At 38.2% G+C, this 144179-nt stretch overlaps 1 protein-coding gene across 2 annotated transcripts; it reads left to right on the forward strand.

The window, feature by feature from the left end:
* Nucleotides 1-55591: 55591 nt before the first annotated feature.
* On the forward strand, nt 55592-109012 carry LOC109109897 (zinc finger protein 618). Of its 2 annotated transcripts, XM_019122909.2 has the most exons (13): nt 55593-56340; nt 60100-60193; nt 76295-76568; nt 82040-82117; nt 83530-83577; nt 83734-83823; nt 85345-85416; nt 92770-92859; nt 95385-95477; nt 103571-103615; nt 103940-104017; nt 105363-105485; nt 105963-109012. In XM_019122909.2, the coding sequence occupies exons 3-13, from the start codon at nt 76328-76330 to the stop codon at nt 107492-107494; spliced, it is 2490 nt and encodes an 829-aa protein (XP_018978454.1). In that variant the 5' UTR covers nt 55593-56340; nt 60100-60193; nt 76295-76327; the 3' UTR covers nt 107495-109012. The 2 variants fall into 2 exon arrangements, with proteins under 2 accessions (XP_018978456.1, XP_018978454.1); XM_019122911.2 differs by lacking the exon at nt 103940-104017 and having other exon boundaries at nt 55592-56340.
* Nucleotides 109013-144179: the final 35167 nt, after the last annotated feature.

The following is a 144179-nucleotide window of genomic DNA, read 5'->3' on the forward strand; positions in this document are numbered from 1 at the left end:
TACACAGATTTTTTTTTCTTTACCTGTTTTTCAGTTTAACTACTTGAAATAATGAATAGTTTGTTTAGCTTGACAAAATATAGTTTCAAATAAACTATTCTTACACTGGCTGCAAGATATAATGTTGGCTTTATTTGCTGTAAAGGATCGCATACTGTTTGAGTGGTTCAGTCTTTTGTTTTCTACTCAACTCTGGTCTCTATTTTCCATTAGATGCACTGTTCTAAGACCAGTGCGCCCTTTACCTTTTAATCCCATTAAACAACCCTATCCCTTGAGATCCACCAGAGCCATCTTGGGCTGCCCAGTTGGTGGTGCGGTCATTCAGAACAAGCTTAACATCAGATACGTCAGAGCTAAAATTAGACTCTCATTCATGACCATTTATCTAGTGTTATCCCTATGGATGCTTGTCAGCAGACCAATGACATCACAGAGACATAGACAAAAATTAGCTCCTTTGTTTCCTTCCTTGTCCAGCAAAAAGCTTTTCTTAGTATTCATAGCCAATTTTAATCAATTCAATTGTATACTGGTTTATCTCAATTTTGACATTTGATAAACAATATGGAAAGTGTACACATATTTTTAACGTGTTGATGCACAGTTTGCATATTTGAAATTTGTTTTTGTTTTTTTGATGACTTATAGATTTTTAAGCACTTGCTTAGGAAAGATGACCTGCAGATGAATAGCAAAATACTAAAACTAAAACTGTTAAATAGCATTTTGCTTGTTCTGCTATCATTTTATACATTGTGTTTTTATTAGAGCTATAGGTATTGAACACATATTTTAAAATATTTCAAGTATAAATTGTGTTAGATTATTATATATGGATATATAAAATAGTGCATATATTAAAATTATATATTTATAATTTTAGCAATATATACAATATACTGCATATTATGGTGAGCGTGATTTCACCAAGTACAGCATGTTCCTGGATCAACATCCTTGTTGATCCTGAAACAACATTCCAATCAACCAATCAGAATTGTGATATAACTTTTCAGGAAATATCTGTTTTAGGTTTAAAATCAGGGTTAGGTGCTTCTACACTCTTGTTTATCAGCTATCTTGGAACATGTCTTACTTGGCTAAATCACAGCGATCATATATATATAAATTAAATTTTAATTGATTATATATATATACAAAAAAAATAAAAAAATGTGATCGGCCTGAGTAAATTGTACTATTTTAGAATTGACATGCACCAGTAACTTTGTGCAGCAATGGTCTGCTCACTACCTCATTCACCATGGAACTGACTTCATTCTACCACCTCATCAGTCAGTTTAATAAAATAACTGCTCTTGAGCCCTTTTGTCACTTTAATCAGGCTGAATAAGTTTTTTTTTTTTTTGCACTAAAAATCTTTTTATCTGCACTGTTTGTTCACTGGTTTACAATCTGCCATGTGCCTTGCGCTGCTTTATTTAACTTTATTTTTATTTTTTATTATATATCTTTTTTACATTCCCTTATTGTATAGTTGTATCTTATATTTTATATTTGATCTAGATTTTAGGCTCTACTGTTAGTGTTATCTGTATGCACTGGGGGTCTGAGAGTAACGCAATTTCGATTCTCTGTATGTATGTACTGTACATGTGGAAGAATTGACAATAAAGCAGACTTGACTTGATTGTGACTGCACAAGTAGTGTAGTAATTTAGAAGGTGAAAATGCTGTGAAATTACATAGCCTACATACAAATGGCATGGAATTTGAAATAACAACTGACAACTGACACTTACATTTTTTAACTAAAATTTTACTGCAATCATAAAGCCTATGAATAAATGAATGAAAATAAATATTTTTCAATTAAAGAAAATTTAGAGAGTGTGGGCTAATTCTTGTCCTCGGATTTGTACTTCTATGATGAGGTCCAAATTTAAGAATACGCTTGAAGTTATTCATTTATTTTAAATGTAGCCTATTTTTTCCTCTATTCAACAGTTAATTAACTTACAGTGAAAGACGTTTTCTCAGGTAGATTGAATGTTTTTCTGCCTTGCTGGATGTTGGGCTCATGATAAATAAGTTGTTTGCATTTGCTTTTGCAAAATTAGCCATTAGCCGGGAATTGCCGTTAGCGCTAGTCCCGTTTGCTTTGAAGCGCGAGCAGCCAGCAGAGCATTCCGCTTGCAAATACAGGACAAACTGCGTTTCGCATAGCTTTCATATGGGACACTTCTTTGATGCCTTAAATACAGGATGATTCCATATTAGGGCTGGGTTTTAACAGAAATTTCACAATTCGATTCAATTCTCATTCACAAGCTTGCGGTTCGATTCAATTACCAAGTCGATTCAATTCGATTCAATACCAATTCTTCTGAATTTATATAAGGTACAGTACATGCCAAATTTTCTCAAGGAAAAAAAAAAGTCTGTTGGTACCACATTATTATAATGTTGAGGGTTTAAATGGACTGATTTGTTAAAATTACACAATGAAGTTTTTACAATAATAAAAGTTACAGTTACTTAATAATATTTCTACTTTAATTTTTTTATATATAAACATAATGGTGGCTGTCATTAAAACTTGATAGATTTATTAAAACATAAATTTAACATTGAAGAACAGTAAGATTTATAATGAATATGTTATTTGATGCATATATTTAGCAAATGCCCCTCTCTACAGTTTTTTTTTTTTATCTGACTAATATGTTTATGGTCACCAAATATTGTTTTCTGGGGTAAATGTGATGTTACGTGACATCATTTACAAGACATTATATTGACGTCTTTGCGCGGCCGAAACTGATTGAGTGATTTCAAGAGATAAAATACGTATTGTAAAGTACTCTTTCTTTTAACTTACCTTCGGATGTTTAGTAATGTCTATTTTGTGCTGAAACTGGTATTAATATGGAGGAGATGATTAACTCATGTGCACTTCGTGATGCGGCGTCCGTTGAATTGAGGCGCTACAGCAATCTATCACTCTACATTAAACAGTGCCAAAATGACATTTATTGTTTGAATATTGCAATACAGTAGAGATCATTTGAAATCTAAGTATTTGTTTCATAGGAAAAGTATCAAAGCACAATGCTTATTGCGATATATTGGATGGGAAGTGCTATTCAATGTTCTGTCCATTAACTGAAAACAGGCTAGACTAATCGATTCTTGGGATTTAAGAATCATTATCATTCCAAAACATGAGAATCAATTAATATTGAGATATCAATATTTTTTAGCCAGCCTTGTTCCGTATTGTATGGAACGGCTGGCAACCCTGCGAGTGGGGCTGCGAGAAAATAATAAATAAAAAGAGTGGGTCTGCTGTGATTGCAGGCAGCCTAAACACAGCAAATTTCAACCCCAGTGGCATGACAACACCGGCCCTCGCGGCCAAAAAAAAAAAACAGACCGGCCGACCAGGAATTCGTCCTATGCTCCCGATTAGCCAATCCGGGCCTGGCAACAGATGATACATTTCAGTATGATGTGCTTTATTCTTTTCAGTATGTACAATCTTTTCTTTTCTTTTTTCTTGTGCTATAACCAAAGAGACGAGATGAACATTCACTCATACTTTTACACCTATGTTCCGTTCTTCTTAGTTTTCATGGATTTTGTTGTGTTTGCTGAAATCCCTGTTCCAGATCAGGGCAAATTACCATCACCCCGTGGACCTCCCAGACACCATGGGACTGAACTTGAGGGATGCCATGTTCCAGTATTTGGAGAGTGCCCAGCCCACCATCACCTCACTGCACGGAGCAAGAGCCAGAGCCCACTGCTGACGGAGAGCCAGAGCCCACCGCGACCGACGGGCCATCACCTAATGGAGCGACAGAGCAGAGGATCGCTCCGGAGACAGAACCTGTGACGTCAGATCAGGTGCGAGAGCTTGCTACAGAGCTCGCCACGGGGGAGAGCGCTATGGACAGGGCACCACTGCACTGTAGCTGAGGGTCTGTCTGCCCGGAAATATCTGTCTGCCCTGAACAGTCTGTCTGTCCTGTCTCGACCATGGAGGTCTGCTGCAGTCCCGGTGTTGGGAGTTGCGATCTGGTGTGTATGGGCAGCACACACCGTCCCTGAAAACCCTGGTGCTCACAAAATCCCACCCACCCTCCCATGGATCCTAGCTCCCTCCTCTCCACTGTGACCTGTCAGTCCACCAGCTCTGCTGGGCTCCCTTGTCCCTCTGGCTTCACCTTGGTCAGTCGTGGACCATCTGCCACCTCAGGACTCCACTCCTCCGGCTGTGCCTCGTCCCTCTGGCTCTGTCAGGATCCTCCTTCACTCAGGCTCCACCGCGGCCTTCCAGATCTCCGCCTCGGTCCCGCCTGGCTCCTCCTGCTCTCTCACCCTGGTCTTCATTCTACCTTCCTGCCTGCCCTTCGCCACTGCCCAAAGACAATATCTAATTGGTCAAGATAGTTGGTTATGTGGCCGACAAGCCGGTTTAAAGTCCCTGTAAAGGCAATTAAAAAAAAAAAATGTCTAAACACATTATACATGTTAGAAATGTATTGCTTAACATATTACAAAGACTGTGAACTGTAAAACACTGAATTGTGGAGTTTGACCGTTATACAGTTTCTCACCATTGCTGTGATCCGGATTTTTTGGGCGGGGCTAAAACGGGGGATTGATGACGCACTGCGTCCCCCTGAGCTCCTGGCCCGCCCCTAACAATATAAATAGAGCACATTCGCGTCAGTTCGCCCATCAACCGTGAGTTACTGTCATACTGTTACTTACTCTGGAGGCTCAAACATGCTGTTAGAAGCATCCATTCTGGCTGTAGCGGTGACAGTTGAGTGTGGCGACTGCAGCTTTCTGCGAGTGGGCGTGGTTTCAGCGCAGCCAGCGGACACGCCCCCATCGTTTGAGAGCTAAGACTACTGCTCATTTTTTCGAGATTTTGATAGCTTATTTTATATACTTGGCTTTCCAAGACGTCACTTCAACAACTACTGAACTTCCAGCCAATCAGCAACCTCGGGAAACCCCCTTTCCTGCAAGGACGACAACAAAGGGAATCCCTTACACATGCAACGCAAGTAACTCCAGATTCTGGCTGAACTGGTGCATTTAATATAAATTTTAACCTCACTGAGGAACTCAGTTTGAGGGTTAATTAAGCGATCAATGGTTATTCAGGTCTATGCAATTGCACATATTGCTGTAAACTTGGATTTCACATTTTCATTCTCTTTAACTCATTCTTTCCTCACTTTCTCTCTTCCTGCAACTTGTGTGAATGTGTTTGTGTTAGATTAGTTTATATTGTCTGAGATTTATCGATAGTCTTTTCATATTGAAAAGAGGAGTATCTTGTGTTTTGTGCTTACAAGTTAATGTCTTAAACTGCCGATCTTGTTACTGTGCTAATTAATAGTGTTATCACTATATGTTGGATATTAATATCCATTGCAGAGTTGATGTTATATGGCTGGTTCAATGAATCGCTGGCCGACTCAGTGATCAGCCATAAAACAGTGATTCTGTCCAAATTCCCTATAAAATCTTAAATGATTAGATCATTTGACCCTTCGACGGTGGTGCACTCACGGTTCTTCGCTCTGCTAACTCTGTCAAATATTCTACAATCTTGATATAAAATTTCGAACCACTCTCTATCTATTCCATCATGAGTACTTCAACGGTCAAGGACAATCGGAAAAGAGTGATTAAGTAATCGCCAATAAAGAAAAAATTCAAAGATTCCACGATCAACAAAGAGGATCTAGACGACACCATTGCTAATGGTGTCAAGCTAGCACTAAAAGAGCTGTAAATACTTTGGATTCGGTTGTGGCCTTGATAGTAAGAGATGCGATAGACTCTGTACTGCCCCTGAGAAAGCAGCTAGAACAAAACTTACCGATAAAGTGACAAACAGAGAGGATAGGAGCAGAAGAAATAACGTACGACTGGTGGGGTAGCCAGAAGGTGCGGAAGGCTCCGATGCAGACGGCTTCCTCAGAGCTAATCTTTCCAAGTGGATTCCTGCACTGAAAGGACGCGATATTGAGATTGAGGGGGCTCATCGTGTCTATGAAAAAAGAAAAAGTAACTTTGAGTGGCCGCGTACTCTTATCTTACGTGTGCTGAAATGGCAGATTCAGTGATCCTTAAGAGTGCATGGCAGGCACACCCGGTGAAATATACGCAGGATAATGTCACGCTGCTGTTTTTTTCCTGACTTTAGTCCAGCCACGTCTGCCAGGAGAAGGAACCTCAACCCAGTCCTTAGGAGGACAGCACTGGGTCTGCAGCTGTTTCTCATGTATTTGGCGATAATTATACTATGGCACAACGGTGAGCAGATGATGCTTCTCAGAAAGCAGAGGATTTTATTAGCTCACTGCCACAGAACAAGGCATCTTAACTGCCCAGAAGAGGAGAATAACATGGTGGAAACGGAAACTTAAGTTTCTGCTATGATCTTATATCCTGCAAACTTGTCTAGTGTCTGATAAGCTTAAAAATCTTTTCTTGGAGCTAATGGAGATAAGGTTTGACTACTAGTTCTTGACACCGTGTGCTTTTTGGGGACATGTTTTGCATTGGAGTGGATCAGTCACGTATCCAAACATTTTTAAGGTTTTTTTTTTTTTTTTTTTTTTTAAGCAGACCTATATTCTCGGTAATCTGGTCTGTTTTGGTTCTTGTTCAAAGTTGTTTGTCATTCCTTTTATTGTGCTACTTTTATTTTATACAACAGACAATAATATCTTTATTTCATTTGAATTTTAAAAGGATTGCACACTCGGGTGGTTTGGCATATAGAGTTACTTTAAGGAGATCTCATTCTGTGCGGGATTGGATTGCGCCATCTTCTGGTTGACCATCAGTTTCCTTGGTTTGTGGTGGAATTGTTGATCGCATTACAATGGCTTTCTCTGTCAAATCTGTTTGGCATCAGGAATTATCTGACCTTAATTTGCCTGTCGACTTTGGAGAAAGTGTGGTCTAACTTCAGTTTAACCTCTAAAAACTTGGCTCATCATCTTAGTTCCCCTTCAGGAACTCGAGCTGCGTCCGAAAACGCTATGGGAACGCCCTTCAGCCCTTCGATGCGACTGTCTGGTACTGCTTTGTTTCACTCTCAGAAGGCTCTCTTTGAGGAGGGAGTCTTCACTAGCGTTTCCCGCGGTGCCGGTCCTGCTTTCGCCAAAAGGGAAGGAGTGTCTGTGCTCGCGGGCTTCGCTTTCGCGGCGCCCGCTCTCGGGGTTTCAGAAGCCCGTGTTGCGGTCCTTCCCCCCGCTTAGAGAGGGCGCGACACTCCGCCTGTCTTTCTCCGAGGAGATTGACACGGAGGGCGTCGATGAGCTCGCAGTTGCATAAACATCAGTTGCACAAACATCAGTTACACAAGCATATTATGCCTAATATTATAAACGAGCAGCATTAATGAGGAGCGTTGCTCGCGTGGCTGATTGTGTTTCTCCGCTCTTGCCGGGCACGCTCCGAGGAGTGTGTCCTTGCTTGTAATCTTGCGATTCCGGTCCTAAGAAAATCTAGAGCTCGTTTCGAGGCTCGGAAGCCCCCGCTAAAAAGAAAAAGCGCTTTCTTCCCCCTCGGACTGTGAACTCGTTGCTGCAGCTATTTATTTCCGAGGGGATTAATATTGTTTGTGTGACTAAGCGGCTCGCGCGCTGCCGAGGCAACGCGTGTATTACATTTTCAGTTTATGATGTAATCTTACCACACCAGACCATGTTTACTCGTTTGGTTGTTTGGCTCCATTTAATAATGAGGAATTAAATGAGGCATTTGTCTGACTATGAGAAGTTAGATATAGAATTTTTGATTCTTGAAATGACTCTTACCATACCAGACCATGTATACTCGTCTGGGTGTCTAGCTGCATTTAATTCTGAGGAATTAAATTCAGTATTTATCTGACTATGAGAAGTTAGATATGTCACTTTCGGTTTTCGATATGAATTGTATCACACCAGACCGTGTTTACTCGTCTGATTGTTTGATTGCATTTGATTCTGAGGAATATAATGACATTTATTTCACTTGAGGAGTTAGATATACAGGAGCTCTCGGGATAAAATATTTGAGTAAGAACACGTTTACCTCTCTTCCTCCGAGGAGGTTGAGGCGGTCAGCAGGGGCTGCTGGGCGGAGCAGTCCCAACCTATCGTGTTCAAGCTCCTCATTCTAGGGGTGTCCACTTCTCGTACTCCGCAGAGTCTAGAGTCAGAGTGGCGCTCCCAGGTCAAAGGCTTCTAGCGAAAAAACGGTTCTGCGGACCGTCATTTTCACTGGATAGCCTTCGTCGTAACGTCCTGATGCCTAAGGCCTAGGCTTTTTTGAGGGCCTGCTCCCTCTGGTGAAGAGCGGTGTACTCCGCATTACATGGTGTCTATCCTGCATCCTGCCAAGTGTGCTTCATTGGGTCCTGCCCCAAGCAGGCTGTGGTCGAGTCTTCCTAGCTGATGACGTGGGTCTGAGGACCGTCATTTTTAATAGGAGACTTCAGCTATGAGAGTCCTGATGCTGTGGCTCAGGACCTTGGAGGGCAGGCCCCTCTGGGGAAGAGCGGTGTACACCGCATTACACGGTGCCCGTCTCTCCTCAGTGCCCTCAGGAGATCGATCTGCCAACCCTGCCGGTGTTCCAGGGCGCAGCGGTCTCCGGCAAGCGCTTCTCTCAGTTACTGCCCGGAAAACGTAGCGGTGCTTAGAGGCTCGTGACCTCCACGGAGGTCTCTTGAGCAGCTAGTTCAGCTGCCCCCTGCTGGTTTGCCACATCAAGGCACTGAGCCAGCAGCTGTGATTACACCAGAGGTCAGTCTCGAGAGACTGGTTCCCTTAGTAGACTATTTAGCAGCGTGAAAACTACTGCCAACATGTCTCAGTGGGTCCTGCACACTGTAGTGAGAGGCCACAGAATCCAGTTGGGTTCTCCTTTGCCTCAATTCAACGGGGCTTTTTTCACCCTGGTGGGCCCTGAGCAGGCTCTGGTAATGGAACAGAAGTAGACACTCTCAGAGGACTGAGGTCATCGAGGTGGTCCCTCCTCGCGTAGTGGTGTCCGGGTCCTACAGCCAGTACTTCACCGTTCTGAGGAAGGATAAAGGGTTGCGTCCTATTTTAGATCTGCGTCTTTGAACCGCTCAGTCAGGGGACTGAAGTTCAGCACGCTTTCACTCAAACAGGCTGTATCTCAGATCAAGTCTGAGGACTGGTGTCACGATCGATCTAGAAAGATGCATACTCCATCCTTCCCCATCATAGGAAGTTCCTGAAGTTGGTTTTTGGGGGCAAAAGCCTACTAATACCGGTTCATCCTTTGGCCTTGCATTCTCACCCCACACTTTCACGACTCAAGCACATGGTGCGATGATTGGTTGATATTAGCTCAATCAGACTGGATGGCGGTTCGGCATCGAGATGTCGTTCTCGCTCACACGAAAGACCTGGGGTTAAGACTTAATGCCAAGAAAGGTGTGCTTCTCCAGTACAGAGAACCACTTATCTGGGCATGGTGTGGGATTCGACCACGGTGCAGGCACAGATGTCTCCTGTTTGGATCGAGTCGATCTTCACCACCGTCGCGAGAGTAAGAGAAGGCCGGTCACTCACTGTCAAGCAGTTCTAGACTGCTGGGTCTGATGGCAGCTGTGTCCAACGTGAGACCTCTTGGCCTGCTGTACATGAGACCCCTACAGTGGTGGCTCAAGACCAAGGGGTTCTCCCCGAGGGGAAACCCGCTTCGCATACTCAAGGTCACGCAGGGGTCCTACGTGCCTTAGACATGTGGAGGAAATCTTGGTTCTTGTCTCAGGGCCCGGTGCTTGGAGCTCCTTGTTGCCGCGTGATGCTAGCGACGGATGCGTCCCTCACCGGCTGGGGTGTGCGGTCATGAGTGGCCACCCTGCCCGCGGTTTATGGAGGCATATAAACTACCTGGAGATGCTGGCCATACTTCAAGCATTAAATCACTTTCTCCCAGACCTAAGAAGTCACCATGTGTTGGTGCGCACCGACAACACAACAGTGGTCTCTTATATCAACCACCAAGGGGTCTGTGCTCACGCCGTTTGTACAAACTAGCGTACCAGATCCTTGTGTGGTCCCAGGGCAAACTCCTCTTGCTGAGAGCAGTTCACATTTCTGGGCATCTGAATATGGGAGCAGACCTCCTGTTGAGGCAGGGGCATTATAGAGGGGCGAGGCCCGGGGAATGAAGGCTTCACCCCGAGGTGGTGAAGCAGATATGGAGAATATTTGGTCAGGTGGATCTGTTTGCAACTCAGATGATATTGCACTGTCCCCTTTGGTTCTCTCTGACTCATCCGGCTCCACTGGGGCTGGATGCCATGGTGCAGACTTGGCCGAGGCTTTGTCTGTACGCTTATTCCCCGATCGCTCTGCTCCCAGGAGTTCTGCTGAGAGTACACCGGGACGGGGTCCATCTTCTAATAGCAGCCCCGTTCTGGCCGGGCCGAGTATGTTTCTTGGATCTGATTTCTCTCCTCGACGGCGCTCCATGGGAGATTCCCGTCAGGAGGGATCTCCTCTCATAGGCGGAGGGCACTATATTCCACCCCCGCCCGGAGCTATGGAATTTATGGGTGTGGCCCCTGAAGGGGCACATCTCGTAGCTTCTGGTCTCTGAACCGAGGTTGCTGAGACCATCCTCCAATCCAGAACTCCATCCACGAGGAAACTATACTCCTTGAGGTGGAAACCTTTCACCTCCTAGTGCGAAGACTGCCAGCTCGACCCAGTTAATTGCCCAGTTGGTACAGTTCTGGAGTTCCTGCAGGCCCTTCTCTCTGACCCACTCCACCCTGAAGGTCTACGTGGCGGCCATTGTGGCCTACCGCGCCCCTCTTGGTGGCCATTCAGTGGGCAGACACCCTCTGGTTACATGTTTCCTCTGCGGTGCGCTGAGGCTGAGGCCTCCGGCCAGAAGAAGCTTATGCTAAGCGGTTGATCAGGATGCCATCCTAAAACCTTGAGTCCTCTGATCTCCCCTCACCATTGGGAGTCAAGGCTCACTCAACCCGTAGTATGGTGGCCTCCAAGGCCTTCTTGTCAGGTGTGTCTATGCAGGACATCTGCAAAGCAGCTGGATGGTCCACGCCCCTCACGTTTGTCAGATTTTATGGTCTAGATCTGCGAGCCACTCCAGGCTCTTCTGTTCTCTCGCCTTAGCTGTGCTCCTCCTATACACACTAGGCAGGGATTTGCAAGTCTGGCGGCATGGGCATTCTCGTTCCCATAGCGTTTTCGGACGCAGCTCGAGTTCCTGAAGGGGAACGTCCCAAGTTACGTATGTAACCATGGTTCCCCGAAGGGAATGAGACGCTGCGTCTCAAGGCCATACTTCCGGCATCCCTGCCAGAGCTTGCTTCATTCCTAGCAGCTGATGCTCGCTACACCTCACGTGCTTTTATAGCTTCCTGGTCGCTACGTCACCCGCCTATGACGTCTCGCCCATTCATGGGACTGATTACACATGTTATTCAGAGCCGGTCACGCTGAAGGGCGTTCCCATAGCGCTTTCGGACGCAGCGTCTCGTTCCCTTCGGGGAACCATGGTTACATACGTAACCTGGGACGTTTTCTTAGTCATCTTAAAGTCATCTTAAAGTTATTCATAGAGCATGTATAATAACTCCTTGCAAAAGATTAAAAATGAAACTACAACCAAATTACAACTTCGATTTCTCTGTAATACTGCATCAGCAGGTACTTTTCTTCATATGTTCGGGGAATGTCCTATTCTGTTAATAATCTATGGACACTACGTTACTACAAACTGATTATATAGTTAAGCCAAGTTTATGTCACATTAATGTACAGCGGCACGAATTGATGGGGCCGAGCCGGACGGTGTTGATGTTTAGCAGTGTTCATTTTCTAAAGCACTGGATTATATAGAGGATGTCTGTTGTTGTTGTTGTTTGTTGTATGTATAAAAATAAATAAAATTTGATCACGAAAAAAAAAAAAAAAAAAAAAATCCCAAAAAATTCCCTTTGAGCTAAATTGACCTGTTTTCCTTATATATATCCTGTATGGGTAAAAAGTGCCTGGCTATGCTGTCCATTGAACATGTCTATGTCTCAGCTGTATTAGGTGTCATCACAAGGGAGGCAGTCTTCCGGCTTATCTGGTAGGTCTGCAATATCAGTAGGGTTTATAAGAGAATTGGTAAAGTCAGAATCCCTGTCTCATCTTCTTTTTAAGTTGTTTACAGCTTTCTTTGCTTATACTTACTAAGGGGCCCAATAATTCTGATCACAACGTTAGGCACTTACCAACAGGTTGGACCTTGAGAGACAAACAGAACATAACTGATGACTTTTGGAAGGATTTGGGAAATTTGTCCAAAATCAGGTAGGCCCACACAAATACCAACAATACAAGTACTTTATATCTGGATTATACTTGATTCTGTAAATGCGCACAGATGATGCTGAGAGGACAGTGCTCTGAAGTGCATATCTCTGTCTCAGGGATTCTTGAAGTCCTAAATGCTGAAGACAAAGTATTCATAACCTTGTCCATCTGAATGGATGACTTGAAAATGAGGATGAGTCAAAACAGTAAGCCACCAGTCTTTGATCAACAGCCAGAGTTTGTAGAACATTTTGAAGTTTTTGGTGTCACAAGTTACCTGCTTGAAGAATTAGTGCTTTCCTTCAAAATACATTGTCCATACATCTCTTAGTGGTCCTATATATTCTTATGATCTTTGGATAGTGTTCAATGTGTTGGTGCTTAGAGTGCAATGTGAAATAAGGAGATATTGTTAAATGTATTTCTCTGTGTTCTGAGATCTTATCATGAAGTAAATCAAGAAAATCTTCAGTTACTTAACGTAGCTGCCATTTCCAAAATATATTTCAAAAGCAACTCAATTTCCAATGTTGGATCGTATTTAGGGATATCACTACAGTTTTAATGGGCATTACCACCAATGGTGCCTCTAGAGGCAAATGTGGCTGGAAAGATCTGAGGTTGATCAGCTTTATCTGAGAATTGATCACTTGTAAGGAAACTTCTTAATATCTTGGTTCAGGGTTTCAAGAGAGATAAACTTCCTGGATCAAGTCATTAATGCACAAGGACATTTCACTGGGGATGACACCCCCCATAAGGTTATACATTATGTCAGGTGGAAAACCTGCAACTATGTAAAAATGTTCCAACCTTTCAGCACCCCTTCACACCATTACTGCTTTACCAATCTCTCATCATGTAACTCTTCAGCCACTTGCCTGCCATGTTCCCTGCTGTTTTCTCAGTTAAAATGTTCCAGACTGGATTGCCTTCTGGATTTTGCTTTCCTTGGCTGTCTGCTTGGCCAAGCAGAACTGACACAGGCGCTCAAAAGTGAAACTTTCCTGTTGTCCATCCAAAGGATGATCACCTAGATTACCGGATTGCACAAAAAGAACAGTTCCTTTCACAAAGTATTCTAAATATTCAGTGTATACACCAAGTTTTTCAAGATCTTGAACAAGAAGGCATAAGACTTCAGTGTAAACATGTTCTTTTACTGTACTATATCGATAAAAAAAAAATAACAAGCTGAATTTGCTTGAACTGAAGTGAATTGAAGTGATGACTAGAACCCATTAAAGACCAAACATTTTGTGTTCTTTTCCCATGAAGTACTAAGGGGATTGGCAATCAGTTTATAATCATAAAGACCAAAGTCAATCCTAAAGGTCTCAGTGGTTTAAAAAAAAAAAAAAAAGGAAGAATGTCATCCCTGTTTAGAATATTTCATAACATTAATAGAATTAGTACGTAAGAGACTTATTGAGAATTACATTTGTATTCAGTTGGCATGACAATTGGAAACATACTCTCAAATATGATTCTTTTCTGCTTATTGTGGAAAGAGGGTTACCATCTTGTTTTCAAGATTGGGTAACTGTCTTTTACTGATTTTTCATTAATAAATCAGTCACTGAATCCATGCACATGCTTAATTTGTTGAATTTGAATGATGGATGTATATCTACAAGATCATGACACAAAAGCTTATCGTATTGCACATCTTTATCTACACTGACAGTAACAACATGAAAAGAATGCAAAAGTCATGCTTAAACTGCTTCTGATTAAGTTCTCTCGACTCTCTACATTTATGGGCATTAAACGTAGAGTAGACATTTCTATTAAAATGGCAATCTTTTCACATTTCATGGTTTTTAAGGTGCAAATAAGACATGAGTCTAACCAGCACTGCAATCTAGTAAGCACAATAAATGTTGTAAACATTCGTAATACTGTAAACACCCTGAATTCCTCTCTGAGCTGAGCAAATGAGCCTTTTCCCACAAACATAATGGCTGCTGTCCAAGGTAAAAAGAAACGCCTTTAATATGAGGCTAGTCCCAGGAAGCTGCTGCAGCCCTTCCCATGTTCAGATGTCACACCATCTGTCTCAGCCACATAGAACATTGTGTCCTGTTGTAGTAGGCTGCACTTCTTTGGGTAAATAAAAACATGGAAGTCTACCTCAAGTTTGTGAAGGGACCCTATAAAATCTATGGCAAGTAGAAACACATGGTTCCTGGGAACTGGAGCCAATCAGTCTTATAAAACTGGTGGGAATGTTACAGAATCCAAAGAGCATGACCCATAACTGCCGTATCCCCGTTCTGGCCTTGGGATCAGATTTACCCTCCAATATCTACCATATATACCAGCCAATAACTCCTATAGAAAACAAGCATAAATTCTAAAACAAAAATATATTAATTTTTAAACAAAATAACTGTAAAAACTCCTTTTTTTTTTTTTTTTTTTTTAGCATCACTGTGAAAACTCCTTTTGAAACCTTTATTTTTAGGAGTGTAGATGTGATTCCTTACATGAACACATGACATATTCAGTGCATCAAGCTACCTATCAATGTACATTTTTTCAGTCATTTCTTGCCACTTGTAATTCCATCTATTGGCCATATTTACTGTAGATTGGCAGTCAATTTCCTGCTCCTAAGAGTGGGTGGTGTGTCTACCAGTACAGATAAGAAAACCCCTTAGTTTATTTCAGGATGCAGACTTCCTCCGTCAGATTTACATAAGTTTGCTTTCGTGTGACAAGAAGGCATTTCCAGTTATCCTGCAAATTGTAGAATGACTCAAGCTCACAGGAAAAATAAGTACCACCAAAATGCACAATTTGGCTATTGTTGGGGGAATTCTTTTCACTTTTTAATTTGATTTCTGGAAAGTTATTTTCTTAGTTCCTGATTGTTAACTGCAAGAAATAAAAATAATAGTAATAATAAATACCAGCTTTAAAATAGAGAGAAATGTGAGCTCCATTTTTTTTTTTAATACAAAACAATGCTGGAACATTAGTGCTAATGCTGCTTTTATTTAGCTGTGGTTTACAGTCGTCTTTTTGTCACATGTGTTTGGGACTTGCTCTAGATTAAGGCCTTTTCAGAAAGAGTACAGCTGCCACACAGTCCAATGCACACGTGCCCATTATTAAAATGTACCCTTCTGAGCAGCACCAACCCAGATAATGGATTGAAGGACTGAGGCTTATTTTTAGTATATTTCATTTATATATTTCACTGCCTCATTGCTTTTATCACTTTTAAAAATAGTGCTCACATGTTTGCTGAATACAAATGTCGTTCTGGATTTTAAAACAAATAAAAGATGAATCAATTACAAAAATATTAATCAGTAATTACCCTAATAATCAAGTCTATTTATATACTGACCTGAAATTTCCACTGTGATCATATCATACAGGAACCACAGTTGTGCTATTTTCTTTCATGCACCCTGTAAAATTGCAAGGATTTTACAACTTTTAACAGCTATTTCTTATACCCCTGTATTAGCTCTGAAGAATCAAGCTCAGTAATGGCCATCCCACAAGTATTATTATTTTTTTCTCTTTCTTTTTCAGGACTAGTTTTCACGAAAGCAGCTCCCACAATCCATAGCAAAATACAAATATATCTGCCAGCATAAGCAAATTACTGAATTTTTGAATTAAGTTTCAATAAAAAAAATTAAATAAATGCAGGTCATTCTTTAGAATCAGGGTTTAGTGTCAGGATTCTTACATAGACATGCAAAAACACTTTCAGACTTTTTATTTTTTTTTCGTATGCCAACCTTTGATTGAAAAACAATAGGCTGGTGATTTTAATTTTTTTTCTCACCATCTGCATAACATATTTTCTTTGACTTCTCCATCCACACCCAGTCCATGACGTCGATCAGCAGACCCAAGTAGAAGCGTAAGTATCTGCAGTGGAATGACTCATCACAATCATTTCGTATTCTGCACATGTGGCTGTCAAGACTGGCCCTCTGCAAAACCGGACCATAAAATGCACGAGGCTAGCATGGTGCTAAAAATAGAAGCCATATTCCATATGTTGTGTAACATACACATGGGTTATTAGTCATATGTCTCATGATATCTATGGTACATAATACCAATATTTACCTATATGTATAATATGCATTTACTCTAGATACACTTTATCAAGGAGAAACTTGAATGGGAATTAAACTGTACTTTAAACTAGGTAAAAATTAATCACACCAAAAAGGTGTTTACATATCCACAAAAAGGCAGCTGTCGCCTCAGATTTCTAGAAACTGAAAATTTTGTTTCAACAATCAAGTTGACATTTAACATCACCAAATTCCTATTAATGACACCCTTGTACATGTAAACTAAAGATGCTGGGCATAGGTTAATGGTGGATCAGATTAACAGAGACCCTCAGACAAGTTATTTAAATGAACCATGATATTATCATCTTAAAGTTGTATGGTAATACAGATGATGAGGAGGGGCACTAAAATCAAGCCCACTGTCTATTTCTTTACACATTCAATATTCTGTTTCACTCAGAAATATGTCACCATACTAAAGTAACTTCCAGTTCACACAGACTTGAAGAACACATTGCAGAATATTAAGTAAAGGTTAAAGAGACTCTGGCTCAAACAGATTTAACCCTTTATTTATTTAACCCTATATTTAACCCTTTCTTCCTCTCAAGTTTACACTGACTTTATATGCATTGTACATAAAGCCTTACAAGTTAGACGACCATAAATCTGAGATTTTTAGAGAGAGTACAATAAAAGACTATGTGGAAAATACTTTATTATTACATTGAGGCATAACTTTATTAATCAACTTCAATCAATTTCTAGCCTGACCCTTTTTTCGCACAGTCCATTGCTAAAATCTCTCACTTTTGTGTTTATAAATCAAATCCTTTCACAAATAATAACATAGAACAGTGCAAAGAACTGTCTACTTAAAGACATGTTGTGTTTGAACTGGAAAGCTGATCTTAAACTCTGCAATAAATCAGAGTCAGCCACCCTTCAGCTCTGAGTGAATCCTTAAATTAGAGAAGATTAACGACTCTCTTCTCACCCTGTCAGTCTCCACTCTGAGCAGCTAGCCTGTCTGATGTAGCACACCTTCATTTATCTTTCTAAGATCTGAATCTGCCCTACTTACATCTAAATAAAGCTCAGCTGCAGAGCACTCACAATGCTCGCCCCCTATTTTTATCTCCCGCTGGTGAGCTTGTATTTGGGGTTGAGAGTGAAGCCTGTGAGAGATGGAGCACAAAAGCCTGTGCTCTCATTTCTTCAGTCCATATTTGTTGCTTCAAGGTCAAGCAGGTTCGACAATGTTGTGTCTCAGTCAGGCAGACACATGGTGAGGTATGCTGGGTGAAAAGAATATCAAACAGGAGTTGAAAGTAAGTAAGGAATAATGTAGACAGTGTAAAATTGTTGTTGTTGCTAAATAAACCCTGATTATGTAATTATGACCCAGGTGTGAAGCGGATGGTTTAGTTGTGAACTATCCAGGTTTGAATTTTCTTGTTTGTTGTTTCGCCATATATGTAAATCACTGGATACCAAATATTGATTTCAGCTGATATATTTTATATACTCTATTGTAATAAACTCCTAGCAAATGGTTTTTATGTGTAGTCATCTCGATTATTATATGCATACTAGACAAATAAATAATTACGTGGACATTAGATACTGATTTGAGTTAAAATTATTATCGAATCACACCTGTCTATTATTTTAAAGTTATATTCCATTAAATTCCAACGGGGAAAAAAATAAAATTACAATGTAAAAAATAATCACCTCCAACAAGAGGAATATGGCAACAATGTCATATTGTAATGGCACTCATAATGATCCAAGTTTGCAATTGTACCATTCGTTTAAAGCAACCAGTCTTATGCGACGAACTCATCCAAGTCATTATATTCCTTTTTGATTCCCGTTTATTTGTACTTCAAAGCAGGAACAGTCTTTTAACTTTATATAACAACACAGTATGGAACAATGGTCAAAAGCTGTATTCCTCTTTCTCTTTATACTCGGATATGATGTCTTAATCATATCATCAGTTAGCAAGGACATAATAAAAGCATATATAATAACAGTAAAAACTTTCTTAAAGATTATTAAAAATACAAATGCAGTAAATAATAATTTTAACAATACTTCAATATTCTCATATTTGCATATTGTCTATTATGGCTCTAACAGCTATGAAGTGCACATATTTTGTAAGGAATTGTGACATGCTACAGAGCAAAATTTACACTGTTTTTGCAGTCAGCATGCCAAAATAAGTAAGAAACAAGCTGATTTTATTCAGCAATTATAATGTTGGGTAGTGTTTTTGAGATGCAAAATAGCTGCGGTGACATCAACCGGCTGAACTGAAATGCTAAAATCATAAACTGATGTGACCTCAAATTGCAATCCTTTTATAGTATTTTGAAATATCAGCCTATATTTAGAACTGAAATTCCTGTGAAGGATATCAAATCCATCTGTGAATCAAAATAACCACACAGAAAGCATCAAAATAATCACCCGCCCAATTGAGCTCCTTTTTAAAAATAAAAATCATAATCTGAACCCAGCAAGGATAAACATCCCAGTTTGTCAGGAAGGGAGATTATATAGTGAACGTGACAGAGCTGTAAATGCACCGGCATGCAGGATTTTGTAAAATCTGAAGTGCTCTGGAAATGTGAGTGCTTTGTACCTTACAGGCTTTATCTTAAAAAAATGGATCAAAACAATTTTTTACACAAAACCTTAAGAGACCAATATGTTTTCTCTTTGAAATTTAAGTGAAAAAAAGAAAGAAAACCCAGATGACTTTGTTCACAATGATTTGTGCTAAAAACAAACCTTTTATTGGATTTTTTTTTTTTCTGAAACAATAGCTGGATCCCCTCCATCAGCACTGAAGGCCAGTGTTACCTTGTGTTCAAGCAGCACTTAGCATAAACAATAAATTTATGTCAGCTCCAAATTATCTGTCCACTTGTTCATCCCTTTCAGTTTGCCCCTAGTAATTTGAACATAGACCTACCATTTACAAAATATCAACCCTTGCCTTATCACATATTTCACTGAATAAAATTTGTTACTGCAGCATGACTAAAAAGAACAACATGTTAAACTGTTTTTGTAGCTATGTGCATCACTACTGTAATCTATATATGTGGAGCACAGAAAATGTAAATAAAGGTATATCTTTAGTTACATGAGTATTTTTAACTGTCCCTGCAGGCTATAACCTTCTCTCATTTATCTGCCTAATTTATGATAATAGTAGAGATTACTGCATTACCGCACTGCTGACAGGAGAGCAAAATCCCTGGAAAATAAGCATATCTGTGTACAGCAGAAGGCAGAGGAAAAATGATTTAAAGCCTGACCCCCTTTCATACATCTAATTCCTCCAAATGGATCCAACATAGGGCTTTGAAGACCACCGCAATGATTCTCTCTCTTTCCATATGTTTCTGCTTTGAATAATTTCAGGATGGTGCACTGATATGATGCTGTGTTTTGAGTTCAGCAGGTAGTTAGCCAGAATAAGCACTAATCACGTGTGAAACATATTTGTGAAGTCACCGTCAGAGGCCTATTGTTAGTTTTCACGTGACGTCACACACTCATAGGAACTGAGTGAAGCTTTGCTCCACTGGCCACCAGTTATTTTTAACCAAATTGTATTAAGTAGTAATGGAGTAAAACACAGATATTTAAAGGCGAAATTCAGTAAACACCTTATTGATTATGTATATTTTGTACAGGCAAGCAGATGAACCCAAAATATAAACACAATGTGCAAATTTTCACATTAAATTGTTTCCCATAGAAAACTATTATAAGGAAAACACTGAACCGTTAAGTGGACTGTGTTCATATTCCGGCCTCATCTGCTTGCCTATGTAAACTGTGCATCATTAATGTGGTAATTACAGAATTTGATCTTTTAATATTACTGTTTTAAATATATATTATACTTTTAGTGTTTTTTTACAATGTTTCATCGCACTGTTTAATGATTGAAATATTGCCGCGGGAGCTTAATATGTATTGCAAATGACCAAAACTTGCATTTTGTTAACATACCTATGTTTTATTCCTTTGAGAGGTGATCTAAATATTTGCGGCTGGGAAACAGATGGAGAATTGAGAGGCTTGTGCTCCAGTTCTATGGATGTTTTGCCCTCCAAGGCTTCGAGCCGGTCACGTGACTGAAAGCTATGAATTGACCGTATGCAAAGACCCACCCTCCTTAGTTACTGTTGCTATGCCCGACAAACAATGCCGCTCTCACACTACCCTTTATGTTCTCATGCAGTAAAAAAATACATCACAGAGCAAAGAGGAAACTGACAACATGCCGATAGACAAGGCAGAGCAGTACTTCTGATATAAAACAAGGTCTCAGGATTCTCAGATTTCAAATTTTGTCATTTTTAAAGAATTTACGTTCAAGTTTAAGTTAATCTACTCTCCTGTCTGATTTGTGGTTAAGGCTAGAAGGGATACAGCTGCGGCTGGGCATGCACATTTACATCATTTCCAAGCCAACAATATAACGTGAAACCTATGAAAATGGTTTTAAAAAGCACTTGGCACCATATTTTTTATCACTTTACAGTGTCGCAATGACCGTATTTTTGCAGTAAAGGACCTGTCGTAGTTTAATGAGTGGAAAGATGACATGAAGCAATGCAAGGTTAGTAGTATTGAAAACAGATGAGCGCACGTGCATATTGTGACGTGTGTCCCGAGCGCTCGTCAGCGTCGCCCTGGCAACACAGTGGGATCACCGGCACTAGCTCGTCACGGGCTGAGCGGCCGCACCTGCAGCTCGTTAAGAGGCGTCTACTTCAGCCGGGAAGGAAAGCAGTATGGTGAGCAATGTCTCCCGACACAGACACTAACTCTTTCCACCTCTGTCGTAGAGAGCAGCGTGTGACCGTCAGCCCCAACCAGGAGAGCACCGCATGGGATCCACCACTCAAGGCACAGAGAGCACGAGGGAGTTGGAGCACTACGGAGAGCACCGTCTTCACTCAGAGCACAAAGTTGTCAATAAATCCACCCTTCGGGGATTTTCTCTGTCTATCGGTTGTCGTGTAGTTCCTCACCTCGCCACACTGGTGGAGAATGCGGGCAAGTGTGAGGTGGACACCGACAACCGACCCCCGAGGAGATCGTTAAAGTCACCCATTTTTTTCCTTTTTTTTGACATTGGTTTTCTTTTCCCCTCTGCTCTGTTTCCACAGGCGGCCGCTCCTCCCCCGGCATGGAAGAGCTGCTTAAAACACCTCACCGAGGTGAGCATCCGCCAGCAGCAAATAATGGAGCACATGGCCTCACGTCAAGAACGGATCCGGGATCGCCTCCACTCCCCACGAACCGACGCCCACCTCAAGCCGCTGCCTGACCCCCGTGTCCAAGCCGTACAGCTGATGCAGCGAATGACGGCGCACGACGATGTGGAGATGTATCTTCAAATGTTTGAGGCCACCGCGATCCGGGAGGCGTGGCCAGAGGACGAGTGGGCCAGACTTCTCGCGCCGCTGCTGACCGGGGAAGCGCAGCGGGCGTATTTCACCATGACGGCTGAGAGAAGCCGGGACTATGGAGAGGTGAAAAAGGAAAATCCTGAGCCGAGTAGGCCTCTCCCCAATCTGTGCGGCGCAGCAGTTCCATGACTGGGCATATCGAGCTCGACAGCCCTCTCGCGCCCAAGCGGCAGAACTAACCCGGTTGGCCCACCATTGGCTATTGACAGGGGGTCCCTCCGCACACAAGGTAGCTGAGCATGTGGTGATCGACCGACTCCTCCGCGCCCTCCCCCGCGCGTTGAGGCAGGCGGCTGGCATGAGGAATCCCACCGATCTCGACGAGCTCGTGGAGGCCATTGAGCTGGCGGAGGCCGCCCAACACCGGGAGGTAGGGGAGCGAGCGCCGCCTTTTCCCCAAAGGGTGGTCCAGGAGCGACGCACGCCGGAGGGCACCCAGCGACCAGTGAGCAGGCCTGCGGTTCCCGGCCCCCAGGACGAACCGATGCCCACCGAGCCGCCGCGCTCCCCAGGACGGATATGGCTAGCAGGCTGTTCAGTGCACAACCCGCCGCCGGAGGCACCGCGAGCCGAGGTGCACATCAATGGCCGGCCGTTCATCGCCCTCCTCAACTCGGGCAGCGGGGTAAGCCTGATACAACCAACTGTCCTTCCGCCCAGAACCGGTTCCAGAGCCCGGCTGGCGATAACGTGGATTGGCCGGGGTTTGATCAGCTCCTCACCTCCAGCCCACAGCCTGCTAGCCTGGCCGGGGACCGCCGACGCCGGAGATCGGCAAGGCGCCCTCGACGACGCCCCGCGCTGCTGACGTCGGACAGCCCTCGAGGAGGAGAGTCCCCCTCCCAAAACTCTAACCTGTTCTTTGATGTCTTCCAGCAGATAGCGGGAGGGGGGAACGCTCGCCAACGAGCAGCGGGGGGACGAACGCCTCAAGCATTGCTGGTCTCAAGTGCGGGTGGCGGAAGGAGAGGATTTACAACCGGCTCCCCACCCCACTCCCCATTTCGTCATCCAAAACGGCCTGCTTTACTGTGTCGCGCAGCGAAGGGGGGAGGAAAAGACGCTGCTGGTGGTACCGCAAAGCAAAATCCAGACGGTGTTGGAAACTCGCCCATGCCCACCCGATGGCTGGCCACCTCGGCGCTCAAAACACCGCGCAACGGATCCGGGATCGCTTCCACTGGCCAGGACTGGAGGGGGATGTCAAGCGGTACTGCCAAGCTTGCCCGACGTGCCAACGGACATCGCCACATACTCCTCCCCCCAGCCCGCTGATCCCGCTGCCTATCATAGAGGTGCCCTTCGAGCGCATCGGGATGGACCTGGTGGGGCCGCTGCCAAAGTCCGCCCGGGGGCATGAACACATCCTAGTTATCGTGGATTATGCCACCCGCTACCCAGAGGCCATTCCCCTCCGCAAGGCCACCGCAAAGAACATCGCACAGGAGCTCTTCCTACTGAGTAGTCGGGTTGGCCTACCAGCGGAGATCTTGACCCGACCAGGGCACTCCTTTCATGTCCCGGATCATTGCTGACCTCTGCAAGCTCCTCAAAGTCCGGCAGATCCGGACCAGCGTGTACCATCCACAAACTGATGGGCTTGTGGAACGGTTTAACAAGACCCTTAAGCAAATGCTGTGACGAGTCGTGGCCGAGGACCAACGCGACTGGGACCAAATGATCCCGTATGTGCTGTTCGGGATCCGGGAGGTGCCCCAGGCTTCCACCGGCTTCACGCCCTTCGAGCTCCTCTTCGGCCGCCAACCCCGAGGGCTTCTAGATGTCGCCCGGGAAGCCTGGGAGCAACAGCCTGCGGTATGTCGGACCACCCTCGAGCACATCAAGGCCATGAGGGAGCGGATCGACAGGGTCATGCCATTGGTCCGGGAGCACCTTTCCAAGGCCCAGCAAGACCAGCAGCGCCTCTTCAATCAGGCCGCCCAACCACGGGAGTTCCAGCCGGGAGACTACGTCATGGTTCTGGTCCCCACCTCCGCCTGTAAATTCCTGGCACGCTGGCAGGGCCCATACACGGTCACCGAACGGGTAGGACCCGTCACCTATAAAGTGCGCCAACCAGGTCGCCGAAAAGAGGAGCAGCTCTATCATATAAATCTGTTGAAGCGCTGGGTGGGGACCGGACCCCAGCTCTCGGCCCTCGCCACCACCTCTCCCGTGGTTGTAGACATGGATCCCAATCTCTCCGCGGCCCAGAAGACGGAACTGCAGCACCTGGTCGGTCAGTTCTTGGATGTGTTCTCCCCCCCTGCCAGGGCGGACGACCGTCATCCAGCACGAAGTCCGAACACCACCAGGAGTTATCGTCTGGCAGCGGCCCTATCGTGTCCCGGAGGCTCGGCGACACGCAATCGAGACAGAGGTACAGGAGATGTTGAAGTTGGGGGTAATTGAGCCCTCGCGGAGTCCCTGGTCCAGCCCCATCGTAATGGTCCCGAAGCCCGACGGCACCCTCCGGTTCTGCAACGACTTCCACCGCCTAAATGAGGTCTCCGAATTTGATGGCTACCCCATGCCCCGAGTCGATGAGCTCCTGGATCGACTGGGAAGGGCCCGGTTCATATCGACTCTCGACCTCACCAAAGGTTATTGGCAAGTCCCTCTGTCTAAGGATGCCAAGCCCAAGACAGCCTTCTCAACCCCCAGTGGCCACTGGCAATACCGGGTCCTTCCCTTCGGCCTCCACGGGGCACCCGCCACCTTCCAGAGGCTCATGGATGTCCTGCTGGGGCCCCATATGGCCTACGCCGCGGCCTACATCGACGACGTGGTCATCCATTCCGAGACCTGGGGGGAGCATTTAGAGCGGCTCCGGAGGGTGCTGCTGGAACTCCGCCGGGCGGGGCTCACCGCCAACCCCCGGAAATGTCACCTGGCTCTCTCCGAAGCCAAGTACCTGGGCTTCTGCGTGGGTCGCGGCCTCATCCGCCCCCAGGAAAATAAGGTGACAGCTATCCTCTCGGCACCGCGGCCCACTACCAAGACCCAGGTACGAGCCTTTTTGGGGTTGGCGGGATACTACCGTTGTTTTATCCCTAACTTCTCCTCCTTAGCCTCTTCCCTGACAGATCTGACCAGGAAGGGGCAACCCGAGAAGGTAGCCTGGAGTCCAGAAGCGGAAGAGGCATTCCAGCAGGTGAAGTCAGCCCTCACCACGGAGCCAGTCCTGCGAGCCCCCGATTTCAAACTGCCCCTTCCTGGTGCAAACCGACGCCTCAGACACCGGGTTAGGAGCCGTTCTCTCCCAGGTCCAGGACGGCGAGGAACACCCGGTGATCTATATTAGCCGGAAGCTGACCCCACCACCGAACAACGGTATGCCGCCGTGGAGAAGGAAGCGTTGGCTGTCAAGTGGGCAGTCCTGGAGCTTCGCTATTACCTCCTCGGCCGCCGGTTCACCCTGCTGACAGATCATGCGCCACTGCAGTGGATGGCCCGCGCAAAGGACACCAATCCCAGGGTGACCCGGTGGTTCCTTGCGCTCCAGGACTTCCACTTCACCGTACAACACCGGGCGGGGACAGCCAACGCCAACGCGGACGGCCTCTCCAGGATAGGGGCAGCTTTCGCAGGTCTGTCAGGCTCCACTCCCCACCCTCCCCATATATCCCCATTGTTCCGCAGGCGCAGGTCGACGCTTAGGGGGGGGGAGTGTGACGTGTGTCCCGAGCGCTCGTCAGCGTCGCCCTGGCAACACAGTGGGATCACCGGCACTAGCTCGTCACGGGCTGAGCGGCCGCACCTGCAGCTCGTTAAGAGGCGTCTACTTCAGCCGGGAAGGAAAGCAGTATGGTGAGCAATGTCTCCCGACACAGACACTAACTCTTTCCACCTCTGTCGTAGAGAGCAGCGTGTGACCGTCAGCCCCAACCAGGAGAGCACCGCACGGGATCCACCACTCAAGGCACAGAGAGCACGAGGGAGTTGGAGCACTACGGAGAGCACCGTCTTCACTCAGAGCACAAAGTTGTCAATAAATCCACCCTTCGGGGATTTTCTCTGTCTATCGGTTGTCGTGTAGTTCCTCACCTCGCCACAATATACAGAACAAGATCTGGCGAAGTTCACATGATTTTATCCACAGAATGATAAGAGCACACGTTTTAACATATCATTTTATTATTTCAGTATTTTAACTTAAGTGCTGCAAGCCATGCATTCAGCGCCGGGCATGACAGGTGTTCTGGTACGCACAACAAGTACTTTAAAGGAATTCCTTAGCTTATTGCCATTACTGAGGCAACTAACAACAGCACATATTTATATTTAGTAATATTGAAAAAGTTTAAATTCAGTCAATCTTTTTTATCCCGTTTTAACATGGATTTCTATGGAGACTGGCCGTAGATGTCGGACAAGATGGCAGATAGCAGCGGCAGCGTAATATCCGTGTTCTGATTGGTCAGATCGCCTCTCAATCAAGCTCTTTGCGCAGGGTCAATTGCGCAAAGCTGGCTTCAGATTAGTTTGAGCAAACTCAAACCATGGTAACTTATGTTACACGGCTAACCTGTTTTGGAGCTGGTTTTATTCTGGGCTAGAGATGACAAACCAAAAAGTGACCAATCAGCTGTAAGTAGAGTGACATCTGATGCAATAAAGCAACTCTTTTATATCTTGCTCCACAATGAAAGAATTTTAGAGACAAAACTGTCTTTTGCAGCTAATTATTTATAATATTTATATGAAGTATAATGAATGATAATTAAAATATTCATATTATTACTATATGAACTGAAAATGAATATTAAACTTTGCATTTAAATTAAAGGGATAGTTCATTTCTAATTTATTCACTCTCAGGCCATATGAGATCATGAACTTGACATACATACGTGCATACATACATACATACATACACACACACATATATATATATATATATATATATATATATATATATATATTATATATATATATATATATAATATATATAAACATTTATTTCATAATAAGACCCCCCACCCTTCAATTGTTTTAGTTCCAATAAAGGTTATATTTTTAATACAAAATCAAAATGATTAACAATGCAGATTTATTTACATTAATCACATTTACCAAGGGTGTCAATAATTTTGTCCACCACTATATCAAAGTCGCCAAGGACACACCGCTCTCAGAACACTCAACGAGGAACACCTGCAGATCGTTTGAACCTAAACTGCATCAGCCGGAGGCAATATAAACCTAGAAAGAAAAGGGAAGGGTGAGCTAGTTCTTCAGAACTCATGGTGGTTTCTCCTTCTGTTTACATCCTCCAGTGACTGAGGATCGGCATGTCACCTTGCACATGGACACAGACTGCACTGTATCTGTGCTTCTCATTCACCTTGCCACAATATAGATAGATAGATAGATAGATAGATAGATAGATAGATAGATAGATAGATAAATGGGAAGTAACCATGGATCACATAAATGATCCCTTATTTTCAATACAAAATGCTGAAATTTGTGGAAAAATATCAAGTTCATCACTGGATATTACTGTCGGTCATTTACCATTTATATCGTAAAACAGTTGTCATATATAAAATGTTTCTCTACTTCAGTTTTACCAGACTTTCTTTCAATGTTAAAACTCTTGCTTTGTGCTCTGCTTCAGTGAACTGTGGATATTGCCTACTTTGATTTGATTGGGCATCTAATCATTAATCTAATTGCCTTTATTAGATTGTATACAGGAAGCGAAGAGTGGATGAGATAAGAAAGAACCACAAGCTCAGATTCAAATTCAACTTGCTCAAAGTGCAACCTCGCTGTATGTATGTGCACTACCAACAAAGATATTGGCTCCAACACAAAGAAACTTTTAATGAAAGATGGAGTCATGCCAAATAGAATGGATATGACAGCCACCACTTTGCAAAGGATAAGCAGTTTTCATAATGCTTTGTCTATAAATGAATTCCTCTGAAGCTTTAACTCTTCCTAAACTCCCATCTTGTCTGGGTTGCAAACACTTTCCAAAGTGATCAAATACTGTAGGTACAACGCATGAGTTACCAAGTGTCAATACCCTATTGGTTTTCCTTCTAATTCAGACAAAAACAAAAATCTCTGTAATCATTATGAGCTTGATTTGAATGCCTGAAGATTCTTGGTTCACCATCCTAACCCAGTAACCTCACACTTGAGCTTTGGCCTTGCTTAAAATAAACCCCACCAGGCAATGTTAGTTTTTACATTCTTCAGCTAGGCCTCTTGACAGGAGTTTGACTCGCTAGGAATGCAGTTCTCATTTTCTGGCCTGTGGTCCTACGTCAGACGGTTGCATAACATGTCTGTATAAATATTGCAAGTGCTCTATCCCCTCTTTGTAATTTTCCCTACACTATTAATGCATTATATTATTTATTATTTGAATCCAGTGCTCCAGGTGTTGTTAATGCAGAATATGGAGCGCAACACAATTAACACAATGCAAGAATTTAAAGATGAACTCCCTTTTTTTTATTACTTGATAGAGTTTTATAAAGCAAAAAACATAGATATTTTACAAAGATGCAGACTCAGAGGTGTGAAATTATCCGAGGGCATGTTTCAGTGGACATTTCTTGTGAAACTGATAAGCATCAGTTGTACACAATTTAAGAGTTGCCCTAAGTTGCACTCAGTTTTACTAATGGAAATATGTAAAGAATTACAAATCTGATAATTACATACAATTTTAAGGTATCAAGAAAATTACACAAAGTATAACAATAAACAATGTTAACAACTTTTATCATATATTTGTTTATTTCCATTGCATACACACATTAGTTACCATACAGATTAATTTTAATCATTTTAATATTTTATATGTTTCATTCAGTTTTATTGTAGTTAGAAATGTGATAAGTATGGTGGCATAGAAGTGCAAAACAGATTACAATTCTAAAAACAAAATAACAATTCAGGGACATATGTTGTTGTGTTTCCTGACTTGTTATTTTGTTTTCGAACTTGTCATTGTGTTTTCTGACTTGTTATAATGTTTTCTGAATTGTTGTTGTGTTTTCTGAATTGTTATTTTGTTTTTTAGATTTGCATTTGCATTTGCATTACTCACTCATTAACACGGTTTTGTTCCTGAATGAATTGGCTGTTTGAATGAATCAGTTGAATCGCAATGACTCACTTATTAACAGTCACTTGCTTCCACCTACTGGTGGTTTTGAATTAACATTTTAACCCCGGATGAATCAGACGAATCCAATCAGAGTTATATTGAAAATAGTACTTGCTCTTCCAACTTTAGAATGACAGTAGGCGGGTCCAAAAGTAGTCAAATAAATCGCATCCATCCATAATAAAACGTGCCTCACACATCTCCGGAGGGTGAATAAAGGCCTCCTTTAGCGAACTGATGTGTTTTTGTAAGAAAAATATCCATATTTAAAAAGTTTCTTTCACTTCCCCTAACTGTCGTATTGCATGCGGCGGTGATTTAGTGTTTATAACGTTATGGATATGGATATTTTTGTTACAAAAACGCATTGATTTGATACAGGAGATAAACTTGTGTGTGAATGAGAACTTAATTTAGTACTCACAAGCTGTGACAGCCGCTTTCTGTTTGTGTGCTTTGGATGTGTGCACTCAGAAAACCATATATAAGAGGTTTAAACTAATATGGTTTAAAATGCATGATTTCAGCACGATAAACATGATAATCAGAACCAAAACATATGTTTTATAGTAGGTACGAGCTGTAATGGCGCAGGTTTATTCTGGAAAAGTGGGTGGGGAGCAGCAGCAGCACATTTGCATTTAAAGAGACATGCACTGCGTCCAAAAAAACAGTAAGCGAGGTGAGTAGTATGTCCTAATTCATAGTATTCGAAAACAGGTGAGAAGTACCCGGATGACCTACTACTTCTGCCCAAATTCTGTAGTAGGCATATGATGGACACTTTACTATCCCATGAGGCCATGGGAGAGGACTCGTTGTACTCGAGAATGGAGGAAAGCGGTGACGCAGCTATTTTCAAGTGTAAGTACCTCAGGGAAAACATTGTTCATTGTGGTTAAATTGTACTTGTTTAACATCATTCAAGTAAACGACTGACTTGTTCAAGGTTTAAACTATATAAAACGATGAAACGATTTTGTTAATTAGGTGAAAAAAAAGATTTTTAATCATTATTACCGATCAGATGGAGTTAACCTCAATGCAGTACATCAGCATGTTAACGCTGCTTTCTTTAAACAGACAGTTCGTTGAGTAGTTTAATGAGACAAAGTCACAAAACTTAAGGGAATTAAAGTGATTTAATTTCTCTTTTACCAGTAATATTTTGAGAGAAATTTGTTGGATGCATAGCAAACTGCTGTTAATAATTACCTCAGCTTGTCAATGTAGCATTGATAGATTGATCATAAATCATCACTAATGTTTAAATCCTGTATTGATGTTACAGGGACTGTAAGAGCAGTGTGTAACATTTTACCAGATTTACTCCTACACTTATTCAATTTTATTTGTTCCCCACTAAATAATGTTACAGTATTTCAATAATGTTTAGATTTTATAAAATTGTGCGTGCACTCATGATTTTTCAAGAATAACTTTTGCAGCTAAATTATCCTACTAACCTAGTTTATAATAGTATTTTTGTCATAGATTATATATATTTTTTTTTCATTTGTTATTTTTCATTAAAATTAAGTTGTCTATATTCAGTAGATTATGTTTAACACAAAAAAAGAGTGACAATCAGGTCAACACACAGAAGTATAGAAATTCTACACATTAAAAAAAAAAAAAAAAATTTTCTGTAACAGGATCGGATCAGAATTGGCCGATACTCAGAATTTTCTGGATTGGATTGGATCGGATCTGGAAAAAAAAAGGTATTGTTGAATTCCTAGATTTAAGGAGGGGTGTTAGTGTAGTGCTGGTCTGACAGTGGAAACGCAGAGTGATTTTGGCCTTGTGGCTTGAGGTGCAAGGCTATTGGCCCCATCCGGCACGTTGGTCTCAGAGCTGTATATAGGATTGTAGTTCTTTCCTGCATCAAAGCCATTAAGTGCACATTTTGTCCAATTTTTTCATTACTATTTTTAATGTTTTTGAAAGAAGTTTCTTCTGCTCATCAAGCCTGCATTTATTTGATCAAAAATACAGAAAAAACAGTAATATTGTGATATATTATTACAATTTAAAATAATAAATTATCATTTATTTCTGTGATGCAAAGCTGAATTTTTAGGATCATTATCACATGATCCTTTAGAAATCATTCTAATATGATGATTCATTATCAAAGTTGGAAACAGTTCTGCTGCTTAATATTTTTTCAGAACATGTGATACTTTTTTAGGATACTTTGATGAATAAAAAGTAAAAAAAAAAAAAAAAAAGGAGCTATGTTTTTAAAATATAAATATTTTGTCATAACAATATACACTACTGGTCAGTAATTTGGGGTCAGTAATGTTTTTTTCTTTCTTTTTTTTTAAATAAAATCAATACTTTTATTCAGCAAGGATGTGTTAAATTGATAAAAAAGTGATAGTAAAGAAAATATATTATTAGAATATATATTATTAGAATTTTTTATTTTTATTTTGAATAAATGCAGTTCTTTTTAACCTTTTATTCATCAAATATATTAGACAGCAGAACTGTTTCCAACACTCATAATAAATCAGAATATTAGAATGATTTCTAAATGATCATGTGATAGACTGGATGTTACATGTGACACTTAAGGCTGGAGTAATGATGCTGAAAATTCAGCTTTGCTTAATATATATATTAATCAAAAGCTTGCGATTCAGCTTGTAGCTGGTCAGTTTGGTTCATGGCTTGTATAGCTTTAACAAAGACTTTTTTAAGCTTAAAAATTCTTTAATTCCTATGGGAAAACAAATAGGAAACATTTTCAAAACCAAGGAATCTGAAAAAGTAATTTAGCGATTTCAATAGTTGCACTGTCAAAAGATCAACAAGCTGCTGGTATTGAATCCATGGCACTGTTAAATTGCTTACTTTGAGTACTTGAGACATCAAGAAACGTATCACCTACTGACTCACATTAAATAGAGATGTTACATTGTACCGAGAGAATCTCACCCACTTCAATCACTCACTGCCGGTATGAATTTATCAGCATCAGACATACAACAGTGAACGGTTATGTTAAAATTAGTTGTACGGCAATGCTCAAGTTTGCGAGCATACATGCATCATGATGGGACTGGACTCCCTTTTGAGTGCCAGCTGAGGCCCCTTCTGTTACGAGGACCACGGAAAGTGAAATGGGTGAAACGTAGCAAAGGCTGCTACTGATTAAAGTAACAATGCACTGTCATAATAAATATAAAAAAAAAATTGCAATTTCACCATAAAAGAATTTAAGTGAAGTCACAAGCCACAGTGTATCTATACAATCATCATTGAAACAGGACTGAGTCTTGACGAACTGCAGTAGAGACACTGGACAGCATGGTTCTGCAACAGAAGGCAGTGTATTTTTATCCAATGCTCCAATTTCCTCTGTTGCACAGTAGTAGCTTCTACAAACACTTCTCTGTACATTATGCAGATGATATTCAATTAGTACTGTTAAAACAAGACAAAACACAAATGCCTTCTCTTTTCATGCATGTCCTTTTCCGCCTATTTAACTTTTTGCCATGGTTTTTGCATAAAAATGGGAATTATAAAATAAAATATTAAGTAGATATTGCAACAGATGATGTTTGTACATCTTTGTTTCAGGCTAAAAGAATGAGCACAGTTTGGTTCAGTGTTCTGTGGAAGTAGAACATATCCCTAATTTATCTGCAAGTCTGGATATAAATTCACTATGACTTTGGTATGACGCACATTCACAGGAGAACTGAGTTCCGCTCACGCCTTTCTGTAAATCCAATTGAGAGATGGCATTTTTCCAGAGAAAATGTGGCAGCCTCTCTGTGACCAGATATTATGGATTCACACCATGGTTACTGGCTCAATGTGAGTCTCAAGTAGGGATGTCAAATTTCGATTATTTCCATGATCGATCGTCGTTTAAATTAACGATCAATTAATCGATTAATCGTTAACCATAATGCTGCAAAATGCTCTATTGCATGCACGCAGTCACCGGTATGACAGGATGTGCCAAAGCCCCACAAACACACACACGACGCTTTCTCACTTGAATTAAAGCGATTTTAGTCTGAATAAAATGCTAGTAGCAGGATTATAAAATGAATAGATGTGATTAAGATCATTTGATAAAATAAAGAGAGCGCGCCATACTTTTGAGGTATAGCCTAATTTTACTTTGTTGACTGTTTCCTATCCCGCACGGAGACCGGGGTGCTCGTTGTTGTATTTTAAAACACAATTGCAATGTTTTCAACTGACATTATGGTATTTAAAATAAAATTATCCCAAACGGATCTGTGGCGCGCGTGTGGCTGCGCTGCGCTGCACATTAAGTGAACTACATCGGCGCTGCTGGAGCAAAACACTGTTGCTCACATTAATTTGATCCTGCTGTATTCTGTTCTAGAAAATGTCAGATTTTTATTTTTTGCATTCCTGTAGGCCTATTTGTTTTTAAAAATCCGGCATACAGTGCATTAGATAGTGACAGTGCATGTGTGCAGACGATGACGAGCGAGCGCGGCTTTGGCTAGATTTATTTGGAGGTTATTGCTCATGTCTCATTCGGCACAAATCCAAATGTTTCCATATTTGCAATGTATTTGAATATTAAACTATTATTTATAATGTTAACTAGGTTTGTACGCATTCGCATCTAGACGGAAAAGATAATCCTCTTCACATGAGCAAAAACGTCCTTGGCATAACAGCAGAGTGAACCGGTATAAGGTCTATTTAAACTGACCAGTGTAACCTTTTAAATGTTTAGTTGACTATTTTATTTTGATAATGAACAGACTGCTATGTAAGGTTTGAATCGCTAGAATATACGTGTGCAGCAGGCTCCGGCGCGATCGAAACAGCTGAGACATTAAAAAAAAAAAAAATAATAAATAAAAAAACTTTTCCGCAAGTGTTTACTTTCATTTGTGCGCACACACAATAAAAACAGAAGATTTGTGCTCTTGTAAAATAAAGCAAACAAACAGAATGCGTTGCCATCCCTTTTTTTTTCGTGAACGTATGGAGCGCCCGCCACACTTCTGTTTTAAATCCGTTATCTTAATTATTTAAGTCGGATATATTTCGCATATTTAAAAAAAAAAAAAAAAAAAAGTTATTTTTATGTTGGGCCTATTACTTATATAGGCTATACATTTTCCTTAAAGCATCATATTTTGTCCCAGGGCTTGAGAACCTGTGCACTAGTTAGGTCCATGCAGAAACTAGTGAGCGATGGCGTCACCGTTTAGTGACATCACTGAATGCTCCGGGAAAACGTCATTGTCGGTCACAGCGTCTTTTAAATCGCTGTTTTGAATCCAGCAATTATTTATTTACAAATTATAAGCTCTGATTATGACAAGTGTGGTATAAAAGCTTTGTTTATTAGAGGAATAATAGGATAATGTTAGATCGTGACCATGCCTCTGGATGCGCTCGAGCCCATAGCCTTCATTTACGCGGCTTTGTTCTGGTTTGCCGGTTAGTCACTAATTTCCACAAATTCAGTAACATATAGGCATCGTTTCTTTTCCTAAATCTTCACAGTCCTCTAATTTCGTAGGTTTATTTTATTATCTTTCACTTTTAATCACTGTTTTCGCATCTCTTACTGTGGTAAACATGGGAAGGGAAATTAAAGATTTCATGAATTAGGAATTCGTTCGATTTATTAGTTTGTTCCCTTAATTAGTTCAATCATGGGTTATTTAGGGAAAAAAAATTAATGAAACATGGACAATTGCCACAAATTAATAAGTCGTAGGAACGAATTAACAAGTAATAGGATAGCCTTTCTGTCCTGTGTCCCGCAACCCTGCAAAGCGCATGATAGGCCTATGCTTTTTATGTTGAATAACTTTTATGTTGTTTCTATTTTAATGTAGGCTACTTTAAAGTTTAAATCACGTTAAAAGCTTAATTTGTACATTGTGAATGAATGATGATGCTTTTACTGCTACCTTCACCGTCACTCACAGCCGCTCGCACGTGTTCTGCGCATGAGCCGCACCCAGCCCAACATTAAAGCGGTTAACCGACCATCCACAGCCTTAATCGATTGCATCTCTTATCGACAATTAATCGATCGTCGATTAATCGTTGACATCCCTAGTCTCAAGTAAGCTAAGGAAAGTGTATGCATTTCCATCCCAACATATACTATATTGTGGAAAAAATTATATTGTTGTAGTATTTCAAGTAGCTGTTCACCACATAATTACCCTACTTCCTCTCTTCAATTTTTAGATGTTAACTTACCTTTAAATCAATAGTCATGCCTGTTGAACAAATCACTTGCGTCACTGGCAGGCTAAAAAGGGACACAACATTTGATCTCTGAGAGTCTTGCAATCAGTTTCTCTGAGATGTAAGATCGCCTTTCTTTTTGAAGTCAAATAATATTTTGATGTTCTGCAAACAGGATATTCATTCAGTGAGCAGCTACAATTTCCTGGCTTTGGTGATAATGTTAAATATTAAAGGACTAGTTCATCCAAAAATGAAAATTTGCTGAGAATTTACAGAGAATATGCACAGATCAAGCCCTGTTTATGAGCAAAGCCAGTCCAAAACAGATTTAAATTAATATGTGGGTGTATTTTGATATGAGACAACAACAGGGGATGGATGTCTTCACTGGAGAAAGCGTTTGATGGGTTTGTTTCTTACAAACATGCAGCTTTTTTCTTATTCAGACTCTAATTCTGATGGCACCCATTCACTGCAGAAGATCCACTGGCAAGCAAGCTAATGCTAAATTTGGATGGCCTGAGTAACAATACATGATTGCTAAGTAACCTAAATGTTGTGTAGAAAACTAGTGCCGTCCGAATAGCTAAAGAGATCTTGCACCTCTATAAAACTAATTACTAGGAATAAGTTGTTTGGACGACATTTATAAAAAATTTTTTTTTATGTAATTACAGAATGGTAATACAAATTTTTGGGGATGAACTAAAATTTGCTGAATTTAAAGTGATTTCTTAAGTAGGATTTTAAGTGTGTCTTTATATGTAATTTCATAATTACTGTTTTAACTGCCAAATGTTCTGACAAGCATTTATGGTAAACTACACTATAGGTTATGCTTTATTATTAAGGTGTCCTTGAGTGGTTATACTAGTACTGACTAGTATTAACTAACAATATGAAGTTACTTTATGGTTAGGATTAAAGTTTGGTTCAGATTAAGCTGCAGGTAATTTCTTATAATTAACTGCTATTGCATGTAACGTAACAAGGACAAAAAAAAAAAAAAAAATTCCTTAAAATATACTTTAATATAATTTCCACTGAAACTTGAACCTCATGTATTTAAATATATTAGTAATTACACATTTGTAATGATGAACACTGCAGGTCAAATGAATACTTTACATGTGTTTTTAGTATGTTAGATAACACATCAGAATACTTCTTTAAAGCATGATGAAGGTTATTAAAATAACTGTTTAATATGTACTTTAAACTAGTATAACATTTCATTTGACATATTACAAAGCACGCTCATAATCAAGAAACTGTACTCTAAGTCCACTTAAATGGCCTTTTATTAATTATGCCAGTTACCTCCACTCAAAAATATCCTCTAGTCTGATCTAGTGTGACTCCTTCCTGAGAAAAGGCCTAGAAGGGTGCAGTGGTGCAGTGAAAGAATCCAGTTCCTAAGGGAATGTGGTCATATTACCCATTATGTGTCTTTGTGACCAAGACAAAATCAGATTTCAAGGTTCCAAATTCCTTGGCTCTAAAATTTAATATGTAACACAAGGTCATATTATCTCTCCTGGTCTTGTCAGTTTAGTGAATCATTAAGTAACTTAAGGTTGTGAAACCATGTTGCATTCCAAATATTAGATTGTTCTGCCTTTTCTGTCCAATATCATCTGTTAGCAGAGCAACCTTAAAGACGCCTCAAAGGATAATATTTTATGCAGTCAGGAAGAGGTTTAACCTCCAACAGCCCAGTAGTTCAACTTAGGACTGCAAATAGTTGTTGCATTCATATATATTTTCAAATATGAAATGTATCCTGAGTAAGACTGTGATTTTCTTTTGCTCAGTCTGATGAGGAAAAGCATGCACGCATGGATATGCATTAATATGTGATGTGATGTGCAAATACAGTAGCTATAGGTTATTTGCTCAATACTGACTGGAGTAGCCTATATAACAGATAAAACATCCATATATATTTGGCCAGTATTTTATTTTTTGTTTGTGCTTTGTGACTGCAGGTGCACATAAAGATGAAACATTAAGTGTTTTATAATGGAGCACCTGAAGGTGGCTGCATGCTGCAGGATACTAAAGAGACTCTCTGAATGACGATGAGCTGCAGTGTTTCATAACAAGAGACATGCATGGATGCACACTTAGACATACAACTGCAGATCTGCTATATGTGTCAAAATGTGAGAATTACATCAGTTCTGTGTCAGTGTTTAAACATGCTGTTCAGTATCTGAGATTAAAGGGTGCCATACATATAACAGAATTTCATAAAATGGTGAATACAATGAGCACTTTTGTTACAACTATCCCCATGTTTAATATGCTAAATGAAATATTAGGCCTACGATTAGTCTACAATTAAGTTAATTATATTGATACCTCTTGTGAAAAGGAAGTGCACTTAATTATTTTGAATGTGCACTAGTATACTTCAAATCTTAAAAGTATATTTAGTTAAAACTGTGTTTGCGGCCTAAATATTAATGAAATAAAAGGCCTCAAAGCTGTCAGAACTTTTGTCTCTCTATCAATCTCAGTTTGAAACAAAATTGTAAGTTACTTGCAGAGTTATTTATTTATTTACTTAAACACACACACACACACACACACACACACACACACACACATACCCGTGCATTGTGTGTTGACCTTTTGCCTTCAACTTGACATATCAGTCGTGAGGTTATTTTAATTATCCAAATTAATTAAACTCGTATTTTATTATCTTGATTTGGAAAAACTCATGGTAAACACTGCTCAGCATTAAACAAATTTAGTAAGGTCTCACACAGGTGCAACACATATAGGTTTCGTTTCCTGTGGACAGTGGATTTACATTTTCATTCAGCCTATCTGCCGTTTTTGTTCAGACCAATGCAAAAATTGGACTTAACACTGGGACCTGCACCAGACACTTTGTACAGCATTGGTCTGCTCACTACCTTATTCAGCAGTTAACTGACCTCATTCAACTTCCTCTTCCGTCAGTTTAAATAAAGAACTGCTCTCTGAGATTTCTGACACTTTTATCAGACTGAATAAGCTCTTTTGCACTACAATCTTTATATCTGCACTGTTTACTTCACTGGTTTGCACTCTATCTGCCATGTGCCTTGTGCTGCTTTACTTATCTTTCTTTTTACATGACCAATTTGTATATTTGTATAGTTGTACTTTATATTTTATTATCTGTATTTAATGTTCTACTGTTAGTGCTATCTGTATGCACCAAGGGTCTGAGAGTAACGTAATTTCAATTCTCTGTTTGTATGTACTGTACATGTGGAAGAATTGACAATAAAGCAGACTTGACTTGACTTGACTAAATTTTTGTTGTAAATCTTAACCTGATGATGGAAAATAGGGTTCCATCCTTATTATTCAAAGCATATTAGCTCATGTAGAACTGGTTAAGAAGCAGATAAAATATAAATCATTCTGACCTATTCTTCTCATGAAAAAAAAAAAAAATAATAATAATAATAATAATAATTAATTAATAAAAGATAATAATAATGAAAAATAAAGGCTGAAAGGTAAGATTTATTTTTCTTCTTCTCTCTCTCTCTCTCTCTTTTTGTCAAAACTTTAGGACTTGTAGGACATGTCAGTAGATAACATATTTTTTGTTAGTTTAAATCTGACCATCAATTTTAATGTTTTTGCTTCTATGTTTATGCAAACAAAACTTGCATAGGCTGCTAATTTTATTTGTTGGTTTTCGACATAAAACTTAGTAAAATTATTTTTGTGTGTGTATCAGTAGGCTACTTGTTTAACAATTTCTAGCACATTTCAACAATACCGTTTATTTTACATCCAGGTTGCTAAAGTGTACTACTTCTTCTATTTTTATTTTTATTTTTTTAACATGGAACATTTTGTACTTTGATTTGTAATTTTTTTTTTTCAAAGTGCGCTTGTGTACAAGTATATAGGGCCTTTCTCATTGTTTTAGTTCCAGAACTAAATGTACAGTACTAAAGTACTGGGACGTTTTTGCGCAAACTATTTCCCAGTACCATTTAAAGGGTTGCATTCGCACCAACAGTTTGTACTAGGAAGTGCCGGTCGACAGCGACGCCATTTGTTTCAACAGCAAAAACAAAGAAGAACAATGTTAACAACAGAAAGATGGAGGAGACTGTGATCAGAGCGGGGTTTTTTTTTTTTTTTTTTTTTTTTGGGTTTCACAATAATAGACATGGAATGTTGACGTATGAGGAAGAATCTCCAACGACCACTAGCATTGCAACATTTGCTACAAGTGCCTGCACTTCAGCGTCCATCCATCTATCGCTGTTCTCCATACTTGCAGAATAAGTTGACACAGTGTTTACAATATGTTTACACAGTGTTTTAAATCATGGTGGGTGAGGGTGTTTTTGTACGCGTTTGGCCAATCAATGTATACTTACGTCATGTGTAGTACCAGTTGTACTGGTTAGACCCTGCTCCAGAGTAGGAGCTAATTTGGTTCTCGAAAAAGGCAGTCCGGTACTAAAATTGCACCCAGTTCAAATACTTACAAAACTCCAAAAATTTGTTATATCCACAATTAGTTCTGGTACTATGAAAAGGTTCCCGCAGTGCGGAAGGCCCTAATGTGTTCTATTTTGGTGCATTTCTCGAAATCATTTTCACAGTGCTGACAGATATAAATGACCACCATCAATGCAGTCCACATATTGTAACACTGTCCTCTGCTGTCCATCTTTATGTGCCTTTATTTTCTACTGCCTTTATTTAGTTCCAACATGCTGTTAGTGTGAAAGTGCTGCAGATTCACATTGGGCGTGTGTGCATCACTCCATCATGAACTCATGAAAGCAAAGCTAATGATTTGATGAGTAAGACCTGCAGTATCACAGCAACACAGCATAGGAGTTATGCAACCTGAAGAGAGATGCAGAGGTGGAACAGGTAGAGTAAGAGAAGAGCTGTATTTTAAAGAAAAAAAAACCTAAGAAGTACAATTTGCAGGTGTGAATGAATGAATGAATGAATAATAATAACAATATTAATAATAATAATAATAATAATAATAAGTAAATATATGTAAAGAAGGAAGGAAGGAAATAAATAAACAAATACATTTGTTTTTCAAATTTAATTCAGTTATTTGTTGAATCTGTTAACTGTATTTACTGTTGCAACTGAAGCTGGCTTTCTACAATTTAATTTAAAAAAAGAAATTAAAAGCAAACAACATGTTTTGTATGAAATGTGTCATAGATAAACAAGAATAAAGAAACTAACAAATTCTGCACACCTTTTATACACTGCAAAAAAGTGGTGACCTACAATTTGCAACAACTAAATTAACTGATTATATTTAAAATAAATAAATAAATAAATAAATAAATAAAAATAAAATAATCACTGAATCAATAGACTACCAATAAAACAAATTTTATTGGTTACATCTTTAAAATGCAGCAATTGCAGGTTACCTCATTTTGCAGTTTAAAAAAAAAAAAAAGTTATAATTAAAAAAATAGTCAAGAATACTAACAACCATGGAACAAACCACAGACTATCAATTTACTATAGTGTTGGATAATCCAAAACATAAGAGGGTAACATTTTATTTCAAAATGTCCTTCTTACACATTTCACATAAATACATCCTATTTATTTATTGATTTATTTTTACAGGCGTTTTTTTGCCTGTATTTTTTATTTCACACTTCATTGCGTTGTGTTTTAGAGTTAATGGAAATGTCTGTAAAATTAAAGGATAATATCCTGGTAATGAGTTGCCAGTACTTTTATTACTTTTTTAGTTATTTTTATTTCACAGATTTATTTCTTACAGTGTAGTTGTCAGGGATTCCATCACCATCAGTGTTGTTCTCAACAAACTATCTGAGTCTGTGTTACCTGACAGTATATAGTATACTATAGTACAGTATTATAACACATTAATAGTAATGACATTGAATTATGCATAATTACATGCAACTAATCCTAAACCTATAGTAAGTATGTGCTGTTAAATATATAATCATATCTATATTTAACTGTTAAATTGCACTGCAAGGAGGACACCTTAAAACAAATGGATCCACTTTATAATACATGACTTTAACCAATAGTAGCAGTATGTATATTTTTATTATTCACAACTCAAAAAACCTAACATTACATCTGTAATTACACTGTTAACCCTAACCTTACCCTTAACCTAGCCTTAACTGTATCCCTCCTTAATAGCAGTAAAAGTGTTTTGCAATTCAACAAGAACACAACAAATACACTCAACAATTCATTATTTTATAGTAAGGACACTTAATATAAAGTGGGACCAACTTTAATGTGCATGATGAATGTCACAAAAATGCTTGATCATATTTCCTCAAATCATGTGTGGCATGTCTCTGGATTTTATGGTTTCATACAGCTGCTTTGCTTTCTTCCTAAAGCCACAGCATGTTGTGAGGGGTGAGTTCCTTTGCACGTTGCACTAATGGGATTCCAATTATAGGTACATCATTTGGAATATGTCAATGTTCAAGTTCCATTTCCCTTCCAACCCTCGCAGGATCCAATCCCTGACGGATGTCTTTAATTCAATCTCACCTGATGAGGCTCATTTTTTAATCAGACAAATCCCAGCTCTTTCTTTATAGGGCTTCTTCGACCTAGAAACTAAACATTACTGAAGTACGGTTACGTAACGTTTACTTGAGAGAAATCGGAAATAGCTATTAGGTTAAAGCAGCGTAACTGCATTATTCATGCTGGGCTGGAACATGTATTACATGATTCAGAACACAGGGCAGGTCTTTATGTAATTCAGATTAGTTTGTCTAAATTAGTGTACTCATGACACACTATATGTGAACTTGTGTACAATTTATGTTATAACTGCAGATATTGTCTTGGGAATCTGTTGAATTAATTTACTGAAAATGATGTGGATATAAACTCTGTAAAAACAATTTCTGCGGTGTTCAAAAATGGCACTCCTGTGGTTTGATATGTAAAAGAAAAAGTAGGCAGCATGAGTCACTATAGAGCAGACCTAGAATAGATTTATTGCTGTCATTCGTATAAGTTCTTTCATACACACTTCAAAATAAAGGTAACGAAAGGGAGTTTTCTCAGGGATGCAAGAAGAACCATTTGTTCTCCCCAAAGAACGTTTCAGTGAACAGTTTATAAAACAACTATTTTAAAACCTTTTTTTCCCCACTATAAAGAACCTTTTGTGAAATGGAAATGAATAACCATAATGATGGTTTACTGACATGTTAAGAACTAATAGTAGTATGCAATGTTTTATAATATCACAAAAATATTGTAAATTAAACCTCTGATGAAAAGTTCAGTTAAGTAACTGTTTTACCCTAATGAGCTTCTCCCTTGTGATAACCTCATTAAATGAGAACACCTTAATGGTTTTCTAGTAGATCTATTCCAGAAGGGGTTTTGTTATATAACTACCACTGTGTGTGTGTATGTGTGGGGAAACGTACTCCAGATTCTGTGAAGAAGAAAAAAAAACAGCAACTTGAAAATCTACAGGACGTTTGCCCCTCTGAATTTTGACTGTGTATCATATGAAGAGAAGGATTTCACTGTCCTCTAGTGGTCTGTGTTCATTACTACAGGCAGAGTGTTATACTGCAGCGTGTACTGCAGAGGGTAGTATGTTATATTAATTTGTTTAAAATGTACCCGTTTAATCCCAATTTTTTTCGGACATGAACATATCCAGATGATGTGCCATTAGTAACCATTTGAAATAATCAATAATAATAATTATATATTTTTTCATATTATATATATGTATACTGAATTAACATATTTCTGCAGTCATAAAAATTGTTATATATCTCAGCCCAGCTATTTGAAACTTTCATCACATTCTATGGTTACTATTATGAATAATAATAATAATAATAATAATAATAATAATAATAATAATAATAAAAACGCTTATACAACACCGATAGGAATACTGAGATAAAAAATAAAATAAAAAATACAGCTATCAACATATTTCAAAATTGTTACTTAATTGTAACATATTATCATAAAATTATTTAATTAGAGCTACCTGCATTACAACATCAGTACTGTAACTTATTTGTAACATTTGAGCTTTTAATTTAGTGCAATATTTTGTGATTGCAAAATTTTAGTGCATTTTTTCACTAACACCTGCAATTGGACGTATATGTATACCTAAGTTCATTGTTATCCCACCAGTCACCACATTTTGCCCATAAGCATTTTTACTGATTCTATGACAACACACAACAAAATGTAATAATTTTGTGAATGTGAATTCATATATTAACCCTTTGATGCACAAGCTATGAAAACCCCTTCTGATGCACAACATGGGTCTAAAATGACCCGTATTCATTTCCTATGTAATTTCATACTTTGCTGGGCATTTTAATTTGTTGTTGTTGTTATTTTGTTATGTTTTGTTTTATCTTTTGAAATCAGTTTATTTCAGCATTTAATATTCCCTGATCTATAAATTCCATGATCCATGAATATTCAAAATATCTTTTTACATTGACCACAAATTTACTACATCAAAAATGACCCATCTATGCAAGCATGAAAAAAAAGAATAAAAACATTTTGTTAAAATAATTATTTTAGCAGTTATTTAACACTTTAAATATGTTTATTTGCCACTTTGTCACACATAACTTACATCACTGATAACAGATAACACTGAAATTGAATTGTCTGTAGTGCAACTGGTAGTGAATGTGACCGAATAGCTGAAAATAAAAGTAACAAAATAAAATCACACAGCACCATCTCAAATTGCCCTCTCAGTGCTTACATGCTTTACATATGACAACTTCATGTTTGTGCTCCTTGTACACAGGCCTGTTGCACTGGGAACACCAGCTGCTGATTTGTCTGTCTTTGGCAGATCCTGCACCTCTTCCTCTTCGATTGACCCTTCTGCCTGATGGCCTTTGGCCTGGTAGTGACTGTGTTTTGTTTTTTATCCCACATCTTCCCATTGCCTCTGTAAAATGGTTTTGAAGGTGGGGCCTGCCATCCAAGAACATCTTCATATGTGGTATGACAAACTCTTTGACCAGCTCCCTCGTACATTGGTCACACCACCCATGTAATCAGGGTGTTGTGCAGTGAAGTTGGTGTTGGCCATGGGCGGCCAACGCTGGTCCTGGAGAGCCACAGTTTTGCTTCAACCTTGATAAAAACCCACCTGCCTCTAGCTTTCTAGTAACCCTTAGACCTTGTTTAGTTTGTTCAGGTGTGTTTGATTAGGGTTGAAGCTGAAATCTGCAGGATTGTGGCTCTCCAGGACCAACGCTGTCTGCCCTTGGTGTAGGCAATGAGGGTGGCAACAACCAGCACGTTGCATCACAACCATTTTTATTCAATATATTGGTCTGGGTCTGAGTTTCCTCTTCAGAGGACTCATCCGACAAGTCTTCAATGTCATCAAATGAGTCTTCTTCATCTAGGAGAGCTGGATTTACACCCACAACACCAGACTGACCCTGTGGCACATAGTCTAGGTCATCAGCATCAGATATTTTAGACTCTGAAACAGGATTAAGAATTGCCTCATCTTCGTGGTCATGCAGCATCTCTACAAACATGTCAGCCATTAATCTAGAATGTCTGGGATCAGCCATACTAACACTCTAGATAAAGAGTGAACAACAAGCAGTTGATCATGTATACTGATTATATATTGTCGCTGTCAGACAGAAACATTGTATTACCAAAACCATTACTTTACAGGAACACTGACAGGAATAAAGGGTGACCAGTAGCACTGATTTATGACAAAAATAAAAATTACGAAGTGTGGAGATATGAGGTTTCTGCCTGACAACAATGATATATACTTGTATATACTAATGTATTATTTGACTTTTATTTTGTTGATCTAGCTAACATTAGTTAGCTAAAATAGAACGTGTCAACAACAAGCTAGCTAACAGTATTGGACATGTTTCTCTGTCTCACTAGTAATAGATTTCAGATCAACTGTGAATTGACTTGACTCAACCCATGAAGATCAACTGTGACTTTACATGACTAATGAAGATAAACTGTGACATGTCTTGACTCATGAAGATCAATTGTGACTTGCCTGGACTCAGGAAGATCAACTGTGACTTGACCCATGAAGATAAACTTTGACTTGACCTGACCTATGAAGATCAACTATGACATGACTTGACCCATGAAGATCAACTGTGACATGTCTTGACCCATGAAGATCAACTGTGACTTGACTTGACTCATGAAGATAAACTGTGACTTGACTCATGAAGATCAACTGTAACTTGACTTGACTCATGAAGATAAACTGTGACATGACTTGACTCATGAAGATCAACTGTGACTTGACTCATGAAGATCAACTGTAACTTGACTTGACTCATGAAGAGCAACTGTGACTTGACTTCCCTTACCAAAAAGTAGTATACTTCAAGTTTCTTTTATTAAGTATACTTAAGTAAAGTTCAAGTATATTTAGACTTTTTGTAAGTATAAGTCAAGTATACTTAAATGTCATTTTAAGTATATTTCTGAGAAGTATATAAAGCCCATTTCTAAAAAGTACATAAAAAGTAAACTAAAAGCATACTTTCCTATTTTTATTTTAAAAGAAGTATACTAATAGCACACTTGAATAAACTTCTTTTTCGTAAGGGTTGACTTGTGAAGATCAACTGTGACTTGACTTGGCCTGACCCATGAAGATCAACTGTGACTTGACTTGTCTCATGAAGATCAACTGTGACATGACTTGACTCATGAAGATCAACTGTGACATGACTTGACTCATGAAGATCAACTGTGACATGACTTGACTCATGAAGATCAACTGTGACATGACTTGACTCATGAAGATCAACTGTGACTTGACTTGACTTGTGAAGATCAACTGTGACTTGACTTGACTTGACTCATGAAGATCAACTATGACATGACTTGACTCATGAAGATCAACTGTGACATGACTTGACTCATGAAGATCAACTGTGACTTGACTCATGAAGAGCAACTGTAACTTGACTTGAATCATGAAGAACAACTGTGGCTTCACTTGACTCACTATGCTCCGTGACTGCCATTACATGAGCGGACGCAATGATGCTTTCCTCCGTGACACCTACTGCGAATGAAGAGCCAAGGGACAGCAAAACAAAGTGGACTATTCTGACGGTGCTTTTCATACTTTCCTGGACCTTGACACTGTTATTTATTTGGCAATCTATGGGACAGTCTCAAGCCTACCGGTTTTCATCCAAATATCTTAAATTGTGTTCCAAAGATGAACAAAGCTTTTACGGGTTTGGAACGACATGGGGGTAAGTGAATAATGACAAACTTTTCATTTTGCGATGGAGTATCCCTTTAAGTAACCCATTGACCACCAACACAAAAGAGGCATTAATTCTCTTGGTTCTGCTGACTGGGAATCTAAAACAACCACCTGATGGCAGAAAATCAAATAGCAAATGTAAAGGGTGGTCAAGACTTTCAAGAATACAACAAAACTTACAAGTCACTACACTGGTTACTGAACCAAAGAACCAGTTTGAAATCAACAAATCAAACATATAGGCCTATAGGTTTTAATGGAAAAGCGAACATGTCTGAAATATACTTATTATAATTTATTGATTCATCAATAATAACTTCATGCATTCGAACAAGTATTAAATTATTATATCTTCCTCCAAACATATTGAAGAATTTAAAAGCTTTATAGCCGAGCGTCACAATCACAAACTCTATTTACCACACCTGTCAACTCAGCACACTACATCTCCCATAATTGTCACGGCGTGATAAAGGACAGGAGGCAACTGCGAGTAATAATGATGTTTATTGAAACTATGAGATGATGACTGGCTCCTGGAGAATGACGCAGGGACTTTGATGGCAGCACAGACAGGTGAGTAGATTTCCTTGAGTGCGCTGATAGAAATGGTGAAGACCTGACGATTCCCTTGAGTGCGTTGGTGGAGATGGTGAGGAACAAACACTCCCCTTGAGTGCGTTGGTGGAGTGGGTGAAGGCGAGGTATCCGTAATAAAGGTTTGTAATCCAGTGACGACCAAACAGGAAACAGAGCAAGAGGCAGGAACGCTGAACAACGAGCAGACAAACACCACGCAGACCTCACACAACAATCTGACAAACAAGAGACGAAAGACCAGGCATTATATAGGCTGATGTAACGAGCAGCACCTGCACACCCACATGAAAACAATTAACATGACGTCACCACAAACCAGCAGGAGACGGTGCATTCATGAACCGTGACAATAATCCTATCTGTCTACCACCTGTGCGCTCTCCACAAACACCACACCTGGCTCCCAACAGCCTCATCAGGTCCTCCATATAAGCCAGCACTGAACACCCATGCCTTGTTGATGTATGACTGCTTATGTTGTACTCTTGGAGTTTCAAGCTCTACCCTCCTACCATGGTTATTTGACCTCCTGTCAGTCTTTCTGCTCCTTCATCTGTCTTCAGTCCTGTCTGTCTGGCCACCGTTCACCTGCAAGAAAAGGAACTGTTATGACTGAGTTAAGTTTTCCAAGATATATTCAACGTTAACCTGTACTCCACTGTGTTTCTCCAGCATCTGCTTAGTAAACCTATGCTGTTTACATTAGCTGTGTGTTGGTCTCTGTCTGAATTTGTAACACAGAGAGGATAAAAATGTCTAAACTAATTTGTTTTATTAATAGGAGTTCTAAAATGAGGAGGTGAAAGTCATGAGGTGGGAATCATCTGACAGTATTCTCGGGGCTTTTCCCAACAACTGACTTTGATATAATTGTTTCATATTCTTTGGCTTCTTTCCAGTTATTTTACCCTCCTGATTTACAAACTTCTCAAGAGAATTCTTATTTATTTCCCCCCACATTTGACATTTAAGCCACACAATGGTGAAAGATAAAAGCGAAGCAGTAGACTATAGGATCTATAAAACATAAATTAGTGTTTTATCCACATTAAATGACCTTAGTTTCCTTAAGCAATACAGTCTTTGCTGACACTTTTATACAAGGCTTCAATATTAATTTAAGCAACTTTCCAATGTTTTCAGCTTTTCCAAATTCTGAAGAACTAACTGTTGGAAGGTAACTACTGAATCCTTGCTTAGCTCAGCATGCAAATTGTAGGGGGTCTAAGAAACACTAAGTCCTTTGCATATTTATTTTAACCATAATCTTTATCAACCTTTCAAAACATTTAATAACTAAAAATATAAGTGCCATGGATCTAAAAATCATCTCATGTCTGTGTATGACTTGTTTTTTTCATGTACCAAAATAAACATATCTTCACAAAATGTGACATAGGTTTCATACTTATCATATTTGTAACTTCATCTATGTCTGAATCACAGCCCATAGAGTCCCGTCTGTGCATTCTAGGATGGCTTGAGGGTGAATAAAATCATAGGGTAATTTTCATTTTTGGGTGAACCATCCCTTTAAAGTAATTGCTTTGTAGTTGAGAAAACATAAAATAAAAAAATGCATAAAACATTAAAGGACAAAGCACATGTGTGCACTGGATGACAGTACTGATGTGTTGCCATTAGTGTATTGTAATGTTCACTGTGACATAAATTAAACATTTGTATAGTGCTTTTTACAATCCAAGTTGCCTCTAATCTACTATACATTTTTCCCTGCGTGCTTTGTTCCACACTCCTGCCAAATTGCTTTACTTTTTCCCCCCATATCAATCCACCCACACTCAATACCCCATAATAGCAAAGGAGAGAATAAAACAAACAAACACAGATTTGTTTCTGAGCTCTGCAAACAAGTCTTCTGACCTTGTGGTTGGATTTATGCATTTTCAGTTATTAAACCTTATGGAGAGTTGAGTTGTATGGAGAGTCTGTAAATGACAAATGTAACAGTAAAACTATTTGTACTACAAAAGCAAGGTGTTTATAATTACAGTTATATATATATATGAAACTCGTGTATTAAATAAATTCAATGCACACAGACTGAAGTAGTTTAAGTCTTTGGTTCTTTTAATTGTGATGATTTTGGCTCACATTTAACAAAAACCCACCAATTAACTCAACAAATTAGAATATGGTGACATGCCAATCAGCTAATCAACTCAAAACACCTGGAAAGGTTTCCTGAGCCTTCAAAATGGTCGGTCAGTTTGGTTCACTAGGCTACACAATCATGGGGAAGACTGCTGTTAGGAATCCAGTGCCTGCCCTTCTGTCCAGGCACCACCAAATGTCACTAGCCACCACATGGACACTCTCACACTACACCACTACGAACTCTCACAACACACAGACTATTACACCTCAACCCCAAACTACATTTCCCATCAGCCACTTTCCTAATCACACTCTCACCTGATAACAGAGCTGCAGCCAATCAACCTCAGCCTACTTAAGCCTTGGACTTTCACCCACTCAGGGCCAAGTATTGTATAGCGTGTATCACACTTTTGGTATTGCTATTCTACTAGCCATTGTCAGTGTTCCTAGCCTTGCCTGTCTTTCTGTGTGTTTGATTCTTGCTCATGTACTTTGGATTTACCTTTTTGTCTTGCCCTCCGGATACTGTTTGCCGATCGTCGACCCACGCTCACCCAAGGACTATTCTTGCGTTTTGCCCCGTGCCATGCCTGTTTGCTATTGATTCGACCCTGCCTGTGTTTGACCTTGTCACCAATAAAGCCTGCAAATGATTCTAAACGACTCTTGTCTCAGCGACCCCGTAACAGACCGTTTGTGGAACCCCGTAACAACTGCTGATCTGACAGTTGTCCATAAGACAATCATTGATACCCTTCACAAGGAGGGTAAGCCACAAACATTCATTGCCAAAGAAGCTGGCTGTTTACGGAGTGCTGTATCCAAGCATGTTAACAGAAAGTTGAGTGGAAGGAAAAAGTGTTGAAGAAAAAGATCCACAACCAACCGAGAGAACTGCAGCCTTATGAGGATTGTCAAGCAAAAAGAGATTCAAGAATTTGAGTGAACTTCACAAGGAATGGACTGAGGCTGGGGTCAAGGCATCAAGAGCCACCACACACAGACGTGTCAAGGAATTTGGCTACAGTTGTTGTATTCCTCTTGTTAAGCCACTCCTAAACCACAGACAACGTCAGAGATGTCTTACCTGGGCTAAGGAGAAGAAGAACCGGACTGTTGCCCAGTGGTCCAAAGTCCTTTTTTCAGATGAGAGCAAGTTTTGTATTTCATTTAGAAACCAAGCTCCTAAAGTCTGGAGGAAGGGTGGAGAAGCTCATAGCTTAAGTTGCTTTAAGTCCAGTGTTAAGTTTCCACAGTCTGTGATGATTTGGGGTGCAATGTCATCTGCTGGTGTGGGTCCATTGTGTTTTTTGAAAACCAAAGTCACTGCACCCGTTTACCAAGAAATTCTGGAGAACTTCATGCTTGCTTCTGCTGACCAGCTTTTTGAAGATGCTGATTTAATTTTCCAGCAGGATTTGGCACCTGCCCACACTGCCAAAAGCACCAAAAGTTGGTTAAATGACCATGGTGTTGGTGTACTTGACTGGCCAGCAAACTCACCAGGCAGTAATTAAAGCAAAAGGAGCCCCTACCAAGTATTGAGTACATGTACAGTAAATGAAAATACTTCCCAGAAGGCCAACAAACCCCCCCAATTTTTTTTTTTTTTTTACTAAATTGTCTTATGAAGTATTCTAATTTGTTGAGATGGGGAATTGGTGTGTGTGGGTTTTTTTTTTTTTTTTTTTTTTTTTTTTTTTTTTTTTTTTTGTTAAATTTGAGCCAAAATCATCACAATTAAAAGAACCAAAGACTTAAACTATACTTCAGTCTGTGTGCATTGAATTTATTTAATACACAAGTTTCACATTTGAGTTGAATTACTGAAATAAATGAACTTTTCCACGATATTCTTATTTATTAAGATGCACCTGTGTATATATATTTAAAACGATTGATGTCAAATGCCAGTTTGCAATATCAAGCAGCATAACGGACTGTTTTTGTACAGGTAAAATAACATAGAAGCAAATGACCCTGGAAGCGTGGCAAGTTTAAGTTACAAATGTAAGTGCTAAATACTTGATATCAGTGTGATATTTCTTTTTTTTTTTCTTCGTCTTTGTCATAAATGTAAAGTTATGATGTCTTTATTTTTTTTCTCGTAAGACATGGAGTGTAGATTGAGTAAAAAAAAAAATAAAAATTATATATTTCTTAGTGGTGTCAAACGATTAATCGCATCCAAAATAAGTTATATATATATACACACACATACATGCATGTATATATTTAATAAAAAATTTTGCATTTATATATTAAATATGTGTGTGTGTGTGTATATATATATATATATATATATATATATATATATATATATATAGCAACATAAAATATGGAGACAAGCAAACAAACAAAAATAATAATGAATGAATGAATTAATTAATTAATTAATCAATCAAATAACAGCAGACAGGCTACACAAAAATTCTCAGCCCTTCTGGCTCATATAGTGTCCACATTGTTTTCATTCACTCCTTCAATATTAGACAAATGTGGGAATAGTGAATGAAGGCAAATAGGGGAGATTTCCAATACATCAGAAGGGTTTTCAACCCATTAGTGGAGCCTCTTCAACTACTAGCACAGATGAGCTGATGAGTTCATTCAGCTGGGTTAAACATGAGAGACATCCAGTACTGAAGGAACTTGAGGAATGACATGAAAACCCCTGGGGTTGAGGCCTTTTACACAAAGTTAGCTGAACAAAAGTTTCAGAGTAGATTTCAAACCAAACAAATCAAACCTGGATCAGATCAGGGGCCTGTTTCATAAAACAAGTTTACCAAATAAGCCAGGCTTATTTCAGTTAGTCTGACTTATTTTGACCCAAATCAATGGACAAGAAGTCAGACTTACTGAAATAAACCTCGCTTATTTGATAAACTTGTTTTATGAAACAGCCTCCAGTTTCAGCAGTTTCACAACATGTGCTAACAGTCTAATCTGATTCAATGATCTATGCTAAACTAAACTAAAAGTGCTACCACCAGACCTGGATATACTCAAAATATAAAAAAAAACTAAAAAAAAACCAACTAATTCTAAACTATGACATCTTGAAATATAGCAGAAATATACATTGACATTTTAAAAACTTCAAGGTTTTTTATTTTTTTTTTTTTATAACTACTGAAGAACTGTTGTTCTCCTGGTTAAGCTTACTTATTTTAAGGAGATCAATATATCATATATAAAAATAAATAATACATTCTATATATAATATTCTATAAATCCTGACATGGCCCAAAACACACTATTGGACAGGGTTGCCAGGTCTAACAAACACAGCCCATAGGCCAATCAAAAATAGCCCAAGACAAGCCCAACAACCCTATCCAGATTGTAAAACTCAACACCTGCCACTCCCAGTCCTAAAATACACATTTTACAGTCACTGTTATATGTTACAACTTCAACTTGAAATCACTAGAAGTAATCATAAACGGTCACAAAGGTGCTCAAAGGTTGTCCTTCCCTCACAGAACACATAAAGTAGCACAGTTTTATCATTGGTAGAATGTAAAATATTCAAAACATGCAGTTTGGGCTAGTGTAAACAATATTGCAATGGCCTACTTTAAACCATGGAGAAAAATAGTTCAGCTTGAGGCAACAGTTTACTGTACAAGTAGCTCAACTGTAACAGAAAACTTGCAAACTTGGCAATACTGCTATTGGAAAACACTAGTTAATGGTTTCAATTGTTAACAGTTGATGGTTTGTAATGGTATCTGTAGTGAAAACCATTAGATTTCTGTGATGGTTTCTTTTTTCTTTTCTTTTTTTTTTCAGCAGGGAGTTTCCATGTGTATTTGACTGGTGTATTTGACTCTGGCCTCGTTTACACTGCAGGTCTTGATGCCCAATTCTGATTTGTTGCCTATATCTGATGTTTTTGGCTGTCCGTTTACACGTTCTTTCAATTGTGACCCATATCCGATTCATGTGTTTACACTTGCTATACCGCCTAAAACGTCGCGCATGCGTTGTTGTCATTTACCGCCTCCACATGTGTTTCCTCATGAAAATAACAAATGAAATTCTCCATTAAAAGACCTTCAAAATGATTTATGATTTGTTGGAATCGGACAAAAAATGACTGAGTCACCCATTTGAAGTCGATAGTGAAGTCCTCCGTCTTTTCTTATTATTAATTGCTATATTAATAATCACAATACAGCTATTTTTATTTAATTTTTATCTTTGTCATTATAAATAAGAACAGCTGAAAAAAACCGTACAAGTAGCCTAGAAGAAACAAAAATGCATTCCCTTTATCATTTTATATCTAAAGCATTCATGTACAAAAACCAATCAAATGTAAAAAAAATAACTTGTGTGTTCATTACAAATAAATTGATTATTAAAACTACAAAAGCAGTTCAATGATGTGCAGCGAGGTGATGCCCTCTTTTCTTTTATTGTTAGTTTAACATTATGATAATGACAGACGTCCTATACTGTAATGCATGGATCTAATATAATGTTACACATCAGATGTTTTCCCCAAACAGTTCCGTTTACTTAAGACAGAGCATATGGTGTTTGCGTGAACACACTGAAATAGGCTACTGTAATTCTGTATATGTGTGTATTTATTGGAATTGCGTGCCGTCAGAAGCGCCGTTTTACGCACGCACTTCGGATGACAGTCAGCGCGAGAGGCGAGCGGAGAAAATGTACAAATACGTTTTTTTTTTTATTAATTTCCAAGTTTTTTTTTTTTTTTTGCCTGTAGCTCAAAATAGCCCGTGCGAATTTACACTCATTTTGCCAGCACGGGTCACATACGACGTGGAGAAGTACCACATTGTCGCAGTTTTAATGATGTACAGAACGCAATGCCGAAAATCCGACCTGCCTGTTTACATGACAGTCGCATTGGCACATATCTGATTTATATCCGATTTATTTCCAAATATGAATGAGGCCTGAAACCGATCTCGAAATATCCGAATGCACACGCTTTTCCTGTTTACACTGTCATAGAACAGATCCGATCTGTGTCACATATGAGCAAAAATCGGAATTGGGTCACATTTAACTGTTAGAGTAAACGAGGCCTCTCTGTAGTCTTTGCATGCTTCACCAATATATTCTTCTAATACATAAAATCAGGAAGCTTGACCAAAGTTGTGGAGAAGAATTTATTCAAGGTATTATTATAGCACAGCTCTTCAGCAATGATGTTAGCATGTGAGTCTTCCAAGAATCTTAATCTAAATACTGTCTGAATGGAACTTTATTTTTGAAAAGAAATGTGTCTCAAACAATAGACCTTGTACTGTTAGGACGTCCCACTGGAGACACTGCAAACAATCCCTTAGAAATTCTAATTGCATTGGTCATTTCCCTGTATATGGGCCATTTGGCTGCATGGGCCATTTAGGTCACACCTTTAGAAATACAGATGCAACTGATTGCACAGTCATAAATGTAAATACATCAGATATTAAAGGACTATAACTGGAATTGTTGTATCAGTAATGTAACTGCAATTGTTGTATCGAGTTAAAATCTAAAGGCAAAAGCTGTGGTTTTGCACGTAGGTTTCAAGCATGTTCAAACCAGTTTAAACTCGAACTGTGTTCTAAGTATAATAATACTTTTGTTATATAAATGTTGTAAATTCAGTTTTATGTTTCCTATTTTTTCATATACAACTTGCCCATAGATATTACAGTGTGGTTTGGTAATTATTACACTGTTTACAATTAAAAAAAAAAAAAAAAAACTAACAGTAATTTACTGGTTTAGGCTATAGGCTAATACACTTTCTTTCTTTCTTTTTTTTACGTTTTAGGATTTTGTAATAAATAAATAAATAAAACAAACAATGAACAGTCTGGTTGATGAACAAATAGTGTATATATTTTTTGGTATTAATTCTGTATAAAAATGAATACTACAAAATATGAGAATTGTGAGGATGTATTGGCAAGCTTATAAATATGAGAAATCAAAAAACATTGTGATATTTCCAATGTCTTTGTGTTCCTCTGGTTTTTTTTTTTTTTTTTTTTTTTTTTTTTTGAAAATTGGAATTTGCTTGTCAAATTTCATGAATCACATTTGTTTTTTTTCTCAGACCATCTGCAGACTCGTCGCTAGAGGCGCTGACGAGACGGAACCCATTTGAGCAGGCTAGTGAAGATGGGAAAAAAAGGAAACCGCACAGTATACATAAAAGTCCTTTGATTTGAGGTTAACTTCATAATATGACATGGTTTTTGGTGAAGAAAAAAAATGCGCTGTGGATATAATCTTAATTATCTGTAAATCTAGACATCTATATACTTGCCACAACATGTTTGTGTCTCTAAAATATTATCACAACAAGACATGCTAAAATTGCTCAAAATACTGTAGTTAAACTTTAGGCAACAAACACTGAAACAAGTAACTTGTGAGTCTTAACAGAAGAGTTTTCTTCATCCACGCAGATGAAAAAGTAGTTTGGTCATAAATGTAAAAACACCTTGCACTTCGCACACAAATTTGCTATTACATGGAAGTCTGCAGTTGAGTTATTTTGCTTATCTAACCCAAAAGATGGGCCAGCTGACGTGATACCATCCACATAAAGGCATTGTGTGAAATTAATGCATGTGCAAATTGAGAACCTGCCCTTGCATGATGGCGGATGAATGTGTCCGTGGGGCAGACCGCAACATTAATATACCTCACCAACAGTGAAGCATCGGCCGCCAGTGGCGTGGACATATCAGGAAGAGAACAGACAAATTCGCTGAAATCAAATTTGGGAGTTCTGTTTCTAGAAGAGAAAAAAAAAGTGCCCCGGAAAGACCCACTCGTTTCGTCATTTTGAAATCCGAAGGGGAGGATTTCTTCATTCCCAGAAAATTTCTCCGCATGACCCGCATCATTTTGGGAGGTAACAAAGTGGAGCACCCGCGTCTTTCCTCATTCACAAATGATACAATGTAACGGGCGCTTTGATCGCAATCATCCGGAGCTCATGTTTGTGTGCGCGGTAAGATCACATCACAATTCTCTCAAATGTGATCTGAATGTGTTGTGTTGTGCAGTGCATGATCTGTTGATTTTTCTTTTCTTTTTTTTTCTTTTTTGCGGAGCTGCTTTCGAAATAAAGTTTTGCAGCGAGTTTGTGTTGCAGTGAATTGTTGCATCATTCTTGCTGTCTGTGTGTTTGGATCGAGCGGAGGCTTTTGCAGGAAATTTGTGGAGTTGAAATCAGACGGGGTAGGGTACAATCTGAAAACACAAAAAGCACACGAAGCAGCCATGTTTGCTGAATTTTCCTGTGAATTTTACTCTTCTCTGGCGACTGGAAAGAAAGGTTGGCTCGAACTGTTCAGTCGTTCATTAAGCAACTTAGTGAAGTGAAGTTCGATGCAGATTAGAGTAATGAAAGTAGGATTACTGAAAGACGGCGTTATTTTCGATGAAATTAGAATGTAAATGTGGTTTTCGTTTTTGCAGCGAAATTAGCGCCATCTGTCGGTAGATATTTCGAAAAAATTAAGAAATTACAATTAATTTTGCTTGCAGGGATGCATTTCTTTATATTCGACACTTTCTATTGCCGCTGTGGTTTAGTCGGTGTATAGATTGGTTAGTTGTGGTTGTTTATGTCTTTTAGACAAACTTCATCATCATGCCGTTTTGTGTTCGTTTAAATATTAACATATTTTTTTTATCAGTCAAGCTTTTTTGAAACGCAGCAAATTTCCTCAGTGTCATAAGAAAACAAAATATCGTTAAATGAAAAGCCACTCTTACCAGCTGGCATTTTCCTTTCGCACACATTTAGATTTTTTTTCCTTCTTCCACAGCTCAACTGCAAATATTGTAATGATCAGTCAGACCTGACAGTGGGTGCAGAATAGATGGGATTTTGTTCCTGTGTCATGACCAGAAAGCTGCTGGACAGTCATGTTACTGGTCACACGTGTTGGATGTCTGAATCATTTTGCTAGTTACATGAGGGAAGTGAAAATATTTGGAGCTTCCTTTTCAATGAACTGAAAACAGGTTTTCACATTTGTTTCAAGTAGGGTTGCATGGAACACAAATATTTAAAATATTTAAGTATTAAAAAAAAAAAAAAACGTGGGTGGGCAAGTCAGCTAGTGTTTAAAAATATGTTTATTAAGAGTACATTTTTTTCTGCTATTTACATTAAAACACTTTACATTATATTTTATGTTTGTATTTTGCATTACTTTTTATTTTCTTTCATTTTCTGTCAGTGGCTGAAATTTGGTAACGTTTTACTGTTCTTAATGTCATTTGTCTGAAAGATGAAAAAAACAAGTAATATTGTCAGTAGTAATGCTGGTAAACAAGATGTACAAATGCATTGAGGGTAATTAACAGCTGCTGTCAGCACAGACTTTGAGATCTAGATTGGCAACCTTTTTGTATGTGTAAATGTAGTTGTCAGTTCTCTTTAATTTTTGAATTCTAACAAGTCTGCTTTACTTGTACTGAATTCACAAATGCAACAAATGCATTCTTGACCTGATGTTTTCTCATCATCTCATTCTGGAAAAGGTGACCATGCAGCATGTAAGAGGCTTTAAAGGGATTGTTCAAAAATGAAAATTCTGTCATGTACTCATCCTCATGACATTCCTGTTTGACCCCAATGAGACATTTTTGATGAAGAAAGCAAGTCATGCAGGTTTCTAACAATATGAGGGAAGGTTAATTATCTTTAGTTATTTTTAGGTAAACTAGTCTATGCCTTTAATGCAAATGAACATCTGTTAAAAACATGAAATGTAATACATTTTTAGTGGCCTCCAAAAAAATAAAAAATAAATGCTTCTTTATCGCTTGTATAATATAGTACAAAATTAATTCCAAATTCAGTCAAGTTCACAACAAACTATACTACCAGGATAACAATTTAAGAAAAGTTGAATGGGAAATGAATTTATCAGTTTCTTAGTGTTTGTTATTTTGCCAATTTTATTTAAAGGGATAGTTTACTCAAAAATTCAAATTCTGCCATTATTTCTCACCATCATGTTCCAAACCCCTAGGACCTTTGTTCATCTTCGGAACACAAATTATATATTTCTGATGAAATCTGAGAGCTTTCTGATCCTACAGAGATAGCAAAGGTCCAACCATGTTCAAGGTCCAGAAACGTACCAAGAACATTGACAAAATAGTCCATGTGACATCAGCGGTTCAACTGTAATTTTCTAAAGCTCCGAGAGTACTTTTTGTGTGCATAAAAAAACAAATGACCTTCAGTCAAGAGCAGTTTGTGATTTTTGTTTTTGTCTTTTGCTGTTTGATTAATATTAAGCACACAGTCGGCAGCAGGAATATAGCCCACTGTTTCTTTAAGAGTGCACAGATCCAATTTACTGTTGTACACGTGTTTTCATTCTCAACTGTTTGTTAATTTATTACATAACCGCTGAGGGTTACGTGAATAATCACCAAGCGCACTGCTAAAAAAGGGGGCAGAGGAATGGAGAGCATTAAGTATTTAATCTCGATTATTGTATTTTCATAACTGTTGGAGGCTGAAATTAAAACTGTATTTCGATTAATTGCACAGCCCTATATTCAACATTTCTTCTCCTCCGTGTCACCCTAGCGCCCTTTTTGAAGAGTACAACACATGCACGTACTTTGATCTGCATGTAAACAACACATGCATGTGGTGCCGCTGAAGTACAACATGCATGCACCACTTCTTGTTTACGTTCAGAGAAGAGCACACGCATGCGTCATGATATTCTCCTAAATGGTGCTAGGGATGACACGGAGGAGAAGAATTGTTGAATAAAGTCATTATTTATTTTATTTATTTATTGTGCACAAAAAGTATTTTCGTAGCTTCATAAAATTACGGTTGAACCACTGATGTTACATGGACTATTTCGTTGACGTTCTCAGTACGTTTCTGCACCTTGAACATAATAGGACCCTTGCTGTATATGGGGTTTCAGGAAGCTCTCGGATTTCATCAAAAATATCTTAATTTGTGTTCCGAAGACGAACGAAGATCTTAGGGGTTTGGAACTACATGAGGGTGAGTAATTAATAGCAGTGAGTGAACTATCCCTTTAATGACAGAATTAACTCCAAAAGTGTTTTTTTTTTCCCAAATTATTTTCAGCATTTTTTGTGCTTAAGTTGAACAGTTATTCCAAGGATCTTCATTAAGTGTATGGATTTTCAGGTTTACATGGCTGATATACATGGCTAGATATCAAACTTTTTTATTATTATTATAATTTTTTTTTTTTACATTTTCAGAACCATAAAACTTTATTGCTAGTTTTACAAGAGGAAAAACAAATCCCATGTCTTTTATGTGTTCTCAGAAATTTTAGCCACTTAAATTCAAAAACTGTTTCTTTTAACCCCCTTTAAAATCTGAAAACACAGACTCAGCTTTCTTAAAGGAACAACATCACTACGGAGGTGTCAAAGCAGCAGATATACTGCGTTTTTAATGCTCTTTTTTTTTTTTTTTTTTTTTTTTTAGGCAGTGGTTTTATTTGAGTTGTAAATGCTTTGGTCGGAAGTAGTATTCAGCTCTATATTGTTACTGTTACTAATCTAAGAATAGAATTTTCATGGAAATTTTTAGAAGCCTGCCTTTCCCCCTTTTGTGTAATAAATTCAGGGATTTTCCATGCAAGGTGTCCGGGGTCTGTAATTTTCCACTGCATTTCAATGTCAGTACTTGTAACTTGGAACAAGTGGCTAATTTTTAACCCACTGACCATTTTGTTTTCAGATCATACTCTTGTTCGGCTGAATTCAAGAAAAGCAGACAAGGAGGGAGAGGAAGTAGAAGCGAGCAGTTGACTCCTTCAGCTCTGCACCACAAGGTGAACTGCCTTTTACTGACTACATTTTCATCAATGTTGCAAGCCAACGTGGGGTGCCATTTCCATTTTACTTCAAGGAATAGTTCATTTAAATATGGAAATTGTTGTTTCAAAGCTGTATGCTTTTTTTTTTTTTTTTTTTACTGACAAAATAAGAGTTTTTGAAGAATCTTCACTCAGCTCTTTTCTATATGACTTGATGACTACTTTGAAGCTACAAAAATAACCACCATAGAAGTATCTGCAACACCTGTCTGTAATATTGAAGTCTTATGAAGCCTGATCAGATTTGTTAGACAAACAGACCCAAATTAAAGTAATTTATTTTCCTGCTGCCATTCTCGAATCTCGTTCTCCATTGAAATTGCATTTTATTATTATTGTTTTTTTTAATCTCAGTGCACTGAGTACAGGTGAGATTTCATAGCTTCAGTGGAGTGGAAGATTATCAGTGAATAACAGATTTTGAAATTAAATTTTATTTCTTTGCATAAAACTATTGTATGGATACAGAAGGCATGGATTATAGGTAAAAAAAAAAAAACAATTCAGTTTATTCAAAAAACATAAAAATGCAATTCCTGGATACAATTTGAGTGCTTTGTTTAATTTTCTTAATTTTCTTTGTTTAATTTTCTTCATTATTTGATTATTATTATTTATCATTTGAGAAAAAAGGAGTGAAGAAGGTTTGTTAATATTAGAAGAACAAAAAATATTAATAGAAAACCATTATCAGCTAAAGTCGTGGTGCATTTAATGTGGGGAAAAAAAAAAAAAAAAAAAAAAAAACTTGAGAGCTGCATTTGCGTAACTTTGTCACTTCAGTGTTGTGTAATGATATGATGGCCTTTCGGTGGCAAAGCTTTAGGCCACTCAGACTTCATGTCAAGTTCAAGGTTGCTAAACTTTGCCACCAAGTTTCTTGTGTAAATGTAGGAAAATGGTCACATTTACACAATGCTTCAGAATATTGTGAATTTAAATGTAGTCATAGAAAGGAAAACTGGAGACATGCATGACTGTGTTAAGGTCAATTCGGTCTCTTAAAATTATAATATTATAATTTGACCTTTTTATGACACTGCAAAGTTAATTTAGGTTGCAAATACAGTGTTACTCTGAAAAATTTAATATTTATAAAATTAACTCAAGTTATTGGTAAACGATAATTAAAAAAAATGTCTTTGATATGACTAAGAAGTGTACAACATAACAGAGTAAATGATGAAAGTGTATATATATTTATTTATTTTTTTATTTTTTGGAAAGCTACTGCTTGAAATTCTTCATAAAGTGTGGAAACTGAGCTATAAAGTAACACAGTTGCTATGCAGTGCTTTCTGTTAAATCCCTCAGAAACTCCATTAATGTCCTGCTTTTTCCCAAAAGCAATGAATACAAAATGACTCTGTGATATTGTGACTCTGTAGGATAATGCTTAGCCCAACTGCCTTTATTTCACTGTAGGATATGTAAATTTAGGCCTTATTTTTGATTCTGGTAATTATTAACGTTACATCACTCTGGGAACCTAGATTTCATAATATGCTACATTGACTCCATACGGTTTGTTGCTCATAGCAAACTCTCACTGCTAAAGCGGCATACTTATGAGAACTCGGAGATGACATTAGTGCCAAATTAGGGTTGTTTGAATAATTGTTTTTTGATTATTTAAGGGCATTCTGATATTGTACTTTGTCTGCTTTTGTTTGGAAATTAAATGGCAATGTTAGGGATGGGTTGGTTGAGTTATAATGTTTTTGTATACATCATATAAACATTCTATGCCAAACCAAATTTAGGTTAGGTTAATAGGATGTTGCCCAGATTTTCTTTTCCCTGAAGAAAGACACAGATAAATGGTAATGAAAGCAAAAATATTAAATGTCATGGATGGATATTTTGTAGAGAGGGGCCACAGTGGCAATTTTCACTTGAGATTTGGAGCCAAATTACAGGGGAAAATGACTGTAGAAAGATGACTGCATCATTTATTTATTTTTACACAGACATTTGTAGGTATATTAGAAAAAAAAAAATTGACTATAGCAGCTGTTGACTTGTATCTTAATTTTAAGGCCCTATGGTTTGGATCCAGAGATAAAGGGATCTCAGTCTGGCTGAATGAGTAAATTGTACACATTTTCAATGGTCAAAAACCAAACGTGGGTCACTTTACATACAGCTAATACTTTTTTTCTTTTAAAGAAGAATATCTGAAAAACAAATAATGTTGGAATTAGAATTGTATCTTGGTTTCCTGAGCACCACAAATATTCTTTTACCCAACTGTCACCACTGGCATGTAATGCAACTGCTAAAGTCAGTGGATTTTATTAATAGATTCTCCTATCTTTATGTAAATAACATAATGACATTGCCTTCTACCCCACTGTAATTTGACTGTAAGATTTATACATGCCATTTAATTTAATATTTTAGCTTTCTTCTTTTAGTGTTTTTTTTTTTTTTTTTTTTTTTTTTTTAAACCAGGGGAAAAAAATAAATAATAATAGTGATAATTAAAATCAAAACAACCTAGGAACCATGGATCAGCCTAGTTAATTTAGATGGAAATGTAGCCCCAAAAGTTTTGGTTTTGTTCTCTTATTTTTCATTTTAATTTTTATTTTCAAACAGTCCAGGAAATTTAATATGTAACAATTAAAATACTTCAAATGATGGTGATGATGATTATTATTAGGGTCTTTTCGCAAATCAAAATATATGATTTTTTAATGTAAAAAATAAAAATAAAAAAAGGTCTGGGATTAGTGCCAGGTCTGTCATTATTGCTTAAACAGCTGCTTCACAGCTAGTTGATTAGTGAGGTTGGCTAGTTGATTTACGTGTGCTGGTATTATTTATAACTCGCATGCATGATTATTGTGAAACTACAGTAAAAAAGCTTAGATTCAACAAAACTTGGCTAATAGGTTTTCGGAACGCACTGTGGCTTAATTTCCATCAACAGATGAAGATTCACAGCACTCTAAATCAGGTTGTGTGCTAGTCTTTTAGTGCATGTTAACTCTCCTCACTGATGCTTGTATGCTGGCTTTCGCTGGTTCCTCAGTGTCCCACAGCATTGTGGTATCGTTATATTTAAGAGTAATTCTGAGTCTATAGTGACTTTGCTCCAGTGTCTTGTCACCTGCTCTGAAAATCTGAACAAATGTAAAACGATCTAGTCTCACGACTCTCTGACACCTCCTGCTTAAACCCCAAAGCCTGAAGGATGGTGAGGCCCCACTGTCATGATCTTGAGTCTCAGTACAGATGCAGACCAAGCCCTTCTGCTCTGTGGGAAGTTTCTAATCAGCCCGAGCTCGCCTTATGACAAAGTGCCGCCTTAATTTAGTTTAAGTGTCCAGTTTCTTAAAGGGATAATTCATTCAAAAATGAAATTAGTTGCCATCAATTACTCAAACCCATGTTGTCCCAAACCTTTGTGAATATTCTTCAAAACGTTTCAGCTGTCATTGCCCATGCAATGAATGTATTTGGGGTCCAAAACAACCTTTCATTGTAAAGATGGAGAAAAAACAAACAAACAAAAAAAAGTATTTTTCCAATATGTCATATTTTGAGTTAGACAAGCGAAAGAAATGCATACAGGTTTGGAATAAGTTTAAGGTGAGTACATGAGTGAATAAAAAATTCAATTTTGAGTAAAAACAATTTAAGCCAGAATTACTTTTCTATTCAAATTATATTAAAACAAAAAAAAAATAATTTTAAATATTTAAACAGCTAAATGTTCTTTTGAGATCTTTTAGTTTAAAAGGCCAGATTGGTGTTCAAACAAGTAACTAAAACCCACAATAAGAAGTTCTTTAATCTTTTAGCTTGTTTTGTAATGTAATTTTAATTCAGTGATTACATTATCAATAATACCTTGTACCATGATGAATTTCAGCAGTTGTCAGAATATACAATTTGTATTGTTTATAATGGCTATATTTCTTATTTGCTATATGCTGGTTTTATTTTAAATGACAGTTTGTGCTCAGGCTGACAGACTCTATGAGATGCAAAACTGATGATCCATGTTATCCCAGCATGATTTGTGAATATTCCAAAGAGCATTTTATGTGCTTCAGTGGAAGCAAGAAAATCTGACCTTTTGCACAAAAGAGTTAACATGGTCAGTGTCACAGATTTGCTTGCATTTGTTTAGTCACAGTACTCCAGAATCTTAAAGAAAGTTCACACAAAAATTAAAAAAATTCCCACACTCCCACGGCTTTCGTACTTCTTTGAAATACAGAAGGTGATATTTTAAAGAATTAGTTCAACTGTTTTTGCCCACATTACAGGTTCAACTGATTTCAAGCTTTAAAAAAAGATAGTAATGATAGTGTGTTAACATTTCACTACATATAATTCCTGTTATTTTGCAGTGTGGTGTATTTTGCTGCAGCATGTAGGCTTAACTGGGAAATCTAAATAAATATTGGCGACCAGATTGGTACCGACTGATCATAGTGTTTCTCAAAGTTCCTGATTGGTGCAGGACTGTTTTATAGGTTCAGTAAATTTACATCTGCATCCTAGACATGTGCTGATATTCGCTAATACAAAAAAAAAAAAAAAAAAAAAAAAAAAATAATTTTTCAAAATCATAATAGTAAACATACACTGCAAACACTGTAAATACTAAGACTTAATATTTTTATTTTCAAAAAAAATATTTACATTTAAACAATTTAGCATTTTATTTTGGAATAAAGCATGCTAGATAAGAGTGGGGGGTCGTCTATGGGTGTCCCTTATTTATCTATCTAACCCTAGATAATGGTTGACCATGTTTTAAACATTTGTTTACTTCATACATTTTTGCATTTTGTTTTATTACATACATGCCTAGGCCGAACTCTAAATCAGTGCTCTACTGTGAAATATGTTTCTTTACATTGTATAGTCGTGTCTCTTATGTGAATCTGGATTGTGTATGCGTTTAGTTTATGGTGACTGTAATGCTTTCGAGTTGCCGTAGGCCTCTTCATGGCCTCCTTTACTGTGGGTCTTTTTGCCCAGATACTTTGGAGGGTGGCCAGTTCTGGGCAAATTTATAATTGTTCTACATTTCCTCACCTTTTTATTATTAGCCTTGCTTGCTAAATCCCATACACTTTCAGCATTTTCCATGTACACTATGGCAAAGTAATTTTATCATATATAGACGATATCTTGCATATGCCCTGATGTCCATATCAATAGCCAGTTAACAAACGATTATTCAAGGGGTTATGAACTGCCTTTGTTTTATTTTGTACTGTTCTCTGAGGTCTACTTTTAATGTTACCAAGAATTTAACATCAAAATAATTTAGATACTACATAATTTAGAAGTAATGAGCAATTTTCTGTCCTGTTTTTAATCCCCCTCATCAGAACACTCTGTTTGAGTTGGTGTGGCGGATTGTAGACTCAGACATAAACACCCACTGCTATGATTGGCTAATAGTAGTGTCTATTTGACAGTGTACATTCTTCATAGATGGATGCTGCTGTGATTTAGGTCAAAAACACATAAATAAAAGTCTCTGCATACGGAGTCCGAAATTTTCGTATGTGTGTTTTTGTATTTGAAATCCTAAAAATTTGTCACGCACAGAAACCTTGCACACTGAGTCTGATGCAAATATTCGCAAAACAGCACTAAATGGAGTCTTCAAGCAGTGAGGATGATTTTGTTGTTCTCTCGCAGTGTGCAAGGATGCAAAAAAAAAGGAAAAAAAAAACTAACCCGATCCGAATTTTATGATGGACGAATATTATATACAGTGCTTTGTGCTGCCAAACGAAGTGGATGAACTTTACATACACCATTCTGTATTTTTTACATTTTTTTCTTCGCAGAGGGGGACTATAAAATACTATAGAACCAATTATAATCAGGTATGCTGTTTACACTGGATGTGGCGTGGTGTGACACGACACATCACCAACAACAAACTGATGCATCGTTCTATTGATGACGTACTGACATAAAGTTCAAATAATTTGCAATGGTCTCTTGGTCGCGTCCAGTGTAGACAGCCTCTACCTGTTGCAGTGCGGGATGGCGTCACACATACGGTGTAGACACCATGTTTTGTGTGAGCAAAGAAAACGATCAGTATAATATAATGTATATATCAGTATACTAAACATCACACATCCTGCAATGTGACTATTGCGGGCGTGCACATCACGATATCAATGGTGAAGCAACATATTGTGAAGCCCTAGTGTGCAGCGTCTTGTGTGTGTCAATGAAAGCAGCGAAACAATATAGTAGCAATATAAAGTTAGTAGCAAAAGAAACATTTTAATACTATCTGAGGAAAAAACATAAATTTGAATTAACTTTATACATAATATTCCCATTTTTTTTTTTTTTTTTTTTAAATGTCTTGACCAGTGACATGATAAGGGATTGTCAACTCATCACCCCCACTTCCCTGTCCACTTCTTCCAAATTTTCCAGTAGGTCAGACTCCAGCATTTCACTGCTGCACAGAAAACTGGATTCTTATGAAGTTGTGGTGTGAACGAGAAAGGATCTGAGATTACTTCAGTGCTGAAGGTTCTCTTTTGAGTCCACTATAATGTGAACTCCAAAAGGACTGAGGTCACTTTTGGATGGTTTCCTTTCTGGTTCATTTTAAGTGAACTGGGTTTGGTTCCTTTAAAACAAACTATATGTGAAAACACCCTTAGTTTCAGTCTTTTTAAAAATCCTGCGTATAATTGTGCCTTGTTTGTAAACAAATCTGCTGTAAAATTAAGTGAACAAAGGACCAATTTCTTATTGATGCGGTCTGGGTTAAAAAAAATAAAATAAAGTTCATCCACTCTTTCCTAACTTTGGGATCAAAAGGAAGGCAATGCAAACACTGTTTTTCCATAACTTGGCACTGCACAGTGTTTTGTTGTCATCAGAGCATCTTTATCGTTTGGTTTCTGCGTAGACCTGTGCATTCGCCTCTCGTAAACACTACATGCGTGAATCAGTGGGCGGGGCTAAACAGGCAGCAGTGTAGAAGCATGCGTTGATGATCTTGTGCGGAGACACTGCTTAATCACACTATAACTTCAAAGAGTAGAACAATTTTTTTTACACACATTTTATTTTTGTGAGTGCACATCTTGATTTGATGTTTATTGTATTTTTGTAAGTTAACTCTGCAACTGAGGCCACGTTTACGCTATGTGCATTGTCGTTATTATCAAAACAAAAAAAAAAAGAAGAAAAGAAAACATTTGTCGATTTTTAGCACAAAAATCTTAATTTGTGTTCTGAAGATGAACAAAGAACTTATGGGTTTGGAACGACATGAGGGTGAGTAATTAATGACAGAATTTAAATTTTTGGGTGAACTATTCTTTTACTGTTTTGATATCTGGAAAAATCGACCAGCAATAACTTCCTACAACTCATTTGGTGTTCTTTTATTTCCAGTTTCATTTGACACAAGAATCGATCATGTAGCTCTTATTTGTAGTGTATGTGGTTGCAGTGTCTCAGTTTTTGCTGGGGTGCAAGTAAAATAATAACAGTGCAGGTTATAAGGTGGGGTAAAATTGATGAAATAACAGCTAGCCGTACTGCATTAACCGCAGCAGATGTTCAGTCCTCTGATCTCTGCTAGACATGATAAAGGATCGGACGATTAAAGCTCCAGGGGAAATAATGGAACATCCAACAAAATGAAAAGCCAGGGAATGTAATTATGAATGCAGTAATTCAAAATGAAGCATTTATATATTGTAATAAATGATAAATAACCCTAATATGAATTAATACATGTATAAATAATAAAAGTACAATGAATAATGAAGTTATTTATTTTTTCGTTTTACATAAATGTGTACATATCTGCCCTGATCCAGAACACACACACACACACACACACACACACACACACACACACACACACACACACACACACACACACACACACACACACACACACACACAAATCCCTCTCTTTAGTTTTTTTAGTGTCACAATGGAGCAGGTTCAGTCTCTTCATCTCCTGCTTGTTTTGCAATTTTGATTTCCATCAAAAATTTAATCACGAGTGTTTAAGGGCTCAGCGCTGGCCTGTGTGCTGCCCTGAATTTCTTATTTTAGTCTATTCTTTCAGGATTTATTTTTTGTATAATTCAAGTATGCTTTTCAATATCTCCCAGTTATTAAATTTTAATTCAGAGATCATTAGCATATAAATTGAAAAGGCTTTTTTGAGTTGCCCACTCAGATGAAATTTAAGAGGAGATATTTCTTTTTTTCACCACTTTCATTTAAATGTAAAATAGTAAAAAGAAAAAAAAATACAAACAAAATAAATGAATTTATTTATTTATTTTTACTCCTTTTTTTATGCCATTGTTTTTCATTACAGGAACGTGTCAGTGTGTTCTGGTTCAAGGAAACTAGGGCTGTCAGCCTAATCTCTTCCAGGCATCTCCTGAAATAGCCAGAGAGTAATAAATTCTCATTAGATGACAGTGTTGAAATTCTGCTCATAGTTATCACAGTTTAAAGCAGGTTTTCGAAATGAATCAGTGAATGTACCTGTGCACACTAATAATGCCTCCTGGCTCTTCTTCTGATGGACATACCTGTAATTAAGAGGTGCTATCCACACTGTTCTATATATTACTTGTGATGCAAGAATATATTGACTTTCGATACAATCAAAATTCTTACAATTTGCATTTAATTGGAGTTTTAAATTTCAGCATGGGAAGTGATAAAACGGTATCATTTCAGTCGAGGAATGTTAATTTGGTGGTTCTGATCTTTTGTCGTATATTTAGATGTCTTTTTTTATAGTAAAACATTTTAAAAACCAAGTTAGACTAGCTAGTGTCTGGTTTGTTGCTTGAAACCAACTTAAAACACAGCTACCAGCACAAATGCAAATTTATGAATTAAGTAAATTATCTGTATTTTTGTTTGGATGATGAGAGTCAGAAGTAGGACTTTTATTTTGACAGTGATGAGAATGCAGATGCACAGGAGAATCCATTCTCCATCTTTATTAGTTTTTTTTAATAGTTTTTTTAATAATAATTTTTTTATTTTTTATTATCATATGTATAAAAATATAATTAAAGTCTTTTAAAAACCTAATAAACATTTATCTCTTACCTTGCAAACATTGGCAACCCCAGAGAGAAAAAAAAAAGTAATCTGTGAAAGATGCAAGGTGTGTAAATCAGATGCTGAGAGTTCTGTTCTGAACTTCAACTTTGCTGCACTATTTCATGTTTGCAGCTATCATATTTGTCATATTCACCATGTACTGCAAATATGAATTGCTGTCTGATGCTTTTTGTCAAAGGAACTATTAAATTACGCTAGTAGCATTTGTGTTCATCTACTTGAGTAATGTGCGTATCTTTATCAACAAGCCACCAATTCAGTACTTTTGTATGCTGTTAATAATGTAGTTTTTAGTAGCTAATTAAAAAATCATACAGTTTTAAAAATAAAGTACACCGAGCACAATAATAATAATAATAGTGTTCCTTGTATTTGTTTTTGTTGGCTGTTATTATGAACAGTCTATTAGTCAGCAGATCCATTGTAAACACTGACGATCACAGCCACAGATCGGCAGCTTTAAATGAATCACCGGCTCACAGATTAGTTCAGGTTCATTTCAATCTGCACATAACCAAAAGTGCTGAGATCTTTTGTAATTAGTCTGTTCATTTCCACCAGTTTGTTTCTCTTACTCAGCTGTTTGCAGGCATAACAGGTGTGCATTATCACATTATTATCACACAGTAATGAGGCGATCATAGTGCGATAGAGGCATTAACTGCTGTCCCGTGAATTCGTCCCCACCTCATCAGTGGGTGTATGTGTGTGTATGTAAGTATATATATATATATATATATATATATATATATATATATATATATATATATATATATATATATATATAATATATATATATATATATATATATATATATATATATATATATATATATCGGGGTGGAACGGTACACGTCACAGTTTGGTACACACCTTGGTTCGGGGGTCACGGTTCGATAAGTTTTCAGTACAACAGGAAAAAAAAAAAAAATCATATGCTCTGTTTTTTTTTTGTTTTAGTTTTTTGAACAGACAAAAAAAAATATATTGCTATAGTGCTCCTGTAGCTCAAGTGGTAGAGCATTGCGTTACGAAGCGCAAGGTTGGGGGTTCGATTCCACGGGAACACATGATAGGTAAAAATTGATAGCCTGAATGCACTGTAAGTCGCTTTGGATAAAAAGCGTCTGCTAAATGCATAAATTTAATTTTAATTTAATATATATATATATATATATATATATATATATATATATATATATATATATATATATATATATATATATATCTATATATATATATATATAAATTCTGCAGTACACGTATACATACAAGGAATAAATTCTTGAAATATATTTGACACGTAGTGTAGCCTATATACGCTGAGTTTCAGTTAATTTTTGTGGCCGGCTTAATTTGTTCACAGAAAGGAAACTCAAATGGCAGAAAGTGACATCCTATTTGTTTTCTTTATTTTACAAAAGCACAATGTTTTGTTTTTATTGTGAGTGTACACAAATAAAAACAGACCTTTATACAGTGATGCATTATTAAGACAATAAGTGTTTAAGAAACTGTTAAAGTGATCGCGCTGGCACATACGCACGTTCGCACACACACACAAAACACATCAGTTTCAGCATTGCTAACTTGACAGCGCAGATGGTACTTTATCATAATAAAATACAGTAAACCAAACATCACTGGGTGGCCTCTGTGTCACTGTTGGAATGCGACTGAAGTACAAATCCTATAATTTACATAATAAATAATAGTTAAGCATTCAGATAAGTTAGATCGCAAATTTGGAAATATTATGGAATATTTGGATTTGTGCCGAATGAGAGTGGTAGGATACACGAGCACAAAGCTCCATTTTGCAAACAGTTGAGTGTACAAGCCTTTAAAGTATACTCCTTTGTCAGTCTCTGAGGGATGCATTCAGAATTAGCATATGGGCACTGTCTAGTGGGCTTTGTTTTCAAGCGCACAACTCATGGCATTCGCTGTTCTTCTGCTGGTGGCCGGTTATCCAAAAGCGATGCATTGCTCCAGGCACCCCCTTCTGGATTGGGGGATAATTGCCTGTATTTGTTGTAAGGCCTCATGCACCAAACTGAGATGTCCATACCGTGACTGTTCGATACGAATACCTGTATCATTCCACACACACACACACATATATATATATATATATATATATATATATATATATACATACAGTACAGACCCAAAAGTTTGGAAACATTACTATTTTTAATGTTTTTGAAAGAAGTTTCTTCTGCTCATTAAGCCTGCATTTTATTTGATCAAAAAATACAGAAAAAACAGTAATATTGTGAAATATTATTACAACTTAAAATAATAGTTTTCTATTTGAATATACTTTAAAAAAATTATAAAAAACTGTGATGCAAAGCTGAATTTTCAGCATCATTACTCCAGCCTTCAGTGTCACATGTAACATCCAGTCTATCACATGATCATTTAGAAATCATTCTAATATTCTGATTTATTATGAGTTTTGAAACAGTTCTGCTGTCTAATATATTTGATGAATAAAAAGGTTAAAAAGAACTTAAAATATAAAAAAAAAAAATAAAAAATTATAATAATATATATTCTAATAATATATTTTCTTTACTATCACTTTTTATCAATTTAACACATCCTTGCTGAATAAAAGTATTGATTTTATTAAAAAAAAAGAAAAAAAAAATACTGACCCCAAATTACTGACCAGTAGTGTATATTCTTATTACAAAATATTTATATTTTAAAAACATAGCTTTTTTTTTTTTTCTTTTTTTTTTTTTACTTTTTATTCAAAGTATCCTAAAAAAGTATCACATGTTCTGAAAAACAAATATTAAGCAGCAGAACTGTTTCCAACTTTGATAATGAATCATCATATTAGAATGATTTCTAAAGGATCATGTGATAAAGTTCCTAAAAATTCAGCTTTGCATCACAGAAATAAATGATAATTTAAAGTATAATAAATTTAAAAACAATTATTTTAAATTGTAATAATATATCACAATATTAATTTTTCTGTATTTTTGATCAAATAAATTCAGGCTTGATGAGCAGAAGAAACTTCTTTGAAAAACATTAAAAATAGTAATGTTTCCAAACTTTTGGTCTGTACTATATATATATACACACACACATACACACTACCGGTCAAAAGTTTGGGATCAGTAAGACATGTAATGTTTTTTAAAAAAAAAAAAGTATTTTATGCTCATCAATGCTGCATTTATTTGATTAAAAAAAAAAAAAAAAAAAACAGTAATCTTGCAAAATGTTATTACAATATAAAGTAATGGTTTCTATATTAATATCCTTTCAAATAAAATTTATTTCTGTGATGCAAAGCTAAATTTCCATCAGCCATTACTCCAGTATAAAGTGTCACATGATCCTTGAAAAATCATGCTAATATGCAGATTTATTATTAGAATTATCAATCTTGGCAACAGTTGTGCTGCCAAATATATATATATTTTTTTTGTAAACTACGATACTTTTTCAGGATTCTTTGATGAATAAAAAGTTTAAAAGAACAGCATTTATTCAAAATATAAATCTTTTCTAACAATACAGATTTTTGCTATCACTTCTTAACAATTTAACACATCCTTGCCGAATAAGTTTAAATTTCTTTCAAAGAAATACAGAATAAAAATTTACTGACCCCAAACTTTTGAACTGTAGTGTATATTGTTAGAAAAGGTTTCTATTTTAAATAAATGTTCTTCTTTTTAACTTTTTATTCATCAAAGAATCCTGAAAAAAAAAAAGTATCACAGGTTCCAAAAAAATATTAAGCAGCACAACAGTTTGCAGCACTGATAATAAATCAGCATATTAGAATGATTTCTGAAGGATCATGTGACACTGAAGACTGGAGTAATGATGCTGAAAATTCAGCTTTATTATCACAGGAATGAATTAGATTTTAATGTATATTGAAATAGAAAAACACTTTTACATCACAATAATGTTTCACAATATTACATTTTTCCTGTATTTTTGATCTAATATAATTGCGGCCTTGATGAGCATAAGAAACTCCTGTAAAAAACATTAAAGATCGTTCTGATCCTAAACTTTTGACTGGTAGTGTATGTGTGTGTATATATACAGGTCCTTCTCAAAAAATTAGCATATTGTGAAAAAGTTCATTATTTTCCATAATGTAATGATAAAAATTAAACTTTCATATATTTTAGATTCATTGCACACCAACTGAAATATTTCAGGTCTTTTATTGTTTTTAATACTGATGATTTTGGCATACAGCTCATGAAAAACCCAAAATTCCTATCTCAAAAAATTAGCATATCATGAAAAGGTTCTCTAAACGAGCTATTAACCTAATCATCAGAATCAACTAATTAACTCTAAACACCTGCAAAAGATTCCTGAGGCTTTTAAAAACTCCCAGCCTGGTTCATTACTCAAACCACAATCATGGGTAAGACTGCCGACCTGACTGCTGTCCAGAAGGCCATCATTGACACCCTCAAGCGAGAGGGTAAGACACAGAAAGAAATTTCTGAACGAATAGGGCTGGTCCCAGAGTGCTGTATCAAGGCACCTCAGTGGGAAGTCTGTGGGAAGGAAAAAAAAGTGTGGCAAAAAAAAAACGCTGCACAACGAGAAGAGGTGACCGGACCCTGAGGAAGATTGTGGAGAAGGACCGATTCCAGACCTTGGGGGACCTGCGGGAAGCAGTGGACTGAGTCTGGAGTAGAAACATCCAGAGCCACCATGCACAGGCGTGTGCTTTTGAACCAGAAACAGCGGCAGAAGCGCCCTGACCTGGGCTACAGAGAAGCAGCACTGGACTGTTGCTCAGTGGTCCAAAGTACTTTTTTCGGATATGAAAGCAAATTTTGCATGTCATTCGGAAATCAAGGTGCCAGAGTCTGGAGGAAGACTGGGGAGAAGAAAAATGCCAAAATGCCTGAAGTCCAGTGTCAAGTACCCACAGTCAGTAATGGTCTGGGGTGCCATGTCAGCTGCTGGTGTTGGCCCACTGTGTTTTATCAAGGGCAGGGTCAATGCAGCTAGCTATCAGGAGATTTTGGAGCACTTCATGCTTCCATCTGCTGAAAAGCTTTATGGAGATGAAGATTTCGTTTTTCAGCACGACCTGGCACCTGCTCACAGTGCCAAAACCACTGGTAAATGGTTTACTGACCATGGTATTACTGTGCTCAATTGGCCCTGCCAACTCTCCTGACCTGAACCCCATAGAGAATCTGTGGGATATTGTGAAGAGAAAGTTGAGAGACGCAAGACCCAACACTCTGGATGAGCTTAAGGCCGCTATCGAAGCATCCTGGGCCTCCATAACACCTCAGCAGTGCCACAGGCTGATTGCCTCCATGCCACGCCGCAGTCATTTCTGCAAAAGGATTCCTGACGAAGTATTGAGTGCATAACTGAACATAATTATTTGAAGGTTGACTTTTTTGTATTAAAAACACTTTTCTTTTATTGGTCGGATGAAATATGCTAATTTTTTGAGATAGGAATTTTGGGTTTTCATGAGCTGTATGCCAAAATCATCAGTAGTAAAACAATAAAAGACCTGAAATATTTCAGTTGGTGTGCAATGAAGTCTAAAATATATGAAAGTTTAATTTTTATCATTACATTATGGAAAAATAATGAACTTTTTCACACAATATGCTAATTTTTTGAGAGAGGACCTGTATATTTTATATATATATATATATATATATATATATTATATATATAATATATATATATATATATTATATATATATATATATATATAAAAATATTATTATTTTATTTATTCATTTTTATTAGAATTTCCGTTTTAGCCATTTCAGTTCAAGTTAAACACAATTATTGGACAGTGTTATGTAAGACAAAATAGTGATGACTATGCATTACTCAATCTCATGTTTTGGCAAGGTTCTCATTTTTGTGCCCTTTAATTTTTTTTTTTTTTGTATTTTTTTTTATTTTTTTTTGCATTTTGTGCAGAAGGAACTGCCTCTTACCTCATCAAAGAAAACTTCTCTCTCGCACTCTCTGTCTCTCTTGCTCTCTCTCCCTCCAAAAAACTCTTCTCTCTCTTCAAAAGCCCCCCCCCCCCCCCCCTTCAGATCTTTATCTCTGTTTTTTTCCCTTCCCCCAAGAGGCACCACCACAAGAAAGAAAGAGTGGGGAAAAAATGAAGGCTAGTTAATAATTAGCATGCAGTACCAAATGATAGTGGCACCTGGTGGCCTGGACTGGTACTGCAATCTAACTGTTAAATAGCCATCTCTCTCTCTCTCTCTCTCTCTCTCTCCCTCTCTCCCTCTCTCTCCTGTTGCCTCTTTAGGGGAGAAAGGGAAAAAAGTTTAAGTGTGAGGAAAAAAAAATTGCTCAGGAGTTATGTAAGTTATGTAAATCCACCTGATATTTTTTCCCTCATGTTGTGGTTCAGGGTTTCTGTAGTAAACGCTCCTGGTATATACAGACACTTGCGCGCACACACACACACACACATTCTGTAGACTGCAGATGCATGCATCAAGCTGATTTTATTTCTCTGCAGCGTTCTGAGCGATGCACATATAGCTGTGGTTATTCTCCTAAACATAAATCTCTGCTCTTCTGCACTGTTATGAAGGTCTCCCACACAGAAGAGAAATACTGTATTCTTGTAAAATACTTCCTCTGCATTACTGAATTCAACATGAAATTAGATTAGGCTGCTGTGTGGAGTTTCTGAATTTGCTTTGATTGGTTCCAGTTTTTCTCCAACATTTTTCTTATTGTTCTCTAATAGTTTACAAGAATTGTCCCACATGCACAGTTGTTGGAGCTTTGAGCATCTATATTTTGTTACATAAATTTAAACATGCTAAATTTACACACACAAACACACATTATATATTTAAATTCTAGCGTATGTATATTTAGCTCTCTCGCTTAAAATCCTGCTTCTGTTTTTGTGCAGTTTCCTTCACTCTTGCTGAGCAGACCTGGAGTCATGAGTTGTCAGGAGGTGCCGAACCCCAGCCAGGAGCCGAAGGACACGGCTGTGGTCCCCACAGAGGCCGGAGCAACACAGGCAGTACCAACAACGTCCCCGAAGCTTCCCTCAGTGAACGTTAAGACCGAGGTGGCGTCTCCCATAGAGTCTGTGGCCAGTAACGGCAAAGCGAGTGACGGCAACATACCTGCTGAGATCTGTGTGGTTTTAGGAAGCTCTCGTAACTCTCAAACGCAAGGTACAACCCAAGAAGCATGTTTAGTAATGAGATGCTAATGAGTGCCATATGTGTACAGTATGTAAGCTACACGTGCACTACTGATTTTTAGTTATTCTGTTTGGAATGATTTTTTTATTTATTTTTTGTTTGTTTTTTGAAAGAAATCTCAGTAACGTTTTAGTATAGGAACCGGTTCCTACTATTAACTAGTTGCTGCATGATCATATTCTACATCCCTAATTCTACCCAATACCTACACTTAACAACTAACTTAGTAACTATGAATAAGCAGCAAATTATGAGTTTGAGGCAAAAATTTTAGTTAATAGTGAGAATTGGACCTTAAAATAAAGTGACCGAAATCTGTTCTGATCACCATGGCTGCATTTATTTGATCAAAAACAGTAAAATTGTGAAATATTGTTACCATTATAATGACTGATTTCTATTTCAAGATACTGTAGTATCTCAAATGGTATGATATTATACAGTTTAGAAATGGGCTTATGTCATTTGAACGTTTTCACAGAGTAGAATACAAGAAGCATAATTGTCTTGGGCTTTTAACTTGTAAATTTTAGCTTGTAACTTCATGAAATATGAAGTTATGCTCAGACTGTAGAAAATTACTTTCAATACATTACTTTCATTTACAATACTTTCAGCAGGTTCTCCCGATTAAAAAGGGTCTGAACTCACTATTATTTGTTACTTAGATGTAATGATATTCCTTATGGAGTTATAACAAATTTATGTATTTATTTTTTTAACAGAATTGGCAAAAATTGGTATTGGCAGGTCACACTTGAAAAAAATAAATAAAATAAATATGGATATTGGAATCGGCCAAGAAAATTGTCATTGGTGAATCTCTAATATGAACTTGTTTTCTTTGCATTATTGTTAAAACACGGCATCTTTTGTTATCAAATCATTGATTTTGAGTCATTGCTTTTGTGTGTCACTCAGAAAAAAAACAACAACTTTATGCCTTCTGGGTGTCAAGGGCTTAAAAAAATGCTACCTTGGTTCCAAATGCTATAACTTTTTTATTTACTTTATGCCATCACCACAAAATTTGATGTAGATGCAGCTCACATGTAGGGGAATTTTCCTCCTCCGTTATTTCCTTCCTGAGATATGGCATGTAAAATAAGAAAGATAAGAGGAATTTCCCTTGAGCACACTTTTTTTTTTGTCTTATCAACAATTTCTCAGCAGGAAAATGTACAAATGCAATGCAATCTATTTTCTAAAAATCTAAAAAGGTTTTATGATCAAATGATACTTACCATTTGACTCTCATTTTGGAGTTATGAGTCATTACTTTTATATAGAAGCCCGTTCCCGCCACTTTGAGAAAAAATTCTTTAAGTCATAAAAATGAGATAATTTCTCATAATTATGACTTAGTTTCTCATTATATTGAGAAACTTTCTCATAATAACGACTTACTATGTCATAATAATGAGAAACGTTCTCGTAATTATAAGTTAATATATTCTAATATTCAGGGGAAAAAATCTCATACACGATTATGAGAAACGAAATAGTGACTGGTTTTCTCAAAATAATTACTTATTTTCTCAAAATAATGAGTAAGCATAAGAGCCCAGAATTTGAATGCAACACCCAAAGTTGCACGTTAAGCGGTTTCCTATAGAAAGTGAGTGACGTGACATACAGCCAAGTATGGTAACCCATACTCAGAATTCATGCTCTGCATTTAACCCATCCAAAGTGCACACACAGCAGTGAACACACACACACCGTGAGCACACACCCGGATCAGTGGGCAGCCATTTATGCTGCGGCGCCCGGTGAGAAGTTGGGGGTTTGGTGCCTTGCTCAAGGGCAACTCAGTCATGGTATTGCCGGCCCAAGACTCAAACCCACAACCTTAGGGTTAGGAGTCTCTAACCATTAGGCCACGACTTCCCCGTTAAACCATCATAGAAAATGAATAAGCATTGTTTTTTGCGTTCCATTCATATTTTGGGTCCACCTGAATGCAGTATGCATGATCATTAAGTTGTGTACTGAATTTGGTTCAATCTGTCTTTGTACTTCAAGCCATGTTAAGCATTTTTTTATGTAAAGTGTTTGTCCTGCAAGAAGCGGGACGCTGAAGACCAAGCGGTTGCCGTGGTAACAAAAAAACAATTGACGCTTGACAGATTAAACACTCTAGAAAAAATAAAAACTTGGTCTTGAAGTACAAAGACAGATTGAACCTTTCTCGAAATAATGAGAAACTTTCTCAAAATAATGACTTATTTCTTAATGACAGATTATACACTTTAGATTACAGAACAAAGCAATTTTTGCGGTGTTCCTTCATAGCTTTGACCAACAAATGTCGCTAGCGTGCCGTCACTCTTGCATTGCGCATGCGTGGATTAAGTCATTATTTCGAGGAAGTTTCACATTATTTCAACAATTCTCATTACATTATTAAAAAAAAAATTAATTATTATTATAATAATTCTCATTATTTTGAGAAAATAAGTCATTATTTTGAGAAAGTTTCTCATTATTTTGAGAAAATAAGTCACTATTTTGAGAAAGTTTCTCATTTCGAGAAATGTTCTCAGTCTAATGAGATACTAAGTCATAACTGAGAAACTTTCTCATTATTATGACTTAAAGAAAGATTTTTTTTCCTCAACTGTGGCAGAAACGGGCCTCCATGTGTATGACAATAAGAGACAGAGAGAGAGAGAAAAAACCTTTCAGGTTTTAATGCATTGTAAAATGTAATTTATTATTGTGATCAAAGCTGAATTTTCAGTAAATAAAAAATAGTCCTGATGAGAAGAGACTAATTATTAAATTTTTTGACTGGTAGTTTAGGTGTTAAAAAAAAAAAAGATACATTTAAAAAATTAATAATCAGTTTATCTCTAGATGTTTTCTAACCACATCAACACATTCATTACATTCAGTCACACTAGTGACACACATTAGCAAAAAAATTACTAAGAATGAGTCATTTTCAACAGTTTTAAACAGTTTGTCAGAAAAACATGAAATCTATATCTATTCGTATCACCATTCTAAATATGTGAAGCACCGATCTTATAATAGAGAATCCATCAACCTCATACACACTATCATTATCGGCTCCGATACTGCCATTTCCTGCGGATCGGTTATCAGTCAGACGAGATTGATCCAAATCCGATATTGTGCGTATACGGTGTTATTGTTGAGCCCCACGAAAGGCACAAAAACATGATAAAGCACCAAAAAGTTTTTGTGCACTATATTTCAAGTGTTCTGAAGCGTTCCTAGTTTCTAATAGTGATGTACAGATGAATTATTTAAGTCATTAATATTAAGTTCAACAAAACTCTTCTTTCCGCGGGCTGTATTCTGTCCATCTACATTCAGACATCAAACTAAGTGTCGTGTTCAGCACTACAGTCAAAACGATGAAAAACCCTCTTCAAGAGCACCAGTAACTGAGGTTTAAAAAAACTGTTAAAAGACAAAGGCTCAATAAACTAACGCACAGATTTAATACACTACGTATCAATATCTCTTCCCTTTGTACTAGTGATGTCCAGTTCGCGAATGAATCATTCGATTTAACCTGTTCTTTTTAGTGAACCGGCTGAACCAGTTCACCAAATCTGTTCATCTGACTCTGTGTTGTTTCAAGCTCATCATTCTGAGCATGGGATGCGGATAAGCACTCTTTGCCGCTCTGTATTGGCGCCTTTAGTATTATAATACGTTTCTACGCAATCAAAGATTATTAATAGTCTTTTCTTGTTCTGTCCTATCTGTCATATGTTGCTGCCTTTATTACTGTGCTATACATTTAAAAGAAACACTTTTTATATTTCTATATACATGTATTTACTTGTTTTTTCATGGATTTATTTTGGACAACAAACAAAAGAGCAATGTGTAACATTTTACCAGATTTAGACTTATTCACTTTTCTGGTAATATAAAAAGATTTCACTAGATTTTTACAATTATTGTGCGCCTGTGATTTTTCTAGAGTATCCTTTGCCTGCTGCTGATTTTGACTCAACAACCTAGTTTATAATAGTATTTTTGTCAAAGATTGTGATGTTATATTTTTTAATTTGTTATTTTTCATTAAAATTAAGTTTATGCTATCACCACAAAATTTTGACTCTACTGCACTGGTATCGAATTCAATCGGTATCGGCAGATACTCACACACACACACACACACACACGCACACACACACACACACTGTGAACACACCTGGAGCAGTGGGCAAGCTAATACTGCGCGCACCGGGCGCAGTTGTGGGTTCGGTGCCTTGCCTCAAAGCCTTTCAGTCAGTCGTGGTATTGAGGGTGGAGAGAGTGCTGGTTATTCACTTCCCCCACAGACAATCCCTGCCAGACCTGAGACTTGAACCCACGACCTTTCAGGCCGCCATTTTGAAATCTGTCTTAAATTGCAATATCTTTTGAATAATTTGACATAGGCGCAGCAATTGAAAAATCGACAGCATGAAATTTGAACTCAGCGCCACCTAGTGTTGCTGAGATATAAGGATTTTTTACCAAACCGTTAATAACTTGAAAATTTAAAACAGTCAACTTTTTTTTTTTTTTTTTTTTTTGGTATCCTTTTGTACCCTGGGGTATGCTTAGCCCCGAATTGCTGCTACCAGCTATATTTTCTTTTATTATTATTATTATTATTATTATTGGTAATCATTTTGTTCATTGTTAAACATTAATATTGTTAAACACAAAAATATTAAACACAAAAAGATTTATAATGTTATTACAATTCAATTAAATAACCAAACATTAAAAATCTAAACATTTTTGTCTATTGGTGGAATGTCACTCCTAATATGTGACCCTGGACCAAAAAACCAGTCATAAGGGTCAATTTTTTGAAACTGAGATTCATATATCTTCTGAAAGCTGAATAAATAAGCTTTCCATTGATGTATTGATGCAGGGTTGGTTAGGATAGGACAATAGTTGGCCGAGATATAACTATTTGAAAATTTGGATTCTGAAGGTGCAAAAAAATGGAGAGTGACAAGATGTTAAATTGAAGTCTCCGCCTGCTTTATTGCCTCATCTACTGTTTTATGTTTGTCAGGAAACGTTCTAATATATGTTATATATATCTCACCAATATTGTTTTTATCTTCTTTTTTTTTGCAAGGGTAATAGTAGCACGATTTTTCTGAGATGTTAAAGTTTTCACTGCCACCAAAACCTCATCTGCCAGTGTGATGATAAATGACAAATATTGGCTGTGGCAATATATTGTTTGATCAATAGTTACCATGACTGCATATAGTAAACAATTAATAATTAATAGATGAGTATTTGTAGAAATATTTGAAAGAATGTTTATTTGAATAAACTCGTAACTATCACAATCACATTAGCACAAGGCTTATGATAAAATGTAAAACATGTTACCTGCCTGAAGATGTAATTACTTTTCTCTCTTCTTCTATCTTCTCGTACAGGCTCTTACATTTGTGGAGTATGTGGCAAAAAGTACAAGTACTACAACTGCTTTCAAACACACGTCCGAGCTCACACAGGTGCGTCCTGCTCTGGATATAATGAATCTGGATGGGTTGGATGTAATATCTGTAGGGTTGGGAGTCATGAACCAGTTCATATTCACAACTGTGAATAAAACTGATTTAGCTGCATTGTGACAGGGCACTTTGAAATAATACGAAGACAAGCAAATATCATTGTAAATCCATATCATTGTCTTGTCTAGTTGAATGTAACTCCAACCATCAGATTCAGAAAAAAATGACAGTCAGTTAACGAATCCCTATGTTCTAAGGCTCATGAACCTTAAAATAAAATAACAATTCAAATTCACTTCCAAAAAAATAATACAAAAATTTCCCCATCAATAAAAAAAAAAAAAATACACCACTTCTGCCACTCTAACATTCCAAAAAACACAAAAAAAAAAACTCAATTAAAAACACAATAAATATTAAATATTGTTAATGAATGATGCTGTATTATTATTATTATTATTATTATTATTATTATTTATTTATTTTTTTTTTAGATTGACGCAAATCGCAAATTTAAATTTGTAGTAATCATATGAAACCTCATATAAAATTCAAATAAAATAAATGGGTCAAATTACATTTCAGTTTATATTTTCTAGATAGATAGACATTCAAATTAGTGTTCTGAAATAATAACTGATATAGTACATAAAGGGGATGTATTATTATGTAGTGCATATACACAACTATTCCAGTTTTTTATGTTTTTGTAATTGATGCATTTAATCTGTTAGAATGCATTTAATTGTTTAAAAATGTCTTTGGAGACATTTATAAATGCCTATTTCTGTTTCATAAAAATGCTGTACAATCTGTTCATCGGAGAATCCTCCATGTGCAAAATTTAACAGCTAATGCAATGTAGCATTTTAAGATTTTCAGTTGTAATTTCATCTCATGCTTTCTGCAGCACGTCTCAATGGTGTTATTAGCTTGTAAAGAAAGTGCTTCTCACAGACCTTGCAGACTTTCTGCCAATTTGAAACCATTCTTCTTATTTTCTGGTGTCAGGGATGTTCTCTACCTAAAGGGTAGCAGCATCTCGACCTCATTGTTAAATTTTCACATTGAAATGTACAATAAAGTGGATTTGTACTTAATGCCATCTTAGATAAAAAGCAAACAAACAAACAAAACAAAAACAAACAAACAGTGATTTAGAATACAATGTTATGCTTTTTGGTTACATTGGTTAACACAAGCTTTCAATAACATCAGAATATCTTTTCAAAAACTTTTGAATTGAAGTGTAATAATTATTGGGTGATGAATAGCCTACTTGCTTAAAAGTTCTGGACTGAAATGAAATCATTGAACTGAAATCCTAATTATAGCCAAAATCATCTAATTTGACAATTTTCATTACCATTTCATATATTTGTGTGTATTTTGTGTGGTTTCTTGCTGTTCAGAGACTGAGGCTGCTGCTTCTGGAGAAGGAGCATCTCTGGGAATCAATAGTGAGTAGCATTTATTCATGGGACAGATTTTTGTATAATTGTCCTGGAATTTTCTAAATTAAGTGGGTAAAGCTGACTAGAGTTCTTCCCAACATCCCATCACATAATGCTATCTTAAGTTTCTGTTCATACAAGTCCCTGTTTTTTTTAATCTAGGTTCTTTCCGCTATACATGTGACGTATGTGGGAAAAAATACAAGTACTACAGCTGTTTTCAGGAGCATCGAGACCTCCATGCAGTAGATGGTAAGGCTGCATAATCACTTGATTCTTAATACAGTATATCCAAATTTTTTGGAATAATTATTAATTATTATTATTTATTTTTTGTCAACAAGCATATGATTGCTGTTCAATTAATCAAGAAGCCTTTATTTAAATCACTGAATAATGTTTCAAGGCACTTTTCACAAATAGGGTACAAAAGGGTTTCCCGTTAGTTTCCCGTCAATTCAATTCAAAGCAATATTATTATTATTATTTTTTTTTTTGATAAACTGATAATTGGTGTACTAGATACAATATATTGGTAATTTAGGAGTTTATTGAGGCAAAAGTCATAGTTAATGCCAATGGTTTATTAAAAGTGAGAATTGGACCTTAAAATAAAGTGTGACTAATATTAAAATGTTATAAATATTATGTTTATACTTTCCCCCATTTAAAAAAAAAAAACAAAAAAAACAAAACCAAAAAAAAAAAACACTATTGTTACTAGGATCCAGCAAATGTTGTTTTCTTTAATTTATAGGAAATATATAGTTAACTATTGAGTGATAGTGTATTTATACATGTCCCATTTGTAAAAAAAAAAAAATATTTTGTACTTATTTATTTATTTTTTTAACTTTTTGGTCATTGGCAAAATAAAAGGTTTGGTTAAAAAAAAAAAATAAAAAAAAAAAAAAAAAAAAAAAAATATATATATAATATTATATATATTTATATAATATATATATATATATATATATATATATATACGATATATATAATATAGTATATATATATATATATATATATATATAATTTTTTATTTTTTTTCTTAAACATTTAGTTTTATATCCCAATATACTACATTTCAGTTGAAAGTCAGCATTTTCTGAAGGCTTATTCCCTAAAGGGGAAAATATGAAGTAAGCTATGTTTTTACGTTGTAAATAGAATTTTGACCAAAAACCTTCTTAATGAACGGTGATTTAAAAAAAAAAAAAAAAAAAAAAAACATAAAACACTAAGGTTTCTTTCACAACTTGCTTGATCTTGATCCTTTCCAAATAAAAAAAAAAAAAAAATCCCCTAAAAGCTGATGATAAATATGTATAAACATCGTGACATTTATTTCTAATCATAAAGGACAACTTGACGTATGTTCTTTTATTATTTTATTTCACAAATGAAGCATGGGTTGTAACTCCAGCAGCAATAAAACCAGTGACATATATTCATGAAATATGAATTTTCTAAGATGGTGTTTGTTGGAGCTTTTGATATATTATAAAATATGATAAATATGATAAAATGATATATATAAAAGCATCATCTCCCCCTTCACGTGTCCTTTGGAAATACTCTTCCACTATTTGTAATGACCAAATACTAGGTTTTAACATTGCTAACACCACTGACATGAAATCATTATTAAGACCCACACTGGGAAAACCAGTGATTTTATGTTGTCTCCAGAGGTGTTGAGTACAAGATTGAGACTCCAACTAATAAGGCTACCCTACTTTCACTAACCTTGCATCCTCTTGTTGTGTTGTCCAGATCCGTATGATCATGTGATACCAGTAGAAGACCTTAAAGAGGAGACTGAATCCTACCAGAAAATGGGACCAAGTAAGAGTTCTTAAAATGGTTTCCTTTCTTGCTGGTCACTTGTTGCTTCACTAGCTGACTTCACAGGACCTCCATCCAGGAGTGATGACTCCTGAATAGGGCTGGGCGATCAACGGTATCATATTGAGATCACGATTAAAGTGTATGTCAGTACGATGATAAGCTCAAGATCAATCAGTGTCCTGAGATGCACGCTTAGGACTACAGATGCCCATTGGCTGGCCTGAAATAAAGTTTTTTTTATTTTATTTTATTTATTTTTTTAAGCTCTACTTGAGCATAAGAAGTGCCATTTTGTGGCAGTTTTTGTCAGATGTCAGATTTTGTTGCTTATATAAAGTATGATTCAATTGTGAGTTTAGCAAGCTCCAGTCAAGTAGATAGGACTTGGTCTTGGATGCCCGAAATAGCTGCCTGGAGCCATTTCAAATATGGCCATTAGGGAACAGACTCTCCTTTAAAGCAACTTTGGTTTAGTTTACTACACAAACTCAAATACACGGGAGTGTTTTTCAGTATCTGAGGACATGAACACACAAACTTTATCCCCAGAGCTGCCATGAGAGTCACTTGATCAGATTTACATTTGAGAAAAGCATCAAATGCACACTTAAATTAACAAACTTCACCACAAAGTGTCAACATAAGTGTTATTTAATATGAAGAAATTATGAAATGTATTGCTGCTGTATACTAAAAATGTATAATTATAATATTAGGAATAGCATACAGCCAAAATATTTTTCACCCATGTTTTAATTTACATTTATGCATTTAGCAGACACTTTTATCCAAAGTGACTTGCAGTGCATTCAGGCTATCCATTTTTTTTTTTTAATTCCCTGGGAATTGAACCCACAACCTTTTGTGCTGCTAACACAATTCTCTACCACAATTCTCTCTTTGTTATATCTTCATTTGGTTTTTAAAGACTGATTTGCAATGTTAAAGTTTTATTAATTAAATTTTTCAGACACCATTTTTAAGGATTCAGGATTTAGGGGAAAAATAAATGGATTTTATGGGGCCTTAAGTTAAAAGGTAACTTACTCTGTGGAGTTTAATTGTGAACAAACAACGTCTAACAAGCATGTGCAAAGCATTTCCTTTACGATTACTGGCTAATACATATCATGCTGAATATTGATATTGTATGATATGAAAAAAAAAGTTATCTTTTTTTTTTTCCATTGATTTTTTTTTTTCATGTCATCCAGCCCTACTTCTGAAGACCAAAAACAATCATGCAAATTAATTGTAAGATACAGCTTAAGCCCCAGTGTGCTTATAACCACGCCTTGGCACAATTATGATTAGATTATCTGTCTTTGTGGTCGTACTCTTGTTGCGTAGTTGCAAATGAGAGTCTTCTGCACAAGTGATTAGAGGGCAGTCATGGCAAACTTGCTGCTTTCAGTTTATTTCTGTCTCTGTTGGACATTAACATTGATGAAAATGACATTGATCCCAAGTTATATGCGTGTCAGCATGTACACCTGTATGGGCAGAGCTCAAGCGCAGTAAAATAAACACTGTGAAAATGCAACTTTAGGGCACAGAAATTGATGTTCTGTATAAAAACTACAACTAATCTGTCAACTATCTTTTAGCCCTTTATATTTCCTGATGTCACTAGCTTATCTGAAATTGCCTTTCTGAAAGTTCTTCTCAACTTCAACAGTGTGCATGGCTTCCAACAGCCAACAGTTTACTCAGTTTTTTGTGCTTGTCTGCGCTTGCCTTTTGTCAAAACAAGTTTTAGCATCATTAACATGTTCTTAAAGGAGTTTGAATATACATTAACATATTATATTATCTCATATGGGTTATAATAATGTTTGAGACATTTGGAAAGGGTGACTATTTGATCTGGCTGTAATGATTTGTTGGTAAACAGGTTTTTTTTTATCTCTCTTCTTGTGCTCATTTGTTCTCCTTCCCCCAGTCCATCTTCTGTGGCTTACTGTACAACCTATACCAGCCTTGGCAAATGTTTTATTGCATGAAGGACCTATCGATCGTTCTGTCCACTCAGAATAGTAAAAACTCCCAGCATCTGCATCTGTGTCTGTATCTGAATTGCTTTGTGGCTCAACAAACTCAGCCCCTGGAAACATTTAGGTACATGTTTTTTGGACTTAGGGTTTGAATTATGAGGTTCCTTTACTTTAGCCTCTTGCTTCTCCAAAGTTTTGAGCTTTACATCTACCACTCTCAATTGCCCAGTTAGCGTATGTGTGTCCTATGCCTTAAAACGCTGGAAGCGGACAGCATGAAACCCACAAAATTACAACCCATTGAGAGCATGCATCCGAATTACAGTTGTGCTCATAAGATTACATACTCCTTGCAGAATTTGCAAATGTTAATAATTTTAACTAAATAAGAGGGATCATGAAAACTGCATTATGTTGTTTATTTAATACTATCCTGAATAAGCAATTTCACATAACAGATGTTTATATATTCTCCACAAGACAAAATAATAACTGAATTTATAAAAATGACCCCGTTCAAAAGTCTTAATACTGTGCGTCATTTCCTGGATGATCCATTACTCTCTTTCTGTTTTGTGATAGTTGTTCATGAGTCCCTTGTTGGTCCTGAGCAGTTCAACTGCCTGCTGTTCTTTAGAAAAATCCTCCAGCTCCTGCACATTCTTTGGTTTTCCAACATTTTCTGCATATTTGAACCCTGTCCAACATTGAGTGTATGATTTTGAGATCCATCTTTTCACATGGAGGACAATTGGGGGATTTATGCATAACTATTATATAAGGTGAAAACATTTACTGAAGCTCAAGAAGGCAACACAATGCATTAAGAGCTGGGGGTGTAAACTTTTTGAATTGGATGATCAGAGTAATTTTTTTTTCTTCTTCTTTTTTGTCTTCACGACCAAAAAGGTTTAAGTACCAGTGATTTATCTGGGTGTCCAACTAAGAGAAATGCATAGAGGAAGCTGAAGTTCGAATCTCTGCTACTGAGGACAGCTACAGTAAACACGCCACTCATCTTACTGCCATGAAGAAAACAGTGGAACTACTACGACTTGGAGTAGACAATCTGGAGAATTGTGGCTACTGGAAAAACCTACAAATTGTTAATCTTCCAGAGAATGTGGAGGGCTCTGCTTCTCTTACAGACTTTCTCCAAGCATCCCTTCTGACTTTAGTCAGCCCACCTTCTGATTTCCCTCCAGTGGAGGTTGAACGCACTCACTGAGCCCTGGCTCCCACTCCAACTGCAAATAAGCCCCCGAGAAGTGTCTTGGTGTAGCTTCTTTAATACTCACAAAAAGCTCTAAATAATCGTGACATACATTATGACCATTTCAGTCTACAGTTTTATTCTGACTTGTCTGCGGAAGTTTTATGTAGATGATGAGAGATGTATCGTGGCTTCGCTTACCCAGCTCCGCTCTGATGTTAAGGGCAGATTCATCTTGATTCATCTGTTGATAGTATACGGAGTAGGGTTGGGTACCAAACTTGGTACTTTTAAGGGTACCGACCGAATTGCGTCTTAACTACCGAGTACAGATTCACGTTTAATCAATCTGTGCCAAATTTCGGTACCTGAGAACACATCTGGGCGCATACGCTACAGAGAGAGAGAGGGAAAGAGAGACCCTGTGACGTGATGTCACCCCTGCAACTCATTCAAACAACACACAGGGGAAACCAAAATGTTCTGAAGTGTGGTTACATTTCTAGGGCCATATGGTTTCTGCGAAAATGTGGACGGGATTGCAAAGTCCATTTATAAAAACATAATTTACTCTATAGCACGGAATGCCACGGAATTGGTCACTTTTGGACGAATAAATCAAAAGTAGGTCTGCCACTTAATTTGAATCATGATATGAACTAGTGTCCGTGAATATTAAAATGCAAAAATACAGTTTAAATATGAATCCTGCATGTTCCGCTTGCCTCTGGCACTTTATTTGCAGGTCGAGTTGGGGCGGGTCATTAAAAAAAAAAAAAAAATCTATGTATGTTGCGTGCAATTCCCTATAGCCTATATTTAATATTTGGAATATATATTTTCATATTTTATTAGGTTCTTTGATAACGTTACAATACAAAGGTCTACTTGCGTGATGTCCCCAACGCGTGGGTCGTCTTATAACCAGCAGACCCCGTGGGTCTGGTTGGGGTGGGTAAAGTAATTTTACTTTATTTGCGGGGCGGGCTGGGGCGGGCCAAATAATTACATAAAAGCGGGACTATGACCCGCACATCACTATGCTGTATGTATAAATGGCGGAAATGTGGATTTGTTTACAAATACTGAAGCACGCGTGACGCTCGCAGTGATTTTATGCCTCTGAGTCTCACTGTATGACGGCTCGATCTCCAGAGCTGCTGTGAGAGTCACTTTGTGAGAATTTTACTGTTTCATTTGAAACTGCCCAGGGCCAACAAGGGACTCATGAACAACTATCACAAAACAGAAAGAGAGTAATGGATCATTCAGGAAATTACAGAATTAAGATTCAAGGGTGTGTAAACTTTTGAATGGGGTCATTTTTATAAATTCAGTTATTATTTTGTCTTGTGGAGAATATATAAACATCTGTTATGTGAAATAGCTTATTCAGACAGTATTAAGTAAGCGATAATGTACATCCAGCCAGTTGTTCTCGCAGAATAAACCCTGACAGGGTGATAAGGATCAGGTTTTGATCAGCCTGAAGGGGTTTATTCTGCGAGAACAACCGGCTGGATGTACATTATCCTGCTTATTACATGGCTACTTGCCACATAAGTAAATAATTAGATGCGAAATATTGATTTGAGTTGAAATATTTGAACGCAAATCTTCCGTGAAGACAGCAGTTGAGAGCAAGTAACAAAAGAGCAAGTAGCAAAAATAATTAAGGCAATAAAATAATTAAGACGAAAATGTTTTAAAACCTTACCAGTTTGTTAGTCCTCTTATAATCCATTACAGCGTACAAAACAATCGTAGCAAAATAGCAGCAGCTGCGTTTGTATGTAACGAGAGCGAGTCGCGATACCAGGATGACATAAAAAAACAACTGTACCATTTTGAATCGAGTTTTAATATTTTATTAGCTAAACAAATGCAAAGCTTTCCACCAATAACAAAAATAGTTCAAGTAAGAGTACAGCGCTGACAGCTGTTACCCAGATGAGCCTGTGTTATTAGCTTTTACAGGTTGTTATCCAGGGATAACATACCTCGGAATGTCGCGACTGACCAATCAGAATCAAGTATTCCACAGAGCCGTGTAATAAATAAACAATAACATGCAAATACTTTTCCACAAATGCATAGAACCCCTGGTCGTCCAGTGTTCTTAATAATTTATGCATAGACACTGGCTTGATTGACATATGGTGCCAGCTGAATCCCAAAGTGAGAGACTATACTTTATGTTCACACCCTCATAATTCGTATTCTAGGCTTGACTATTTATTTATTTTTATTTTTTTTATCCTTTGACAGTTTCTGCATGCAGTTCACTCCTGTCATAGTGACTCTATCAGGTCATGCATCAGTGCATTTGCATATAGATCCATCTTTTAGCATCCCCAGAACAGAACTTCGAATTAGAGATTCAATATATCTCTTCTAAATAGTGACCCTTTTTGTTCCGGATAGTTTGTCACAATTTTGGATTAATAACAGAGACTCTCCAGTGTCTTCAGCTATGATAAGGAATGTTGCCAAAGCCTTGTTGCGTGGTCATCTTATTTCTTACACTTCCCACTTAAAGACAGCTTGAGAAAGTTACTAGACTAGAGCAAATACATAAGCAATCTCCCACAGTAGTACATTTAAAAGTGTTAGTGAATGCAAGGTTTTGTCCCGCAGGCTTGAAACTGTGTTTTTTTAAATTATAAATTTAGATCAGGCAGGTTTTGTGAAGTCTAGAAATGGCACAGATAATGTATGCCGTGTTCTCAGTGGCATGCATTACTTTAATATTCCTAAAACCCAGGAATGATTTGGTCTTTGAGAGGAGAAAAAAAAAATCACATGATGAAAGACTTTTCGGCATCCAATATTAGAAAAAATTGGGGTTGGTTCCAATTTAATGTTGTGTGACTAAATATCTTCACACAGATTCAGTAACCAGTGTCAATGTGAACAGCTATGAAATTAATTTAGGAAAATCTGTCTCTTGGCCTTTTAATATTCCCTATGATCTGGCTATACAATCCTCTTTTCAGGTTTCAGAGAGAGGTCTTAAATATTTAGGTATTTTTATTATTTTTATCTGGTTTGAATAAATTTTTTGAGAACAGTAATTCCCCTCTAAAGGGAAGAAAAAAAATAAGAAAGATTTGAAATAGTCAACCTCCTTGCCAACTTCTCTTCATGGGAGAGTCAATGTTATTAAAATGAATATTGTTCCTCGACTAAATTATTGGTTTCAGTATTTTCCATGTTATTTGACCCCAGCCTTTATAAATCACTGAAGTCTCACATATACTGTTGTATTTGGAACAATAAGCAACAGAGAGTTAGACTCTCTAAACTTTGTAAACTAAAAGCTTTGGAAGGTATATTACTAAAATTATATTACTGATCTGCTCAACTCAAAATGATGATGAATTGGTTCATGAACATGCATGATTCTATATGGATTGATCTTGAATCTTGAATCTTGATCTTGTTACCCCATAAGACTTGAGTCTTTCCCATTTATCAACAGTGTAGACCAGAAAAATTCCCTTATTGATAATGTAATTATTTATGCTACATTACTGGCTTTGGGAAAGGTTTTTTGTTGTTGTTTAAATATTACTCCAGTTATCTCTGTCTAGTCTCCCTTGGATTTGAAATAATAATAAAAAAAATTTTTTTATCACAATTATTACAGGTCTAAAAATGAGTTTTTAAAAATTAGGCTACTTCATATATCTATGTTTTTCCAAGAAAGCGGGAACCCTGGTTATTCAAAAGAAAAATAAATATATTGATTGGTTTTGCTTATTTGAATGCTTATTTTGTCTTTCTTTGAATCATGACCCCTTGGTTGAGAACCAATGGCTTTAATAGTTCAACAAAAAATAACAATTGTCATGTCATAATAAACCTGAATACATTTCTATAAAGAGATTTTCCCCCTTCCAATTGGATCTAGATTTGAATTAGACAAACATGTCATGCATGTCTGGAACAACATGAGTGAGTCATAAAGACAGAATGTTTCATTTTTGGGTGTACTGTCGCTTTAAGAAACTGAAATCTGGTACTGATAAATCATCACAGTTCAAGTGGAATAATGAATCTCTGAAGCATTGCATTTATCAGCGCTAATGTGTTTTTGACTAATAACAGTGTTGGTTAATTACTGTATTTTGTGTTCTGTAGAAACGGGAAGTTACACGTGTGAGTATTGTGGAAAACAGTACAAATACTTCAACCCCTATCAGGAACATGTGGCTCTTCACGCTCCAATGAGTAAGTCCTCACTTCATTACCTGTGTGTTGTGTTGTTCATGGCAGTTTTCTGCTAATAGATGAATAGAGGTGTGTAGAAGTTATAGATTAGACACTAACAGTAAAGGAAGCTCTAATCATTAAATATGGAGATGGTGGAAGCTTGTTCACAAAACTACTATGTAACTTAATATACCAAGTTCATAATTTCTGTTGTAAAACTACCCAATCTGTCTGCAATAAACTGTACAGGATCTCAAATTGTTATTGCGCTCTGCTGAAGTGTTCGCTGTAAAGTCTTTCTTATTATCTTCGTCCTTCGTCTCTCCTCTCATTTATCTCTTAGTCCTGCATTAAGGATATTCAGAGGAGTTTGACATTGAAAGCTATTTAAAGTATGGTGAAAATATAGAAATGGGTCAGAGAGACTGTAGCGATGCTACCAGAATTAAATTTCAATTTGTTTCAAAATGACTGATTATTCTAAATGAGCTGTAAAATTTTTTTAGAGAGTCGTGATTTTGCAGGGAGATGTGAGATGGTTGATTGGTAATAAAGCATGTTTTTTAATGAATAATTGTGGATGCCTATGATTAATTGTCAATGAGATATGTTGGGTGATTAATCATTTGCTTTAGAGACTTTTCAGACTTTGTTAAATCTCTACTGTTGGCATAGTCATCACCAGGAATGTAGCAATATGGGTATTTTTCACTTTTTCTGTAATACTTTCCAATGCCTATCACCATCATTTCTTTCAGAAAGGTTACCACTATTGATGTATTTGGTGAATTGACACTTTCCATGAATAAGGTGCAAAATTGGGCTTGACGTGCATATAGCATTTGTCCTCCAAACATAAGAATATATAAGTAACAGCTTTCTCTGGTGTGGGCGAAATGACCACTGACCCTGTTTTGAAGTGAACAGAATTATTTTAAACCATTTTGCTTTTGATTTTTGTCCCTTTTTTTTAATTGTTCTCAATAATCTAAATAATTTTAAATTATCTTTTCAGTTTCAAGTAAAATATAATTAATTTAAATTTTCAATTGTTTTATGCTTAACTTGCAAAAATGGAGAGAATAATAGAGGTTGCTGAACATAAGACTTAGTATCTTATAGAGGTCGATTGATAGTGGATTTTACCGATACCAATAGCTAGGTTGGACCACACTGGCCGATACCGATTAATCAACCGATAGTTTTTGTGTGATATTGAACGCCGAACTGTTCAGCTGCGCTGCTGCTGGCGGGACACTAAACACCGTCGATCCGCTCTGTCGATTTTTTTTTATTTTTTTCACGGTAGCACGGCCTCATGTTGTTTCCACCAGCGCAGGAAATTTTTTTCATCACTAAAAAAAAGTCTAAAAAAGTCGGTAGATACTGAAAGAAAACTAAAATAGTGCTTTACTAATATTTTTTTTAATTTTTTTTAAAGCAGTAACCTTACTGAACCATACTTTGTAAAATAATAAAAATATGAATGTTATATTGATCATTAAAGTTATTTCATAGTTTGCTAATGATAAAAGAAGAAACTTTAAAATTTAAAAATGTAGCCTATTTGTAATTGTGGATGTTGAAATGAACACACTCTTACAGGGAACAATACTTAGACAGTTTTCATTGATGCTACAAATGGACTCTTATTGTTAAGTACTGCCATTTAATTTCAACAGTCATGCTTAAAGATGGCCATCTTTAAATATGTACAAGGCCATAGCATTAAAATGACATAAATATGGATATTGTATGTGTACTCACACTTTATTTGCTTCTATTTAAAACACTAAATGATTATCTAATCAAAAAAAAAAAAAAAGGTAAAAAGCGCAGCACTGCATCTAGGAGAACTCACACACACACACACACACACACACACACACACACACACACACACACACACACAGAGAGAGAGAGAGAGACAGTGTTAAAGAATAATGCTTAAAGGTCTTTTGCAGATTTGAATTTATAAGGGAATTTTGCACAAGCAAACTCGTGAATACTTATAGAATGAAGTCTGTGCAAAGATTTCTATATCCTGTCCCTGGAGAAAGCTCTCCGTTAGCATTCCCATTCATCCCAATGGCTTTTGCTTGTCTGGTGTGCTGACATCTTTGTTTATGGGCACTTTGTTCTGGACATTGCACTTTTTCTTTGTTTGTCTGAGCCATTCACCCGAGGAGTAAATGCCGTGTGACTTAACGCTCTAGATGAGTAGAAAAACAATGACCTGACAACTCTTCACATATGTACATTCTCAGGAGTCTTCCACAAATCAAGCACTGGCAAAACAAATATCACAAGATTTCATATAATATATTACATATGTTGCTTGCCAAAAAAAAATGATATTGATCAGCTTACTACTCCCATAAATCAAGGAGGAATTGCTTTAAAATCCCATTTCTTCTCTATTCATGGAAAATACCTGTTTTATTTTGAGTGATGCACTAAGAAGGATTAAATGAGCATTTCAGTTTTTCTTATCTTTTGGCAGATATGTATTATTTAAGCTCCTTTGATGTTTGCCTTTGCAGAGGGAAATTATGGCCTTAAAATGGAAGGGAAAATGTCTAACCAGTCAGGCCAGTCCAGTCGTGCCGACATCAACAATTCCCAGAACTCGAGTGGTAAGTGACATTGAAATCTTTCAAATCTATCACATTTGATATTTGAATCTCGTGAAGTGTTTGCCCTTTGCTCACAGTGATATTTTACTGTCATAATCAAAGGTCTGCGGCATCTCTCCAAAAATGATGGGAAAAATAAACTTGTTTTCCCTTTAAATTAAGTGTATCTTTTGCATCTTATCGTGTTTAAGGATGAATAGATGCTTTTACTGGAAAGTGGTTGTTTCGTTTAGTAATGCGCTCTGCAAGGATTCAACTTTGTCTTTACTCTTGAGTTTACTAAATTTTTTATAATGTCTCTTAAAGGGCACATATTCAACACTTTCTTTGTCTTATATGTCAGTCAAGGTTGATTGCTTCAAAACAGTCAAAATTTTGTTTTTACATTTGCCAACCGAAATTAAACAGACTGTTTTCTATGGTACATTTCAGTGCTTTCTCTAGCTATAATGACATCTTTTATGAATTGGTAACCTCTTCACTTGTGAAATGAGTAACACTGTTTGCTTAACCGGTTGAGGGTTCATTGTGCGTGTGTTGCACAATCATTCATTTGCCAAAACTGCATTGCATTGTAACAGATTCATAAAACATTCTGTACAGAAATGTGCTGTTAAAATCAAACTTGATGAAAAGACAGTGCGCCATTTGGCAGAATGGTCTTATTTTAACTGGAGTTGCATCGCTGCAAACTAGAAAATGAGATTTTTATTTAAACATGAGCTTGAATTGTTCAAATATGAGGCTGGAATGGCCTCCAGTTTACTGCAGTAGTAAATTTTAACACACAGAACACATAAGTACACTAGAGCAGAGAATAATGCTACACTACTTGTACACGGCCATTTATATCTAAATACTGCAAATATCACAAATAAGAGCCTGTTCTAACTTCCTTCCCCTTTGTCAGATGTGTAAAGTGAAGTGAAGTGTGGCCAAGTATGGTGACCCATACTCTGAATTTGTGCTCTGCATTTAACCCATCCAAGTGCGCATACACAGTAGTGAACACGCACACACACACCCTGAATACACACGTGGAGCAGTGGGCAGCTATATTGCTGCAGCGCCCACGGAGCAGTTGATGGTTCGGTGCCTTCCTCAAGGGTCTCACCTCAGTCGTGGTGTACATTCACTCCCCCCACCTACAATCCCAGCTGGACCAAAAGACTTCTGGTCTTAGATTTCTGCTACAAAAGTCATAGTACTGCCTACTACTGCAGGGCACCGAAAATACTATACCTTGTGCATTTTGCCCTTACTCACCCAAACTTGTCAACAAGGCTACTTTACGTGAACGCGAGTTTCTTAGCAAGTACTTGTGAATCACACGCGTTTTATATATGAGAAGAGGACATGATTGCGTGTGGCAATAAGGCTGAAAGCAGCACATCCAGAGCAAGAAAGCTTTTTTAATTTTACTTAAAGGGTTAGTTCACCCAAAAATGAAAATTAGCCTGTGTTTCACTCACCCTCAAAGCATCCTACAGGGCTCTATAGTGTAATAGACCTAATTTCTCAATGTTGCGACTAAAAAAAATCAGAGGTCGCACCGGTGCGACCAGCCGTTCGAGGGGGAAAAAAAAGTATCCGCGACTCTTAAAGTCTCCATATCCCTCAACAACAGAAACAAGAACCCCGAATTTCATAGACTTTTACGACGGACCCAGACATTAAAAAAATTTCCTTTATCAACGACGTTTATTATTTAGTGATGAAAAAAATTTCCTGCGCTGGTGGAAACAACATGAGGCCGTGCTACCGTGACTGTCAAGAGCAGATCGACGGTGTTTAGTGTCCTGCCAGCAGCAGCGCAGCTGAACAGTTCGGCGTTCAAATTCACACAATAGGCTCAAGCTTGTCGCAAAGTACCGGCAAAAGTAATTACCATAAATGTGACAGGGGGAAATAGTAAGGAGATATTTGAATCATTTACTAATAAACTAGTGTTTTCTGAGTCTGTGTCGCAAGGATGAAGTTGCTGATCCTGACTCGCTATCTCATTAAACACGCCTTTAGTGAGAAATGTATCTTTACAGATTATGATTATAATAAAAGGTTTTGTTTTCGATTTGTTTTATTTCGTTAAGTAATCATTTAAAGCTCTACATAGATATATTTATCATGTCTGTGAGGCATGTTTTCACTGAGTTTCAGTTCATTTTTGTACTCCTGTTAAAGACGAGACACAGAAAGCGCATTGTGTTTTTCTTTATTTTATAAAAGCACAACGTTTTGTTGATATTGTGAGTGCACGCAAATAAAAGACCCTTTGCAGTTATGAATGATGTATTACTCTTATCTTCATGTGCAAAAATGATGGCGTATCTACCGAAAAAAAAAATGCAAGTGATCACGCTGGCGTCTCCATGTCCTGAAGCGTCTCCGCACAAACTATTGGATATAGCGCACATTTATCTGGGTCTAACGTTTAAACAATGTTATATGCTTGAACTGTTTTATATCTATAGATTTTATTTTAGGTGAGTGGTGATTATTTGAGAAGGCTAAATTGATCAAACATATGCTCACTGTATAACGCTGGCCGCTTGGTCGTTACTTTAAAAAAACTAAAACTTATATTTAACAAACAAAAAATGCTCCAAACGTTTTTCTAAATTAACTTAATAAAAAAATTTAATGAAATATAATCACTTTGCTATTACATACAAAACTGAACTATTTTAATAGCTGAGACAGTAGTATAAGCTGTTCAGGGGACTGTTCAGCTGTTCAAATCAGACACTAGAGCAGTGGTTCCCAAACCTGTCCTGGAGGACCCCCTGCCCTGCACATTTTGTATGTCTCCCTAATCATGTCACCCAATTTAGTTCTTGCAGTCTCTTCTAACGAGCTGATGAGTGGAATCAGGTGTGTTAGATAAGGGAGACATACAAAAGGTGCAGGGCAGGGGGGCCTCCAGGACAGGTTTGGGAAGCACTGCACTAGAGCATCCCTTCAATCAGACACAGTGAAAGATCTGATCAGAATCAGTGTAGAGGGGCCAAGTCTGAAAGATTTTGATGCTAGAGAGAGTGTGGCCAGCTGGTTTAGCCAAGGCCAAAGATCAAGAAGGCCAAACTACAAGAGTTGGCCATTCAAGGGGCATGTGACGGCAATGGAGGATAGTCCATAAGACATTGAGCCATGAGATGTTCAGTTTGAAGCCCTTTAAACACTTAATTTAGATTTTCTTTTTTTTTAATTTATCTTGAGATGTTTTAAGTTCAAATTTCAGCTCAGTGAAGCACTTTAAGCACCAACACTTTTTCAGTAAGTTACCTTTCTTGTAGAATTGTGCTTCAAATAAAGAACTTTGTTGACCAGATTGTTAGTTAATCATTGTCAATATTGCCTATATGGACAGCAATTAAAAAAAAAAGAAAAAAAAGTGAACTTGTAAAACTGCGGTGTTAAATGCAATACAGTCGAAAATTTGGGTGCACCTAACTTTTGTGCTGGGGCACCTAAGAAAAAAAAGTTAGGTGCACCAGGGCAACCAGTGCAAAATAAGGATAAAGGCCTCCTGTAGCAAATCCATGCATTTTTGTAAGAAGAATATCCATATTTCAAACATAATAAACACTTTTTTTCTCACTTCCACTGACTGTGGTATGCGGAAGACGTTCAGGCTTATTTTCATTTTTGGGTGAACTAACCCTTTAAACATTATTTTATCTATACACTATACTGAAGAGACCTTTTTGAAGGATGTTGTTGTTGTTGTTTTGCAATTTTGAGGTACTCAAAGGTACTTTTATTTTAGTTTTAGAAAATAAAAGATTGCTTTCTTCACGTCAACTTTCTTGTTTTAGTCACATGTTCTCTGTGCCTTGTCTTGGACTTTTATGTCACTTCCTGTCTTCCATGGTGTTTGTAGTCAGTTTGTAGTCTGTTTGTTCATTGGTCATTGGCTTAAGACGCTATGGGGAAAACTCCTTTTTGTCCAATGACTGAAGCCTTTTTAGTAATGCAGTGTAACTGCATGGCCATTGGTTCGTGCAGGGAATTAAAAATGAACCAATGGCTCGGCAGTGGAGCTGCACGAGCCTATGGCAATGAAGCCCGCCAGAATGGGAGGGACAATCTGGCTATATAAGCGGGCATTTCGCCATAGGATCCTCAGGTTACTTTGACTGAAGTGACCACTGGGCCGTGCTGCTACATAGCACGGCCAGCAAAGTAGTACTCGTTCCCGTATCTCAGGGAACCGAGGTTACGTTAGTAACAGAGTATGTTCCTTATTGTACTGTGTCTTGCTAAAGATGCTATGGGGAACCAGTACAATCCCGCCGTGCTATGCTAGAGTAACGACAATACTTGAACTTGCGAAGCAGGCCCAACTGAAGTACTGGAGATGCGGACGCAATGAGGCCCAGCATTTTTTGAAACACCCTGAGAGGGCGAGAGGCTCCAATTTTGAATGAGGCCACATTTATTTTCATCAAAAAAGACAAAAGAGATATAATGTTATTGCGGACTGCTCTACAGGCCTCTACTATGCGGGCTTTCATAAGTGTGGTTGCCAGATATCAAAAGTTCAAATCCCCCAATCAGAGCTTCGCTGTTACAAGGATAAATTTACTGCCTGGTGTTTTGCTTCTTTTAAAGGGGTCATATGATGTTGCTAAAAATAACAATTTGTGTATTTGGTGTAATGCAATGTGTTTATGTAGTTTTAGGTTAAAAAAACGCATTATTTTCCACATACTGTACATTATTGTTTCTCCTCCATGCCCCACCTTTCTGAAACACGTCGATATTTGCAAAGCTCATCATTCTGAAAAGTGAGGTGTACGCTGATTAGCCAGCTATCCAGTGCGTTGTGATTGGCCGAATGCCTCAAGCGTGTGATGGAAATGTTACACCCCTTACCATACTGTGATGCCATGTGTCCCGGTGCGACGAGACAAAGCCAATAAAACCCATTACAAACGAGGCATTTGTTGCATCCAGTGGGGACATAATTACTGATTATAATGACTTATACTGTCTTTTTACGTGTTGCGTTGCGTGTAGGCTACTCTCCCAGGAAACAGTACTAGTCCTCCTAGTCCTGCACACATCTGAATATTTGGGTTGAACTGTTCCGGAACAGTGTTGTAAATACAACTTAACCACTGATTTCTAATTGTGTCCTCATTTGGAAGGCCAAACAAAGTAGCTTCGCTTTCACAATGAAACATAGCATCTCCGGTGGCAACAGAAAGAATAAAAGTTATGACTTCTTTCTTTGTGTGAACATTTGGGCAGGTTATGCAGATCTTCCCACATTGTGACTTAGACATGTGGGGGCATGTTAGAATGAGCAGTTTTAGGTAGGTAGGTAGGCGTGGTTAACTCTTTTATAAAGAATATCTCTTTGGATTTGAGACTTTAGTTTTTGCAACTTTACAGATCTTCTTTATGCACCAACAGCTTGTAAAACTTCAAAGAGAAAGGAAAAATTTTAATTGCATTATATGATCCCTTTAAACAATCTGGCAACCATGTGCACGCGCTCGCTCCTCATTGCAGAAGCGGCGCTGCCGATGATCTAAAAACACCGACAAACAAGCTGTAATTTAGCAATCTATATGTAAGTCAGATCTGACTAAAACCTTACTTAATGGCTCATACATTTCATTAACTTAAACTTGACAAAACAAAAACAGGACAGGGTTAACTAAATATAACTAAAATGTACATTTGAGTAAGACTACGACTAAATTAAAAATGGCTGCCAAAATTAATAGTGTTGTACAGTTAATTAATAATAATCTTATTGCTAAAATGTCTTAGGACATTAGTATTTTCAAGCCAGTCATTTATATTTTTTTGCTGTAGTGTGTCAGTAGAAAATATCAGTTTACATTTCCAAACATTAATTTTGCCATTAATTTTATTAATAATCTAGTGAGATTTTTGAATGCACAAGCAGTCTGACAACAGCCGGTGCTCCACATGGAGATCTGATCTCACCATCATCGAATCTATTTGTGATTAAATGAAGGAACAGATGAAACTGAGACAAACTAAATCCAGAAGAACAGTAGCAACCTCTTCAAGACATTTAAAAGAAACCTGCCTCCAAAGCTACAGTACTGTGAGAAGTTTCAGGCACTTGTGTAAATATGCTGTAAAGTAAGGATGTTTTCAAAAATATTGTCATAAATGGGTTTTATTTTTCAATTAACTTCTATTAACTAAATCAAATCAATATTTGGTGCGACCAACCTTTGCATTTAAAACAGCTTTTGTCCAGGTACACTTGCACATTGTTTTTAAGGTAGCTTTGCAGGAAGGTTTCTTCAAGCATCTTGAAGATATGACCACAGTTCTTCTGGATTTAGTTTGTCTCAGTTTCATGTTGTATATTAAAGGCTGAGGCTTGTAAATTTGAGGTTTGTCACTTTATACAACTTTATGTTTTTGAAAACCTGTATTTGAACTGCAAATCATGTTTTTTGAAGTCATTTTATGATTTAATGTTACAGTAGACATTTCCTTACCCCACTCATGCAGTATTTATTTAATTTTTTTAGGGTAAAAACCCTTAAATATTATTTTAAAAATCCTGCAGATACTCTGTAAATTCTTTTTATTTTTTTATTTTATAACCTATATACTGTATGTTGGCTATTTATATTATTCAATGATATATGCTATCCAGACCGATGGTTTTTAATATCACAATAACATCTGATTTAAAGTCTAAAACTCAAGTTTGTGTTTGTAAACATGTAATTTACCACAATTTAAAGTGCTGGAAAATCTTGAAATTGCACATTGAAAGTGCTTGAATAGTGCTTGAATTTGAATTTGGAAAAGGCGTAAGAACCCTGCAAGTTGTTTTGGAATTGGTGACATGTAACGTGTAGTGGAGTAGTTTTCACTGTACGGTATCTGTACTTTTACTCAAGTATGTTTTTCGGGTACTCTTTACACCTCTGCCCTTTGTCTTGTTCCAATCGTAAATAAAAGATTTAAAATCACACACATAACATTAAATCAGATCATTACAACGACAATGTAACCTTTATTTATATAGCGCTTTAAACAAAAAAGATTGCGTCAAAGCAACTGAACAACATTAATTAGGAAAACAGTGTGTCAATAATGCAAAATGACAGTTAAAGGCAGTTCATCATTGAATTCAGTGATGTCATCATGCAGCTTAGCTCAGTTTAAATGTCTGGTATACCATCACTTTGTTTGCAGATGCCGCTTGCTTTTATTTGAATGCGTTGCAAGACATTCACCTGACATATGAAGAAATAAAAAATATATATTTTTTTTTGAACATTTAAAAAAAATTAAATAATTGGATATATGTTTTTGAGTATCATATTTGATACATCAGGCTTTTATGGCTCATATAGTATAATATAGTGAGAATATGGAGCTCATACCCCATAAAGACAACTTTTTTGTTTTTCCAAACTGAGCATAAATATACAATTTGGTGCAGATGCTGATATTTATAGTCAAAAATATTAAATTTTGATGGTTTATGTAAATCAATTGGGTCAACTTATATCAGACTACTTACATAATGCATATAAATATCAGTTGTCACTGTATATTTCCCAGTAATACAATGCATAATTATTAGGCAATATAATTATTGTTGATATTTTGATCATATTTTTTTCTAAGCACATTTTACCAATTCCAAACCACTTCAGCCTTAAGGGGATACTCCACCCCAAAATGAAAATTTTCGTTCCAAACCCGTAAAAACATCCAGAAAAGTATGAGAAGCATCGTCAGAATAGTCCATCTGCCATCAGTGGTTCAACCGTAATGTTATGAAGTGACGATAATACTTTTTTGTACACGAATAAAACAACAATAACAACTTTATTCAACAATGTATCTCCTCTGTGTCACTCCACATCAGCGAAGCTCCATTTTGATGAATCTGAGCTGTACGCAGTCAGCGTATGCTCTTCTGTGTCAGCCATGACACAGGATGCGCTGTTTTCTTTCAAATCAAAGTGTAAATATACGTAGAAAACATATCCTTGTGGAGCGGCTGACACAGAAGAGCGTACGCTGCCTGCGTGAAAGTGTAGTCATAGTTAAAAATAACATGGATTTTTGTCTTTCAGATACTCCAAACAGCCGGACCTATTCTTCCCGTCCCAGCCCTCAGAGTATGTATTTTGGAAATCCGTTTTTTTTTTCTTCTTCTTCATTTTCACCTGATATCACTCTTCTCATGTCCCATATTGTCCATATTTTTTTTTTTATTTTTGTAAATCATGACTGACTTCACTCGTGACCATTTTTGTGCCATTTGCATGGCTTTCAAACCTTGCAGGTTTGTTAAAACCTTTAAGTAAAAACATTTTGCCTGAATGCCTGACGCTGACCTAAATTTGTTAGCTGTATGTAGTGCTCTTATGTGAGGCTAAGCGGTTACGCTCTGTTATGAGAACATTGCTGTGTTCTGAGAGAAACTGGACGTTGTGTTCCAGAAACCTACTCGTGTGGAGCCTGTGGAATTCAGTTCCAGTTCTACAACAACCTCCTGGAGCACATGCAGTCCCATGCTGGTGAGTGAGCCCAGAAAATGAAAACATTTTCAGCTGTGAGCTCATCCAAATTTGGACTCACTCTGTTTTGTTTACATTATTTCTTTGCATCACCACTTGGGTAACTGTTTTATGCAAAGGGCACATTTTTACAGACTGCGTTATGTGAGCACTGCATAATATATCAAGTTTGTTTTGATCGTGTGCTTTTTGCTCTGTGTGATCAGTAAACTTAACATCTTTACTCATGCATGGAATTTGCACCTGCACAATTCCATAAAAACTCCACAGAATCATATTGCCATTTATTGTCATGTATTTGTTCAGTTTCCCACTTCAAGCATACCCATTTATGTTTAACAGGTTAGTTCACCTAAAAATGAAAATTCTGTCATTGAATATTCACCCTCATGTCATTCGAAACCTGTAAGACCTTCGTTCATCTTCGGAACACAAATTAAGATATTTTTGATTAAATCTGAGATCCCTCAGACCCTCCATAGACAGGAACACAACTGCAATGTTCCCAGGTCCAGAAACGTAGCAAGGACATTGGTAAAATAGAACATGTGACCTCAATGGTTCAACCGTAATTTTATGAAGCTATGAGAATACTTTTAGTGCACAAAGAAAACAAAAATAATGGTTTTAAGCGCATGCATCATGGTACTCTCCACATTAGCAATGCACTGCTGCAGATGGGATGAGGAGGAGAAGAATTGTTGAATCAAGTCATTATTTTGGTTTTCTTTGCGCACAAAAAGTTTTTTTTTAAAAAATATTCTTACGGGTTTGGAACGACATGAGGATGAGTAATTAATGAACGGATTTTCATTTTTTGGGTGAACTATCCCTTTAACAGGGTTCCCACTACCATCAAAAAAAAAAAAAGAGGAGCATGTCACCCCCCCCCCCCAAAAAAAAAAAAAAACTTTACTTCCATTTATGTCATTCTTCCTTTTATGACATTAGGCCAGGAAAAGTCTTGGAAATTTCTGCATTCAGAAGAAAACAAAATTGTGGCTCAACACTGAAACATTTAACAGGATTGAAATTTGCATGTTCAGTTTCTTTAAAATGAATTACACACAAAAACAAATGGAAAAGTCATGGAAAATGATTGATCATTAGGATCTCTATATTATATATAATGGGTCATTTTAGAATGCGCAGGTCAATTCCACAGATTTTCTGTCAAAATCAACTCAGAAAATCTGAAAATCTTTCTTTCTGCATGTACTTTGATCATTTTAATTTTTCACCCCTCAGTGTGTTTATCTTGTTGTTTTTCAATTAATACCAATGCTTTTCCCAAGAATGAGTACATAATGTTTTTTTTCTTCCTTCTGTTTTAATCCCCTCTTAGCTGATAATGAGAACCACGTTAAAGATGAGTCTCCGAAGCCTTGCCAAGCGCCTGTGGCCACACAGGAACAGATGTGGAAATCTCCTCAGCCGGCACAACAGAGGAACCACGTACCGTCTTTTCGTGAGTTGATTAAGACTTGATTAAGTTTATTATTTTCTTGGGCCAACAAAGTAAAGCTAGTAAAGCTAACCAGTTACTATGTTTCTTGACTCCTGTTGTTATTAACTTGGCTATGGTCGCTCAATTTTCATTGAATTTTCAGTTCACATTAAAGTTAACATTTGTTTCAAAGTAAATTAATGTGGGTGTCCTTGCTGATTTGCTATGTTTATTTGGGAATCAAGGAAGTCTCTGATTAATCCACAATGCACACTCCACAATGTCCACAATGTTTTATTTACAGGTTTATAAGAGGCAAAAGTGCCATATGTGTCCTCTCTAAGAAGTTAGTGTCACTCTTGTATGTGCCCCAGAAATTTTAACTGCATTTTTTGTTTTGATGGGTTGCAGCTGTTGCTGTTGCTTATGGATGTTTTGTAACAGTTAACTTGTAGAGATAACAAAGCCTTATTAATTTGTCTCATTCTGCTTTTGCAGAGAACAGATTACTTCCAGAAAAGGAGAGACAACAAGTGGCTGAACGTTTACTGAGAGTAATGTGTGTAGACCTTGGCCTTCTTGGCGTACTCAGCAGCAAAGACTTCCTGAAGCTTGCACAGACCCTGGTGGACACGGGTTCACGTAATGGGGCCTACTCCATTCGTGAAGCCCTGGGAGATATGAGCTCACTGGCATTAAAACAGCTCCCCCGTATGTACAATCAGGTCAAAGTAAAAGTCACCTGCGCCCTGGGTTCCAACTCATCCCTGGGCATTGCAGTGACCTGCCATTCCCAGACTATAGGACCAGACTCCTGCTATTTGCTGACAGCGTATCAAGTAGAGGGTGTGCGACTCCGGCGCTACGTGCTGGGACTCAAGGAGGCCTCATTAAGGGAGAGTCCTGAGCAGATACATCACTGGGTCCAGAATGTTCTGTCAGAGTTTGTCATGTCGGAAATCCGCACAGTCTACGTGACAGAGCCACGCTTGTCTTCGGTAGCCTTTTGCGGTCGCACCGGAATTGGCCTTCGTTGCGCAGGTTGCTCTCTAACAGCCACGGTTCAGGCCGTTCTCGGTCGCCGCAGCCTGCAAGCACGAGGGCTCCATGAACTAGGAGACCTTCTGGCTACATGTCGCGACATTGCTGCAACAACCAGCTTCAGTCAAGAAGGGAAAGCTGCAGAAGAGCCTGCTGCTCCGCCCTGCTGGGATGCAGTTGCAGAGGCCTTGCTCAAGGTACACGAGAACTTTGAGGCCACCTGTGAAGCGTACGGCCGTTCGAAGAGCACTGTGCCACTCTTGCAAGGCTTGAACAAGCACCTGCTTGGCACGCTTGCATGTTTGCTTGCGCCGCTAAGACAGGCAGCACAGGAACTAAGTGTGGAACGCTGCCCCACACTCCAACACGTCCTTCCCGTCTACCTCCGTCTCGAAAAACTTTTCACCTCCAAAGCCGGTGAAGCGGGTGCTGGCAGTAAGCTCTGCCACTACTTCCTGGAAGCCCTGAAGGAGAACTTCAAAGTGGAACGTGTCCATCAAGTCGCAATGATCCTGGATCCACAACTTAAGCTGCGGCCAGTCCCTGCGTACCAGCATGAGGATATTATCTCAAGGGTGTGTGACATGGCTGCTAATATGAGGGAATCAGGAAGCAGTGGTTCTGGGGGTATGTCTGTGGATGAGCGGGATAGCGAAGGACCATCAGCACCAAAGCGTGGCCGCCTGGACTGTGGATTGGAGAGGCCATCATGCGATGCTGAAGAGCCACAGGTACGCAAAGAGTTGTTCCAGTACCTCGGCGAACCACTCTTCAATGGCACAGGTGACCTTTTGCAGTACTGGAGTTCGGTCATGGACAGATACCCCAGACTGTCGCGGTTAGCGCTATGGTTGCTGGCTGTACCGGCTGTAGCTGTGCATGGAGAGTGCGTGAACATCTGCGAGCAGACCTTAGCCATGAAGAGAAAGCAGCAGGTCACTGCGGAGGAGATGAACAAGCTGGTCTTCCTCAAGAGTAATTTTGCTTGAGATGGCTCAGGGCTTTCAGCTAATGGCACCATAGACTGTTTGAAATGGAGACTTTTTGAACCAGATGTACCGGTCACTTCTCTTTACCCCTTCCAAAAATCCCGTTTTACCGTAAGTGTCTATCAATGAGGCACATGATAGAAATTTACCAAGGAAAGGTACATTAACAACTAATTCACAAACACCCCTTCAGACCATACAGTAGCTTGGCATTGGCAGTGGCAACAGAAGCAACTCGATGAAAATACAGTCTGCGCGAGGACACGGACGTGAACTTGTGTTTTCGATGTTTCGGTTAAACTATCGCTTAAAATTGTGATGTGTTTTTATCAGTATGTGGTTCATCCATCTCGCTTTTCTTTCTGTGGAATCCATCTGAAATTTAGTCAATGGATTATTAAAATCATACACAACATACTTTCCATCTAGTGAAGGAAAAAACGGGGTACTTAGAAAAAGCCATTTCTTTGCAATTACGCCTTTATGAAAACCACAAACACTCTTTGCTGTGACATCCGAACGATACCTCTCTTTAGCAGTTTGTCAGAGGGCAGATCAAGCTTGTAGAAGTGTATGTCTTGTCATAGGCATGCTCTGATTTAGTAATCTCAGTTAACCGGTTTGAGTGCGTTAAGCTCTTGTTCAGCCTCAGGAGTTTAAGGCCAGCAGAACTCAGATTTATACTTGGGTCACATAGATAAATGATTTTGCAATTATTTATTTTTATTTTGTCAGTTCTCACAATAACGTTGCAATAAATGTTCCGTAGCAGAAGTTTTACTGTCAAGCAGACTTTGATGCCTTGCACCTTTGTAGCAGCCTTTTTTGCCATTACAGCTCACTGGGATCATTTCCTTCTACAATACAATCTGCAATACCTGGAACAGCCACTTAAACCCCAAGATTGGATCCCCAATAATATTGGGTTATGGAAGTTTATAGGAATGATCTGGTGTTCCAGTCCAGTGGATCTTATTTATTTATTTTTTAATTGTTTTTAATGGTTTTTTTTTCTTTCTTTTTTTCTTGTTTTCCTTTTTTTTAGATCTTGTTTCTGAAAAAGTGGGAATAGGGCTATGAAATACAGAAACTGTCTGTCTCTCACTGTCTCGGTACAAACCTCCTTGAACAGAGGCAGCTAACTGCATTATTGTTTGAATGCGTTTTAAGAGGATAAAGCTAAACAAATATTCCATTATTTATGCACTGGATTTCTCTTATCATTATTTTCCTAATTTATCTACAGCAGGAAATTAGATTAGTGATAACATTAACTAGAAAAAAAAAATCATTGCCTAGATTAGGACCAAAGTATCTTTTAAAAGTAGTTTGTCATTGTGAATAATTGCCATTTCCGGACAGATTTGTAGTTTTATCTCATAATACTCATGCTTCCTCATAACGGTTTTGCCCTCATAAATTTCCACTGCCTTTGAACAACTGTTCATTTCAAAATTGTTCTAGTAAACAGACAGAAGTAACAATTTTCACTTCCATAATAAAATAAATGATCTTCAAGAGTATTTTGCAGTAGTTTTTCCAAGGAAAGATGTGATTTAGTATTATATAGTTTGTCTTGTAATGCCTTGAACATCTTTGTGTGATTATACAGATATGCATGCAGACAATATAAGATTGTTTTTAGTTTTCTTTTTTTTTTCTTTTTTTTTACCTTTAATAAAGTGGAAGAGATCTACAAATGCATAGTCAATGTTCACACAAAAGCAGAAATACTGTTGTCAGTCCTATTTTGAGTGCTAAATAAGGTTTTGTTCATGTGCAGATCTCCTTATAAAAGAATGACAACCGCATTCTGTAACAATAGTGATAGTAGGGCTGCACGATTATGAGAAAAAAAATCATAATTGTCGATGTTAGGGCTGCTTGATTATGACAAAAATCATAATTGTCAATGTTTCCCTTGGAATTGGAATTGCGATTTAATAATTACAATTGTCACAATTTACATTGAATGATGTTTTGTTTGTTACATTGTTTGATGCAACTGCATGCCATATTTTTATAGGAAAATAAGTTGAAAAGACTCTAACTAAAAAACTTTTAGTGCTTCTCTGTAGTAGTAAGCCTCAAATGTCAACTATACATCGGATTGGTTTCTTTAAATTATAAAAAAAGAAAAAATATGAATGGTATTATAATGTTGTAATTAAAATTAAAAAAATGGGAAAAAAAACCCTTAATATAACATGTAGAGAGAAAAAAAAAAGCATCTTAAGCACGCAGAATAACATTGAGTGATTAATTGCCACTATGAACGATTACGTAATTGTGACATCCGTAATTGGTAATCGCGATTAGAAATTCAATTACTTGTGCAGCCCTATGTGATAGACTTAGATTTTCTGGAGTCAAAGCCAAATTTTGAAGGTTCAGTTATATATGCTGTAGGATTAAAATGGCAGTGAAGTAGTCTATCACATCATTGAAAAGGGTAAGCATCAACCTCTCTCAGGTTATGTAAAATGGTGGTATCATGTAGTGAAAGAGAGAGTGAGACAAACCTCTTAAGTGTTTAGGAAATAGGCTTACAAGTTCTTTATAAATTTAAAAGTCATTTATAGTCTATGGACTATCATCATCTGTTCCTATGGTTACAGGCATTATTTGCCCTATGTAGAAGGGAACTGACTTTGGTTACCTGTATAGACATTGTAGGTACTCTGCTGTTGTAGGTGCAAGACGATTTGAGAATCACACCTGCTGGTAAATACGGTTGTTATTCCCAAACACTGACGTACACACCACAGAATTTTTGATTGCTATGATAAAACTATAGCGAACAATTGTTTTGGCGTTTTACGACTGTGAACAAGTTTAACCTATTTGGTGTCCGTTATGTTTGACCAAAGATTAGCGACCAAAGACGCATTGTGTTGTGCAATTTTACCTAAACTACCGATGACTGAGACGTTTGATGTAGCTATAGCCCAGAACACACCAAGCCGACGGTCGGCCATGTGGCAGTTTTTGTTCGACCGGCATCGGATCATTCTGATTGGCTGTTCAGCTGGTGAACCAGTACGCGAGAATAAAAAGGCAGAACGGACATGCTACTTGGCCGTCTGGTGTCGAGCGTTGAGCGTTGGCTTGGTGTTTCAGGGCAAATTTGGACCCAGACGCTGCCGACGTGAACCAACCCCACAGTCTGCTTTCGTCGCCACTAGTTCGTTGGCATAGGCTTGGTGTGTTCGGGCTTATTATTCTTGTGAAGCTGCTGCTTTTAAACAGCACACTCTTTGCAGTATGAGCAAGAAACAGTATTTGTTTTTGTTTTCTTTTTTAATGTGAGAGATTTGTTTGAGTCATCAACAAGAAGTTTAGGTCACTTCTTTTTGGCCTTTTTAAATTTAATGTTAATGTTGTTGTCACTACTTGAAAGTTTTTACAAGTTAAGTCGGTTGTAGAGTGGATTAATGCCTCATTTCAGACGAAGTCAAAGACAGGGAAACTGAATTGTACTGCTTCCAACATCAATGCCTTCAGGTCAACCACACGGTCACATGTCATGTAGCCTTATACCACAAGATGGCGTAATGACTCAACGTGAGCAATTTGTGTTCCCAAATCAATTATGAACAAAACAAAAGCATAGGACACTTAATGCTCAGGTGAGCTTCTTAAAAACAAGCTGAAGTAAAAAATAAAAAAAGCTATACATTTGTGTAGCTAATATACATCTTTGTATACCACACTGTAAACTTGATGTTGCCTTGTGCTCTTAAGTCACCGCCCTCTTTCAACTATTATTATTTTTTTTTTTAAGATTGTGGTTGAATACTAATGTTCAACTTTAAACGCCTTTCCAACATTTTATTCCCAAGTTGGAAGAAGGAAAGAGTTCAGATCTATCTGAACACAAATAAGCACTCAAAAGAGGAGTAACAACCGTATTTAGCTCCAGCGTGTACGTGACCATTGTGTGAACGCAGCCATTAGCCTGAATTGCTTAAGAGCTTAGTTCAGACAAATTTGATCTGCTGAAAAGAAAAGGAGCAGGGATGCATGTTGTTTGGACTTGGTATCTCACATACCCCCAAATACAGATAATGATACTGGCTAGCATGTGCAGAAATGTTCATATGTAAAAAAGATTTTGATAAACCTGGCCCAAAAACAGCTGCTGTTGAATATTGTCGTATTTCTGTGTAACCACAAGAGGACAGAAGTGTCTCAGAAATCTGTCTTTGCAAAGAGTCTCCAAACATCTTACCTCTGTTTTCTATTCAAGCATTTCAGCTATTTTGATAAACTCAGTCTATGAATATGTCAGACTTCATGAAGGTTTTCCTTTTTTTTTTCTTTTTTTCTTTTTTTTTCTAGACGAATGTGTACATTTTTGGGGAAACATGAAAGATGGTCAAATGCAAAATGCTCTTCAGCAGCAGACAAGTTTTTGACAAATACTAATCTCTGAAAGTATAAAACACTGTTTTAATCACAACTATTTATGGATGTACAACAATTAGTAATATCATTCATTCTGTTTGTTTGAGAGGGTCCCCCCATCATAGTCCAGCCTACATTTGTCTTTGACAGGCATTTTTCTGATTTTGTGTATTAAGTTGTTTCAGCTGTAGGTCTAATTTATACTTTTTTAACAACACTATTTTTCTAAACATGACTGATAGAGTTTTTTCTCTCCTTATCGACTGTCAGTAGTACACTGCGCTGTTCTAAGAATCTATCTACTCCTGTAGTATGTGCTGTGTGAATAAAATATCTTCAAGCAAAAAAAAAAAAAAAAAGTGTATTTATTTATTTTGGATAGTCACTCTTTATATTGCATTGCTCATGCTCAGTAACTGAACTTAATTGGGAAATGTTTTTTTGTTTTTGTTTGTTTGTTTTTAAAGAGAGAGAGAATTATAGTGTGGTTCGAGTCGTGCTTTTATGCTAAACATTCCGACAAGTGCACTTTAAACGAGTCATGAAATGAAAAATCAAAATGTCTTTATTTACACATGTAAGAATTTGTTCTATCATATTGCTAATTTCATACCTCGATGCAAACTCCTGAGTTTAAAATGAGTTTTTGTTTCAAGAATGCCCCTGTTGTGAGGTCACAACATTTTCCTTTATGTGCCCCTTAACATGCATATTCAAATTAAGGAGGTGTGCGTTTAACAACTCATGTCTGTCCATCACTTAACCCTATTAAGACCCAAAGTGTGTCATTGTTAGAGTTCTGCTTCTGCTGATCAAATGAGTACATACACTGATTTCCAGGCAGCAATTGTGTTCTGGTTCAGTAAGCATACTTTTAGGAAAATGTACAGATAATAGATTTTTGCAAGCACAATTACCACGCTGAATCAGACTGTTGAAATCATCGTGGTTGCATTGCTTCATTTTCCTCAGCCTCAGAATCTGACTCCGGTTCAAACATACTGTATATGGGTCTACAACGCGTACACAGACACAACATATTTTTGCGACATTTCAGCCTGTTCATCATCAAAATAAAATACCGTTAAAGAAACAAATAAAAAGTTACACTGCTCCATTGTACAAAATTTGTTGCATTCAGCATGACCAGCGCTTCTCTGTGCTGATATAGTGAAGGATGATGTTTTATGTCGATGAAAGTACAAAGCCTTGCCTATAATAAATAATATTTTGGCATCCAGAAACATTTTGAATGATGAACCATGAAGACTGTAAACATACAATTGCGACAATATAGGCCTATGGTTTACTTATGTTTTTCAAGTTATCCCCAGGTAATAAAGTATATGAATAATGCAGTGCTTTACATAGCATTTAATACAGTACAGAAAGTATTTTGCCTTATGTGATAAAAATTTAAAAATTGTAGTATATAAACAAAATATAAAATTGTCATTAGTAAATAAATAATATATATGGAGCAGCAGATATCACAGCACCCCAAATCATCACTGACTTCGGAACCTTCAGACCTTGATTTCCAAATGAATGCCAAATTTACCACTGAGCAACAGTCAGGTTCTTTTTCTCCATTACCCAGGTATGATGCTTCTGATGTTGTTTCGGTTTCAGAAGTGGCTTGGTAGCCCTTTTCCTAAAGGCGTCTGAGCGTGGTGACTCTTGAAGCACTGACTCCAGCTTCAGTCCACTCCTTATGAAGCTCTCCGAAGTGTTTGAATCGGCTTTGCTTGACAGTAATCTCAAGCTTGCAGTCATCCCTGTTGCTTGTGCACCTTTTCGTACCCAATTTCTTCCTTTTAGTCAACTTTGCATTTAATATGCTTTGATACAGCACTCTGTGAACAGCCACCCCTTTCAGTAATGACCTTCTGAGACTTACCCTCTTTGTGGAGGGTGTCAATGATTGTCTTCTGGACCATTGCCAAGTCAGCAGTCTTCCCCATTATTGTGGTTTCAAAGAACAAGAGATACCCGAAATTTATACTGTAGAGATGGTCATTTAATGAAACTCAAATTCTAATATTTTGAGATACTGGATTTTTGACTTTCATGAGCTGTAAGCTCTAATCATCAAAATAAAATATTTTACTTTTCTTGTAATGAATCTATAATACATGAAAGTTTCACTTTTTGAAATGTTACAAAAAAAAGTTTTTTTTTTTTTTTTTTTTAGATGCACCTGTATATGTGTGAGTGCGTGTATATATATATATATATATATATATATATATATATATATATATATATATATATATATATATATATATATATATATATATAATATGGATGTGTAAAGTCTAAACACAGAATTTTTAAATGCCTGTAGGTTTTATTTTTTATGTATTATTTATTTTTTGACATCTCTATAATCTTCAGCTGATGCTGAATAGTGTGTTATCACTTATGACACATGGTCACATAACAGCATTAAGCTGACTTTGAATTAGAGAAAAACTTGAGGCATGTAGGACCGGTAACACTGCATTCATAAACTGGTAACTTAATTCATAAATGTCATCTAACAAAGGTAAAGGGCATATTTTGACCATATATTTGTAACTGGGATGAAGTAAACATCTGTTGAGAATTTTAACATATAATTTTTGATTGTGTTGAATTAAAAACCCAAAACTGCAGCAGGTCCACCAGACCCACAAACACTGGCGAGTATAACAAAAATATGAACACCACACAAGGGTTAATAAACAAACTCCAGCTGTTCCAAAATGCAGCAGCTAGAGTTTCCTGTTTCTGTCAACACTGCACTGGCTCCCTTTTAAACATTGTATAGATTTTAAAATCTTGCTTATTGCTCCTAAAGTAAGTAGATGTCAAAAGATCCATTTTGACCCCTTTCCCACTGAATAAAATTCACATGGAGCCACAACATATTTGATCCCCAAATAAAGATAACACAGCATATACAGGTCCTTCTCAAAAAATTAGCATATTGTGAAAAAGTTCATTATTTTCCATAATGTAATGATAAAAATTAAACTTTCATATATTTTAGATTCATTGCACACCAACTGAAATATTTCAGGTCTTTTATTGTTTTAATACTGATGATTTTGGCATACAGCTCATGAAAAACCCAAAATTCCTATCTCAAAAAATTAGCATATTTCATCCGACCAATAAAAGAAAAGTGTTTTTAATACAAAAAAAGTCAGCCTTCAAATAATTATGTTCAGTTATGCACTCAATACTTGGTTGGGAATCCTTTTGCAGAAATGACTGCTTCAATGCGGCGTGGCATGGAGGCAATCAGCCTGTGGCACTGCTAAGGTGTTATGGAGGCCCAGGATGCTTCGATAGCGGCCTTAAGCTCATCCAGAGTGTTGGGTCTTGCGTCTCTCAACTTTCTCTTCACAATATCCCACAGATTCTCTATGGGGTTCAGGTCAGGAGAGTTGGCAGGCCAATTGAGCACAGTAATACCATGGTCAGTAAACCATTTACCAGTGGTTTTGGCACTGTGAGCAGGTGCCAGGTCGTGCTGAAAAAACGAAATCTTCATCTCCATAAAGCTTTTCAGCAGATGGAAGCATGAAGTGCTCCAAAATCTCCTGATAGCTAGCTGCATTGACCCTGCCCTTGATAAAAACACAGTGGACCACACACCAGCAGCTGACATGGCACCCCAGACCATCACTGACTGTGGGTACTTGACACTGGACTTCAGGCATTTTGGCATTTCCTTCTCCCCAGTCTTCCTCCAGACTCTGGCACCTTGATTTCCGAATAACATGCAAAATTTGCTTTCATCCGAAAAAAAGTACTTTGGACCACTGAGCAACAGTCCAGTGCTGCTTCTCTGTAGCCCAGGTCAGGCGCTTCTGCCGCTGTTTCTGGTTCAAAAGCACACGCCTGTGCACGGTGGCTCTGGATGTTTCTACTCCAGACTCAGTCCACTGCTTCCGCAGGTCCCCCAAGGTCTGGAATCGGTCCTTCTCCACAATCTTCCTCAGGGTCCGGTCACCTCTTCTCGTTGTGCAGCATTTTTTGCCACACTTTTTCCTTCACACAGACTTCCCACTGAGGTGCCTTGATACAGCACTCTGGGAACAGCCTATTCGTTCAGAAATTTCTTTCTGTGTCTTACCCTCTCGCTTGAGGGTGTCAGGTCGGCAGTCTTACCCATGATTGCGGTTTTGAGTAATGAACCAGGCTGGGAGTTTTTAAAAGCCTCAGGAATCTTTTGCTGGTGTTTAGAGTTAATTAGTTGATTCAGATGATTAGGTTAATAGCTCGTTTAGAGAACCTTTTCATGATATGCTAATTTTTTGAGATTTTCATGAGCTGCATGCCAAAATCATCAGTATTAAAACAATAAAAGACCTGAAATATTTCAGTTGGTGTGCAATGAATCTAAAATATATGAAAGTTTAATTTTTATCGTTACATTATGGAAAATAATGAACTTTTTCACAATATGCTAATTTTTTGAGAAGGACCTGTAGCTAAAGTGTTGTATTCAGTTATGTTACAGGGCAGGGGAGTAGCAATCATTTCAGAAGTGAGGGGGATAGGAATGTCAAATGTACTAGTAATAATAATAATAAGCCTAATAATATTTATTTATGTGTCTAATTGACCAAAAAAACCTTTCTTATATCTTGATTTTAATTGTTTAACAGTTTATATACTACAAACACTTTTTTTCCATTTTTATCACAGAATAAGGCAGAAAATATATTTTATAGCTTCTGTACTGTAATGTCAATCACCACTGTATCATTCATATAAAAGACTTGAAAAATAGAGTTGTGCCGATAGACGATGCCATAGACCTCTTATCTGACATCTGGCTGATAGACATCACAAATGTGTTTTTTGAACCTTAAACCACATAAACACATTGCATTACACCAAATACACAAACTAATGTTCTTTTTACCAACGTCACATGACCCCTTTAAGTGCAGTTCCTAATGCATTCCCAAATCAGCCAACTCTGCTCCTAATTTCATCCGTCTATTTATCTAACAGCTTTAAGGGGTCATATGAATCATTTTTAAAGATCATTATTTTGTGTATTTAGAGTAACAGAATATGTTGACATGCTTTAATGTTCAAAAAACACATTATTTTTCAAATACTGTACATTATAGTAGGTCCTCTATGCCCCGCCTCTTGGTTTTCTACAAAGTCCCTCCTTCTGACAAGCGCAGTCTGCTATGATTGGCCAACTGATCCAGTGCATTGTGATTGGCCTAACACCGCGAGTACTCGTCGGAAATGTAACACCCTTTTCCATTATCGCGAGCTTCATCTTTCAAAATAAATGTAAAGACGCGCACACACACACACACACACACACACACACACACACACACACACACACACACACACATACACAATGCGCAAAACTCCGCATTTGAACAGTCAATAGCACATACTGATTCAGAAGCACCAGATTGTCGTAGCAAAGTCAGAATTACCTCCTCTCCTAGGTTCGTGAAACGGTCATCCACGGTGCATTGCTGTTCTGTTGTAAGTAATCTTAAAGATTCCTAAATGCATCTACTTTAGGAAAGGCCAAATAAAGTGCTTTTGCTTTCGCCTAGAAACACACAGCATCTCCCTGACATGGCTGCTTCAACACTAACTGCGGTTACTAAATCCCCAGGCCTTCTTTCTTTGCGTGTACATTTGGGCTGCATTATGCAAATATTTCCACATAGTGACGTAGAGATGTGGGGGCGTGTTCAGTGGTGGACAAGTACACAAATCAAGTACTTGATTAAAAGTACAAATTCTTATAATAAAATATTACTCCATTAAAAGTAAAAGTACTTCTTTTTCAAATTTACTCAAGTGAAAGTACAAAAGTACTAAATTTTTCATGTACTTAAGTAAAAAATTACTGATAGATTTATTTTGCAATTTTATATAGGTTACTAATTTAATTTTATATTAGCACATATTTTTATAATCCTACTGCTCAAAATACCTGGGATTTTCTAAAAATAACCACTATATGGATTCAAGGTATATTTTTGTTGTTGATATGGACTGCGTTGATGAGAGTGATGTAGTAATGTTCTCTGTGAAGCTTACACTGTGATGTACCTGAGAGAAAATAGATTTGACCATCTGATTTTCACCAGTAAGAAAAATAAGTGTTTTAAAGTTTGTTGTTTTGCAGAACATCAGTTATATATGACATGAGAATAAGGCCTGAAGTTAGGAAGAACATTTTAAGGAAAATAGTTAGATTTTCATAATGATCTTTTTTTTCTCAAACCTTGTCTGTGGTGTAAAAACACACCTGGCCAAATGCCCCCAGAGGGCATCACTTCCCACTTTGATAATTACTGTGGTTACCATGTTCTGAACATCACATGCTTTCTTTTCCCCCGGATGTAATCTATCTAGATGGTTGAAAAAAATATTTGGACTTTATTTTTAAAAATTACCTCAATTTAGCACCAGCAAGCTTGTTAGCTAGACAGTTAACATAAACTAACAATATTTACTTATTTTCAGTATGGTTATGAATGAACATTCATATCTGTCTACTCGGCTACTTAATCCGAACAATATAAAAATGTATACTGTTGATAAACAATACAAAAAACAGACATCACATAGGGCTAAATACGTAGTATTTTAATAAAACTGTTAACATTATGGCAGCAGGGAATTTGAACGTGCATGCGTTATTTTATTTAATCTGTTATTTTAATGTTTCGTCACTGATGTTGATGTGTCTGCATTCAAGCATTTCAGTTGCCTGAGGTAGATCACCCTTTACAGCAGATTTAGTTCACAAACAACTGACAGCTTTGACCTAAATATGGTATTTAGTTACAATAATTAATCCTAAAATTCGACTTAAGTAACTTACTTTTAGCAGCATCAGTTGCGCTTGCGCTTACAAGATCTCCCGGTTCTTACTTGTAAATTCAGTTAACTGGAGACTCGCACTAAACGGATCATTTGTATCAGTGAGTTGTCAGTGTTCTCCTGCTCACGTAGCAGACATTAGTATAAGGTTGCCTCTGCTAGCAGTGCAGGCTACACAAGTTCAAGACATCACACATCCCAACCCCTTCCCACAGCCTACAGCTACAACAGCTGAAGCAAACATGAGGCTGCCTCCATTTGTAAACATGCCCACATCTCTTCAGCTCCCTCATGCTACTAATAACCATTTTTCTGTTCAGTGGCCTCCAGCTCCTGTAGCAAATGCTAGCGTGAGGCTGCCTCTGCTAGCAATGCAGGCTGCACACAGGGTTTTCAGGATTCCCTTCCTGTGGCCTACAGCACATGAAGCAAGTGCGAAGCTGCTTCCGCCTGCAACACTGACCCTCACATCTCAGACCTTCCTCCTGCTGGTAGTTACCCCTTTTTCCTTTTCAGTGGCCTCCAGCTCCCGTAGCAGACACTAGCGTGAGCATGCCTCCGATAGCGGTGCAAACCCATCCACACCCCTTTTCCGACAACCCCCTCCCCTACTCATGGCCAGCAGCCCTACAGTCTAACCCCAGTGTGAGGCCGCCTCCATTAATGGCGCAGGCCCCGATGCCCGCCATTCACTCTCTTTCCACCTCTCTTCTTCCACTTCCGGAGCCATCCCAAGCGTGAGCATTCCTTCTCTATGTTCTGCCCTACCCATCCCTCCGAACACCCTTGGCTTAAGCCCTGATGCCTGCCATTCCCCTCTCTTTTTTCCCTCTCTCTTCCACTCCCAGAGCTGTCTCAAGTGTGAGCATGCCTCCACTAATGATGCAGGCCCCCGATTCCCGCCATCCACCCATCATCACACCTCTTCAATCCCAATCACGCATCCGCAAGCGATTCCGGCATCTATTCACAAGTGTGAGCACATCTCCGCAGGTGGCTCCAGCAGTTATCTTTCCTCCTCCTCTCATGCTCCCCCCTCCCCACCCATCCCCACAAACCACCCATCCCCATGAACTCAACCCCCCCATTCCCTGAACCCCCCAACTTACCCCCCCCCCCAGCGCTCCCTCCCTGAGCCGTCCCAAGTGTGAGCATGCCTCCGCTAATGACATAGGCCCCGACATTCCAACTCTCTTTCCTCCCCTTTCTTCCGCCCCTGGAGCCATCCCAAGCAGTGCTAACCTTGACAGGCATTTTTTGATTTAGTCTGTCTTTATCTGGGGATGAAAATATGTCAGTTAATGAATATTGTTCGTCTTCGTTGACTAAATTAACACTGATCCCAAGCGTGAGCACGCCCCCGCAAGCGGCTCCGGGAGCTATCCTTCCTCCTCCCATGCTTGCCCCTCCTTATCGCCATCCTCCGCTACGCCCCTACCCATCCCTCTGAACACTCTCACCTTGGAACCACCCCCCATGGCCAGCAGCATCAGGACACAGATTTTGTCAAAAGGCAGAGGCCTTCAAGATCTACATGCGGTCAGACCTATTCCATATCAGAAGCTCACTGAACCCTCATCAGCTGACCCCTTTAACGCCAGTCCATCCCTGTTCACTCAAACTCCTGAACAACCATAGCTAACCCCCTTTAACATCACCTAATCCATCTATAATGGCCCATCCCCACTCCTGTTGTCCCAGCAGCTCCCCGCTCCCGCAGGGGCCCCACCCAATTCCCACACTGTCGCAGCAGTTCCCACTCCAGCTGTCCCAGTAGTTCCCCGCTCCCGCAGGGGCCCCACCCAATTCCCACACTGTCGCAGCAGTTCCCACTCCAGCTGTCCCAGCAGCTCCCCGCTCCCGCAGGGGCCCCACCCAATTCCCACACTGTCGCAGCAGTTCCCACTCCCGCAGGAGCCTTGCCTATTTTCCACACTGCCACAGCAATGCCCTCTCCCACAGGAGCCTTTCCATTTTCCCCACTGCCACAGCAGTCTCTGCTCCTGCAGTAACCTTTTCCCTATTTTTTCCCACTGCCGCAGCAGTTCCAGCTCCCGCAGGAGCCTTACCTAATTCCCACACTGCCGCAGCGGTGCCCGCTCCAGCAGGTGCTTTTCCAGATTGCCCCACTGCCAATGCTGCTCCTGCAAGAGCCTTACCTAATTCCTACACTGGTCCTGCAGGTGGTCTTCCATATTTTCCATATTTTTCCATATTTTCCCCAGTCCTCACTTCCACGGGAGCTTTTACAATTTCCCCACTGCCACTGCAGCTCCGGCAGGAGCCTTACCTAATTCCCACACAGTTCCCACTCCCGAAAAGAAGCCTTACCTAATTCCCACACTGCCACAGCAGTTCCCGCTCCCGCAGGTGCCTTTTTCTCCATTTCCCCACTGCAGCAGTTCCTGCTCCCGCAGGAGCTCTTCTATATTTCCCCACTGCCGCAGTAGTGCCCGCTCCCGCAGGAGCTCTTACATATTTCCCCATTGCCGCAGGAGTGTCAGCTCCCACAGGAGCCTTTCTGTATTTCCTCACTGCGGCAGCAGTGTCTGCTCCCGCAGGAGCCCCTTTTTTTCTGTATTCCCCACTGCCGCAGCAGTATCCGCTCCCACAGGAGCCTTTCCTGTCTTTCCCCACTGTCGCAGCAGTGCCCACTCCCGCAGGAGCTCTTCCATATTTCCCCACTGCCGCAGCAGTGCCTGCTCCCGCAGGAGCTTTTCCATATTTCCCCAAGGCCACAGCAGTTCCCGCTCCTGCAGGAGCCTTGCCTAAATTCCCTCACTGCCGCAGCAGTTCCTGCTCCAGCAGGAGCCTTTCTTTATTTGAATCTGCAGCAGTGCTCACTTCCACAGAAGCCATTTTTTCTTTTCAGATGCCACAGCAGCGACCGCTTCCGCAGAAGCCAATTTCTCTTTTCAGATGCCGTAGCAGTTCCCACAGGAGTTTTCTTTTCAGATGCTGCAGCAGTATCTGCTCCCGCATGAGCTATTCCATTATTTTCCCACTACCGCAGCAGTTCCAACTCCAGTAGGAGCCTTTGTGTGTATTTTAATCTGCTGCAGCAGTGCTCGCTTCTGCAGAAGCCATTTTCTCTTCAGATGCCATAGCAGTTCCCACTTATGCAGGAGTTTTCTTTTCAGATGCTGCAGCAGCGCCCGCTTCCGCAGAAGCCAATTTCTCTTTTCAGATGCCGCAGCAGTGTCTGCTCCCGCAGGAGCCTTTTTCTATTTCTCCCCACTACCGCAGCAGTTTCTGCTCCCACAGCAGCCTTCATCTCTCTCTCTCTCTCTCTCTCTCTCTCTCTCTCTCTCTCTCTCTCTCTCTCTCTCTCTCTCTCTCTCTCTCCCACTCTACAGTCTTTTTATATGACCTTGCTGAAACACATTGCCTCTGGTTCCGCAGCAGTGTCTGCTCCTGCTGGGAGGGGTGGGGGGGGTGCCCCGGGCTCGGGAGTCTTGCCAGGCTCGGAGCTCTCTCCCTGGACAGCACACCAAATACGCATAACATTTATTTAATTATAAGTAAATGTGAACTCGTGAAGTGATGTTTCAAAAACAAATTTTGGGAGGAGCATGCACGGATAATTAACACGGCCAGTTCATCATTAGTGATTACACTGTTTACCAATCAGCTCAAGAGGAAACCTATAAATAATCAAGTACGTCCTACCTTCATTATCTCTCGACTTTCTCAGGTAGAAGCACTTGGGGGAGCACTTTGGGCTGGGCCGGACTCCGAGCTCAGAGCCCTCTCCCTGGACCGGTGGGGTGGGGGGGGTGCCCCGGGCACGGGAGTCTTGCCAGGGTTTGGAGCTCTTTCCCCGGACAACACACCAAATACGCATAACCTTTATTTAATTATAAGTAAATGTGAACTCGTGAAATGGTGAATAAATGACTGTAATAATGTCAAAAAATAGTTCAGTTCACAAAAGTTACTGGAATTCAAATTAGAAATATATATTTCACAATCAGAATCAAATACAGTACAGTGCAGTGAGGAATTCAGATTTCAGCCATGGGATATCAAATTCAGTTTCATAATTCAAATTTTGTATCCACAGTTAAAAATAAATAGGTAAATAAAAATACAATTTCAAGCTCAATGTCCAAAATTTCAACTTGTTCAGTTCCAGTTTAATATATAAATATAAATATACACACACACATATATATATATATATATGTATATATATATATATATATATATATATATATATATATATATATATATATATAAATCAAAGCTCAGTCCAGACAAAAGTATGAAGAAAAATAAAATCCACAGTTCAAGGTGAGTGTTTTGCCCTACCAGTTTAGCAAAGTTTTTGTTCTTTTTACTTCCAGGTACAATCAATTAGAAAGGTGGCTCGCCATGTCCAACCCACAGAAAGAGCATCCACAGCAGGGACAGAATTACGGATCATGCAACAGGAACATTTTGAAGCAAAAGGTAAATGATTGGCTGACTAATTTGCAAAGTGGACAGCTTTATGTTTTGCAATGAATTTGCAAAGTGGACAGCCCTATGTTTTGCAATGAATTCTTAATTTGGCATTATTATGGAATGTCTCACACGAGTAAACACAAGGTTATAAAGTATGTTACGTTATGTGTTTTTTTGTTGTATTTTGTAATTGTTTCTATGTTCTTCCTATTCTTTTTGTGTGTCTTTTGAATTATTAGATCGCCGCTGATTTGCCAATTGTGGTGCTGTCTGTCAGCAGTTAGTTGATTGTCAGCTGGCATTGCTTTTAAAATGCCTCTTCTGCCATCAAGAAGTGAGCTGATGTGACTTCGCACTGTTCCAGACTCTCCATCAGCCACCAGACCAAAGACCTTTGTTAGGGTTTACTAAAGTTGTTTCATACTTACTATGTGGTCAAAGTAGGAGGGACCTACCCTTTTGTTTGAATGAATTCTCTCTGTTTTTGTTAAGAGTGGTTAGGTAAGGTTCTTTGTATTTTTTATTTTTTATCTTGTTTTTGAAAAGACATATACCTACAAAATTGTTGAAATAACCATCTTGGAGAGCAGTGAATCTGACAGGTCAAATTCATAGCTGCCGAAATGTGATACCCCTATTTGTTTCATAAAAACTGACGATAATGTTTAATAATGTGACTCATGTTATGTGTCAGCTTGTCTTCATTCTATTTTATAAAGTAAACTGATCGGATTAATATCTATATATATACAGCAGGGTCACTTAATCTGACAGATCAAATTTAGAGCTACCGAAATCAAACACCTCTCTGTTTTAAAATAATTGATTATAAAGTTAAATAAAGTGACTAATGTGTTGTGTCAGCTCCTCTTCTTTCTGTTTTATAATGCATATTGATATTAATATTTTTATAGATACAGCACAGTCACTGAATCTGACAGGATCAAATTCATATAGCTACCAAAATATGTTATCCCCTTTACTTCATAATAACTGTTTATAAACCCTTGAGAAAAAGAAGTTACAATTGTAATGAATGTGCACTTCTAGTATATTTAAGATCTTAAAAGTGCACTTTTTGAAGAAGATATATTCCTCAAATAAAAGGCCTCTTAAGTGTACCTACAGAAAGACACTTTCATGACGTTTTTTAACACACTTAAGTGCACTTCTAAATAACAGAATTCTCCCTCCTCTCCTCCTAATATGGCATTATTTAATACAGGTCCTCTTAAATTACTTTTTTAGTTTTAGTTATTCTTGACAGAGACCTGTCTAAATCCTGAAGAACTGACTATGACTAACTGTACCTTTTCATAATTCTCCAAGGTCCTTTGGTCATGGTTGTGGTCAAGCTGTGCTCAAAAATCAGTATCACTGCAACCTTTTGCCAGCTGATGGTTTTTCAGCTTTGGAAGTGCAGCTTATTAAGATGAATCTTATATACCCTGTGTTCTGTGTACTCCTTTAGACCTCCTGAATAGTATTATAGTATAAGGATTTCATTGTTGAATTCTAACAGTTCTTACCATCCTTGGACAAACAGTATTGGGAAAATAACTTTTAAAAGTAATGCATTACAATATTGTGATACTCCCTAAAAAGTAACTAATTACGTGAATTACTTTTTATGGAAAGTAATGTGTTACATTACTTTTGAATTACTTTTTAAATCTGGGAAGGGCTTGCTTGTTTTGTTTTAATATAAAAAGTTATTCTTTTACAAATGTAAAAGCCCTTTCACACCAAATGTGAACTGAATATGCGTCAGGCTAAAGGAAATCTAAATGGACGTCTGTACCATAGAGGGCACACCAAAAACAAATTGCATGAAGAATATGATATAGAAGAAGAAAGTTCAACACTATTCAGCAATAACAAAAATAAAACACAAATTTGTCATTTTTGCTTAGTATAGTTGAATTGTATCATCAAAGGTCAGTAGCAAAAACATTGATTAATAAAATGGGAATAAATACATAAATTATATTTGTCTTATTCAACATATTTATTGCAGGTTTGTATAATATTCTGAGTCTGCATTTGAAATTTTATTCATTTTGAGGAACACTGAATTTGTTTTTGTGCAGGTGAGATGAGTAAATGCATGCTGACATTAGTCTAGATCTACAGTTAAACCAAGATTGCGCCGTTGAGTTCGGATGTCGTCCAGGTTGCTCCACTTAGATTGTGTTTTTATTTACTTTTGTACTTTCTTTTGCTCTCTCTTTTTACACACATATTGTCTGCACTGATCACTTACAACAAAGGAACACTTTTGGACACTGGACACCGCTTCACTAACCTGTTTCAGGACACTTTATCCTCCAACCCATCATGGCCATCTGAGATCCTCCAGAACGCCGAGATGAACAATGGCCACCTGAATAACCCACCACAGCGACGGATCAAGAAACACCGTGGGAAACACGCTGGGATTTGCAACAGACTGAGAAAAAGAGCACACAGCCCTCCTATGCCCAGTCTCTGGAGAATAAGATGGACGATCTTAGAGACAGGATAAGTTTCCAACGGGACATAAGGGCCTGTAACATCCTTTGTTTGCCTGAAACATGGCTCACACCCTCTGTCCTGGACACTGCTGTAACACTGTCTGATAACTTCTCTGTTTTACGGATGGACAGAACAGCCGACGCCGGTACATCCAAAGGTGGAGGAGTGTGTTTCATGATTAACAAGAAATGGTGTGACCCCAGGAATATCTCCACTCTGTCTCGCTCCTGCTTGCCTCATCTGGAACATCTATCCATTATTTGCCGCCCATTCTATCTGCCCCAGGAGTTTTCATAGATCATTGTTACTGCTGTTTACATCCCACCAGAAGCTGACACTGGCTTGGCTTTGCCTAAGCTCCACTATGTGCTCAGCGGCTACATCAACAAACATCCTGACGCTGCTCTTATCATTGCGGGGGATTTTAACAAAGCCAACCTTGGACAGGTCATGCCGAACTTATTCCAACATGTATCCTGTCCAACCAGAGGACCGAATGCACTGGATCATTGCTACTCTGTTTAAGAATGCCTACAAAGCTCGCTCACTATCAGGTTTCGGCAAATCGGATCATGCCGCCATTTTCCTCACAGCGGAATATAAACAAAGGCTCGTTCAAGAACCCCCAATGTAGCGGGTAGTGACGTGTTGGTCCGCCCACTCTGAAGCCATGCTACAGTCGGCTCTTTATGACATAGACTGGGACATGTTCCGAACGAGTAACTTTGACGTCAGCGAGTTCACGGATGTAGCATTAAGCTCTGTAAACACGCTAACTGAACAAGCTATGGATACAATAACTATAAGGACCTTCTCAAATCAGAAACCGTGGGTGGACAGAACAATCCATGCTGCAGTAAACAAACGCACTGTTGCATACAACACCGGACTCTCATCGGGGAACATGAGAGTGCAAAGCATCGTGCTATGCTCTCCGATAGGCAGTAGGAGCCGCCAAACACCGATACAGGGAACGCATAGAGTCACATTTCCAGCTAAATGACTCCCGATGCATGTGGCAAGGACTAAGAACCATCTGTGACTTTGGAAACAAATCCTCTGCAGCTGTGAGAGCAGAACCGTTGCTGGCTGACGGTTCTAAAGCGAGTCTTTCTACGGCCGCTTTGAATGCAGCAGTCAGAGCAGCGATAATCATGTGATCACCGTGTCGGAAGATGAGGTTCGGAGGGCTCTAAAGCGAGTGAACGTCAGGAAAGCAGCAGGTCCTGGAGTCAGGAAAGCAGCAGGTCCTGATGGGATTTCTGGCCGTGTTCTGAGGTCCTGCGCTGATCAATTCGCTGGTTTGTTTACATCTATTTTTAAAGAGTTCCATGCTACCTCGGTGGTTCCCACCTCCTTCAAAAAATCTGTCATCATCCCTGTGCCTAAGAACAATAACCCCTCTTGCCTAAATGACTATTGCCCAGTTGACCTCACGTCAACAGTCATGAAGGGAATGCATAGAGTCACATTTCCAGCTAAATGACTCCCGACGCATGTGGCAAGGACTAAGAACCATCTGTGTATTTGGAAACAAATCCTCTGCAGCTGTGAGAGCAGAACCGTCACTGGCTGATGAGTTAAACACTTTCTATGACCGCTTTGAATGCAACCGTGGCAACGTGAGTCTGCCTATCAGTGCGTCAGGAAGCAGCAGTCAGAGCAGCTATAATCATGTGATCACCGTGTCGGAGGATGAGGTTCGGAGGGCTCTAAAGAGAGTGAACATCAGGAAAGCAGCAGTCCCTGGAGTCAGGAAAGCAGCAGGTCCTGATGGGATTTCTGGCCGTGTTCTGAGGTCCTGCGCTGATCAACTCGCTGGTTTGCTGGTTCTATTTTTAAAGAGTCCCTTACTACCTCAGTGGTTCCCACCTCCTTCAACAAATCTGTCATTATCCCTGTGCCTAAGAACAATAACCCCTCTTGCGTGAATGACTATCGCCCAGTTGACCTCACGTCAACAGTCATGAAAGTCTTTGAGAAACTTATAAAGAACAACATCTGCTCCTCCATCCCTGATACTTTGGACCCTCTTCAGTTTGCCTATTGCCCCAATAGATCCACTGAAGATACCATCTCTCACATCCTGCACTCTTCATTCACGCACATTGACAGCAGCAATGGGAACTATGTAATCGACTATAGCTTAGCTTTCAATACTATAGTCCCCATCAAGTTAGCTTCTAAACTCATGGACCTCGGCCTGAATTCTTGCAACTGGATTCTTGATTTCCTCACCGGCAGACCTCAAGTGGTCAAAGTAGGCCAGTACACCTCCAACTCCATCACCCTGAATGTGGGAGCTCCACAGGACTGTGTCCTGAGCCCTCTGCTCTACTCTCTCTACACACATGACTGCGTGTCTTCCCACAGCTCCACATCTATTATCAAATTTGCTGATGATACTGTGGTTCTGGGCCTCATTTCTAACAACAATGAAGCCACATACTTGGATGAAGTTTTGAAACTCACATCATGGTGCCAGGACTATTATCCCGCTATGAATTTGAGTAAAACTAAAGAGCTGATTGTGGACTTCAGGAAGAGACAGCAGCAGCCTTACACTCCTCTTATGATCACTGGGACCCCTGTGGAGAGGGTTAGCAGCTTCAAATACCTTGGTGTAAACATCTCCGAGGACCTGACTTTAGCCCAATTCGGACGGGACTAGTTTTCTAAACTACGTTTGAGTTTCTATTCTTACCACATGATGTCTGTGATTTTCATGTACCAGTTCGGACGGGACTAACATCTCTGTGTTTATTACAGAGGTGGGAGGGTCTGTTTTGTGCATCTGGGATTCACAGAGATCACGCGCTCTGTATGCGTGCATTGCATATAGTCATTCGGATTGATTACCATTAGTATTATTATACTAAATACTAAATGGCTAGTATAGCAAAACCATGTTAATGTGTGGTTTCTTTAGTTTAACTTGTTTTTTATTTATTATTATTATTATTATTATTTGTAGTAGGCTAAACCCATGTTTAATTTTCATAAAGGTACATCTGTAATTAAAACATTATGTAACTGAGTGCATAAATGAACGTGAGTAATCTTACCTGATGCTGATATTACAATAGCCAGTATTAATAGTTTACGTGATCTGGCTCTTGATTTTATTTTTTTTATTTTTTTATCATTATTATTTCTTTGCTGGGAAGCAAATATATCAAACATGCGTGCAGTAAGAGCATCTACGGTAATTCACGTTGGCCAAAACACACAAGGGAACATGTGAAATAAAATATCGCCAGCAATCACAGACATTCGCATTCGGACGGGATTAGTTTTCTCAGAGGATCACTGAGTTTGCTGAAAAACAGTAGGTAATTTGCTCTGGAATTATCACAGAGGTTGTGTGAGAAAAACACAGACGTGGCAGACAAATGTCTGTGAAATACATATTTCTCTTCCGAATAGGGCTTTTGACTACCCACATTCAAACTCAGGTTAAGAAAGCCAGGCAAAAACTGTACCATCTGCGACAGCTGAGAAAATTCAGGGTCTCACCAGCAATCCTGAAAACTTTCTATTCGGGAGCCATAGAAAGTGTATTGACTCAGTGAATCTCAGTTTGGTATGGGAACAGCTCCAGTCAAGACTGCAAAGCCCTGCAGAGAGTTGTGCGCTTAGCTGAGCACATCTCAGGGTCTGCTCTCCCCTCTCTGCAGGACATCTACCTCAAACGCTGCAAAAGCAGAGCTGTTAAAATCATTAAGGACACAAATCACCCTGGTAACTCTTTCATTTTGCTGCCATCTGGTAAGCGCTTCCGTAGACTGATGGCAAAAACTGAGAGACTTAGGAGGAGCTTCTTTCCCCCAGGCCATCAGGCTCCTAAACTCAAAATCAGTCTCTTAACCTCTGCATGACTTCACTTAATTATCAGTAGGATACTGAATATACTGACATTGACACTTGCACACAGCAATTTCTATTATTTTACCTCTATTGCTGCTATGTAAATACCCTCTACAACCTGTTTGCACATTCTCCTCTTGTACATTCCTGCTCATCTTAATATTTATTCAGTTTACAGTATACTGTCCTGCATTGTATAATTTTCTTGTGTTTGTATTCCTTAATAATTGCACTGTCCATGGAGTGGACCTGACTTACATTTCACTGCTGGTCATATGCTCTCCATATAACCATGTATGTGACAAATAAAAATCTTGAATCTTGAAACATCATGATCACAGCACACACAACGCCTCTGCGCTTATTCCGGATTTCTCTCAACATGAGGAAAGGAGAGCTCAGTCAATACACGGTATTTGAAAAAGTAACTCCGATATTTCCTTCTAAATTAAAAATAAATGTGTTACTTTGAATAAAGTAATCTAATTACGTAACCTGCAATACTTGTAATGTGATACTTCCCAACACTGGCGACAAACTGTTAATTTCTGTTTGCGTATGCTGCACAACATAACTTTTTGTCAAGCAATTATTGTGTATGGTGGATTCTTTTAAACTGACACAGTTAGTTTCAGGTCTTACTCATACAAAAGGGTCATACTGTTGACCTTGTATTAACCTCTGGTTTTAATTTGACTAATCTTGAGGGATCAGAATCTGGAATAAGTGAAGTTGAAGTTTTTAATACGACTTGTACTGACATTCTAGACCAGGTAGGTCCTCTCAAGTTGCTGAGATATAAAAATAAGTCAAATATTCACTAGGTGTAAATGCTTTGAGATTCCTTAAGTTTCTGTCAAGACTACAAAATCTAGTTACTTCACCAAAATAGTTATTATTATTACTACACCTTCCACAGTAGGCTATTTTATTGAAAACCCTGAGAGATGTGAAAAGTTCCATTAGAAAAAAAAAAAAAAAAAAAATATATATATATATATATATATATGTTTTAATCAAATTCAGGATAAGAACACGATTATTGGCCCCAGTTGTGAAACATGTCTGTCAGTAACCAAACAGGGTACTTACATACTTATGCATGAGGTATATTACTGTAAAACTGTATTTTCAGTACTAAAGGAGATTGAGACCAGAGAGTGACCAGGCCAGAGAGGAGCACTGTCCAGTGAAGGTTTGCTGTTACACAATCCACTCATTAGCCCCTAAATGGAACTCCCATACCTTCGTTCCCAGTATGTCAGTATTATTCTAGCCTCCATAGTCCCTCTCTCAAAACTCATAGAGGAGTGGAAATGAAAGGTTTATGACCACCATGTCCAGATGACTTTACTGGATGCAGTGAATGCAGGGTGTGAAGACATTTCTCTGAAGAGTGCCAGGGTTGGATTAGACTTTCCAGAAGGAACTCTCCAAGATGCATTGTCATAGAAGACATGAGATGTGATGTTGATGAAAACTTGTGGCCAAATGCGAGAGACAGGGAGAACTAAAACATTCACAGGACTTTAGAACATGAGTGAATACTTCGGTAGCTATACATTTGCCTTGTCTCGCAAAATCAGTCAACATAATATTACAAAATAAAACTAAGATGTAATTTCGATATAGTTCCCTTATAAAACTTGAATCTACATCTGGTTCAAAAATGTAAATTGCAACATACTCCTAGCGTGCAACATTTATAAAATAGAAAGAAGAGGAGCTGGCACATCACATGAAACATTATAGTTATTATTATATAATATCAATTATTTTATGTTTTGCTTTATATGTTAGTCAGTACATCAATATAATGGCAGAAACATAGCGATTTAAAATGTAAGTTTACGTAAAACTTAATTACACATTATTACAAAGTGTATCCTTTTAAAACATGCACTTAAGTGTGTTAAGAAGCATAGAAATGAAAGTGTCTTTAAGTACACTTCAGTGGCCTTTACTTTGAGTAATATTATATTATCTACAAGTATACTTTTTAAAAAGTTTACTTTTAAAATTTGTAGTGTACTAAAAGTACACATTCAATACAATTAAGCACACTTATTTATTTTATTTTATTTTATTTTATTTTATTTTATTTTATTTTATTTTTTTTATTTTTATTTTTTTTCATAATGGTTAACATGAGTTTGTTCATAACTTCTGATCATCTAACTCTCTCCACAGGGTCCTGGAACTTCCATTTCAGTGCATAAACTGAAGAATAGCCTGAAAGTTCCAGAAGAGTTTTCTCTGTCCTGCAGTACAGGTGCGGGTCAGTTCATCAAACATCTGCCCTCTGCTGGACACATATATAATAAATTCATTTTATAATCTGTGTTGGTTGAACTGGTAGAAGCATCACCAGTCAGCAGCAGGGCACAGTACAAACTAGCTGGCTAGCAGTTTCTTTTACAGTTTCAGTCATCTCATTCACTCTTTAAGCATCATACTAAAATGTGTCTGTCATGTAGGGCACTACATTAGTCACATCTGTGACATCAGTGGATCTGGATGGCAGGGATGCAGTGAAAAAAAAAAATAATCAAAAAAAAATCAGCTGCTCAAAAGTGCCACGTAACATCAGGAAGAGTAGCTACATGCTCTTTTAAATGAAATGGTAAATATGACCACAATACTAGTATTAAATGTAAAACAAACAACAACTTTTATTTATGAAATGTAGTGCAGTAAAAAGAGTGACATTATGCTTTGGAATGTAGTAAAGTTTTCCAAAGAAAAACACTCTGATAAACTACAGACACTTTTTAAATTTACTTGAGTAAAATAAAAATACTTCACCATTGTCTGCCTCTGCTAGTGCAAGAATAATGGTGTTAATTTGTAGTTGATCAGATCTATCTATCCGTCCGTCCGTTCGTCTGTCTGTCCGTCCGTCCGTCCCTTATCTAAAACTATATAATACATTTTGAGCAACATGACATTAGCAACTGATAATGTAGGAAACCGCAGATAAATGTGCATAATTAATTGCATGAATGTACAAAAGCAATCGCAACTTATTCAATGCTGCAGAACACAACTTTTTGTTAAAAAATTATTGTGTATGGTGGATTCTTTTAATATGACACAGTTAGTTTCAGGTTCTACTCATACAAAAAGGTCATACTCTTGATCTTGTAACCTCTGGTTTTAATGTGAGTAATCTTGAGGGATCAGAATCTGGAATAAGTCAAGTTGAAGTTTTTAATACGACTTGTACTGACATTCTAGACCAGGTAGGTCCTCTCAAGTTGCTGAGATATAAAAATAAGTCAAATATTCACTAGGTGTAAATGCTTTGAGATTCCTTAAGTTTCTGTCAAAACTGCAAAATCTAGTTACTTCACTGAAATAATTGCTATAATTGCACATAGACCCAAGGTTATTTTAATACAACATATTCCATTATTACACCTTCCACAGTAGGCTATTTTATTGAAAACCCTGACAGATGTGAAAAGTTCCCTTTTTTTTTGATCAAATTCAGGATAAGAACACGATTACTGGCCCCAGTTGTGATTCACTCTGAATTCCAGCTCTTTCAGGCATTTTGACCCTGTCTCTCATTCACTTGTCAGATATAGTTTCATCATTGAAACATGCTCAGCACAATGATAATTGCCAGAGGCCTAAAGAAAAACAAAAAAAAGGAATGAAGCAAATGTACACTGTACAAATAACTGTGGCATCAGTATATCCAAGAATTCTGTCGGTAACCGAACAGGGTGCATACATACTTATGCATGAGGTATATTACTGTAAAAGTGTATTTTCAGTACTAAAGGAGATAGGTGAACTGTACTTTTATTTTCGTGGATGACACTGGATTCAACCTGAAAAACACGCTGCCAGAGAAGAAGAGTCACCAGAGAGTGACCAGGCCAGAGAGGAGCACTGTCCAGTGAAGGTTTGCTGTTACACAATCCACTCATTAGCCCCTATATGGAACTCCCATACCTTCGTTCCCAGTATGTCAGTATTACTCTAGCCTCCATAGTCCCTCTCTCAAAAAACTCAAAGAGGAGTGGAAGTGAAAGGTTTATGACCACCATGTCCACATGACATTACTGGATGCAGTGAATGCAGGGTGTGAAGACATTTCTCTGAAGAGTGCCAGGGTTGGATTAGACTTTCCAGAAGGAACTCTCCAAGATGCATTGTCATAGAAGACATGAGATGTGATGTTGATGAAAACTTGTGGCCAAATGCGAGAGACAGGGAGAACTAAAACATTCACAGGACTTTAGAACATGAGTGATTAGACTACTACTTAAATTTTGAATAGGTATATACTTATTCTATAATGAAATACTGATTTATATGAAACAAATATTCAAACTTTAAAGATAAAATTTCTTGTTTCAGCTTGTTTCATGTACAGTGAGGCCCTCAGAGGCCCTGGAATAAATGATGTTTCGACAGAAAACACCAAGTTCATCAGAATCACTATTATGAAACATTATAGTCGGGTATTATGAAATAAAGAGGTGTATCACATTTCAGTAGCTATAAATTTGACCTGATTTTGATTCAGTGACCCTACTGCGTCTATAAAGATATCAATATCACGTCAATATACATTATAAAATATGCTTTATATCACTCAATATGCTTTATAAAACAGAAAGAGAAGGAGCTGACACATCACATTAGTCACCTAATTAAATTTTTTAGTCAGTTATTATGAAACAAAGAAGGGTATCATATTTCGTTCGTTATGAAATTGACCTGCAGCTTCAATTACTCTTCTCTATTTATTAACATATCAGTGTCAATATGCTTTATAAGACAGAAAGCAGAGGAGCTGACATATCACATGAGACAGGTTATTTAACATTTTAGTCAGTTATTATGAAATTAAGAGGGGTAAAATACTTCGGTAGCTATACATTTGCCTTGTCTCGCAAAATCAGTCAACATAATATTACAAAATAAAACTAAGATGTAATTTCGATATAGTTCCCTTATAAAACATGAATCTACATCTGGTTCAAAAATGTAAATTGCAACATACTCCTAGCGTGCAACATTTATAAAATAGAAAGAAGAGGAGCTGGCACATCACATGAAACATCATAGTTATTATTATATAATATCAATTATTTTATGTTTGCTTTATATTTTAGTCAGTACATCAATATAAGAATACCTCTTTAAAGCATAACAGAGACATAACGATTTAAAATGTAAGTTTACATAAAACTTAATTACACATTATTACAAAGTGTATCCTTTTAAAACATGCACTTAAGTGTGTTAAGAAGCATAGAAATTAAAGTGTCCCTCTTTAAGTACACTTCAGTGGCCTTTACTTTGAGTAATATTATATTATCTACAAGTATACTTTTTAAAAAGTTTACTCTTTAAAATTTGTAGTGTACTAAAAGTACACATTCAATACAATTAAGCACACTTATTTATTTTATTTTATTTTATTTTATTTTATTTTATTTTATTTTATTTTATCATAATGGTTAACATGAGCTTGTTCATAACTTCTGATCATCTAACTCTCTCCACAGGGTCCTGGTACTTCCATTTCGGTGCATAAACTGAAGAATAGCCTGAAAGTTCCAGAAGAGTTTTCTCTGTCCTGCAGTACAGGTGCGGGTCAGTTCATCAAACATCTGCCCTCTGCTGGACACATATATAATAAATTCATTTTATAATCTGTGTTGGTTGAACTGGTAGAAGCATCACCAGTCAGCAGCAGGGCACAGTACAAACTAGCTGGCTAGCAGTTTCTTTTACAGTTTCAGTCATCTCATTCACTCTTTAAGCATCATACTAAAATGTGTCTGTCATGTAGGGCACTGCATTAGTCACCTCTGTGACATCAGTGGATCTGGATGGCAGGGATGCAGTGAAAAAAAACAATAAATTAAAAAAAATCAGCTGCTCAAAAGTGCCACGTAACACCAGGAAGAGTAGCTACATGCTCTTTTAAATGAAATGGTAAATATGACCACAATACTAGTGCTCAAAGGCAGACAGCAGTGAAGTATGTTTTATTTGCTTTAAAAGTACATTTCAAGAATCTACTTTATCAGTTTTTCTTTAGAAAACTTTACTTCACAACATTCCAAAGCATAATATTGTACTTTTTACTGCACTACGTTGCATATTAAATATATTACTTTCTTACTTTTACTCAGGTAAAAGTAATTCAAAGATTTACTTGAGTATAAGAAAGTACAAAATATTTTAATGTTTTTAAGTATTAAATGTAAAACAAACAACGACTTTTATTTATGAAATGTAGTGCAGTAAAAAGAGTGACATTATGCTTTGGAATGTAGTAAAGTAAAGTTTTCCAAAGAAAATCACTCTGATAAACTACAGACACTTTTTAAATTTACTTGAGTAAAATAACAATACTTCACTATTGTCTGCCTCTGCTAGTGCAAGAATAATGGTGTTAATTTGTAGTTGATCAGATCTATCTATCCGTCCGTCCGTCCGTCCCTTATCTAAAACTACATAATATATTTTGAGCAACATGACATTAGCAACTGATAATGTAGGAAACCGCAGATAAATGTGCATAATTAATTGCATGAATGTACAAAAGCTTTCGCAACTTGTTCAATGCTGCACAACACAACTTTTTGTTAAAAAATTATTGTGTATGGTGGATTCTTTTAATATGACACAGTTAGTTTCAGGTCCTACTCATACAAAAAGGTCATACTCTTGATCTTGTAACCTCTGGTTTTAATTTGACTAATCTTGAGGGATCAGAATCTGGAATTTTGAAGTTGAAGTTTTTAATACGACTTGTACTAACATTCTAGACCAGGTAGGTCCTCTCAAGTTGCTGAGATATAAAAATAAGTCAAATATTCACTAGGTGTAAATGCTTTGAGATTCCTTAAGTTTCTGTCAAGACTGTAAAATCTAGTTACTTCACTGAAATAATTGCTATAATTGCACACAGACCCAAGGTTATTTTAATACAACATATTCCATTATTACACCTTCCACAGTAGGCTATTTTATTGAAAACCCTGACAGATGTGAAAAGTTCCCTTTTTTTTTTTTGATCAAATTCAGGATAAGAACACGATTACTGGCCCCAGTTGTGATTCACTCTGAATTCCAGCTCTTTCAGGCATTTTGACCCTGTCTCTCATTCACTTGTCAGATATAGTTTCATCATTGAAACATGCTCAGCACAATGATAATTGCCAGAGTCCTAAAGAAAAACAAAAAAAGGAATGAAGCAAATGTACACTGTACAAATAACTGTGGCATCAGTATATCCAAGAATTCTGTCGGTAACCGAACAGGGTACATACATACTTATGCATGAGGTATATTACTGTAAAAGTGTATTTTCAATACTAAAGGAGATAGGTGAACTGTACTTTTATTTTCGTGGATGACACTGGATTCAACCTGAAAAACACGCTGCCAGAGAAGAAGAGTCACCAGAGAGTGACCAGGCCAGAGAGGAGCACTGTCCAGTGAAGGTTTGCTGTTACACAATCCACTCATTAGCCCCTATATGGAACTCCCATACCTTCGTTCCCAGTATGTCAGTATTATTCTAGCCTCCATAGTCCCTCTCTCAAAACTCAAAGAGGAGTGGAAGTGAAAGGTTTATGACCACCATGTCCACATGACATTACTGGATGCAGTGAATGCAGGGTGTGAAGACATTTCTCTGAAGAGTGCCAGGGTTGGATTAGATTTTCCAGAAGGAACTCTCCAAGATGCATTGTCATAGAAGACATGAGATGTGATGTTGATGAAAACTTGTGGCCAAATGCGAGAGACAGGGAGAACTAAAACACTCACAGGACTTTAGAACATGAGTGATTAGACTACTACTTAAATTTTGAATAGGTATATACTTATTCTATAATGAAATACTGATTTATATGAAACAAATATTCAAACTTTAAAGATTAAATTTCTTGTTTCAGCTTGTTTCATGTACAGTGTGTGACGGCTTGTAAAAGAGGAGGAAGCAATTGCAGGCAATCAGAAGAAGTTTATTGATATCAGAGTCCAGAATGTAGGCAATGGAAACGAAGGTCTACGGTGGCGTGAGAAGAGCTGGATGGTGAAGTCGATGGTGAAGGTGAAGACGGTCAATGGATGAAACCAGGAACAGACCGGAACACTGACACGAAGACGACAACACGAACACCAATCCAGCACACGAACACGGAAGACGGTAATCCAACTAGGAAGTGGAGACATGAATGAGGATCTGACAACAGACAGAGAGATGAGTGAGTAAATGTAGCTGAGTGGAGATGAGGATCAGCTGGAGCGAGACAATCAACACACAGGTGACAACAATCAACCAAACGAGCACATGGAGACTACGTGAGTACAAAAACCAAACACAAAACATGACAAGGAGGAAACAATGGATTTCCTACCGTGACAGTACCCCCTCCCCTAGGACGTCACCTGACGTTCCCAGCCTGCTTTACCTGTAGATTGTAATCATCAATAAGGCGGTGATCCAGTATGTCCCGAGCAGGAACCCACCTTCTCTCCTCCTGACCGTAACCTTCCCAATCCACCAAGTACTGAAATCCGCGTCCCCTCCGTCTAGAGTCCAGAATACGATTAACCAAATATGTGGTTTCCCCATTAACGATACGAGGCGGGGGGGGAACCGGGGCAGGCGGGTTAAGACGGGAAAAAATCACCGGTTTAATTTTGGACACATGGAACACGGGATGAACCCTCCTGTACGCCGGAGGAAGGCTAAGACGCACTGTTACCGGATTAATGATTTTGGTAACAGAAAACGGGCCAATAAATTTGGGAGCAAGCTTATTCGAAACGGAACGCATAGGAATATTCTGGGTAGAAAGCCACACTCTTTGACCGACGACGTAACGGGGAGGCTTCGACCGGTGGCGATCGGCCTTAGCCTTGGTGCGCGACCTAGCCTGGAGCAGAGCTCTGCGAGCTCTGGTCCAGGTGCGGTGACACCTCTGGACTAGTGCGTGTGCGGAGGGGACCGAAACCTCGGATTCCGTACTGACAAAATTAGGTGGTTGGTACCCTAAACTACACTTAAATGGAGACATGCCCGTAGATGACACCGGTAAAGAATTGTGTGCGTACTCCACAATTGAGAGTTGCTGACACCAGGACGAAGGATTATTGGAAGCCAAACATCGCAAACCCCTTTCGACATCCTGATTGGCTCGCTCGGTTTGACCATTGCTCTGGGGATGGAACCCGGAAGAAAAAGACTAACAGTCGCTCCTAACAATTTACAAAATTCTCGCCAAAATTTGGACACAAATTGGGGACCCCTGTCAGAAACCACGTCTGTCGGAAGGGCCATGTATACGGAAGACGTGGTCAATGACAGCTACCGCTGTTTCCTTGGCTGATGGTAATTTGGGCAAGGGAATAAAATGAGTCGCCTTCGAGAACCGGTCCACTACGGTTAAAATCACCGTATTGCCCTTAGAGGGCGGGAGGGCGGTAATGAAATCTAGCGAAATGTGGGACCAGGGTCTCGAAGGGACAGACAGCGGTAAGAGTAACCCATCTGGAGGTCGATTGGAAGTCTTACCAATAGCGCAAACTGAACAAGCCAAGACGAAGTCGTGGACGTCACGAGCCATACCAGGCCACCAAAATCGTTGCTTGACTAGAAACCTAGTTCTACTAACCCCTGGGTGACAAGCAACACTGGAACAATGACCCCACTGGAGAACGTCTGACCGTAACCCCTCCGGCACAAACAATCGGTTCGGTGGGCAACGAGCCGGGGGCGTTACCCCTTCTAAGGCAGTCAACACCTTCGATTCGACCTCCCATCTGAGCGCGGAGATAATGATGGTCCCCGGTAAAATGGGCTCGGGAGTAGCAGTACGATCGGAACGCTCAAAAAGACGGGATAAAGCATCGGGTTTGATGTTTTTGGAACCCGGCCGGTAAGAAAGTGTAAAATCGAAACGACCGAAAAACAATGCCCACCGAGCCTGCCTGGAGTTAAGTCTTTTGGCGGTTCTAATGTATTCGAGATTCTTATGGTCCGTCCATACAATGAAAGGTACACCCGACCCTTCAAGCCAGTGACGCCATTCTTCCAGTGCAAGTTTGACTGCCAACAACTCTCGATTGCCAATGTCATAATTAACTTCCGCAGGAGATAAACGGTGAGAATAATACGCGCAAGGATGCACCTTTCCGTCTGAGGATGCGCGTTGGGACAACACTGCTCCTACCCCCACCTCTGACGCGTCGACCTCCACTATGAATTGACGTGAGCGATCCGGGGTGACGAGAATGGGAGCTGAAACAAAGCAGCTTTTCAGTTTGGCAAACGCAGCCTCGGCTGCGTTTGTCCACCTGAACGTCAAACTAGGGGAGGTCAAGGCGGTCAGAGGAGCGGCTAGTTGGCTGAAATTGCGAATGAAACGCCGGTAAAAAATGGCGAACCCCAGAAATCTCTGCAGGGCCTTGCGAGACTCTGGGGATGGCCAATTTACCACAGCCTTAACCTTCTCAGGATCCATGCGAACACCCTCAGTCGAAATGATGTGTCCTAGAAATGAAACAGACTGTGCATGAAAAAACGCATTTCTCCGCCTTGACAAACAATCCATTCTCTAGCAACCGCAGAAGGCACTCGTCGTACGTGTTGCACGTGTTCCTGGAGAGACGAAGAAAAAAATCAATATGTCATCCAGCTAAACATATATGAACAGATCGACCATGTCTCGCAACACGTCATTAACGAGTGCTTGGAAGACTGCCGGCGAGTTCGTTAGCCCGAAAGGCATCACGCAGTACTCAAAATGGCCTCTAGGGGTGTTAAAGGCAGTCTTCCACTCATCCCCCTCCCTGATGCGGACCAAATGATAAGCATTACGTAAGTCCAATTTAGTGAAAACGGACGCTCCCTGCAACCTCTCAAAAGCTGAAGACATAAGCGGCAAAGGATAAGTATTCTTTACCGTTATGTTGTTCAGCCCTCGGTAGTCAATGCAAGGTCGCAAGGATCCGTCCTTCTTTCCCACAAAAAAGAACCCCGCCCCCGCTGGAGAAGAAGAAGGGCGGATGAACCCCGTTGCTAGAGAACTGGATATATATTTCTCCATGGCCGCCGTCTCTGGAATAGACAAAGAATATAACTTGCCCTTAGGCGGAGAAGTTCCTGGCAATAACTCTATCGCACAGTCATAGGGACGATGAGGAGGAAGAGAATCAGCACGAGACTTACTGAACACCTCCTTCAGGTCGCGATACTCCGCGGGCACGTTAGCCAAATCCACTGCTTCCCCCTGAAACACAGACTCAGAAACATTAACACCAGCAGACAAAAGACAAGACAAATGACACTCCTCGCTCCAGCTAACCACAGATCCGAGGCGCCAATCGATCCTGGGGTTGTGTTTCTGGAGCCAGGTGTGACCGAGAACAATGGGGGATTGAGGTGAGTCCGTGATGTAAAATGAAATCTCCTCCGTATGGTTGCCAGAGGTGATGAGAGAAACCGGTAAAGTGGTCTGTGTGATGACTGGCAGTCTGTGTCCGTTGAGTGCAAAAGGTGCAATGGGGTGTTTGAGGGAGGTGAGAGGAATGTTGAGTTTAGTAGCAAACTTAAAGTCCATGAAACTACCCTCTGCCCCAGAATCCAACAAAGCGTGATGATCGAGTGCGTGGGTGGACCACCGTAGACTCACCGGAAGGAGTGTCGATGTAGATGAGGTCTTCCTGGCAGAGATCCCACCCGATAGTAGCCTCCGTTTTACTATCGGGCTTGGTCTTTTACCGGACAGCGCTGGATGTGATGTTCTTGGCTGCCGCAGTATAAACATAGTCCCAGGGATCTCCGCCTGATCCTCTCCTCCCGGGAGAGCCGAGCTCGCCCCACCTGCATGGGTTCAAGATCTCCAGGTGGGCTGACCGCAACCTCTGAGCGCTGACGCTGAGCCTCCGGTCTGGTCGCGAGAAACTGCTCTCCCCCTCCGTCTGGCGGCTTGGTCGAGTCGGTTGTCTACTCTGATGGTGAGGTCGATCAGGCCATTGAGAGAAGTGGGGAGCTCGACGGCGCGGATCTCCTGTTGGATGCGGTCAGCCAACCCATGCAGGAAGTGATCCCACTGCGCCTCTTCATTCCACTTACACTCCGCCGCCAGGGTGCGGAACTCAATGGAATAGTCGGCTACGGACCTGTCTTCCTGACGTAGGTCCGTGAGAAGTCTAGCCGCCTCCCTCCCGGCGACGGAGCGGTCGAAGACCCGTCTCATCTCCTCCGAAAGGGCGTGGAACGAGGCACAGCAGCTGTCTTGGTTCTCCCACACTGCCGTCCCCCAGAGGGCAGCCCTCCCCGTCAGTAGTGACAAGACGAATGCCACCTTCATTTCCTCGGTGTTAAAAACGTGCGGGGCTGCAGGGCGAAGTGCAGAGAAACAATGAGACAGAAATGATCGACAAAACTTTGGCTCACCCGCATATTTCTCAGGGATGGGGAGGCGTGGTTCGGACTGGGAAATCCCTCCGGAGACGATCGGCGATGTGGGTGGCGTGGGAGGCGCAGCGGGGTGGCGGTTGTTGTTGTCGTTGAGCCTGGAGAGCGAGCTCGGACACCTTCGTCACCATTGCTTGGAAAGCTCGACCCATCTCATCTATCGCCTTGTCTTGGCGATCCATACGACCAACGGCTCTCTGCAGAAACTCCTCCAGATGAGATGGGGAGCGATAGCCTGCTGCTTCCATGATGATCAGATCCTACTGTGACGGCTTGTAAAAGAGGAGGAAGCAATTGAAGGCAATCAGAAGAAGTTTATTGATATCAGAGTCCAGAATGTAGGCAATGGAAACGAAGGTCTACGGTGGCGTGAGAAGAGCTGGATGGTGAAGTCGATGGTGAAGGTGAAGACGGTCAATGGATGAAACCAGGAACAGACCGGAACACTGACACGAAGACGACAACACGAACACAATCCAGCACACGAACACGGAAGACGGTAATCCAACTAGGAAGTGGAGACATGAATGAGGATCTGACAACAGACAGAGAGATGAGTGAGTAAATGTAGCTGAGTGGAGATGAGGATCAGCTGGAGCGAGACAATCAACACACAGGTGACAACAATCAACCAAACGAGCACATGGAGACTACGTGAGTACAAAAAACAAACACAAAACATGACACGGAGGAAACAATGGATTTCCTACCGTGACACAGTGAGGCCCTCAGAGGCCCTGGAATGAATGATGTTTTCGACAGAAAACACCAAGTTCATCAGAATCACTATTATGAAACATTATAGTCGGGTATTATGAAATAAAGAGGTGTATCACATTTCAGTAGCTATAAATTTGACCTGATTTTGATTCAGTGACCCTACTGCGTCTATAAAGATATCAATATCACGTCAATATACATTATAAAATATGCTTTATATCACTCAATATGCTTTATAAAACAGAAAGAGAAGGAGCTGACACATCACATTAGTCACCTAATTACATTTTTTAGTCAGTTATTATGAAACAAAGAAGGGTATCATATTTCGTTCGTTATGAAATTGACCTGCAGCTTCAATTACTCTTCTCTATTTATTAACATATCAGTGTCAATATGCTTTATAAAACAGAAAGCAGAGGAGCTGACATATGACATGAGACAGGTTATTTAACATTTTAGTCAGTTATTATGAAATTAAAAGGGGTAAAATACTTCGGTAGCTATACATTTGCAAAATCAGTCAACATAATATTACAAAATAAAACTAAGATGTAATTTCGATATAGTTCCCTTATAAAACATAAATCTACATCTGGTTCAAAAATGTAAATTGCAACATACTCCAAGCATTCAACATTTATAAAATAGAAAGAAGAGGAGCTGGCACATCACATGAAACATCATAGTTATTATTATATAATATCAATTATTTTATGTTTGCTTTATATGTTAGTCAGTACATCAATATAAGAATACCTCTTTAAAGCATAACAGAGACATAACGATTTAAAATGTAAGTTTATGTAAAACTTAATAACACATTATTACAAAGTGTATCCTTTTAAAACTTAAGTGTGTTAAGAAGCATAGAAATGAAAGTGTCTTTAAGTACACTTCAGTGGCCTTTACTTTGAGTAATATTATATTATCTACAAGTATACTTTTTAAAAAGTTTACTTTTAAAATTTGTAGTATACTAAAAGTGCACATTCAATACAATTAAGCACACTTAATTTATTTTTTCATAATGGTTAACATGAGTTTGTTCATAACTTCTGATCATCTAACTCTCTCCACAGGGTCCTGGTACTTCCATTTCGGTGCATAAACTGAAGAATAGCCTGAAAGTTTTTTTCTGTCCTGCAGTACAGGTGCGGGTCAGTTCATCAAACATCTGCCCTCTGCTGGGCACAAATATAATAAATTCATTTTATAATCTGTGTTGGTTGAACTTGTAGAAGCGTCACCAGTCAGCAGCAGGGCACAGTACAAACTAGCTGGCTAGCAGTTTCTTTTACAGTTTCAGTCATCTCATTCACTCTTTAAGCATCATACTAAAATGTGTCTGTCATGTAGGGCACTGCATTAGTCACATCTGTGACATCAGTG

This window comes from Cyprinus carpio, chromosome B5 (genome assembly GCF_018340385.1).
Source record: "Cyprinus carpio isolate SPL01 chromosome B5, ASM1834038v1, whole genome shotgun sequence".
Lineage (NCBI taxonomy): Eukaryota > Metazoa > Chordata > Actinopteri > Cypriniformes > Cyprinidae > Cyprinus > Cyprinus carpio.

Coding starts and splice junctions, on each gene's coding strand:
- LOC109109897 (XM_019122909.2), top strand. CDS start 76,328: ATGAGTTGTCAGGAGGTGCCGAACCCCAGCCAGGAGCCGAAGGACACG. Junction 103,616..103,939: donor TTCCCGTCCCAGCCCTCAGA/GTATGTATTTTG, acceptor GTTGTGTTCCAG/AAACCTACTCGTGTGGAGCC. Junction 104,018..105,362: donor GCACATGCAGTCCCATGCTG/GTGAGTGAGCCC, acceptor ATCCCCTCTTAG/CTGATAATGAGAACCACGTT.